The 144179-nt window shown below is 45.6% G+C and overlaps 2 protein-coding genes across 3 annotated transcripts; one reads left to right on the top strand and one right to left on the bottom strand.

Moving 5' to 3' along the window:
- Positions 1-3231: 3231 nt before the first annotated feature.
- On the top strand, positions 3232-32364 carry LOC144146485 (uncharacterized). The gene is made up of 12 exons (XM_077678432.1): positions 3232-3813; positions 5903-6058; positions 10914-11026; positions 11429-11505; positions 11605-11676; positions 12494-12630; positions 16224-16379; positions 18318-18430; positions 19102-19178; positions 19272-19343; positions 31738-31932; positions 32288-32364. Exons 2-12 carry the CDS (start codon positions 5903-5905, stop codon positions 32362-32364), a joined length of 1245 nt encoding a protein of 414 aa, XP_077534558.1. The 5' UTR covers positions 3232-3813.
- Positions 32365-43446: 11082 nt separating this feature from the next.
- On the bottom strand, positions 43447-92697 carry LOC144146836 (monocarboxylate transporter 1-like). 2 transcript variants are annotated; one of them, XM_077678770.1, is made up of 5 exons: positions 92622-92697; positions 68857-69119; positions 55015-55158; positions 48476-49351; positions 43447-45481 (listed from the first exon to the last, which is right to left on the bottom strand). In XM_077678770.1, exons 1-5 carry the CDS (start codon positions 92636-92638, stop codon positions 45312-45314), a joined length of 1470 nt encoding a protein of 489 aa, XP_077534896.1. In that variant the 5' UTR covers positions 92639-92697; the 3' UTR covers positions 43447-45311. The 2 variants fall into 2 exon arrangements, with proteins under 2 accessions (XP_077534896.1, XP_077534895.1); XM_077678769.1 differs by lacking the exon at positions 92622-92697 and adding an exon at positions 92481-92611.
- Between the last annotated feature and the right edge of the window lie 51482 nt (positions 92698-144179).

Here is a 144179-nt window from a genome sequence, read left to right as displayed (position 1 = left end):
CGACGGTCCGCTAAGAGGCCCCGGTTAGTGGAGAGGGGCCTCGCTCCGGTATCGCCAGTAGCGCGCTAGCGTACCACGCATGCGCAATGGCGCTCCCGCTTGCTATCGGAGCGGAGCGGACCGTCAGAAACGGTCAGCTAAAACTCTCTAATGAGCGGAAGTGGTTTGAGCGGTTGGGTAAAAATTAACCAAGGCGATCGGACTAATACCCTAGTTACACGGGCACAGTTCACCACGGTCAAGCGAACCGCAGTTTGCTGCGTTACACGACAAACGAAACAGCGGTTACCCCGCTAACCGTGGGTAATGCACACTGAGCTCGGCCACCTAAGTTCGGTCACGCTAACCGCAGTTCCCGCAGCCGCAGTGCTCAAAATCGCGCAGGTCAGTTGGGATGCAAGTTGCGGCGCATCAGCGGAGGTGATAAAAAAGAATAAAAAAGCACCTGGCGTTCGGAGGAGACGAAGGTTCTCAAATAGCGGGCGCGCCAAAGCTGCCCCCAAAAGGCGCTTGCGTACTTTGCGTCGCTCTCGCAGTCAGCGCGACTGCCAGTCAGCAGCGGCTCGTTTCCCGGTCCACCCGATCAACTACGACAAAAGCCGTGCTAAATTTGTCAATTCTGCGCGCCGTTCGCCAAAGCAGGCAATCATGGTGCGTTTTCAGCGCTCGGAAACGATCGGCGTGCACGTCGGCCGTGCCTGCAAACACGCCGGCGTGCCTGCCCGCACGGAACTGAAACCGGCTCGAACCGGCACAGACCACGGAAGCAACAGCTTGTCGCCGCTCTTAGAAATCAATCTGATTGCGGAAAAGAACTTCCACATGCGAGAAAGTGGATGTTAATGCGGTGAAAAATTGGGCTATCTATTGTAATTCGCAGTTGTGGATATAGCGGCGGATCGGCGGTCAAATATCCACCGCGATGCTAAACCTAAAATTCCCAACACCGAGCAAACGCGAGAAAACTAAGCCGGTTGCAAGCTGTTGTGGAAGCCCCTCTCCTAAATCTCGCCGCGCGCGAGTGCTTTAACGATTTAAGCTACAGTTTTAACGATATTTCCTTTTGTGTACACTGCTTCCATTTTGATTTTTATTGTGAAGTTAAAAGTCTGTTCATTTATTTTTGTTACGCTCACAACCAAGTGACCGCGGTCACCACACTTAAAATTTCTCGTGTAACAGCCAAAACCGCAGTTTGCAATAACGGCGGTTAAGGTTTAGTAACCACGGTTAGACTTAACTGGGGTTACTTCCGCCGAGTCTCCATACAAACTCTAACTCTGTCAAACGGAACTCCAAGCCGCTGCCTCGACCACGCCCGCTTCACAACACGCAGCGAGGGCAGTCTTTCTTGACATTTACCCAGCCGAATGAACCGCTTCCGCTCATATGACTAGCCAGAATAACCGTTAATTAGTGATCACCATTACGAACTACAGATGATCGGAACTCGGAATTGACTTCGGGAACGCATCTATACAAAACCACGAACCCCTGCACAAGCTCTGCCCTTCGAGGCCGAACTTTGCACATCGGCGATTCAAAGCATAGAGATAACATTTTCCAAGTGAATTCATGGCGCCGCCTTGCCGCGGCGAAGGCAGTCGTAGGCAGCGGCGGCGGCATTTCGTTGTGTTCTTTCTCCGCCCGGCCCCCTTCAGCTCTGGGAACCCGCTCACCCACGTATTTTCTCTTCTCGCCTGTCTTTCCGGAGCTTGGCGACACTTATTTATCGTGGTAGTTGCTCAACTGACGCTGATAAAGCGCAAAAAAAATCGTGACACGACGGAAAAAAAAAACGTTCAATGATGGGCGGTTTTAAGCACGGACCGGCAACCGGCCCCCTGTCTAAACAGGTGGCGACGCTACGTCGGAGACAAAAGACGAGGACAGCCAATCAGGCTAGAGAAACGTTGTCGACATGAGCCATGGACAGGAAATCGGTGAGAGAAATTCCAGCTTTCTGTCTGTTTTTTTGGAAAATCTTGGAGAATGGCTCTTCGAACAAAAGCCGAGAGAACGATGAAGCGTATGACCTTTCCTATAAAACAAAGTTTCATTCAGCCTTTAGTGACCCTTTATTCGCGCTTAGTAACAGGAATCTCTACGGCATAGATTTTTACAGGACAATTTGGCTGGTAATTGCAGCAAGCACTCATAAATGCTGTTAGTATTAAAGTGACATTAAAACGTCTACTCGCATTAAATGTGTATTTGTGTTACCAAATTTTTATTCAAGTAACTCCGCAATTTTCCTGTTCACTGTTATGGCCTCAGTGGCCACTTTTCGAAACAAGAATTCTACGGAGAATCATTTGCCCGCTTTATGCGCAACTGCTACAAATTGGATTTAGAATTACATCCGAAGATAGGCAAATATTCGGTTTCCTTATTTATTGGCCTGCGTACGCATTTCGTCGGTGACATGCAACTATTTTGGCAAGGGCTGGGATGTTCCTTCTTGCCAACAATGAACACCTATAAATAACGGGAACAACCACAGTCGAATGAAGGAAATGCCGGTGAAGTATTATTAAGGTCTGTTCTCTAGCAACGATCGTAAAAAGAATTGCGCAAATGTTGCACTCAGAGGCTTTGTTTTTTGTAGGTTTAAGTGCATACTGCCAAACTACATTTCAAATAAACACCTTAATATTCTACCTAATCACAAAGGGGTATTGAGAGAAGAACAATTGCGGTGAAGTTGTTGTGTGGCGAATATTTCTCTACAGTAAATATTTCTGATTATCTCTAAACGAGGCAGGGTACGATGTTAAATGAAAGTTTGCTTTATACCCTGTCCATATATTTTTTGTGTTATCACAAAAAATATGGTGGCTTGCTTCACATACAGAAATGGTTCAGCAAGTTCTGTTCCTGTCTTTGCAACTTAGGTTTACCAGACACTGATGCCCACAATTTTTTTTAGTAGTGAATGGAAGCCTAAAATGAAGAAAATGAAGAAAATGAGTGTCTGAGTGCCGTACAAAATGGTATGTCATCCCAGTTACGCTGTCACCATGTATGTGTTTTTAATGATGATAGAATTTTTCAATCTCGTTATAACTTGAACCTATTCGTGAATTACCTTTTCATTCGGCGCTCAGTGCTTAATAGTAGAAGTGCTGCTGTTGATTGGAAGACATAAGTCATGTAAAGAAACATAAACTATTGCATCTTCCTTCGTGAAGAGACAGGACGGAGCCTGCACCGACGTTCGCCCCCTTCATCTTCGTGCAGGTGTTTGTTGTCAGCTGCGAGGAAAGCATCACGACTTGTTAGTCGGTTACCTCAATGTAGCTGCCAATTAACTTGTCACTCTCCACAGCCATCCAGAGCACATAGTCGCATTAGATAAGTGGACTTGTAGCCAGCCGTTGTGATGCACATGTAATTATCCTATTTTTCGAATAAACGGACTCTCGTCAAGAACACAGGAGCAGGGAATATATGATTAAAGAAATGGACGACGCGCACAACAAACCACGTGTCTTTCGCTTCTTAGAATTATGAGGAGTAAGGAATCATCTTAATATATCGAGACAGTAGACCTCCGTAGCCAAATCAGGGCCAGAACAAAGACGACAAAGAGTCCATTTAATGTACTTTGCTACGAAGGCCATTATCAGTCAATCTGATAAGCAACAAACAAGAATGCTCTTTGAATGATTGATATTACAGATCTCTCCTATTGCATGCTTCGTGGGTTGCGAAGTGCTTACGGTGTTAACAGCAAAGCCAACCATAGGAGCAGATAAAAGGGACAAGAACACAAACGGCATAAAAAGAACCACTCCTCGCATATGCCTAAAGGTAAGCAGAAGCGTCTTATCAGTAGAGGTGCTTTTAAATCTCATTGTTTTGTTGTTTGCCTACAAGGCAGTGTTTGTAGAATAATTCTACGCGAAAATAATAGAAAATTCATCCTTCCGTAAACTAAAACACTCGGTTTCTTCAGGAGCCTCATATTTTGTTTGAACAATTATGTATAAACACATGCACTACAAACATTCCTCGTGATTACCCTGCTGGCGTCTCGACTATTTACGGACTTATGTACAGACAGTTTTGATTATGGAAATAAACCACAACGATCCGATGTACCTGACTGAAAAATGTTCCGAATTCAACTCACCCTTTAAGGTCAAAGCAACATGCTCACAGAAGATCTACTTGCAAATTCCTATTTCCTGGCACTTTCACTTCTGCGAACGATGGTGCTGAACCAGTATGCTTGAAATCCACCTTCCCAAACCTCCCTTTACTCAATCATAAGAAAAGCACGACAAACCATCTAAGCCCAACGCACAAAGAAATTGAGTCATGTTTGCACGTCAGCTGTAAAATAACTACACGAGAGCATGTCGTAAATGCGACAGCTATGTCAACTTTCGAACTTATAGATGCCATGAAGGCTGACTGTTTGGTGTGGCTTTCTTAAATTGTTTTACAGCAAAGGGATTTAACTAGCCCCTCTAGCCGAAGATATTGAATAAAATTCGCTTAACGTTTTTCACGCCGTAGGTTGTACAATTTTGAATGCGGTACGATACAAAAAACTTATTATTTGAAATGACTAGTTTTAATTTGTGAAAGTATGCAATGAGGCTGCTGTCACTACTGTGAATCAAAATATAAAGATAATGTTTTCAGAAGGTAGTTGCATGTTCTTACACGCATGTTAGGATGTCAATATAAAAAAATCTCACCGTCTCCAAACAACGGCATTGTAATTGTTTCACTTACAGTAACAGGTATCGCTGGAAAAATAGCTCTATTCCTAGATCCCTACGGTAAGGCATTCCCGACTGACTTTGGATTGGTTAGTGCATTGCTGTCGTACAGTTATTTTGTTGAGTCAGAAAAAACAACAAACTTCCTTTATGCCATAGCGTCATGACCAAAAAGTCAAGAAAGGTAGATCTTGCAAAGCAAAGTCCGCTTTTAAAGACGATATTCTTTTTTGGGCTACTTAAACACCAGAATGTCGGTCCGTCTGTATGTCTGTCTGTCCGTCGGTTTGGGACTCGATTCAGCTAGCCGGACAAAGTGAAACAAAGTCTGCGCAATAGTCCTATATACTCACAGCCAAATCTGAACGGTTAGGTGCGGCGTCAATGTTCATAGTTGTCAATATTTTTTAACAACAGCAAGCCGTTAGGTAAGTATAAGGCAGAAATAAATACATGTGTGATAATTGCAGTGTTTCTTTATTTAAAATATCACTGGTGCTTGATTTTCGCGATCAAAAAAATACTACATGAACTGCAGAAAACCGTCGCCGGGTGCTGACCACGCTACATGGTGGCATTTGAAAAAATCAAACTACTACAGCGACGAAAGGTTAAACTAGATAGGTTCTACATTGCGCTTGTAATGCTCGTGGAGTAGGGCAACGTGGTTCTATAAGCGCTGTAGTAGGGTGGCTGGATTCCCGCGCATCTCCGCCGTACGGCAGCACTGGCATCGAGGCATCCGGCCTGGAGCAGTAGAACGCGGTAAATATAGATTGAGTTTTCCAGTATAAGAGGCTAGTGGGAAAGCGAAGGGAGGCATGTATTGGCAAATGTTGGCGTAGACTATCGTTATTTGTCGACATTTGCAACAGAAGCAGTAGATACGAGGCCATTTTTTGTTTATGTTCTTGGAAATAGATACTGTAAGAAATTATTTATTTGCCAAAGCGAGTAAAGAAGCTGAGAAAGGCCAGGAACACTATTGAGGCCAATGATTATAGAACGACGTCTTTACAGACAATGCAATCTCTAAAAGTTTGACCAGCAAGACAGTGCCTTTGCGAAAACCTTTTTGCCTCTATCTGCCATTAAAATTTACCAAGATGTGGTGATAGATGTCTGTTTTACCTAATTCCCCGCGTTAATTATTCAATTGTGATACCCAGATGCCCCAGCCTGACACGGCGTCCACAAAAAGATGGCCTTTCAAGCTACTAATTCTACCTGTACTACTTAATTTTGTGGATGCTACGTTGCCAGCCACTGAAGGGGGTGTGAAGTGTCCAGTGCTGACCCCGTCCGTCACAGTCGACTGGAATAAGGTACTGGACGCAAATGCAATAGCGCATAATAAAATGTATTCTGACAAATATTCCTAAGGTGTATTTCTAAGGTGTGAGGAGAATGTATAGAGGCAGTGCCCAAGAAGTTTCTTATGCCGTATGCTTAAATTGTTAGTTTGTTTAGGTTCTGTTTACGTAGAATCACGTTGCAATAGACCTTTCTTTGTGTAGTCACACAAGGTGGTGGAAGAAGGTCAAGATGTTTGATTGCATGCCCAAATATTGCCGACTCAAAATAAGGCGTAACGGAAATTTTTCACAGATAAGCAAAATCCCGCCATTGAGCACGATGATGAATAGGCGTCGGCGTACCGAACAGCAATTATTAATCAGGCTTTGGAAGCACAGTGCGTGATGTGCCACAGATTTGTTTTGGCATGCTGCGACAGTGTGTGAATCTGTGTTCATTTTAAAGAATTTAAAGAAGACAAACCAGCCCTTAAGGTTATGAGTTAACGTAACTCAAACATGTTGCACACCTCACAAAGTATGAGCCATGGTCCAGTGACTTCCGCTTTTCTACGGCATCTCATATAGTTATCTTTATTTGTGAAACTCTACAGTAGTCTGTGCGTGAACCAAACAGACAATTCTCCAGAGGATTTGGAAGCCCAATTTATATAGACAACGCGAAAGCGAACGAGTGAATGCGTTGAGATTCATAAAGAATTGATACTTAAAAGGGACGTTGTTCCTTGTACGCGATGCATTTCCGTGCATCTTGTTCAAACTTCGCCCACTAAAGGCACACTGTGTGATCTTTTGAATCACCCAAGCGCCAGCGTTTGACGTTCTGCACAGCCCCATGCTTTTATACCTCAGGCATAAACTGGATGCGCGCACATTTTCATGGTGCATTATTTCTGGGGCCCGAGCTGTCAATCGAAAAGGTCCGCAAGCTTCATTATTTTCTTTCTTTCTCGCGACGACCTTTTGTTGATTTAAATTGCTAAGAGCGCCATACTCTTATATCGTCGATTTAGAGTAGTGCTTAATTATCGCCCCTTTAAACGCGGGTCCGTGGTTTTGATTCCTGTTCCTGCCATGGTTTAATCAAATAACGTAAACGGGCCACGTTGGCTCCTGTAGTTGGGGACACTTTTGCAGGCTGAGGCGGTGAGCGAGCATAAAAGATCTTTATATCAACTTCCGCTCAGGCCGAGTGTACGCTGAAGTCCCCAGCTCCTGCTTTTTGGGTAAAGCGAAATATTCTGCTTTTAAAACAGGTGGCAATAGGTGTGTTGATTGGATGATCTCTGTCTGCATTTCGCAGCAACTCGTCGATATTATTAATACAATTGCAAGCATTGAACACTTATTTATTTGGCCAATTGTACACACGTGCTCAATAGGCGAACATTGTCATGTCTGCGAAGGCGCTTGCGCCAGAAGACTAGGCAACCTCACTCGCACAACTGCGGAGTGTGGTATGACATGGTATTCGCCCGAATAAAAACAGAAGTAAAGGTTGGCTCTACTAGTGAGCGACTATGCATGAGCAGATCCCTGTAGAAGGAAGACAGTTCAGTTATGACGTTGAGTGCGATTTTTCGCCTCAGTGACTCGTAATGTGGGACCCACGGGATGGATACCTTAAAGGCCGTCGCAACAGCACGCATTGATCGTCATTCATACTCACAAGAGCTCTGCAGGAGTTGAATTATAGCGATATTTTTATACGCACACTCGTAAGAAATTCTTAGTTGATTCTTAGTTATAATCTTCTTGAAATAATCCTTTTCTTTCCTCTGCCATGCCAGGGCTCTCCCGTGCCTGGCCGGCAAATTCAAAAAGTAAACTCTCATTTCTCAAACTTCTGCCATCGAGCAATAACCAACCAACATCACAGGGGTTTTCCCCTAAATCTGGTTGATTAACACTCATGGTATTGAAGTGAGCTCATGCACCTCATTAGAATGGTTGTGTGAATTACGACTCAATTAGCAGCAAATATCTTATTTTTTGGCTGATAACCCGTCCTACATTTTTGTATGAACCTTTAGCTGTGGGTGACTAATAATCAATAGCCAAATTTGTTCATACGAAAGTATTGTTTCCGACAAGTCACAGCCAACGTTTCTACTAGACATTTCGAGTTCAATTACTTGAGAATTGAATTGAGAAGTACGCGAAAGCTGTCGGTAACACGGGGGTTTTAAAAGTGGTTAGTATATCAACGAACCAACGGCCAGGCAGCGCATGCAGGAATGAATATATTTTACTGCGAAGCTGTTAGGCTTTCCTTGTCCGGAAAATGTCCTGTCGTAAGAAAACTCAGACAGGACCCTGCAGTTTTTTGCCCACGACGCCGAGCGTGTGTGTCAGGCCACTCAGGCGTGCAGAATAGACCTCAGAAATATTGTGAAGAAAAAGCACGAAACAATAATCGAAATCGCATGGTTCATGATCAGGCGCCGGTAAATAGCGGGATCCCCCCCGTGTGTTCTGATAGAGGTTAGGCATTCAGCTGTTCTTGGAAAGGGGGGAGGTTGACGTCATTCGATAGCTAATGCATGCGTCAGGCTAGACAGCACCCAGCAGTTCTTTCCCAAGACGCCGAGCGCATGCTTCAGGACCGAGCATTTGCCGCCAGAGAAGCAGAGTGCATATAGAAAGCCCGCTGAGCTAGAATAACATATCGTATTCTATCTACCCCATCAGCATGCGTAGTGGTTCACAACCGCTACGCTGGACACCCCTTACGCAGGGCAGGATATGGCGTCCACTTTTTTAGACTTTGTTTCTCAAAAAACTTTATTCGAGGCTTCAGATTACTGCAGAGGAACTTCATATTTCAAGAGTACTACAAAAAACAAAAAAGAAAGCCGGCAGCCTTGATGCAGCGCGTTGTTTGAGAAACACAACAGCCAAATAACCCTATTTAACCTTCATTAGGAATCCAAACGTACCTTCTGACGCGTAATTAGGTACATTTTGTTCCAAGCCTTAAAACATATTCTGAATATAATGGCAGGTTTCCATCAATAGCATAAAAGTTTCCATCAAATGCAACCGTAATTACGGTGCAAACATTCGGTGAGCAACACAGGAGGTATCGCAAAGATCTGACATAAATCACACAGTTCAAAATTCAATATACAGATTTGGGGTCTTCGTTGGTGGAGTGTTTTAGCGACTAAAATAAAATAATGATGTCAACATTAGACAATGTATACGATTTTATTTATTTATCCTAAACTGCCAGCCACCTGTTGGCAGCCAAGGCAGCAGTGGTTGCATGTTTATGCATTCAGCACTGTGTTGCAGCGAAGAAGTATCATGCTACAGCGAAACGCGTAACCAAACCAGGCAGCACAAAGTTCAGAAAAAATAGTGCGTTGCACACCCGACAAGAAGCACTCTTGGGTAGGTACAGCCAGGCTACCAAGAAAATACGCACAAGCTGAATCGTAAGCAATGTTTATTCAGCGCGAGGAAATAGTCCTGGTTGACGTCTTGCTTGCTTTCTTTGTTAAACGTGAGTGAAACACACATATAGTTTTTGAAGTTTGGTAAATTATAATGTTCCAATATAACCTACTCTTCTTTACGTGCTAGAAGTAAAGTTTTAGCCATTTATTTGCGGACACTGTTCCCCTCGCAGAACTGCAGTGTTTTGTTTTTAAACCCCAAAAATCGCAGGATTGAAGTGAGCTAACGGACGCTAATGGTGCCAGGGTGAATTTGCTTCTGTGGCACTGCCTACTATAAATCCGCATTTATCGTTTAACTGTGCACCGTTGTATTTCTGGCAGAGCGAGAGTACTGAATTTTTGTTCGGATAAGGGTCTGTATAAAAGACCGGCCCGATTTCGCACTGTTTCGATAATATTTACTGATTGTAGGGTTTAACGCGCCGACGCAACGCAAGCGATGAGGCGCGGCGTAGTGGAGGGCTCCGTATTATTTTTGACTGCATGGGGATCTTTATCATGCGCCAAAATCTTGTACACACGGGCGTTTTTGCTTTTCGCCTCCATCAGAAAAGCGGCCCCCGCGTCTGGGAATCGAACCCGCGACACCGTGGTCAGCAGCACGACGCCTTAGCCACAGAGCCACTACGGCGGCCACCACCTAAGAAAGCCACCCGCCGCGGTGGCTCAGTGGCTAAGGCGTTGCGCTGCTGAGCACGAGGTCGTGGGTTCGATTCCCGGCCGCGGCGGCCACTTTTCTGATGAAGGCGAAAAGCAAAAACGCCCGTGTGTACGAGATTTCGGCGCACGTTAAAGATCCCCGGGTGGTCAAAATTAATCCGGAGCCCTCCACTACGGCGCGCCTCATAGCCTGCGTTGCGTCGGCGCGTTAAACCCTACAATCAATTAAACCTAAGAAAGCCCCAGCTAGTATTAGGACCTCCATAATTCCTGACAGCACCGATAATACAATTTTACTAATAAGAGCCTGCTCCCATGTGCAGAGTTACTTCATATGCTCTGGTCATATGTAGTGATGGGTCGAAATAGTTGCCGCATCTGCAATGGGCATGCGCTTTTAATTGAAATGTCCGCTCAAACGGCCCGGAGTCCGCTTGGCCAAATGTAATAGGTTCAGCAATTACCGTCTGGCAGTTTGACACCAAAACATGTGAAATAAATGTACGCGGCACGGAAAAATAGGGCATGAGCACGCGGAGAAAACAACATGGCGTCGCTTGAAACTCGGAACGGCACAAATTCAGAGCGGTACAATAATTTCCTTTTCTTGCATAAGGCCTGTTAAATATAAACTAATGTACGCCAAGAATCAGCCAATTATTTGAATACCTCGGTTCTTGTGTCCCATTAGAATCGCCTACTGGATTCCAGTCACACAGCTGCATTTTTCTGGTTTTTAGATCGAAGGCATGAGGTGGTTTGAAGCTCTGACGTACCCTTGGAAGGTTGAAGATTGCTTTGTCAGGCAGTATTTCCCACATCTCAAGACTATGATTTGGAAAGCAGAGCCGGGGTAAGCTTATTATTGGCCTCCTCACGTCTGGCACTTGCATATTTGTTTTGTTTTTCTCAAAGGGGGTAAGCTTTTATAAAGGCGTATAAAGGCGGAACTATTTTTTGTACGGGACAATCTTTCCTCCACGATATAAACGGTATACTTTTTATCCCGAATTAAGATACAGGAACGTCGACATAAAGCACCTAATTCACTATTGCGCCCAATGCGCATAGATGTCTCACGCATTGCTTCATTTTCCCGATACCATACTCACTCTTCAGAGGTAATAAATTTGTACGACCCGAACATATTCACTGCAAAATAAAAAAATGTGCCCAGCTTTAGGCATTAGGTTAATCTTGCTGGCGTTTTCAAGACAAAATTTTTGAAATGCAACATATTACCATTTGTCCCAAGGCCGTATGGAACACCAACCAAAACCATAAAACTGATGTTTGAGGTCAGGGGAGACCAACAATTTTTGCTACCTAAAGGTGCGTTGTCTTTATCAATTACCTGTTGCTCAAATGAGATTACACTGCTCGAATTTTCTGGCATTCTGCTGCGTTCTCCTCCGGCCTTGCCGCGCACAGGTGAAAGATTTCAACAGATTCTTGACACCGATCACTCAACATGGGCACTCATTCATCACTGCTGGGAAAACGGTGAGTGAAAACTGTACGGAAACGCACAATATCAACAAACACAAGCTTGCACTGGAACTAACAGTATATATTTCTGTGAAAATTTAATGAGCCCGCTGAATAACCACACAGTGGTGTTTGCGGCTCAGAGTGCGAATAGAGTTATACCTATTAGAACTCCCCAGGCTTTCCTCGCAGCGGGCGGCAGATGCTCACTCGCCAGTATTACTTCTGAATCAGAATAGACCGCAAATAACCGCACACTGCTCCGCAGTAGCTGTATGGAAGCTCTTGTACACAGATATTGTTCTAGGTGCTAAGGATAATTTTAGATCCCGACGTAAACTTTCCCGGAGGGTCCCAAATGTTAGCGACGCTACTGTACGCAAAACATCGTGATTGAATGCCGATCAAGAGCACAGAGAGAAGTACACGATAAATAGTTTCTCGGCCTTTAAACTTATGAATCGTTAAGAAATCAATTTCGCAATGCAACGCAGAGACAAAAATCCCGAGAAGAAGCTCGTGAATACAGAGAAGTTTAGCGAGCGTTGGTAAAAAAGCATAAAAAGCAAGAAAAAACCAGACGGGAGAAAGTAACCGTATAAACGAGCGAAAGACAGAAAGCTGTTTGTGGAATTAGCAGGCCAAACGTAAGCAGTATCACGTAATACTTCCCACAGTAAAGAAAACAATATGAAACTTCGCATTCCTCTTAATTCATCCAACACACGGCAAGTTCTCTCAATTGTGTTTTTCGACCAACCGTTGTCAATGTTAAAGTGTACTCCACAGGAACCCCGGAATAAGAATAACCCTTATAACTTTATTTTTCTAGGGTCTGGGTCGCATTTTGCACTAACTCTGAGGAAACCGGTAAAAAAAGTTCCGGCCTCTATTTTAGCGAGAGCAGCGCGTGCCATTGCAAAAAGTGGACGCCGAGAGAAAGTCGTTTGGACTCAATCTGGTTGCATGGTAAGATAAAGTTTGATTCATTTCAATGGCAGCGTTTTGAAAAGACATTCTATAAGCAGAGCAATTTTTTTTCGGCTATGTTTGGTAGTGCAACGTATGTTTTTTATATAAATATGCCCCCCGAAACATTTTTTGCTGCAGCCAACGAGTTTTCTTAGTTTTGCTATAGTCGGTTTTGTTCCGATGGCACGTACACTGATTTAGTTTAGGAATAAAGTATCTCACTTGAGCAACTCAATATGAAAAATTATATTCCCGCATTACAATTACAAGTAATAAGGAAGCCGAGAAAAACTGGAGAATGTTTTCCGGGGAAAACCCACAGTGTAATATTCCGACGTGTACAGAAACTAGGCAAAGCCACAACGCTTCTCTTCGAAGAAAAACTGGGACGCTAACAATGCCCGAAGACAATTATGTGACAGTTGGCCTGCAGGAATCTCGACGCTGCCTTGAGAGCTGTTTTTGACGTTTGAATAAAGAACCTCTTCAAAATACCCATATGCTATTCATGACGGAACGCACGCAATAGCTTCACATCTACAGCTGAGTCTCTTTGCGGGCACACGTAGGTTATTTTATGAAATACAACGAGATAGTCGCCTCACAACGGTTGAACAAGGGAAAACCTTTTCTTGGCGGTCAAATCTATGGTTCAAAAAGTAGGGAATAATTAAGGCGAAGCCTTATAAATGGCCAATTTCTCTACTTGTTTTTTATAATAAATACATCACTATTGCGTAATTGGCTGCCTTTAGATACAGTGTTGTTTTTTTGCCCCAACGTCCTAAATACAACAAACGTCTGGGTTTATAAGATCAAAATGCGTCATAATAAACGGTCTACTACGTTAGCTCGGCAATGGGTATTTTGATTTTAATGCTTACCAGGATAAGAAATTTAATTTCGGTTGTACCAATGTAAGGTATTATGCGGAAGGTTTATTCATGGAAATACAACTTCAAAATTTCACCTCTTTTCTGTTGGAGAGGCGCCAGGAAAATCCGGTTTTATTTATTGCGCTTCATTTTTTTTTTGCTTTCGACTGCACAGCGAAAAAGTTCTTGTAAGGTTATAGGGTTTGCCGCCTTGTGCGAGTTTTGAATGTCACAAACATACAGTGCAAAACCTTCTATTAAGCGGTGTTACCGCGCAGTGAAAATTTGATAAGACATTTTTTACAGGCTGGAAACTGTTCGACATTAGGACCACATTGTGTACTAAAGGTTTATTACTGCAATAAACAGCCCACGTGTAATGTTCCGCGTACATAAATTCCGTACATGTTGCGCTTACCTACATATGCAACCATGCGTATCTACCGTTACATGCTCGCGAAGGCACTCCTTTATAATGTTCGTCTGAGCTACCCAGGCCAGACTACACGACCTTGTGCAGGTACGCAATATGCTGATAAGGAATGATTGCAGTAAAAGGCGCGGCACTTCCGTCCTGGGGCGAGATGTTCCGTCACATGCAGAGTGCTTCCTCCTACGATTCACGGTAAACCTATATTGTAACGAGGGCCATGATTGTCACTTCAGGAAATAGGGATCACGCTGACTGCTCACAATGTGCTTGGTTTATTCGCGCGCTTCTGCACATTTTTGACCCTGGCTCAACACCAAAAACATATTGGGCACACGCTGTCACCAATGTCACAAATCTTTTGGAAGCATTTGGAAGCATTTATTAGGTATGAAAATTTTAAACTAACGTTAAAACGGTGTGGACGACAAAGAAGGGACACATAATTTTAATACGCTGTTGCATAGTTTCAGGGTAAGGTACAGCTTGTGATGACTTACAAAACTGAGTTTAAAAATCGTACACCAGCCCGCTCATTTATAAGTTGTGTTTGTCCAGTATATCGCCGTACGTGACGGCTTATTAAGAACTATCGCAACCACGGCTGGTCACATCATAATTGTAGTAGCCATGAACATTGTGCTTGTTGACGGAGCACGTTGCTTGAACTGGTATTTCCTGTATTTCCCTTGATACTGCTGGAAGTGTTACATTTCTCGCGGCTTTGTTTACTCGTACCTATAATTTTCACTGTCGTTTGCTTTGCCCTATACTATCAAATTCTGCCGCGTACTGCCTGCTGCCGATCACCACATAATTGCACGCACGGCGGTTGTCGTACTTTAATTCGCTTTTTCTGAAATTGGTGCTTTAATACAACCAAAGCCCCATTTTTATTTAGAATGCGTTATCTCAGACTTAAAAAAAAGCTGTTTACTGCCAAGGCCACATTATCTACTACAGCTATGTATGTAGAAAGGGATTATGTTCGTGAATTTATTCTTTATTACGGTATGCCCCATGAAAGACACAAGGATATTTCGCCCGAAGAACAGTTTACAGTAGGTTCCAGGTTTATTTTTAACATCGGAGCCCTTTATGCTTACTTTCCCCCGTGCAGCGTGTTACCAGGAAGCTATTACCGGAAGGCGTTATCCCAAGTGGAGAGGCTGAAAATACTAAGCCAAGATGTGTGAGGATAAGGGGCGAGTAAGAAAGGAGCCCACTAGCAGGTGGGGGGAACGCGCGCCTTCAAAAAACTGTGGTTAGGGAGGTCCGGGGACTCCAACACCGAACTTCACGCCGCTAAACCGGCAACCTAACCGCTGTGCCACTGCTAAGGCCCGTGGGGTATGAGGTTCGCAACGACAAAGAACAATACTATTTGCAATCAAATGGAGGAAAAAATAGTTGTGTGCCAAGCAGTTAGCAATACCTACAAGGAAAGAAAGGCCAATAAAAATTTTCGCAAGCGTAAGAGCGAAGGTTAATTTTGAAGCAGAAACATAAATAAAACTAACAACCCATTTAGGCGCCCATTGAGTGCAAAAGCCATTCCAGCTTGTATTCCCAGGCTGTTTCATCAAGAGCCGGGAAGGGAAATGCAGAAATGGGATCAGGCAGCTGGAAATAAATGCTAACATAACGGAAAAAACTGACGACCTAACCCCGGAAAGAAGCACTACAGAAAACAAATAAAAACCGCCACCGCCTGACAAAAAGAGACGAACCACCAGAAAACATGCCTCCCGTTGTCTGAATTGTGTTAGTAAAGGGTGAAGAGGTATTAATAAATATAAAAAAATGAGAGTGTCCCGCGCCAAAGCTACGCGTCGGCTAGGAAGACCGCGATTGTGGGTGGCTTCTGATTATATTTGAATGCCTGGGGACCTATAAAATCACCAAAATCTTTACACACTGAGAGTTTAAAACGGTAGTCTGTTCAGGCCACTTCTTGCTTCCGCTACAGAACTTCGTGAACAATCCGTTGAAAAGCCAGATTTATTTTTAGTGCTTTTATGATAGCCAGGAGAAGCCGTAGGAAGTAGAAGGAAATCATTTAGGTCTGCACATAGGCACAGAAGAACGGTCGGTAATGTCGGCAAGAATCACATAACCAGCAAACTATCAACGTAGGTAAACATCGAGTTTGATTATAGCCAATCGTGTCGGGGCAGAATGTTAAACACTAAATGACTGATTCGCTTCGAACTCCCACTCTTACATTTATGATTTCCTGCTGAATTAACTCTTCGTGCAATGAAATATTTCTTTTTGGGACACAGATATCCTCGACTGACATGGACCACAGGAAAGTGTTGTCGCCATGGGCGGTCCTTCTAAAAACGGCGCTCCCTGTCGGCATTGCAGCACAAGGAACGACTAGCAGCCCTACCAAATGTCCTGTGTATAAGCCTCTTGTAAACGTTGATTGGAAGAAGGTATTACACCAGAAAACATCATTTCTCATATTCGAACTGGGACATTATACTGCATCGCCCAATCTATACCTATGAAAATTTGTTGCACAACATGTTAGCTTTACCTTAACGCCCCCTTGTAGAACTCGCGCCACAGAAGGTTGTTGAATCGCGCCTATTGTCACTTTATAATGCAGCATAGGAGCCCTGTACTTTGTTTCGATTGCGTAAACGCTATGCTGCCTTTCTTAAGCTCTGTCTTGCACATGACACAAAATAAGAAACTTGTGTTGTTTGCAAACAATTATTCAATTCAGTGCGGTATTCGTACAACAAAAGCAATCATAAATACACAGTGATCCTCAAACAATGTGGAAGTTTAATTTGATAACGAAGCGTTAAAATACTGAAGTTCCTGTTGCTTACAGTAATGCTGGAGTATTTACACATGCGATGTTCAAACCTTCATTGGACTGGAAGTACGGCTGCCTACTGTTTCGCGGAAATTTGGTGAAGAGCACGCTCACTGCAGCCTTACAGCACAAAAAATATATTCTGATTTCTAAGACTTACTGTGCACTTTTTAGCTCCCTGGCGGCATTGCACAAGACGAAAAAGAAGACCGCAGATGTTTTTATATTGCGCTGCCCATTCATGCATCATTTCGAGACCACATTGCAGATATTTAGGGTTGCAGATAATCTCGCCTTGTTCTGTGGTACCTCTTTAAATTTTTTTCCTATTTGCCTTATTCACACGTTCTTAAAGTGTCAAGAATGTAGTCTGCAGCTACTCGGGACCCCAGCGAAATATGCTCCTAACAGTTATTGACCGTGGTAGTGTGACATGTAGGTTTGCGGACAGCTTTAAATTCGCTAAATAAGACTGCTTTATTTTTTGCCAGACACTCCTTTTTTCCGTAAAACGCATTTCCGAGCCCCTAAAAGCTGATGTTTCTAAACAAACTACAAAATGTGTCAGGAATCTGAGGGTCATATGCGGCATCAAACGATTTGACAGGAATCTCATTTGCCTTTGTCAAAGATAACAGATGAATACCGCGAATGGAAGATTCTGTATTCTTACATTATTCGCAAATTCTTCTTTTTACTACACTTGTGGCGTGTCCCGATATTGGTTTCTAAAACAAATCAGATGGCCCCGACATGCCTTCGTATGTCGATTAAAAAAGGGCCCCGAGAATTACCACGTTCTTAGAGTCCTGTCAATACACCGTGCTTTACTTTTATCCTGAGTGATGAAGAGCCTTTGCTGATATTTCTTCCTACCGAATGCACAGATTGGTAGCCGCAAGTGGCCAAATGCAGGCGCTGCTGTTTCGAGATCTACTGATTTACCCTAATCATACCAACTTGGTTGTCCCCCACCCGGACACGTCTGAAAAAGAGCTACAAGGGCGTACATGCATGTGTGCCAACAGGCTGTTTAATGACGTTGCCTTATGCAAACGTACAGTGAAATTATTATGCGCATAACAACAAAGCAACCCTGTACTCTGGATTTTTGTAAAATGAGGTTATTATAAGGATCCACCCTCTCCGAAGTGAGCACCATTATACCGTATTTAATGGTAATTGTTGACTGTGCTTCTTATATTTGCCCATTGCAGTGTTTGTTGTTTACACTGATGCAACATTCATTACGTTTAGGGGTTTATGGGAAATGAACTTGCGTAACTGAAATGTGTAACTGCAGACGTATTGCCATTTTAATTTTGACCTCGAAACAGCAGTGTTTACAACTTTTGTAGGGACGCCTTTTACAGGGCTTGCACCCCAGACGGTTTGTTTACTTGTAAAGTCCTACCTTATAATCAAAAAATAGGACAAAAGCCGAACTTGTTCTATTCCCATTCAGTTTTGATTATGATTATAACTGTGCATCCCCTGACGCTTACCACACTACTCCCTAGTAATCCCCCTTTTGACGCGTTTTCAGATTGAGGGAATTCGGTGGTATGAGTTATATACTTCCCCTAAAGGCTCAGACCGCTGTTATGTGAGGCAGTACTTTCCGACAAACAAGACCATGGTGTGGCAAGATAAGCCTGGGTAAGTAAGCGGTACCTCATTTGCGTCAAGTCTGCACGGCAAAATATTTAGTGTGACTATGCAGCTACAAAGCTTAATTGATCAAATGTTCACGTTTTATATGCCACACAAAAATTGTTTTCCGGTTCCTGAGGTTGTTTTAGTCTATAAGCGTTTCACAGTCAGCCACGATCGATGCACGGAGCATCCGTAAGCGGTATAACTTCATGAATATTGCGTTCAGTGCTGTTGTAGAAAAATAAACGCTCGAAATTTGCCTTATTTTTTCACTTACACAATTTATTATTCAGAAGCGAAAAAATATTTCACACGAATCGCACAAGAAAAGACGACGCTGACGCTAGGTCGGATCAATTTGATTGTCACCTAAATAAAAGTGAAAATTATAAATAAGTCATTATGCTTTAAAATTTCATTCTCCTAAACGTTGCGTTATGTTTTGCTTACTTATCTTATTATAACGTTCCCCTGTAATTCTAGTTTTTCGTTTCTTGGAATCGATGAACTGCCCACAAGGCTTGTTCCGACTTGCACTGCCCTTGAATGGGGCAATTGTGGCGGTACCTGTTTTTTTTTTTCTTCTTTTGCTGACGTTTCGGGCAGAATAAACTTATATTGGTAACCCATGAGGCTACAATGTGCTGGTATTAGTGTTTTTTATGACGTTATAGACCCCGCGCGAAGCCCGATGTCGTCAAAAAGAAGCTGTTTGAAATACATGGTGCAAAACAGTTCCTTCTGCCAAAAGGTAGGGCATCGTCTTAATTTTTAATTGCATTAAGATAGAGCTTATTTCGGGGAGGTGTGTTAATAACTGGATCTTTATGTTTTCTTTAATCAGGGGAGAAGTTTCAGCAAATTTTAGACACCGATCATAAGACGTGGGCATTGGTTCACCACTGCTGGGAAGGTGGTGAGTATCCAGTCTTCACGGGATACGAGAAATTGCCAACACAAGCAATAAAGTTGCACAGTTAAACGTTACCAGCGGTGTTCTGGGTCAAGAAAAAGGCTGTTTTTAAGTGCAGAACACTTTAAGGTCCAGCCGTGCCTCGTAGATTGCTCTCGGGACCCAAGTAGAGCCACACAGCGTTCCGTCGTAGCGGCTGTCCTCGCGGCGTAACACACAGGCTTCGAAAACAAAGCGTTCAGAATTCGTGAACCGCTGGCGCTTGCCATACATCTCCCCGTGGTTCAGCCATAAAAAAACCTGCTGGTACATTTGACGCCAAATACATGTAATTAAACAGCAGCACCCGCTTCCCTTCTGCTCGGTACGCTTGTTGGGTTGGTTTTTACGATAGTAAGACGAAAAAAGTGCCGCTGCAATGCCGACACGTACGTGAAGAACAGCAAAAGGACTCCCGCTGGCGCAGTTTGAGGCAGGCGGCGCGCGAGCACTGCGAAGGCGGGTAATTTGAATTGCATTGGGTGGTGTCAGTGAGCATAATGGCGCTGGAGCCCATTATGGCGAATCACTGCTCTGCACTTCCAGCAGCTTTCACATTGAGTGGAACAGTAATAATTTTTAGGCAGTTCATGCTATATGTTCATATGTTCATGCTGGGAAAAACGTAAACACCATCAGTACAATAGCCGAGAACTGGTGAAGTGGTTCAAAAAAGGCGTATAACAAGCTGAAAACGGGACCACAAATAAGTCAGACGAACGGGTGGATGCAATTTACATGGACGGCAAAGAGAAAAGGTAACGTTGTACTGTTCTGAACTATTCCGAACAAAGTATTAAAAAAGCTTTTAAATTTAGTGCTAAACAACACGAGATGTGGTTTATGAATGGGAATGCAATAAGGGATGCCAAAAAGAGCGTAGCCAGGAGGGGGGGGGGGGGGGGGGGGGGGGTGCGGGGGCTCAGTGCAGAGCACCACCCGAAAGCGGTGCATCCCTCGTTTCGGCCTTGTTTCTGCCTATGATTTTTTAAATGGTAAATGGTCATGCACCAGAAGTTAAAACTTTATTATCTGGCTCTGCAAGGCAGCGCTCTTTTCCCGCTACTCTTCAGTTGATACAGAGCGACGTCATTATTGTAGATAAAACCACGAAATTTATTATATATGCCGACTACACCACATCCCCCTTTGCTGAAGCTTCACGTTTAATCCTCACTAGAACGAAATTCAACGCCCTGGCCGAACTAATTGAATAGAACAAGTACCACGCCCTTAATAGTATATGAAATAATACTACAACTATTCTAATTTGCCCCCAAAATCAACGTGCTTCTGATACTATTCGGTGCGAGAATTTGATGATAGAGAGAGTCACTGCTTAGAAAAGACCGAGGGCCATCTTTACAAATAGAATAAATTGGGACGAGTGTTTTAATTATTAAAATAAATATTATCGAGAATAGTTGGTTATATGTATTACATATTATAATTAAAACCATGTAACCCCGAGAAGTTTAAATATTTATCAATTCCTTGTTATTTTACTCGCTACTCGCGTACTGAACCTTGCCATCTTATGTGGGGCGCTACAACAAATGTACGTAATATCCAGGCCTTGCAAAAAAGATTTAACGAAATACATCTAATATCTTCTATAAAACCTTTGCGGGGGCTCTTTCTGAAGCATAGGGTTCAGCATATGTATTCAGCATATGTATTCGTATCGACTAGCCATAAGTTATAACTTATAAAAAAGAACATTAACAACAACGACATTTTCAGTCCCAGCTGCTGTTATAATCTCGGAAAGTATTCTGTGTCCCACAAGAACCAATGAAATGTACAAAAATACAGTTTCAACAACAAATTATGGAGCCCAAATGCTGTAAAAAAACTTCCGGAATAGCAAAACTTTTTGCGACACCAAGAACATTAACTATAAATCACACCAAACAAGGGATGTCGAACCTTCTCGTACATTTAAAACAATTATCCTAAATCAAGGGATTGTATTTCGCAGTATATGTATTTTCCTTTGCCTGAGCTTGGCAACCGCCGCATATTGTTTGTTCCAAACTCCACTGTTCCTTATTTGTTTATTTTACATATTTTCCTAAAGTCATACAAAAATGTGTGTAGTCAGGAACTGCGGCACACTTTTTGTTACTGGAAAAGTGATGATACTTTGGTTTCCTTTTTTTAAATGTCCCTTTCTTTTTCTTGTGCTCTTTCATGCCTGCCATGTACAGTCGTGTGCTGAAGTATACGAAACATGGGAGTGGTGGCCAAAACTAATCGCTTCACCGTCCAGTTGCGCGGCGCATGCTGTTGAGACTGCGCACAGTGCAGGCGCGGCCTAGCACAAAACCAAACATGCAGCTATCGCTCGCTTTTTCGCAATAGCCTTAAGCTCCGATAAATTGACGCCAGGTTTTGGTGCCTGCTGGTCAAGACACTTTCTGTGAAACGGCGTGCTGGCTCAGTCAAAGCCAACGCTGCTCTGCCGCCAGACTTGGAGCGCTAGTGATTATCTCGTGCTTGGAGCTTTTTTTAAGCAATTGAAGAACTTCGAAAACCACTCCTCCTGAACCCTCTCAGAAACTCTATACTCTTACACGAGGAACTCCTCAAAAGGCACAACATGCACATCAGAATTGACTGGATTCCAGGCCAGGAGGAGTCCGGCCCAGCTAACCAGCCCGCCCCCGAGGTGGCACTGGAGAGTTTGAAATTTACGCCTCCACTTGTTCCTCTTCAGCCTCCTCACCAACTTCTCTAGCCCTCTTACTTTTCCGAAAAGAAAAGTAAAGGCAACGGTGCCAACAGGTAACCACCCCCCCCCCCCCCCCCCCGGGGCATCTTGCCCACATTGTCTCCTGCAGCAGATACGAGGAAGTATTCATCGACAAGCTATGCGTAGATGCCGCCTACACTCCTGACATTGCCCAGAGATGAAAAAATGCACCAACACACACCCACGATGCCCCTGCTGCAACAGTGTGGCTAAATAAGATCTCAACCACCTAGTGTGGACGTTCCCACACTTTGCCGAACATCGCCCAGAGAGCCTAAGAAACATTATGTCCAAACCCCTTACAACATGAAGCACATACTGGATTGGACGCTTATTTACTACGCACAATTGCTGCTTTTGCATTCAAGAGTGGTGTGACACAAGTAGTCTAACTGGGGCCAACCCCGGTGAAGACTTTAAGGCCCCCATAACAGTAATTCCCTTTTTGAATACGGACCTTCATTAGTAATCCCCTTCCCTCCATCCCTCTCCCCAGCGTACGGCTCACAACCTCCTTGCTCAAATGAAAGATTCAAGCAATCAATTAAAGCAAACCTTTCTACCTCTACGAGCCAACAATTCCTTCGTGGCGTGCGGGACAAGAAACTGGGAACGCGGATGGGGATGAAGGGGGTGGTTTTCAATCCCCGAACACAGTGTAGGTGTGGCGGCGATAAGGAACTATTACCGAGTGTTCCCTGTGCGCAGCTGCCTGCTCGCAGAGGCCGGCGCATTTTAGTGACGGCTTTGTCGTGACGGCTTTGTCGTCTGATTTACCAGTGGTTGTTTTTGGTTTGTTCTGGCATGCTTCGCGTCCATTGCACGTTTCCTTCGCATGGCTTGATTAACTTGTTCGACAGCACTTCCTGGGTGACCTGGACCCCACGCCATTAGTGCTCGTACGGCAAGTATACGGTAAGGATTGGTTTGCACAGCGGGAAAACAAAATCTAAAGACCGCATACAGACATCTGGCTTTAGAACGGTGGCTTGGGCTAGTTGGTCAGACCGGGTGCTTTTCGAACGATTGTCTCCGCGAGCATGGAAACACACTAAAAATGGGTACTGGCTGCAATCTTGAAATACATCGTCACGGCCACGGTTGCTCGCACAGATTTCACGATACGCGTGTTGCAAGAATGTATAAGGGTCAGCGTGAGCGTGAAATCTATGAAGCTTATCTCATTCACAAGGCAGGCGGCGATTGTGTTAGCAGGCCGTCTATTGAATTACTAAATAAAGAAATCGGCTATCTGGATTCATAAAAAGCTAGACAGTTCAGAATTCCTTTCCTTGCCTCGCGCCTCTGGCCACGTCTCATATCAGCCTTGCTACCATTAAATCAATGCACGTGTATCAATCTTATGTTTTGTATGCAATGTTCGATGCACTTCTTTTTTATCGTGTTTTCTTCTCGCCTTGTTTCTTTGGTATATTTCGCAATCCGCTCAAAAAACCAACCAGTTGTTAGTCAGCGCCTTGTACCATCGTTTCCTTGTCCCGTCTTTTCGGGCTGTTTCGAATTTCAGACATCTAGCCGCTAGACGAACGCTACCTTTTGCGCACTGCATGTCACAAATGGGACACCGTTTTCTAAATAGGTGAATACCAATTCGGTCGCATTTAAAAGTATTAAAAAGGCGAAATGAGCAACTGGTTATCATCAATAGCAATTATAAAAATTTTCTTAGCTCTCTAGCAATTCTCAAACTTACTAAACCAACTCGTATAAATCATAAGAAATGGGAATCATAAGTCCACATGCCGAATTGTTTCGGTGTGTGTGCTTGTGTCGCGCGGTGGTTTAGTCCTAAGCTAGCCCATCAGGATGGCTAGGATCCGCTGTCTCACCCTTCGAAAGACGCTCCTCTCTGTTTTCTTTCCGCCGACTCAAGGCCGGGCTACATGGGTGGCGTTGTCCGCCGCTCTAGCCCGGCCGTGGCCGACGCTGCTGCTGCGTTCGGGACTCCGCCCGCTGTTATGACTCACTGGCGCCATGTTTGCGCGGGTCAGTCGCCCACCGGTCGACCACCCCACCGCTTGTCGACGGAAACGAAAGGGGGCCGACAAGACGCCGCGGCGGCCACTGATTGACAGCGGCTTTTGAGCGGCGTTGAGTGTTGTTGCCCCAAAAGGGATTAAGGAGCCGCCGGTATTCCCCCGGCCTGAGCAACTGAACGCGTGTGCGCGTGAAAGCCCAGACGGCGACGACCGGACAATGGGACCCCGTGGCGGCGGCAGCACAGCGAAGAAGGCAGTGGCAATGGTCAAGCCATTAACCCTTCCCGGAGTGATTCCACGAACCTTGTTAATCTGTGCTGTTAGGCTCCCTGGGAACGCAGCGCGCGGCAGACACCAAAAGAATACGCGGCGCCCGCGCGGGTCCTGACGAGTGGCAAGGGTGTGTGTGTGTGCGTGTGCTGTGCATCTGCCGACATACCTGAAAGGCGTGTCCCTACCCGAGGGCGGTGCTTCACAGCGAGGAACGTACACATCACCATTGGTCCGCATTGTTTTGTATGGGGATCCCTAACCTAGGGAACTAGGGATCGGGGGTCAACAAAAAGGGCGTGCTGCGGCCCGCCAAGATCTGTCTTCTGTCTTCATCATGACAACTCTCACTGTAAAAATGTAAATAAACCTGTTGAGTTTGCTCTAAGCTCTCCCCTAGTCCTGGCTCGACGAAACGACGGCAACCGGCCCCGCTACCAGCAGACTGCGGTCGCTACAACTCGCTACGACCCGCAACAACTGGATGGCAAGCGGTTGGATCTGAGCCTGGACGTCGGAGAATGAACAACACGCCGAGATCATGGAGACTGACAGCTGTGAACTGGTGAGTGCTGGCTTTGGCTTTTTGGTTGCCAGGCTGATAAGATAGAAGTGCAATCTTTTCGCTGGTAGAGGCTACCACAGACGCAGTTTTTTCCGGAACTTCTGGGTAGAGAGTGAGCCGCACCACACTAGTTCTCTGTCATGGATTGGAAGCGTTTGTTGAAGAATCAGCTGCTGATTCTGGGGGAGGAGCTAGGAGCAGAAGTAGATTCGGGGATGAAGAAAGACGCAATTGTTCACGCTATCGAGGGCTTGAATCAGAGCAGTGAAGATATTACAGAAACATGGAACGAGATTCAAAGGCAACAGGAACAGGAGCGTGAGAACAGGCGTGAGCAACAGGAGTGCCAGCTAAAGCAAAAGGAACTGGAAGTAGAACGGCTGCGCCTGGAGGTGGAAGTGAGGAAGATGGCTGAGGTTCAAGGAGTAGAGGTAGCAGGAAGACAAAATATTTGTGATTTATCTAAGCTCATGCAACCCTTCAAAGTAGGACAAGATGTGGGCCTCTTTCTCGTGAACTTCGAGAGAACCTGTGAAAAAGCGAAGCTTGACCGTAGCACATGGGCTCGAAACTTGCTAAGTTTGCTGCCATGTGAAGCAGCGGATGTGATCGCGCGGCTTCCGATGGAGGATGCGGACGATTATGACAAAGTGAAGGATAGCCTTCTAAAGAGGTTCCGACTTTCGTCAGATGCGTTCCGGCAGCGGTTTCGCAATCTCAGCAAGAAGCAGGGCAGCACGTATTCTGAGTTTGCCTACGAGTTGAAGGTCAACTTGGTAGAATGGATGAAGGGAGCCAGCGCTTTTGGGAACTTCGAAAAGGCTCTTGAAGTAGTGGCTCTCGAACAGTTTTTTTCTAAGCTTTCAGAGCCAATGAAGCTCTGGATCCAAGACAGGGCCGGAGTAGTAACAGTGCAGGCAGCTGCCGACTTGGCTGATGAGTACGCGTCACGCCGGGGAGACGAGGTTCCTCCAGCAAAAGCGGGAGATAGAGGAAAACCTTGGACGGGAAAGCAGGGGGCTGGCGCAGGTATGACGGCACAGAAAAAGGCGGACTTCGCTGCAAGTAGTCAAGGATCACAAAACAAACAGGAGGGAAAGGTTTTGGAGAGTTCTCCCATAAAGAGTCCTTTTGACGCTAGGCAACCACCTACCTGCTACAAATGCAAGGAGGTCGGTCACATTGCCATAGGCTGTCGTAGGCCCAGGCCAGCCCTCTCGTACACTTGTGACTCTGCTACTAGCGAGGAGCTACTTAGTCCGTACCTTTTTAACCTAACAGTGAACGGAAAGCCATGCCGCGTCTTACGAGACAGTGGGGCAACCATTGATCTGGTGCACCCGGACTATGTGGAACAAGCAGATTACAACGGCAAGTGCGCATGGATTAAACCGGTTTTGCAAGAGGGAAGCATTTGTCTCCCGGTAGCTCGAGTAGTCATCACTGGGCCGTTCGGAGAGGTAGAGACGGAAGCGGCGGTGTCAGACAAGCTGCCCTCGCAGTACTCCTACTTGTTCTCGAATCAGACCGACCGTCTGCTTAGAGAGCAAGGGAAAAGTTTTCAGGAGGGAACAGTCAAAGCCTTGACTAGAGCTAAAGCACGCACGCCAGCAGCCGAACTAGAGCGGAAAGAACCGAGTTTCACAGGAAGTACAGCAACACCAGCTGGAGTCAGCACAGCGGAGTCTACTATCCCGTCGCCTACTGAGGAAAAGAGAGAGGGGCAGAGGAGGAGACTCGCGCTGATATAGCTGAAGGGGAATCGGAAGAGGAGCTACTCGTGTTGCCTGTATCAAAATCACTAGACAATGTACGGGAGAAAGTGACAAGAGACGAGCTCATCGAGCAGCAGAAAAGCGATCCTAGCCTTAAGGAGGTTTGGAACACAGTCAGAGAGGAGAGGCGAGGAAGAATGTCTGTTTTCCCGTCAAAAACGGCATCTTGTACCGCCACTACCAGGATGCAAAAGGTCGCACGTTTGACCAGATTGTAGGTCCGACTAAGTATCGGCATTACATTGTTGATCTCTGTCACGGAGTTGGTCGGTTGGGGCATTTAGGAGCTCGGAAGAGCAAAGATAGGCTCCTAACGGAGTTTTATTGGCCAGGATGCTTCACCGAGGTTGAGAACCACGTAAGAGCGTGTGAAACCTGTCAGAGAGTGGGAAAACCGCACGAGAAGGGAAAGGCGCCACTTGAGCTCCTTCCGCTCATTTCAGGGCCCTTTCGCCGGCTGGTAATAGACGTTGTGGGACCACTCCCAGCGACAAAATCAGGCTACCGGTATTGGCTTACCGCTGTTTGTCCACCAGCCAAATTTCCAGAGGCGATCCCAATGAAGGAGCAGAGCTCGGTAGAAGTAGTCAACGCACTACTGTCTATTTTTTCTAGAGTGGCCGTACCTAAGGAGGTACAGTGCTACCAGGGTTCAGTGTTCAGCAGCGTTCTGACTGCGGGCTTCCTGGAGAAATGCGGGATAAGGCTGATGAACCGAGTTCTGCAAGGGACTGAAGAATACGCTGTTCCCTACTTAGTCGACCTTGCTATGTACTACAATACATGGGAAGACCACCTGTACCATCTTAGCGATGTCCTTAGACGTTTGACACACGCTGGACTGACAGCGAAGCCGGCTAACTGCCAGCTAGCTCGTGCCGAAGTACGGTGCCTAGGGCACGTGGTAGGGCAGGGCAGGAGGCGACCTGACGAGTTAAAAGTAGAGGCGGTTAGCGAATTCCCGCAACCAGAAATGGAGGGTGCTTCCCAAGGCCTCAAAACGGCTCTTGTTAGCTCGCCCGTACGGCATGCACCGAACTATGATCGTCCCTTTACTGTGCCATGCGATGCCCGCAACAGAGGCTTAGGAGTAGTACTCTGCCAGGAGGATGAGAACGGGAACGAGAACCCGGTGCTGTACGCCAGCAGGAAACTCTTGGTTCGCGAGGAGGCCTACAGTGCGTCAAAAAAAGAACGTACCTGCATTGTGTGGGCCACCAAAAATTGGCCTGCTACCTTTACGGAACCTCTTTTGTCTTCGTCACTGACCACTGTCCACTGACGTGGCTGTCGCAAATGTCGGGAAAGAATCCGCGACTACTACGCTGGAGCCTTGCACTTCAGGAGCTTAACATCACTGTGAAGTATAAGAAGGGTTCCGCCAACGCCAATGTTGACACATTAAGCAGAGCCTTTTAGCTTTTTCGCTTTTGCTTTCTTTTGTTTTCAGTTGAGGAACGTTTTTCTGTAGTGATTTTGAGTAGTGTTTTAAGTAATTCAGTCTAAGTTTTTAGCTGTGAGCAAGAGTATTAGTGTGGGTGCCATATGTAAAAAAAAAAGCGTAGGTGCACTGTAGCACCTTTCAAAGAGCAGCCTGGTTGCCGAAAACTCATTGCCGGCGCTTGCTGGTTCGGGGAGGTTGGTCTTTGTGGTTTCAATGGTGCTGGAAGAATGCTGCTACTGTGATCTCTCCCGTCGAGCAGCTGATACTACACGACGTCCGAGATCTTCCCGTCGGCGGAGGAGCTATTATGACTCACTGGCGCCATGTTTGCGCGGGTCAGTCGCCCGCCGGTCGACCACCCCACCGCTTGTCGACGGAAACGAAAGGGGGCCGACAAGACGCCGCGGCGGCCACTGATTGACAGCGGCTTTTGAGCGGCGTTGAGTGTTGTTGCCCCAAAAGGGATTAAGGAGCCGCCGGTATTCCCCCGGCCTGAGCAACTGAACGCGTGTGCGCGTGAAAGCCCAGACGGCGACGACCGGACAATGGGACCCCGTGGCGGCGGCAGCACAGCGAAGAAGGCAGTGGCAATGGTCAAGCCATTAACCCTTCCCGGAGTGATTCCACGAACCTTGTTAATCTGTGCTGTTAGGCTCCCTGGGAACGCAGCGCGCGGCAGACACCAAAAGAATACGCGGCGCCCGCGCGGGTCCTGACGAGTGGCAAGGGTGTGTGTGTGTGCGTGTGCTGTGCATCTGCCGACATACCTGAAAGGCGTGTCCCTACCCGAGGGCGGTGCTTCACAGCGAGGAACGTACACATCACCATTGGTCCGCATTGTTTTGTATGGGGATCCCTAACCTAGGGAACTAGGGATCGGGGGTCAACAAAAAGGGCGTGCTGCGGCCCGCCAAGATCTGTCTTCTGTCTTCATCTCGACAACTCTCACCGTAAAAATGTAAATAAACCTGTTGAGTTTGCTCTAAGCTCTCCCCTAGTCCTGGCTCGACGAAACGACGGCGACCGGCCCCGCTACCAGCAGACTGCGGTCGCTACAACTCGCTACGACCCGCAACACCGCGCGAATTCCAGGTAACGGCTGGCAGAAGCTCTGGTTTCGCTCTTTGTAGAGCCAAGTGTGTGAATTCAAGTGACGCCGCATGGGCAATTGTTCTGGGTGTCGATTCAAGCTTTTCTTTACAACCACCTTCATAGCGTGGATTGGAGCCAATTTTGTTTTGCACTTTCCCCACTTCATATATTGAAGAAGAAAATGAAGCAGAAAAAATGACTGTGCTGTCGAAGACAATAAGTCAAAACACCATCTTCGCCGGGCTTGAGGATAGTCACAAAATTATGGAGCTCTGAGCATGTAAGCGAACATCCAAAGTTAATCATACTAACCTTACATGCTAACGTTTTGAAAAATACTCCTTTGTTTACGTGTGTACTGTATTGCTTTATGAAACTTCGTTTGCCGTATGCGGCATAGGTGCTGTTTCCCAATTGCTTTGGAAAATCCAGCTTCGCAATTTTTTCATGTTGGACGCACCCACCCATACATTTAGTGTTCAAAAACTACATTGCAATATTCGACACCGATGAACCGTGCTTTTGACCGCCCGGCGACTCGAGAAACTCCTGCAAACTACACTCTTGAATTAGAATTATTTGCACTTGAAAACAGCATAGACAGTTCTTGGGAACTTCTGTGACAGGAGTTGAAATTGAAGGATTTAATCCAAAGGGATATCTGTCAGTCGATGATTGAGGATAAAAAGATTACTAGCTTATTACCGCCAGCATGCAGAAAAAAACGACGATATACCTGAAAAATTCCCAGTTCATTTACCCGTATTACTTGCAAAGCATTTCACAGGGCCGTTGTTCTCAGATGAGAGTACACAGACAGAAAGGGTCCATTAACACTTCGGACTCCGTAGGTCCCTCCGCGACACTCCTAAATTCCTTTTTTCCCAACCCTGCCACCAACTGAAAAAAAAGTATTGCTTCCGAACCCGTCCCCGCAGCCTCATCAAGTTCGCCGAAACCACTTGAAAAATTGCGTTCCACCATCCACATTTCTGCCTGCTAGGATAATTCTATAATAATTCAAAGTTTCTTCAATCACACAAAAGTAGGTTAATTGCCTTTTAGATATGACTGCGTTTAGTTTCTTGAGCGAATTTGGTTAATACCTTCGTAAAATTAGGATTAAATTATTAATCGTTTTCGTATATATCCTACATCTTGATAACTTCAGTTTATTAAACTGAGAAAATAAGAAACGTGTGCCCGTCAGCTTCGCTGGATGCATTCATGCTTTCCATAAATTTGTGGGCCACCATTTTTTCCGTTTGGTTTTGATAGTTTTCAACAGTTATTAAAGGCTGCCAAAGCAATTATAATTTGTTTTACCTGACCAATAGACAGCGTAGTATTCCTTTTTTAGCGGTTCAATTTATGGGAAGCATACGAACTACCCCGAGCAAGCACACACACCAACATATTGGTCGCGAATAAGCTGCTATGCTCGATTCGGTGGGTGTCCTTCGCTAAAATCTAACAGCTATAACAAGGTATGATGTGAACACATGCGAGATTTTGTGGCTTGATGTGAGGGTGTTGTGGCAGCTGAATAGGATTGGATTCATTGTAAGATAATGAAAGTGTAATGGGATATATTATAATGAACATATAATGGGAAGCCTGTGTCATTAGGGGACACGTTTGTCTTGCAGCAGGTGCAAATATATCGAAACAAGCAAAATACCCTATACATCATCGTGAGCTAAGAGAAAGCACCCACGTTGGCTGCCCCTTTTGTTCGGAAGTGTTTACTGCAATTCTTTCCCGCTGCGAGCGACCTTGGGATACTTAAAAATAGAAAAAGGGCACTAGCCCAACGTAGCCACAGCATGCTGTTTGTGATAGCGTAGCAGCAATTGCCACAGATCAGATGAGTCACATCGTTTTAAAGAATAGAGTGGTGCCCGGCAGTGTTCCTCTAACGGCGCGGCGCAGTTCCCCTGGCGCTGATTAATCAAATCAAGAAGCAGTCGCGAAGAAGCAAGTGATAGTGGTATGCATGCAATACTGGTTGGCCGCGCCTGCGCTGTGCGTGGTCTCGACCCCAGGCGCCCCGCAACCAGATGGCGCATCGGTTAGTTTTGGTCGCCGCTCCCGTGGTATGTATACTTCAGCTCACGACTCTACGTTGCTCAAAAATTGAAAGCGTCTATAGTAAATTACGTTGAGTGGGAGGGGGGGGGGACAAAGGGAGGGGGGCCAGACAAACTGTCCCTACAACTTTTTTTGGTTGCCTACCCCATGTTGAAGGATGGAATATGGAGGAAATTATAATAATAAAAAATTGCAATCTCATGGCTTTATATTTTTAATTGTAAAATATGCCTCACGTGTAAGTCGCGCCGATCTAGTGCGCCATTTACTGTTTTGCGTGTGCCGAGGTGCTCGTCCTTACCATTAAAACGACTTTAGAAACCGACCTGATAGTGCTCATACAAGATTTGCTTTGTGATTTCACAGGATCAGGCCCACGTTTTCTGCTGACCCTGAAGAACCCGGTGCAAAAAGTTCCTGCATCGCTACTCGCAAGGACCGCTATGTCTATAGTAAAATCTGGTCATGTAGCAAAACTTACCTTGCACAAATCAGGGTGTCTGCTGAAGGGTAGAAATGCAACGAATCCTGTGTCAGTCGCTGTGGTTGTGAAAGAAAAAGGCTTGCATAGTGGAAAATAAATAAAACTTGATTGCAAAGTATTCTTTTTCTTCTGTCAGCTTACGTTATGGTTACATTTCTAAGTCTGAAAAAGTATTCTTCATGAAAACGTGTTTCCACTTAAAGAAGAGCGGAAGGGCAATAAACGATAACATGAGAGATAGAAAAGCTATTAGCAACGTACGAAGCCGGTGCGCCATCGAAAAAAGATGCCTCTTGTGACATTTGGAAAGATTTGCGGTTACTCGCATTCAAGACATTCTTCATTAGAAGCAAGAATAGCTGTTTTACGGCTCGCAATTTTTAGGCTGAACTGCAACATACGGAATGCAGCTTCCGGTGTTTTTTCTTTCAGATAGGCTGCACAGCGGCAAGTTGGGGCGGTTCAACTACACTGTAGGACCTGTACGGCTGCACAAACCAAACGAATGACCATTTGGACGCTCATGCGCGTTCTTTTGAGGCTGTTATCAGCCTCAAAACAACGTACGCAGGAAAAGACGAGTTAACCTCTCTACTCCGCACGAATGGTTTAATCATGAGGATCCTTATCCTTCATTACCGTGCGTTGCCGACAGAGACAGTGAACAGGCGCGAGATAAAGATTTCCTTATCGCAAGGGCAATGAGTGGGACCACATCGGCAAGCCATTTACCCTGGTTTCACCCTTAGCAGTGAGCCTCGAAGCAGGTGACTGTCATTTGTGAGAATGCTATATTTGAGAGTTCATTCTTCTGAAGATCATACCACAGCAAAGTGGGTTCACCTCACTAAAACGTACTCACAAATACCTTTTGGAATCAACAATCACTTAAACTTCGACTCATTCCTCAGTAATACATCTCGCTCACTCAAACTCAAACTTACAGCGAGCTCAAAACTCAGAACTCTGTCGGGCTCAGAACTCAATCGGGATCAGAACTCGTGGACTCAGAACTCTACATAGACTCAAAACTGAAAAATGGAATCAGAACTAAAAGTGAACTCAGAACAGAAAAGTAACTCAGAACTCAAAATGAACTCAGATCTCAAAATGCACTCACAACTCGAAATCTAATCAAAACTTGAATGCACTCAGAGCTCACTCCAGCTCAGACTTCAAATGGACTCAGAAATAACTCTTTCTCCGAACTCGAAATAGACTCGCACTCGGAATTCACTCGTGCTCAAATGGGCTCAAGATTCATTGTCACTCAGAGTTTTTTTTTTAAATTCACGCATGGTAACACATCCTGCGGTTCCAAATACGTGTGCTCAAATTCTTGCATTCAGTACGACGTGATCTCTTAACTTCAGTGAGATCGAAAAAATTTTCGCTGGCGGTTAAATACAGCTGTACTTGCTAGGCCATGATGGTTAGCACCGCTTCAAAATAACTTTAAGTATATTGCCACGGCTGTAAGCTTGAGGTCGGAATGAGTGTTCACTCAGTAAAACAGCGGGGATATTGATGAGCCGCTAAACGACAAAGAAGGTTCATTGCCGCCTGGAGACAAAGAGAAAATGAGGTAGAAGAAGTCGAAGCTGACTTTGACTGGCCGACTGTCGAGCACACGTTCGCCTTTAAGAATAAACGTCTTCGTTTCACCTATTACAACCCTCAACGTGTGAGTTCACAGTTACTCAGGTGGTGGAGTGTGCTGGTTACATGATACCCCAATCATCGAGGCTGGTTCATCTCGAAGTGTCGCCCGTTCCTGAGCGGACGAAAAAGAATGGCAAGTCGGGCTAGTTGGTTCATAGTGGGCATATCGAACAAGCAGCGCTAAAGGGACGGGCGAAAAGAAAAATCAACGAAGACAAAGCGCTGAACTCTCAACTGAATTTTATTAGAAAAAAAACACAGATATATAAACCTTTTCGTTGGTTAATCTTTCATATGATCAGGACATATCCTGGGCTGTGTTGCGCATGCGCAGTTATACATACCTGTCGACTGCGCCAATTTAAAGGCGCTAGCACAGCCAACTGATAAAATGGCAGCTTCCCGGACGAAAAAGTTGAAAAGGTCTGTACACTCCACTTTGAAGAGCCACGTTGCTTCATATCTTGTCATCCGCGATTGCATCACAAGTAAAGCATTTTCAGACTGCACGTGCCAAATACCTCACAATGCGCATCGCAACAAGACAGTAAGAGAAATTCGCGCTATCACCTTCGCAAACGCGATTACAACAATGACAAAATGAGCGTGCTCCCAACGACTACACTAATTCGCACAGCGACCAGTCAAGATCACGAATTCACAACCAGCTAACGACACTGAAGGAACGCTGGCGTACTTCTTTGTATTTTTTCTAATGTGGTACGCTTCTATAATTTCCCGCCCACTGTGAACCTTGTGTTTAACAATTACAGCAGTGTCTTAAAAGACAGGAACCCACCCACACATCGCCCAATGCTGATCAACGTTGGAGTACATGTCTCCTTGCAACGCGCGCTTGTGCTCCAACAGTCTCAGGTTTAGGCAGTGGCCCATTTGCCCGATATACACTTTTCGGTAGCACGAAAACGGTATCAAATACACTACTGCTACGCTGCAACAAATGACTGCCGACACGTGTTTAACGTCGCACCGTGTATGCTTTGCATCTCCTGATATCTTCTTGTCAATGGTGTTGCACACAAGACCTAATTTGTTTGGAGCAGGGAACAATACGTTTATTTACTCCGTACCTCCGGGCTGTATTTTTTAGTCCATACGACAGTCTGTATACATAGGGTATGAAAGAGAGGTTTGTCCTTTTGGATTCCAGTGGGCGGTTTTCTAGCGTCAGAGAACCACATTTCATATATTTTTGAAGTTTTCCTACAGCAAGACGCACAACGTGCTTATCATAACCCACCTTCCTCAACCTTTGCTGCAATAGCCCAGCTGCCTTTACTGTTTTTGGTGCAATTGCCCAGCCTGCTGAATAGTAAACACCGCTGGGCAGTTGGTTTCCTGACAGCACAATGAAGGCTGTAAAAATAAAGATAGTGAAAGTAATGGTTCCAGGCCTCACATTTGCGAATGCAATACCCTGATTACAATCAGACGCTCTATCATGTCTTGAAGTGGACCAGAGAACGGTAGGCCGTTTGGCCTTAAAAGCGTATGGTAAAACAACAAAACAAGCATGTGCAGGGAAATATGGGCTCGGCGTCATTTGAAACTCACGACGCTCAGAGTAAAATATGTTTCGAGGTGACGTTGACAGCTGTGGGTCAGCGTAGATTGACAGCTAAAGTTTTAAGGTACCTATACATGAAAAGCGTGGATATGCAGTTGCTAATGGAGACTAGAAGGCTAACCATAAAAGACGGAAAGAATACTGAAGGATGAAAGACAGCCAATGTAACCAAAAATGAAGCAAGGCAGATTACAAGAAATAAATGTAGAGAAAAATAGGTGGCTCAAATAATATTATAGGAATAAAGTGAAGAGAAACTGCACATCAAAAATTAACCTTTTTACAATAATTCCAAGGGCAGTGCCTTGCTTTTTCAGCACAGAAAAGGCTGCTTAAGAATGAAGAGTTTGTGGGTAGTATACACAAAATGATGGGGTATGCGTGGTCTGCGGAGAGGTAACAAGAACTATGCGGCACAAAGTTTTACATTGTTACTGTATCAATGCAAATCTACGTTAGGGAAGTATTGTATTGGGCTTCCAGAAGCCCTACGATTTAAGGGCTGCATCGAGGGAGTTAACTTCAAGGCTGTCGAGACGACTAAAAGAACATTAAAAATCCTGGTGAACAAAAAGCAGAGGGGGAGTATGGCCTAGGACAGCTACCACCTCTGACAGAAAGAAACTGTTTTTAGCCTGCAATAAGAGCATCGCTAGAATAAAACAAAGAGTACAAAACATAGGTATATGTTTTTTGTTGGTAACGTGACACGCCCTTAGCTTGTTACACAGGGGATACCATTTGCAACGAAAGGAAAAAAACAGGCAAGTCAGTTGCTGACAACCGACGTCCCGATTCAAAGAGAGCGCCACGAACCACTACCATAGCCATCACCCGTGTCGCCCTCTGGGAAGTAATTGGTGCCTATTGTTTCTGCATCGTCGCAGTTCACCACTCTCCATGTAGTAAAACCAGTTAAGATTTGCCTGCGGCCTCTTGTCGTTTAAACCAAGGCAGCAGTTTCTGCGGGCGACTCGTCCACTACGCTACCTGTACATGACGCCGCCGACGAAGCATGGTATACGGACGCCGTTGCCAATGGAACAATGCCTACACTATCTTGGTTCACCTCGGTTAAAAGTGAAAATTTATTTTACGGGTTTTTTAAAGTCCTGCGTCCTGGCTCTGACTGGCTCTATGTTGGAATTCTTAATTTAAACGAGTTTCATTCTTTCTAGTTTAAAATCTGGCGTTACTTTGCAACTAACGATCCTGCGATCGGTTCTCCGAATCTTGCCTAGCCCCTCCACTTCCTGGGTAGTACCGAGGTAGCCACGTAATATTATTGATATTTAATTTTTTTTGTTCGGGCTTTTTATGTATATTTTGTGTTCTTTCACTTGCAGAACAATGTTTATTGACCCCAGGATATTTCTGTTCTCAAATCCCACCCACGCATCGTCTCGAGTGTTGCGACTGTCTATTCAACTGCCCATTGTGACTGCCTAGTTGCACCGCAGTCTACCTCGGCATTCCTTCGCCAAGTTACCTCGCTTGAAACATCTAAAGCATCGGCCTTCCCTGGCGAGCAGCTGCTTCTTGCGGGTAGGGCTCCATTCTTCGCAGTCGCATGTCTCGTAACGATGTTTCGTCGTCTGGCCGAACAAGCACCATTGAAGGGTGTTCACTGAGCTCTGCAGAGTTTACACGGTGTGTGCATTCCGAGGTCGCTGTTTTCTAGGTGGCTCTTCTTGCGCATCACCGATGACCGGAGGTCTTACTCCTGTATATTGCTCCAAGGATTCTCGACACTGAACTTGTTGGTTGATCAACTCGAGAAGCTGCTGGAGCTTTTGTTCGGGTTGTGTCCTTTGGTGCTGTGGATCGCCTACATCTTGAGTAGAGCTGAATGTCGTTGCTGAAGGCGTCGATTGGGCGAACCGTTCGCGGAACTTTAACACCACGTCAGGCGGCAGCACCCTGAACAGGATCTCCCGTAGCATGGAGCAGTAACTGGTGGGATTAGTGCCAAGTGTCTTCAGGCTTCGCACATGCACCTGGACCTCATCGTAAAGTGTCGAATCTGGTGTACGCTTGAAGACGATGAAACCGGTTTCATTTCTAAATGGCTTGGCAGGTTCCAACAGACGTGACGCACGTCTATGCACGTGAAAAAGGGCTCAGGGAAGGCTCGGATTTGTATAGAAACTCCAAAAGGGCCCATCCGTGCGCGGAAGCAATTTATTTTTGCCGAAAAACAATGTTTCTCCAGTGAAAGGAGAACTAGTCGACGGCAACCTTTTCCGCTGCTGCGGCGCTTTCACCATAACGGAGCGCCACCTTTATATGCGCTCCGTCGGCGTAGTCCAACAAATGGCAAACTTGGGTGTGGCGGCTGTCCCCGCTAAATGCTTGCGGTGAGAACCACAGTTATCTTCGGCATATCTTTTTTAGCCACCGCCTCCGTACCGCAGCAATCGGAGTTTTTACTTTTGGCTGGGCTTGTCGCCGAGCCCCCTAACACGTTCGATCGATGAAGGGCGCACTCCGCTCTCATACAGCAGCCGTGCTGCTGCTTGTCGAATATAACCTACAACCTGTGTATCAAACTTACTGCAGCTACTTTTTCAAAAACATTCTGTTCATGCTACTGCTACACTGCCTGCGCATAAGCTGAAGGTCAACGAAGACTGCGCGGAAAATTTCTGACGCACAAAGTTTTTTCTTGTTGTATACTCGTGCTATGCGCCGTAAGCCAATGGTAATTGACCGCACGCTGAGTGTTTCCTCTCATGTTTTTCTTTTGTTGCGCTAGGTGAAACAGCGCGCGAAATATGCTTTTTCTTGTACATTTTTTCTGTTGAAACGCGCTGAATATAATTGGGGGCTCATTCTTTCAGATGTAAGAGCTCTATAGAACGCTTGGAACTCTATAAAATGTGTTAGCAAATGGTTAGCAGCTGCGGAAGCGTTTTTGCGGACGAAATCTGAGCGGGTGCGCGTTTGGTGGACGCCAGCCGGGTGTGTGCTTTCACCAGCCTAGCCAAATGGTAATTTCGCGTAAACAATGCTTATTTGAGCACATCGTCGAGCCCAGAGAAGGTGTGCAATTCGCCCAGAGGAAATCGGCAAAGGCCGACCCCAGCGGACCGACGAAACGAGGAGGTAACAACGATGGCAGGCCGGGCAAACGCGTATACAGGGGGGAAATGAGGAGCAAAAGCAGCGCCGGCAGGTGTAGTCGCATCGAAAAGAACTAAAAATCAAAACAACCAATATCACATTCGGCATGCAGAATCGGCGCGCATGGGCAGGTCGCTATCTATAAAGCTGGTCGTGGTTTTGCTATATTAAAACACGATTATATTTGCCGCTCGGAATAAAATTTAGTAATGAAGCCCCCGAGCCAAATTATACCAACGTCCGAAGTATTGTTTGACCAACATTCTTGTGCGGATTGCCAACCGAGAGATTGGTTTGAATGTCCTCGCAGTAGGATAAAAGCACTGCTGCTTTTATTTTCTTTACCATTGCACAGACCATACGAGAAGCCGACGAGAATCATGGGCAAGCTATTTGAAGTACCCGGAGAGAAGCAGTACCTTCTAAAACAACGTATTATTCCCCGACATCCATTGCCATGGTGCGAAAATTTACGTTTCGGTATCTATATTGTCTTTTTATTTCGCACTCGTGATACATAGGAAGGAAGTTTCAGCAAATCGTGGACACCGACCATAAAACGTGGGCCAGTTATCCAACACTGCTGGGGAGGCGGTCAGTCGAAACTGAATGTACACACGAGACTTTATTCCCAAAAACGAATAACGGGGCATGTATGGCAGCTTTTCCTTGGGTGGTGCTGATCTCCTCCTTCAATTGCTATACAAAAAAAAAACATTACTTCCGAAGCAAACAAAGACAAAGAGCAAAAATATGGCTTCCGCCAGTAAAACGGCCCTCTCAGTGAGGTGGCTGAGCGAAAATGAATCGTAAAAACAGCCACCCTTGCTCAGCTCAGCTAGTGATCCATCCATATTTCATGCCATTAAACCTTTGCGGTTGATTTGTATACTTGAATTTTCTTTTCCCAAACATTGTGAATACCATTTCGGGGTGCGACGCTGATAATGCTAATGAAAGTTTGAAAGTGTACTGCCGTGCAACTACGTCATGTGGGCATTCGATGAGAGAATGTAGGACGAAAAACAAACCACGAATATTCAAGGGCCTCATTCCTTCTGTTTCAGAATCTAAATTTTTGTGGGTGATAAGAATAAACCGGACTAAAAGATATCATAGGTAAAAAAATCGACGCCAATCCGTCTTGCGAAAGTGAATGTCCAACGCAGCTGTTGTAAACCACTACAAATGCTCATCGGTGAACGTACGAAATGCTCCACGTTGTATCTGCGAGCTTGTCGCCTGCACGCGGCTTTTCTTGCCTCAAATACTGGGTCCTGACACATGCGCTCAGCGTCTTTGGCGAAACCTACTGCGTCCTTCCTAGCCTAACGCATGCACTAGCCCTCGAAAGATGTAAATCCACCACCCATTTCGGGAGCAGCTGGAAACCTAATCTTTGCCAGAACACATCGGGGGGGTAGGAGGTTCCATTGTCCAGCGGTGTGGTTTTTTTTGTTTTTTTGTTTACGCGAACACCGTGGTCTATGCTGCAGGCCTGACTAGCCTGACGGCATCTTCGTTGAGAACTGATGGGTCCTGCCTGTTTTTTTTTGTTTGTTTACGATGCAAAATTTGCTGACCAACCAGAGCCTTACAGCTTCCTTGTAAAACAACCCTTATTTATACAAGTTTGAGTTCGTCACTTCTGATGAACAATGACTGAAACATCGCTCGTCTTCAAAGCTGTGAATCCTCCTGCTACATTTTTGTAGCATAAATAATATACAGCACACTCCCTGGCCGTTCACTGAATCATGTTTGGCGGATTATGTGCTTGGAATTGTGCTTGATAGCTTTGCTCTGATGTTAGTTATAGCCAGTTTTCATCGGAGAACAATTTTTTGCACTTTCAGCAAAGATATAACAGTGTACAGAGGCGGGGGTGTCGCTTTAGCCGTCACAAAATCAAAGAAGTTTCATAAATAGAAATTCTGTGGGTGCTGCTCTGCCTATTTGCATCTGTAAATTGTGCTGTCGTGATGGGCTGTCGACGCCAGATTCTTCCACCCAATTTTTTCACCATTTGAAGGAATCACTGTGTTTTACAAAAGGAAGTACACCAAGTACCCAATAAATCTTGCTGGGATTAAAATAGGCAGGGACTGATTGACGGCCTGGCAGACCACAAGGAGCACAAAAAGGCATAAATGTCAAGAATTTCTTGTTGCGTTACCTTCGTTGGGTTTGAGTAAAATGATCACCTTGCCAACACGTGTCGACACAATTTTAGATCCACTACAAAGCCAACCAATACGCTCCTACATGTTTTAGATAGCGTCAGCGATCATGGCGTAGTACATTATGAGTTAAATTACAATGCTACAAAATGCAGATTTAATAGACACCATTTTTTGATTACAGCACTGCAAACCTTGGCATGACAGAAACCGAATTGTTGTCATTTTTCCCGCAGTTCTTCACATCCTTTAAACTCTGAAATGTAAACAATAACTGGCAAATTATTCGGGACAAGCTTCTGTAGCTGAACAATAAATACATTCGAAGGATTACTACACGCCATCGACGCAAAGTGCGAGGTTTCGGAGAGGTGGTAAATGATGCGGCAACGAGAAAAAACGACAATATTCAAAGGCAAATGATCCTATTGCCCCAGTGACTGGTAGCGCTATACATAACAATCTAAACTGTGCAAAGCAGAAATAAAGACACCCAGGAAAACATTTTTGCACAGCGACTTACAAACTAACTGCTTTCCAACACAAGAATATTTTAAAAAGTTATAGATTTCAACTAATCATCGTCATCGTCCATATCATTATCTAGAAACGGTACACTCCTTCAGTCATCAGAGGGTGCAGAGGAACCCGATTCTGTTTTTTGGGCTTGGTAATAAAATCCATTAGCAACCAACCTTGACACGCAGCCCATACGTTCAGCAAAGTATGACCTTCTCATCACTGATGAGGGCACTGCTGCAGCCATTGATAGACTCCAAATGAGCTCTGAACCATGCACCAGTGAAATAGGCGCCAAACTACTAAAAATAACCAAAGTAGCCATCACACGATCTGAGCTGCTCAATACTGTAATCCTTAAACACAGAATGCGTACCACTTTCATTGAAGATTGCCCGTGCCAATCCCATTTTGAATGCAGGCCATCCAGCTGTGCCTCTTAATTACAGACCGATTTCCTTAACGAGCATTGTTTGACACTTTTAGTACACGTAATATCATATGCCAAAAAGAGCTACGTAAGAAAACCCGGCTCTTTTTTCAATCAACATGGTTTTTGATAGGGTCGTACCTGGAAAAGTCATTTATCGGTATTAATTTCTCACTTCCGATAGGCAGTAGATTCGTGCTCAGAAATACACGCTACATTCCCAGATTTCGCCGAGGTACTCGGCAAGGTTCATTACATTCGCCTTATCATAATGCTCACCGCTGTTAACATCAGCAGGAAGGTTAACAGGTGGTTTAGTAACTTCCTAGCCAACCGGTAGCAGTCAGTAACTATTAATGACCATTGCTGCTTTCTAGGTCAAGTAACTACCCATGTACCGCATGGGTGTCTGTGGTCCTATCTTACATTTACAAATAACAACGAGATTACAGTAGTATGTGCTCCTCTGTGTGTATACGTGTGAATGACTGCGTTATTCACAAACAATTGGAAACCCCAAAAGTTCCTTACCCTTGCAAGCCGGACTTAGTCAACTTATTCAGATGAAAAAATAGTGCTCCAAACTAACGACATAACATTCACTAAGACTAGCATGTCTATATTTAGCGTGTTTATATTTAGCAGTTATTTGTAGACTAGCATGCCTAACACTTTTTAATAGCATGCCTGTAGAAATAAAGCTACCCAATCCATTCTCAAGAACTACTCATGAGCATCAAGATAACAAAAATGATAAAAAAAACCTCAACGCCCTACCTCTCTAACAACGCCCGCTTCATTGCCATTTATCGGTTTTTCATAGGCTGTGCCACAGCTAGTCTTCTATAGCCGTCTCCCACATAAATCCGCAAATCGCATTTTTCTTGTTTCGATCATACTTTCAAATGCCAGCCATTATTCGCACGCACTTTCCTATTCTTCTTCTCCACACAATTACCAGCTATTCGTCATTGAAACAAAGTACCACGTACCATCGTCAGACATAAAAACCACGACTCATTCATCAAAGAGTTACAATTATCCCTCAACGTACAAGTCATAAACATAATTTTTAATGTTTTTTTTCATTTTCAATCCTTTACATAAGCATGTTGGAATTAGATGACTGTTGCCTTCGTCTTCATATACCCCTTATTGAGCAAGTTCTCATTTCGGTTGGAATATGTTTGTATATGCATTTTCATTGCTGTTGCTGTTTTTTGTGTTATTTTGTTTCTTCACAATTTTTTGGTAGAGCCCGTAAGGGTATTTACGGTAAATGCACTAAAATCGACAAGGCAAACGCTCCCCACCACCCAATATCAAAACAGACCTTCATAGTCACAGGGGGATAGAGACAGAGGTGAATGAACCTTTATTTTGGTCGATGTCATTTTTCTACGAACCCAGCTCCAAACAGACATTGTCAGGCGTTTTGACGAGCTTCACACACAACAAATACCCCTATGTCCAGCACACATTCTTTCATCCTAGGGTTTATTCTATATTAAGCTCTGAAGAGCTTTAAACTCTCTTGCAGAGGTGGGTCTTTCAAAATAATTTAATAACGCGTGTACCTGCAGCCTGTCCCTTCGTGATTGGAAGAGTGCTCAGTCGTCTGTAAAACTCATGGGCCTTGTTTTTTTTTTTTTTGCCTCGGTGAAATACATCCTTCTCAAGGCACCCACATTGAAGGCATCATCTACTTCACACACTCAAAGGTTCATTTCACTTTTTTTTATTGCATCCTCGGGGCATGCTGACATTGCAAAAGAAGAGCGCTATGTTTGCGAGGTAGTGTACAATGTTCTGCAAAAAGTGAATACGGACATACAGAAAACAGGAACCATAAAACATAAAAACACGTAAGCACAACAACAGGACATAAAAATAAGTAACCACAACAACAGGACATAAAGGACGTGTCAGGTGCAACAATAGCAAAGGGAAGGTAACTGCACATTTAAATATAGTAGCGATAAACGCGGAGTAGTAATCTCAGACAAGTGTATTACAAAGCTGTTAATTTAGCTTTGAGGGGACGTTTTGTGCTTAACCGTAACACGGAGCCATTTGGCGACGCGTTATGAATCACTATTGCATCAGGAAAAAATGAAATGGTAAATGCTGGCATCCTATCACTAACCCGCAAATGTGTCTGTTGTGAATCATTGGAGATTAAGTAGTGTGCATGGGTTTACGCAAAATAGGTCTAAAGCTTGGGTGACTGTAGAAACCGTGGAGTCTAAGAGAAATGCCAATAGGGCGTGATTCAGGGTAGGCAAAGAGAGATAACGTTTAATCCCGGATACCGTGGTTATAATAAAAAATTGTGCAGGTATGAATCAAGCTGAGGTGTTTTAGGTAGAATAAAATTGTATGGCTATGCGGGCGTCTGAAAAATACCAGTCCAATAATGCGTTATATTGTTTCGGTCGTCCTGAGGTAATCGAAGGCATGTTTTAGCTATGGTGTATTCACACATCGAGTTGCGTCAAAGGTAACCAAGGGTCCGAGATACTGCACATGAGATGGAATCGATAATTATTTGTCTGGATGGCGGTGAGGTGAAGGGAATGCCGAGATATATCCAACGTAATTGCGAACTGATAGCAGATGCGTTATGTAACGTAATTGAAAAACCATGGCACGCTAACTAGTTCATGAGCCACTTTCATGAGAACATAGAGCAATTGAGCCACGTCCGCCTCGTAGGCTCAAATGTTTAATGGTTTTGGATTGAAACTAGATGTAAAATGTTTTATTTTCAATTGAATCGTGGAATGATAAATGCAAAGGCTATTTCAGTTAAAACCGTTTCTCCGAAACAAAACGTAGAACAATTTTTCAGGCTTCCCACCCTATTTGTTCTCTTTGGCATGGCAGTAGATTCACCCATATAAAAAATCCCTGCCACTAACCGAGCGCTCCCTGTTTGCTCTTGGAGGTAAAACCACCGACCCACATAAACACACATAAAAATAGGCATTGCGTGAAGTCATAACTGTAAGAGATGGGCTCTGAGCTTTGTTTCCTGCTTTTACGTACCTTGTACGAACAGGTGAGCAACTGTTGAAAAAACTGAAGCCATTTGCTCCTAGCTGGGGCGAACTTTTTTTAAGTATCTATTTGTAAAATGAAAAAAACACTGGTTAATCTGATCTACTTGTGGGAAAAAACCCTGCTCGGGAGACATACGGCGCCCGTTCGCTACTGCGGGGAATGTTTGAGGGGTATTTTGGAATACTGCGTACCAGAACCAACGTTATATTCAGCATCTCTCGTGACCCCAAGCAAAATTTCTTTTTTTGAGCGACTTTACCACCGACCAAATACCCTGCCAAATCGTTCCAACGGTACCCGTTGCTACTGTTCTTACAAAACTTCTTTCCGTAGCAGTTGCATCACTTTTGTTTGAACAAAACAGAATAGAGGATGATGAATCATACTGCCGCGCTTGACAACAGTGGCACTCAGGGTTACTGAGAAATTAAGTTCCCTTAAACTTCAGCTTCAGTTCTCACATCACTACTAGTTCACAATAGGAAGCAAAAAAAAAAATCTTCCAAGAAAAAGTACTTCGGAGACGCTCCAGCGGGTAATTTCAATACTTTCATAACTGTTAGAATTACTGAATCCTACTAATTGTCCTGCAATAACTAAGCTAAATAAGAGCCGCTCGTTTATCTTTTTGGTTGTGGTTGGGATTGGCAGAACAACGCGGCCCTTTCCCCAATTTAAACGGCCGACTATGCGTCTAAATAAACTAAGTGCTCAGTTTATGCGGTACTAACCAGAAGCAAAACAGAATTTTTCAAATGGTGTACGACGCTCCAACTTCTTGAAAGCTATAGTTTTACCTGCTTCCAAACATAGACAACAGAAAAATGTCTGCGACATTTATAACGCTGCAAGTTATAAGTGCTGTTTCAGGTTTTCTTTAGGTGCCGTGAGTCACATTTTTGTCATTTCAACCCCGGTTTCTTCAACTTCATTCTCTGGCTCTTTCTCTTGCAGCCTGAGGCTGTAAACAAGGGGAGCGTACAGTAAGACCATAAGTAGATGCATCCCGCACAGAAGCCAGTACATGTAATCGTAGGAGCCTTTTTCATCTCGAAAAATTCCTGCAAAACAAAAACACAAAGGGAAGCACATTGTAATAAAAACAAGACTCCCGAAAACATTTACTACATTTGAATTCCAAAGCAAAAATAACGTGCAAGATCAATTAAAGGAGCACTGACACCAAATTTCGGCGTTAATATTATTGCACAGTTCGCTTCCTTTACTCAACAGAATACCCTGGCTGAAATATGAGTGGCCTGCGACACGAAGAACATGACAACATTGGATCTCATTTATTCCGGCGACGGAACAGCACGTGGAGCGACACTCAGCGAATGGACATACGCGTGACATCACCCCGTGGTAGCCAAAAGAAGTGAGGCGGACAGCGCTCATCAAAAACTTGTGCCGTCACTTCACGCGCGCGGCCCTGCGAGCAGCGAGTGGGCGCCGGTGCATTCACAAACGCGTGCACGTAGCCAGAGCTACAGGCATAACCGTTGCCTAGAAAGGCACTGTTTGCAAAAATAAAGTTCCACAGACGGGAAAGGAAGCGCTAATAGCGCGCAATCGCAGTAGAAGTCGCCATCAGGACTTTTATGGAAGTGGTCATGAAATTTCCGCCGCAATGGTACACCTCAGGCAGCTGAGCCGTTCAGCTCCGGCGGCGGCGCGGTCGAGAAAACGCCCCCATGTGACCTCCGCAGTGTTTTGATGTCCTCACAAAGCGGTGAGGTCATGCCGGGATTTTTCCATATGTGCCTTTCGGGATAAATGCGCGGGAAATTGAAACAAACGATTTTCAGGCCATTCAGTGCAATAAATACCGCCCGCTCAAGTATTAAAGTGCTGTTTCGTGTTCGCCATACTGTTAAGCATCAATAAAAGCAATAAAAGTGGAACATAAAATTTTCGTGTCAGTACTCCTTTAGCCCGCCGAAACGTTTGAGGTACGAATGGCGCCGATCAGGCAGGTGGGCAAGTCTATTCGACGCTCAGGGGTCCCCGACTGGCTGAATTTGTTTTACTGTGTGAGAGTCCAGCGAGAGCACATGTTTTTGACGTCCCAGCTGATCCTAGACAAATTCCTACATGTCAAAGTGGCATTTAGAAGTGCATTTGGCATTTTTCTGCCTTTCCTCTTAGTTGTTCTGCCCTCCGACATGTCGGATTTGTTTGCGCTGACAATGTTATACATAAAGCGCAACGAAAATGTGGCTGCAATCGAAATTGTTAAAATAATTGGACTGCTAAGCTGTAAGCGACACCCGCAACGATTACCCGGTGGCGTCACTTGAATTTTTACACGTTGTGCTACAAAGAGTGAAACCGGAAAAAAGTAAAATTTACGTAACCACACTTTCTATTCTGTACAGCGGCATTAGCGACTCTTTTATGTCGTTGTTCGTCAGGCCCTTCTTGTGGCGTCTTTACTTTCCGTGGTCTACCCAGGGTAGCCTGTAATGAACTGAAGGAGCTGCTATACCGGTCTCCCTGTTTATGTATGAAACCGCGGTGACATTACTACGCGATTTCTATGCTCTTTGGTACTTTTGTACTCGGAGTGGCTTACGCAACCGTCATCCTTACCGGCACGCCTAGTCCACTGGGCAGGTATGTGCAAGCTGTCAGTGAATTTGAACGCCTTCTTAATGGTGATAGTTTCTTTTCTGCTGACATCGGAACGAAAATTTGCTTGAATGGGAGAGGTATCTTATACCGGCCGCCCTTTTTATATATGAAAGCACGGTGACGTTACTACGTAATTTCGAAGCTGATGGGTACTTTTGCACTTGAAGTAGCTTAAGAAACTGCAATCCTTACCGGCATGGCCAGTCCCCCTAGGTAGGTATGTGCCAGCCTTCTTAACGATGATAGTTTTTTGTTGACATTACCACGAAAATTTGCTTGGATGGTAGAAGTATCCTCCTTCGCATTAAAACAAATTTACGGATTCTGCACAGCACTGGAATCCCCAAGGACCTTTTGAAATTACGCCTCGAACAAAACGAAAGGGCCTTGCAGGTAAAGTCAATTTATTCCTAGGAGCTTCTAATTTCGAAACAAAGTCTTGTCGCGGTGCAGGTGCACAATATGGCTGCATTATAAAAATTACAATGACTGCGAACATTGCTAAAGTATTGCCCACGAATCTTCATTTTATCGTTACCACATTAAAATGCCGAACTAGAGTTTGGGAATAACGATTACTCTTACGAATGTGCAAAATCCATTTTACAAGATTTGTTCCAAGCCTAAAATCAAATCAGTATTTCGGGGAAAATGCGTATTATTAAGCGTTTTTCATAGGTTGTCAGCCTATTTAGTTCGTCACTAGGCGAAGCCGAAGAAGAGAAGCGCCATGGTTACCTATCTTCTAAGATGAGGCACACGGTGTAAAATGCTATGGCTCGCCAACATGGCTGAAACATACTAAATCATCGCCACATCCATCATGCTTTGTACGATTGGTCTGCTGCCACGCAAGAATTTATTCATTTTAAAACAAATTTAGGAAAATAGAAAATTAGAACAAAGTCTAAACACATTCAAAGTGCGAAAAACCAATCGCTATATTTTGTAGTGACAAACATGGAAAGAAACCCAATTTTGTCCTTTGCTCTAACACATTACCCTCCAAAGCTTGAACCGTATCTTTGAGGTTGCACGCACACGAAGTGAAAGAAGCTAAGGAGTGAAATCAACGCCAAGCCCGAAATGAAGAACCTGGAGACTTTTCTGGCACGCCCTATTAAAGCATGCGAGCTCATGTAGGCTTTAGTTTTTTATTCCACACAAAAATGAGCAAAATATCACCCCGTATCTGCTTGCCTCACGGCCAATGTTTACGAAACACTACATGCTCAGCCGCCCCTACCGATTCGAAGACCCTATTTTTCCCCAGACACCATTTCCTTCCCTTCTCACACGACACATGGTGAGTACAGTTGAGTTGTGTTCAGTTCAATCCAATTTCCTGCATATAGAAATTTATTACGACCATTGAACAGCTGAAAAAGAATGACGAACCAGATTTCAAAATTGATGCTCACCAATGATCGTTGGGTTGATGAGCTGGAGTGGTATCAGTAGGAACCCCGTGGCCGCCATGTACATAGGCACCTTTGCGGGGCCGAAGAATTCAGTCATTAACGAACACCGAACTGCACTCACTGCAGCAATAAAGGTTATCAGGAAGCCATCGACGACCACGTAGGACAGAAGAGACGTAGTCAAAGGAACCGTCCCGTAAAACAGGCTGAGGAGAACGAAGCATGTTGTCGCCAGTGTAGGTCGGCTGACGATATTCTTGTCGGCGAGCAGGGGCACTCCAATATAGCCAGCAAGTTCACCGATAGTCGCATAGCTGATAGCCATGTTGGCATCATGTCGTGAGGTACCCTTGTCGAGAGCGTAATCGTCGATGGTTGAAAGGAATGTCGTGTACCCGTAGATTTCGACAACAGCGCCAAGAACTACAACGTAAAAACGAGCTTCTTTCATAATTGCCAGGTTTTGCCGTAGCGTTAATGGCTCTTCTGTGTCATTAGCAATAGTCAAAGTTGAATGTTTTGTAATGCCGTTGCAACTCTCCAGGTGTGGTTGTATACTCCCGCCAAGACCACTGATTACTGATATCCTCTTGGAATAGATAGCTTGCAACCTTTTCCATTCACGGCGTTCAGTTTTTCTAGCACGTATCCAAAGATACAACGCTATTGCTGTCACATTCATTAGGAGACCGCTGTAAATGAGGATCGTCCCGCGAAGACCGTACTTGCTGTGTAATGCAGCGAGAAGCGATGGGAATACGAAAGCACACACTGTGGTTCCTGCGTCCCGAAGTCCGCTTGCAACGGACAGGTACTTGTCGAAGTGCATGCCTAGGACTATCATTAAGCTCACCAGAACTATACCAGCGCCTGCACCTGCAAGAGAAGAAAGCAGCGCAGGAATCAGTGCCACTAAATCTCCAGTTGCGTTGTAATAAAAAAAGAGAAAAGGGTCTTGTCGCTAACATTTGGCGGATGTTTCGTTCGCTTTGCTGGAAGACACCAAAGACGGTCCCAGAAACGTTGCCGGGTCTGGGTTTTTCAAAATGCTCTCAATGTGACGTCAACTCGTTGCGCGTACTGTCTCTAGAGATGGGAAATTGAAGTTCATTACAAAATAAGTACCACTGACATGCCACTGCTCTTCAAATACGTACATCCAGAGCCTTCGTCAATAAAATATAAGGTTGTTTTCTATTTGGCAATAAAATTGTTTCTTTTGGGGGCTTTTTTGCTGTGGCCGGAAGTGATTCAACACAAAATGAGGGGTTGCGCGTTCTTAGCACCGGAAATGATCGGCCTGAGCACCAACAGCAAAGTGTGGCAAAATGTGTCTGGTATACAACGCACAGTCTGAAAAAGATGGCCATCATTCATGATATCTTTGTAGTCTTTCACTCAACTAACAAACCATCGTAGCTGTGCCAATAAAAGCTGGTGCCGGAGTTCTCAGCAGTGGCAGAGGTTTAAGAACGACGATCTCCGTCGGGGGTTCAGTATAAAATCGTCAGGTGCGGATACCTGTAGTCATTTTTTGTACCTTAAGAGGCGGGACGGTGCAATGAGGACAGTCACACAACTTACAACTGATGAAAACATAATTTAGGAAAAACACCTGGGTAAATGCATGGAGAACAGTCTTCAAAATGCAACAAAAAGGTATCAAGTGGGGTTGTAGAAAATCAATGCCACAACCAGTTGCTGCAAAAATATCTTTCTTGAGAATAATATTGCCATTGGGCAGAGCGTCAAGCGTACGTCTCTTCCCCCTATTATGTTTCCTACACTTTGTATTTCGAAACATGCCGTAGCCAGCTCTTCATTATGAACAGCTCGATATACGTTCTCTATCAATTGCGCTAGGCTTAACCAATGCCTATATAACCCTGCATAAGGTAGTGCCACTTTCTCCCACAATACATTTTAAATTATGAATTTTCTGCGCTCGCTTTACGCTGTATCTGCTGTGTTTTATGCAGGAAACTTTAAATATCACCACTTACGATGGGTGGGTTTGGTACTCACTAGCAAAAACCACGCATTCCGAGTGTTTTGCGGTCAGGACAGCGTACAGCACCCTAAACCTAATACAAATTATTTTCAAATGTGACAGTTTCACGACGTTTGCTTTATCTACCCCATTGAGCACGGAATACCCGGGCCCATCTCTTAGTATTTAAGATGCATTACAATGATTCTGCCTAGAATCACGTAATTTTTGGTCATGTCCTTCCTGAAAGAGTACCATCAACTGCAAATTGGCCTTCATCATTATGGATCAATTCTCAGAGATAGATATACACGGGTCCTCCGCGATGTTTGTAATAAACGTACGATGGTTCCGTACAGTTAGCTCCTAACGGCCCGCAAGTTGGCGCGGAATGCAGCTAGCACAAGAGTTTGATGGGTTGGGAGTGAGCTCTACGGACACAGAATGACGGCAGTGCACTTTTGCAAAAAGGGTTGTAAGGAATTCTCGAGTGCATTTTTGATCTGTGGCATAACCACTCGCTCTGACGAGCTTCGCGTTCTTCATGAATTTTATAACTACAAAACCGAAACTATGAGAATTTATGGTAAGACCGCCGGAAAGTGTTTTAACGAGGTATGGCATTTCATTGCAAGTGGATGTGAAAGGGACCCTGGAGAAGTAATATTACATGAACGACATGGCTGGGACTAGAAAAATGACCACGGGCTACCGGGATATATACTTTCGGGGAGTTGGGTTATAGCGTGGAGCTATGGAAAAAACTCAAAAAAGTCTCGTATGGTAACGTACATAGCCCAACGGAATATATAGCATGTTCTGGGGGTCAGCAGGTTTCCTGTTTAAAGATACATTCATTATTCTTCAATGAGAAAAAACTGACATCTGATGTATATCTCACGCGTGTTGCACCACAAGCACATGGGGGTGTGGAATGAGTGAATAAAACATGTGGCTGCCGAAAGCTTTGCGCTGGCAATTGCAGAGTAGTCCCCATGTAGACATTTCCTTCAGGTTACTTGAATAAAAGTATATTGACTGCCCTTCTCAAGGCGCTAAATTAATAGAGAAGCCAGAACCAAATTTTACGGATTTCAGAGAATAGCAAAGTAGCCGCCCGGCTAAATAGAAAAAAATACCAATAAATACTGTGATGCAGGAACATCGCCGTACTTTTATTACAAAAATCCCGGTGGACACGTGGAGTTAACTTCTGCTATCTCTGAAAATTGATCCATAATGATGAAGGCCAATTTGCAGTTCATGGTACTCCTCCAGCACCAGGACTGTTAAAAGCATCATTCCGGTGGTAACATATAAGAAAAAAGCAGACAGCTTCCACGTACAAACACGCCTGCTTTGGCGTGAACCATAACGATACACTGATAGATTTTGAGTTAATACGATACCCTTACCGGTCTCACTGCTTGAAAATCAAGCCTCGGAGTCGGCGTGCTAACCATGCCACAAAAAAGGGCGCGCATCGACATCGTACCGGTAATCTGCTCCCGGTGTTTACGTATGTGCTATTTCCGTATGTTTCATTACGGTCTTTTCAGGCTGTGTTCAGACTACCCACGCAAAAGCCATATCGTGACGTATGGACGTTCAAAAACTGCATGTCGTGCAGTTCGGTTGGTGGAGACGTGAAAGGGCGTCATTATTTAAAGTTATGACACTTGCGGCAACAGTCCGAAGGCAGCCTTAACCGTATTTTCTTTCGTTACCGTTTCGACTCGCTGCATTGCTTACCGTAATTTTCGTGTTCCTATGGAGTGCAGCCGTGGACAATTCAAATACGAACCGCGGAAGGCACCGCCGAAGATACCGGTGCCGTCACGTGGGAGCTGTCGTGGAAAACACATGCACATGCGCAGTAGCGATGTCGGGAGCGAGGCTGCGTAACCCACTGCGATGTTAAAGCGTACACTATACCGACGTGTTGCCTTCTCCTCGCTCGCATGCTTGCCTTGTCGCCATGCCGCAAGCACTGAAAGCACTACCGCCGCCCCAGCTCAGGGTGTTTGTCTGGCTGAGAGCGATGCGATAAGTAAGTGCTTGCAGCTGCGGCCAGTGTTTGCGTGTGAAATGCGTGCACGCCCTCAGAAAAATTTAGCTCGTCATGATGCTTTCTTGGAAAAAAGCAGCGCACAGAAATGGAGACCAGAATAAAAGCGTACCGGACAATTTCTGATGGCACTGCACTGTTTTGGTTAGTGGTTGAGTGGCTCGTGAATTGAACAAAAAGCCGGCATCCAAGAACACGCCTCTGTTTGACGCAGTAATGGCTGAGTCACCTCGCAGATTCGGTGCTTGTAGCAAACAATAAATATAGCACCAGAATTCGTTTCTATGGTATGTATGAATGGCAAGCATTCTGTGGTCTGGGATAATTACTCGCGGAGTTCTAATAGGAACAAAAATTAAGAAGTTAGGCAGCGGCAACCATTCTATATGCCAGTTGCCCTTGCACTAGAATGTCAACAGCCCGATGTTTTCGTTTTTTTTTCGCAGGCACCTCAGTGCTTGTAGAAATATCCGGATCGCATAGCACTAGCCATAGTTTTGGCCGTAACCCAGGTGTTCATCTTATTTGCTCAAGTTACTGAATTACACATGCGAAGCTATGGCGGCAATGTGACACCGGCACGGAAGGGGAGCGGGCGCCCGTGTGCGTCGAGCACTCAGTGTCCGCCGTTATCTCGCGTCGCATAGCAAACAGTTCTTTTCAACGCTCATGCGGCATGGCGACAAGGCAAGTATGCGAGCAAGGAGAGCGAAACATATCGCAGTGGGACACGCAGCCTCGCTCCCGACAGCTCTACTGCGCATGTCCGTGTGTTCTCCACGGCTGCTGCCAGGTGACGGCACTGGTATCTTCGGCCGTGCGTATTTCGGCCGTGCGTATCTTCGGCCGGTTCGTATTTCAATTGTCCGTGGCTGGACGTGTCACGCGTGGACTATCTCCATGGCTCGAGCGGCCGGTGTTTGCAACAGCCGCCAGCACTGCCGACTGCCACTACCCGCTGTTCTCATTTATCTGTGATTCACGCAATAGCGTGCTGCGCGCAGGCTCTGCTACAAGGAAGAATCCGGTTACGTTATCTTTCATTTACAGTGAAAGCTGGTAATTAAAACTTCAAGAACCCAAATTTATGGATAATTCAGTGATGATTGTGGTTGGACGTCAATGGCGCAAGGCTAACCTGGGCAAAGAGCGCCAAAACAGCAGTTATACATGACAAATGAAAACGTGAGCACAAAAATCAGTCAGCAAGAACAAAAGTAAAATCAGAAAAATACAATGAGGACGGCTCGTGTATAAGGCCAGGGAGTATGAAATTAGGTCTAAAAAGTTAACTTCTGCTAAATATTTAAAAACGCGCTTGATGGTAAACGTAGGATCATCAGTGAGGGAAAAGGCTGGGAGTAGTGGGATGTGTAGTCGGTATAGTTTCGGAAAGTTGTGGATAATTCGAACTGTGTCATTTTGTCCCGCCAAGTCTGTGTAGAAGTCTAAGTATAAAAAGGCCGGTAGTTCTAACGCAATCACGTTTCGCTACTGGTAATTTCAACTACGAGCGCCTGTGCCTTCCGCTTTTTGCCTGCCTAACAGCCGCACAAACGCGGCAACGCCCACAAGTGAGGCTGCGTCACCTCCTGAATAAAGAGAAGTGCGAAGAAAGCAGGTGAAATAGGCTAAAACCAATCTCAAACCCCCATGGCGTAGTTTAAGAAGGCGTATTCTTTGCGTATTACGTCAATGTGTACGTGAGTTTCTCAAGTGGGAAGCGCAGAAGTTGTGTCTACCAGTGACGAAGAGGACGAGGAGACAGACGTAGTACCTGTGCGGCTCTCCGCTCAGAATGGATGGTCGTATAGAAAGCCGCCTGTATCTTCTTCTGTTTCAATGAAGGTCCAGATGAGGCCTTCCCGAACTGTCATTTGTTTGACCAAAACATGGTGGCACCCGCCTTACGGGCGCTCTCTAAATAGCATCAATTTGTTGGCGTGCCCTTCTGCTTCCGAATGTATTGTTGTTGTCTTACACTTTCATTAGAACTAACGTTTGTTAATTTGAGCATAGATGGGTACCCTTTCACAAGGTCGCGGGTTCGATTCCCGGCCGCGGCGGCCGCTTTTCTGATGGAGGCGAAAAGCAAAAACTCCAGTGTGTACGAAATTTCGGCGCACGTTCAACATCCCCAGGTGGTCAAAATTAATCCGGAGCCCTCTACTACGGCACGCCTCATCGCCTGCGTTGCGTCGGGGCGTTAAACCCTACAATCAATCAATCAAGATGGGTACCCTTCGCGGTTAGAATTAACGAGCTTTTACTGTACCTGTAACTTCTCTCTAAAAAGTGTTTTTCGCGTAAGCTTATTATCCGGCAGTGAAGGAAGAGTTTTCTGCGCATACTGGACCGCTTACGCCTGGCCGTGAAATGCTTGATGTTAAAAATCGTATAGGCCGAGATGTCTACACCAGAACCCATAAATCTCAAATTAGCTATGGTTATCTGGAATTATTCACTGTTAAAACTTCTTACCGTGAAATACTCCAAAGGTGACCGTTAGCCACGTGACGTTCGGAGCAAACACCGATCCAATCAGAGGCAGCCACAGCAGGAAGCTCCCGAGAAGCGTTATATGCGACACACTCAAGAATTTCTCGAGCAGTAGGACGAAGAAACCTGAGAACACACAAACAAAATTGATATGGTCGGCAGGTCTGAAAGCAAACTTCTGACTCAAAATCTTTCTTAATGAAAAATATTTCCCCTATTTATTATTACACAGAACTTTTTATTTGTCAACTCTTTCTACCATAGTCACAGTAAACAATTATTATTCAAAGATTTTTAAAATACAGAGGTCTTAGCTAACTGCTAGCCTCTTCTTGGTGGCTCGCGAGCCAGTTCAATTCTCGCGTCTTCTTCTGCAGGGCCACCTGCTAATCATTGTAAAACCACAGCAGAGAGTAATACTATTGTCCAACTACAATACTGCATTCCAGCATAGAATGAGTAGCGAAGGGCTGGATTCTCTGTGAAATTTTCACCGGTGAATAGACATCGCTAGTCCAAATCCCTTGCACCCTGTTCATATCTTCTTTGGGACGCCGCCCCTTTTTAAGTTAGCTGGGTCGAATACAAACTGAAGATTATGTCATGATGTTCAGGTTTTTCAGACAATGTTTGTTATTAAAATTCTTACGATTGCAATTCTTACTGACAATAACGACTTCATTACTGAAATCTAAAGTTTTCCTAGTGGAACCGATTGCGTCCTGTCAAAAAACTAATGCATTTCCCATAGACCGGTTGGTCGAACGTAAAGCTTACGCGTCATGACACATGACGCGCACGCGGAACTGGGGTTTCGTTGTATAGAAAAGATCACTCGACAATCGCGAAAAATATCGGTTCTGTATAGCAGAATACACGCGTCGATCATAAAAAAGGAGTACAACAGCACACCTTTATCTAATAAACCGCACATTGGCACGCACTTACATTGTTCGTAGATGCTTTCGTGGGTGTTCGTAGGTGTCGGCCGCACTTTTAGCGAAGGTATTCACGCACGTTTGAAACAGTTTTGATGTTAGAAAACTTTTGCGCTTCTTTGAACTTTCTTTAGGAAGGCATGGGGAAGCTTTTATCGCTAACGTAAGAAAACTGTTGTTTTAAAGATTGAGCAAGCGTCATAGTGCACTGACAACCACAGCGACATGATTGCGGTAGTTTTCAAAAAGCTAGCATACATGAATGCTCTTTTTAAATGCAGAGCATTTCAGTAACTCACGATGTCACCCGCGTTGACGTCCGTAGTCCGCACCCTCGTTGTCCCTACTATATAAAAAAAATACTATACGGCGCCCGGTTTCGATCCCTCGACCCTGCGGGCGGAACGCAATGTACATGGTGCTCTACCCACTGCGCCACAAAGAATGGGACGTTACGAACGCGCCTTATATCGTTGACTCATTCAAACGAGCGCTCTCTCGTCAGCAGTTGCCACAAGTGCAACAACATTAACGTAACGCAAACTACTTAACGTCGTGTGCCCCCGGAAATGCTCTGCATTTGATCGTGCCCCTCGCGAGGGGGGTGTTTCACTGCGTCTACTCTCGGTGGCGGGACCCGTGGCGCCATCTGGCGGAGGCGCGGCACAACTCGTAGTACCTTGAAAAGATGCGGCGCCAGCCAGCTGTGTGTGTGTTCTGCCTCAGACTGAAAGGAATTGTGGCGCCGTAAATTGGATTCCGCAAATACATGGCCTACATGACGCTGGAAAAAGTGACATATGACAAAAAGAGTTCAATGAAAAACCGCTGAACTTTGTTGCCCAGAACTGTTTGTTTACTCGTGAAATAGCTTGAATCACCCGAATTATAAATTATAAATTCTCTCGCAACTAATTGTACTCATCTCCCGCGCAGCTGTAAAAACGGGAACATAAAATAGATGACGCCGTCTAGTGCGCAGAATTTACGTAAAATTTTGTGAACCCGAAGTCACTGCTCCGCAAAATATTAAGACTTAGAGTGAGCAAAAAATGTTTTAATAATTGTGCGAAAAACTACACTACTTAACCGGCAAGATTTTCGGGGAGAGAAAGTAGTTTGCGAACAGAGAAATGATATTCATTGATTCGGGTGGAAGACTTAGCTCGAGCAGGTGCGGCCATGTCCCTCACCCCTCTTACAAATCTCGCCCGGTCACGCTCACCTCGGTACACTTAAGCATCCATCATAGAACACGCAACATCAACGAAGATAACGTGCATCGATTCCACCAAGCCTTAGCCACCGATAGCACAATTCTGGCTGTAATTAACACTAGAGGGTACGCTTAAGCATACCCTGCAGTGTTTACTGTCGCGCACTATGCTGCCGGTGACGGTGAACCATCGCCGACAGCATGGTGCACGGTGGCGACGGCAAAGCCTCTTCCCGTAATTTGCCGTTCACGGTGACGTCTCCTGAATGCACTGCGGTGTTACAGCAGAACGGTAATGGCGTGGTAACACAGTAACGCGATAAGCCAAGGCTGTCCGATCTTCACGTCCCAACCCTGCTTCAGGAAAGGTGCAACACTGGCCGCCGATCTGTGAGTGGTACACTTAGTTGAGCTAGATTCAACTGTCAGGGAAAACATTTACTCATATTTGAAAGATTGCGCTTCTAAACTTTGTTTTTAACAGGGATGCTGTTTAAGCTGGTGGTTCGGACGGCGAACGTCCACAAGAGAATCTCGCTGAGCGATGACGTCCCCGCGCGGGCATGCACCGCAGCTCGGCCGGAGCTTTGCCTCATCGCTCTCGGGCACAACCGGCTGTATAAAGAGCAAACTGCCCATCGCAGCCAGCAACAAGGGGGCCGGCGTGCCAAAACATTACTGTGTCGGGACGGTGCGCTGGGTCTGGGGGGGCTAAGTTTATTCCCCAAACTCGCCAGCTTCGCTCCGCTCGTGGTGGAGCCTGAAACTGCTTGCATAAAATGTAGCGGTCGTACGAATCAATGCCGATTATACCGATCACTGCCTATAATACCTCCGAGCTGTCAAATGTACGGTTACGTCTAGACCCGTTTCTTAGCTCCGCCAGCGCCAACGTGCACCCCTAAACTAAACGGCCACAATTTTCATCTGCTCGACTGGCATCCTTTATTTTCGAGCATTTTTGTATCTAAATCTGCGGAAACGCAATCGACAGGTTTTACGTCAAGGAGTTTCCCTTTTGACGCAAAGTTCGTCAATGCAGCCACACAAATTAACAGGTAAGGATCAGATATGTATAACCAAACCAACAGGGCCAATCTGCGCGTGGAAGTACCGCCAGTCTTGCGGAAAACAATAATGAATTGTTAGCAAAGTGAGTACTACTGGCCGGCAATATTATCAGCGGCTGTAGTTATTTCACTATAACTGGAGCGCCACGCTTGCAGGGGCTCCCTCGAAGTGAGTTACCAACCCAACAAATGGCACAGTTGGGTATGGCAGCCATACCCAGACAGTTATTTCATCCACAGTAATCTTTGGGATATCTTTTTGAGCCGCTGCCCTCCTACAGAAGCGGTCGGAACAATTGGGTATATTCTGTGGGCTCGCCGGTCTTGCTCAGTTGCACGCAACAAATAAATACCCTCGCGTACACAATGTTCACTGAAAGTACGATGAAAAAATGTTCCACTATTTTTCACCACTTTCTTTAGCGAAAGCGTTTTTTTTGGCTAGGATTGTGACCGAGCCTAGATCATGCCCAAGTTGCCTATAACCTACAACGTCAGCATCAGACTCGCAGCAGCTACTTTATCAAGAATCACTTTAACGCTGCTGCTACACTGCCTCTACAGAAACTTAAGGCCAACCAAGACTTTGCGAGAAAAGTCCGGCGCTGGCTCTTTTTTTTTTTTTTTTGAAGCAAAGCTTTCTACCTCTACCAGCCAACGGATCCTTCGTGGCGTGCGGGACAAGAAACTCCCAACTCGGCTGAAAAGGCGGAGGGCGCTTTTCACTCGCCGAGCACAGTGTAAATAGCGTGGTGAGAGGGCGCTATTGCCCAGCGCTCCCCGTGCTCACCCCGGCGGGCGCGTCAGCGGGACCCTTCCGTCAGCTTTGTCGTCTGTTTTAGCGGCGGTGTTGGGCCTGGTTTGGCGCAGCCTCGCGTCATTTGCGCGCTTACTACGCGCGGATTGACTTGTTCGACAGCACCTCCTGGGAAACCCGGACCAGACGGAATTAAGTGGTCGTACGGGAAAGATACGTTAAGTATTGGATTGCAGGGCGTGAAAACAAAATGTAGAGACCACTTACAGACGTCTGGCGCCTACAGAAACGACACTGTTTGCGTACTGATTGTCACGAGTGGGTCTGGGTTGTCTTCATTACTGACTACCATTTCGGTGGTGTTTTGATAGGTATTACAAAAGACGAATGGAGCAACTGGTTCTGATAAATAGCGATAATTAAAGTTCCGTCAGCTTTCTCGCAATTCTCAAACTTGCAAAACCATTTAGTTTAAATCTGTATACATGGGAATCACTACGCTCACATGCCGGATTGTTTCGCTGTCTGCGCTTGTGTCGCGCGGTGGTGTAGCCCCGAGCTAGAACGTCAGGATGGCTAGGTTCCGGTGTGTTCTTTCGAAACATGCTTCTCTCCGTTTTCTTTCTTCCTACGCACGGCTTGGCTACAGCGGTGGCATCCGCCGCTCGACCCCGGTCATTTCCGACGCTGCTGCTTTCGGGACGCCAGCTCCCGCGAATCAAATTAATCCGGAGCCCTCCACTACGGCGCGCCTCATCGCCTGCGTTGCGTCGGCGCGTTAAACCCCACAATCAGATCAACCAGCTCCCGCGAATCGCAGGTAACGGCTGGCAGATCCTCGCATTTCACTCTTTGTGAGCCACGTGTGTCATTTAAAATGACGTCGCATGAGTAATTGTTGTGGGGGTCGTTCACAGCTTTCCTTTCCAACCACCTTCACAGCGTGGATTGGAGCAAATCTTTGTTACACTCGTGGTATGCGCCGTGCGCCAAATTAAATTGGTTGTTCGCCCAGCTTTTTTTAAAGCAAAGCTTTTTACCTCTACCCCCCGAGGGTTCTTTCGCGACCGTTGGTGTCACCAGAAAACTCCAGTGAACAAATAAAAGAATTTACTCGCACCGCCGGGAATCGAACCTGGAACTAATAGACTAACAAAGCGACAGCCCGTTGTCTTACCGATTTAGCTACGAGCCCACGCGAAGACTGGGAAGACAGCTGGTGTACTCACCAAGCACACCCCCTGCGTTGTCGCTGAATGCCACGTGAAAGCGTCACGCGACCACTCACGCCCGTCTAGCCGTCCTGTGCGCACCTTGCTCATGTGCTAAGAGTTACAAAAATTAAAGGAAGCTCACACCAATGCATGGCATCCCACTTCTAGTATGCCAATGTGCTAAAGCCTGTGGCCTCCAGTGTTCACGTAAACAATCACAGCTCCTTGTCGTCCGCCATCACGCCAAACCAAGGAATACATTCAAATACTCCTTGATGGCCAGGCCATCACTCCAAACCCCAGCATCAAGATTCCGGGTCTACATCTCGAGGCTAACACCAAGAGTGACGTCTGCGTGCAGAGCCTCAAAAACAGCAACAATCAAATCATGCACATGATCAGGCGAGTTGCCACCAAGAAGCGAGGCCTAAAGGAATCCGGTGCCTTTCGATTAATTGAAGCTTTTGTCCTCTCGAGAGTTACTTACGTCAACCCCCTGTCTTCTTCTCGACAAGGAAGACATAGAGATGCTTTATATAATGATTAAACAGGCGGTCGAGCAGGCCATTGGTCTTCTCATGAGTGCGTCCACACAGAGGCTGCTTAGCACGGGGCTCCACAGCACGGTGGAAAAGCTGATAGAAGGCCATCTTTCTAACCAGAAGGTCCGACTCAGAACTGCGAAGGTAACCGCATGCTTCACCAGATTGGCTGGGCAGCCCAGAATGTCACTCCGCTTGACGTACTCCCAGACTCTTGGCGACTAGAACTCAAGATGCTCCCTTTGCTTAGAAATATGAACCCCTCACATGACGAGGGTCAACGAAAAGCACGGGCTCAAGTGCTAAACACCAGCCTCGGTGGTGTTCATGCAGTTATCTACACAGACGCCTCCAAACAGTGAGGGCAGCAATACGCCATCATCGTGGCTACCTCCAGAACCAACCACCTTGCGTGTACCTCGATTAGGACCCACGAAAGGACGGCAGCAGAAGAGGCAGCCATCACCTTGGCTCTCGCTCAACCAGGGGCTCAGAGGGTAGTCATCGATTCCCAGCAAGCCTACTGGAATTACCAGTAGGGTTTGGTGTCCTGACCTCCACTGCGCGTGCTAAAAAACCACTCCCCAAACGGTTCCGTTCAGATCATCTGGACCCCCCCCCTCACGCTTCAAGGGAGGGCAACAAATACGCTTACCCAACGAGCCTGCGCTTTTGCCTCCCGTGCTATGGAGCTGCACGAGGACAGTCACCCGCTTGTCACGTTCAGGGAGATAACCTAGCATTATCCCCTTCTGAGACAGACCGTACCTTCGCCTTACCCTGACCTTTCCAGAGAACCACAAACTACCCTACGGCTCATACAATCCGGGCTTCTTCCCACAGCCTACGCATCTTCACTTAATGTATCCGAATCGCTACGACGCTGAATGTAAATTTTGCTCAGAAGTAGGAACACTCCGCCCCGTAATCAGGGTGTGTGACTTTAGCCATGAGCACCCTCCTTTCTTTCCTTCAACTACCCAACAAGAGCAATGGGAGATGCTGCTGTCCAGGCCCTCTCTACCTACCCAGCTTCAGCGGGTGGACAGAAAACAGGCCGCACGGACTGCATATGGGCCCCAAAGAAGAACGAATCATTCCCCAGGGTTGCACTCTGGGCCGTTCAGAAATCTGATCCTTCTCTGCCGCAAATCTCGTCGCCTCCGTCCGCGGTGCCGAGACGGAGAAGCCAGATCGTCTAACACCGGGTTGGAACTTTAATTTTATAACAAAAAGTTTTCAATTTTTTGCTACACCAATACAACTCATCCAATCACGTTGATGCATCATGCAATGATTGAAGCTTGCAAAGAATATCTCTTTGAAGTAATAAATCGTGTGGTTAAGTGCATTTCACTTTTCTCTGGCTGTACTATTTGTAGAGAGATCAGAGGGAATTCTAGTGACGTTGCATGGGTAATCGTTATGGGTGCCGTTTACAGCTTTGCTTTCCAACCACATTCACGGGGTGGATTGGCGCGATTTTTTTCTTGTTGCTATTCCTTCCTTCGTAACACAGGGCACCTTAGGGGATGGGCCCGGAATAGAGACCTTTGAGGAACGAACGTGCCCGCTTCGCAAAATTCGTAACACTGTGGACTCGAACAGTAACAGTTGTAGAATAGTGCGTGCAGCGTGAAGCCAGAACGTGATGTCACGGGAGTAGGACAGGTGCGCACCATCCTTGCAGAACCCCGATTCTAGGGAGGCTGTGGCGTGTTCTAGTCTGCTTGCACAGTAAGACAAACAAATGCACCATGACGTGGAAACTGAAGCGAGTTCTCTACAATCAGCCCTGGATGTCACCGTAGCCTTTCCCTGTTCGGTGGGCCTTCAGCTATCAGCGAGTAAAACAACATACACATCCGTTGCCAACCGCTGTGGCTGCCGAAATCTTGCTGCTTGTCCCATCCGCCTTCAACTAGCTGGTCAACCACTGCAGGAGAGCCCAACAATCAAAGTCCTGGGATTATTGATACATCAGTCAGGAACGGCGACAGCTTGGCTCGCTCGGGCTAAACACCAAGCTGCTCAAACGCTGTCACTAGTACGCCGTATTGCTCCCAAAGCTGATGGCGCCAGCTCACACGTGGCGCGACAAATAGTGAGAGGAGTTTTACAACCGCGCTTCGTGTACTCTGCTCAGTTCCAGCATTTGACGGTAACACAGTGGGATCGACAGGAAGGAATTCGCAGAGAGCCTATGAGAGCAATTACTGCGCTCCCACGCATCACCCGTGTGCTTGCTCTCCAGGAACATGCCCAACTGAACACGTTAGATGAACTTGTTCATCAACGTTGCGAAGCCCGGAAATTGAAGGCTGCCCTGTGTGATTCTGCGCGAGCATTAATAGCTTCCGCAGTCTCTCATACGCTAACAGCCCTACCGCAGCGATTACTTTCCCCGTGGCAGTTCGTGCAATTGAGTGGCAACAAACCAACTGACCTTCGTCGTCCAGATTGCAACCTTTCGGCGTCTGCCCTTAAGCACTGCATCGCCAACACAGATAGCCACCTTCCACCCGGCTCCACCATATTATATACCGACGCCAGTATACTAGATACTGTCATTGCCACTGCCATTCATTGCATTAGCCGTTCAGCCCTCAGCAAGACGTCCAGACTTAACGTCCCGGAACCTCCATCATCGTTCTGTGCAGAACTTGTAGCCATTAGAGAGGCTCTGCTTGCTGTAACCGGAATCACTTTGCACCCTGAAATACGCATTTTAGTTTGCACAGATAGTCTGCAAGCAGTCCACCTACTACGGTTATTTATTCGTAGCCCTATGCTGGCTCACAGTATTCACCAACGTGCGACAGGAATCACTCACAAGATTCTTATTGAAGGGTTCCACGTGACGTGCTCACAGACCACTGCAAGGCAGACGTAGCAGCCCGACTGGCAGCATCGTTTTCTCTCCGACTTCCCTGTTAAAGCTGGATGATTCCACTCTCCTGGTGACGAGAACAGAACACGTCCGGCGCCGCACACGTGCTCTCATTCCACTTTGTGCTGCCACCCTCCTCCGGGTCATACCCGTGTCGAGGAGGTTGCGCTTAGGAGGATTCGGGGAGGGGGTGGCCTGAACTTCCGCCGTTACCCGCCACTAGCCTTAATACCGAGGTTCTTTTTTACAAACCCTGGTTGCCCAGTTTGCCACCGCAGCGACGCGATAGCCGACCTCCCCCACTTGCTGTGGTCCTGCCTCACCTTGAGGCCGACGGGACTGCGGCACATCGCGGCGACGGGCGTCCGCGTAGACGACGCCTCCGCATACGCCGCATGTACACATGGGCGCCATCATCGTTCACTCCTTAACTTCATCCGCGAAGCGAACATTTTCATATTCATGTTATCACATTTCGTAATTAACCCATACCCCCATATATATGCCCTGCGGCAAAATAAACGTTCCTAAACAATAAAAGAGAAGAAACTGACGCAACCGCGTAATAGCAGAAAAGAAGCCGCCTAATTAAAGTAATCCGCGCCAAAAGACGAAGAAACTATACCAAAAAAAAGGGCGCAGCAAGTACAATGTGTTAGAAAAGAAGTTGCTAATACGCGTCGCCAGGATTTCGCCTTAAAAGAACGTAAGCAGACTGGACCGCGCCAAGAAAATTTTGTGTCCCAAAGCGGAGGGTTTCCATAACGTAATACGAGCAGCAACTGCTTTGAATGTGGCGCGATTTCATCACACGCTTTCTTTTTCTTGCCCTGTTGGCCATAGTCTCTGTGATTTCACTGTGTGCCACTGGACGCAGAAACTACTTCTGAGGACGAAAAATTTCAAAAAGAGTGCTCGTATGAATGCCTGGAATAAAAACAAAATGAACTTTTAGCGAAATACAGATTAACAGTTTAAAAGCCCAATAAAATAAAGTACTTGGATTTGCTCGCCCCCAGTAGCCACCAGCGCAGCAGTGGAGCGAGGGAACGCACTAAGACATACACCACTCCCTAGAAGCGGATCCTTGGAGCGCGCTGCCCTGGTCCGATTACATCACCTAAATAATCAGCAACCAGGATGAATATAATTTTTAAAGCGTTGTAACCCTGCCCCGAAATATTATCATGAGCTTATTATTATCACTACAGCTTAGCCTTGCACGAGCTTCGCTCAAACCCGGGCCCTCTGGAATAGCACCGCTGGACGCAACGTGGAAAAGAAGAAAGGCTTCTTATCGTTTCTCATCCTTATGCGTTGTCACGAAATCTAAAATACTACAATTACAAAACAGCCGTTGTGGCCGCGTAAAGCGTTCATACCACAAGCAGAGGGTCGACAAAGATCGGCTCCGAGCAACATAGCGCAAGCATGGTTTGGAATAGTAGTGTGACTGGTTGTGCGGTTAAGTTCATTTTATTCGCAGTTAACCCATACTCATCAGCAATCTCCATAACTCTAGTTCAGTAGGATAATAGTATGTGGCGATGTATACAGCGTGGTAAATGTTTCGTTGGGCGTACATCGTGAGCCGGGGTCAGCGAGACATACACGCAGCGCTTGCTCCACATTTGACGGCTTTGCTTCGGTAGACAAGCCTAATCGGCAAACATACCAAGCTAGCGGCATTCAAAATACGTATTTAGTTCCCCATATCGATTATAGGCCGGTCGGCACCATAGCGGTAGTGTTTGCATCGAATAGTTACGGAGTGCCCCCCGAACAACCAGCACTGCTACCGAAGCTCGCTACACTGCCCACGCTAGCAGCGAATTAGTACCTGAAATCCGCTGGTGAATACTTCGTCGGGTAATAAAACAACACAGAACCCACACACAAGCACTGCAACGGCTAGCTCAACGCCAAACGACTCCGTTTCACTGGGTAGTGTGGGAAACAGAACCCAGGCACTGGAAGAACGAAGCACTCAATTGCCGAGAATGGCGGTTGCGGCCTTGGCTTCATAACAACCATACCATCTGGTGGGAAAATGCAAAATTGCGATGCCAATGTCTTAAAAGAAAAGGGTGTATACAGCGGAGAAATGGGTATTTATTGCAGCGCCAGCCGGTTTAGTGACCCCTGAAGGAACTAACAAATTCTAAAAAGGAATAAGCAATTCGGCACATAGAATCGGCGAGCATGGGCAGGTTGCTATCTCTAAAGCCGCTCGTGCTCTCGGGCGGAACTTGTGTCGCCACCTGTCGGAATCGCAATACGAGTGGTACAAATACGGCTTTGGAAACACGTCTCGGGGTGGCCCGCTCCATCGCGTGTTGCGACGAGTGGCGCAGTTTTGACGGTGCAAAGAGAAGAAACAATGCCAAACTGAAAGAGGCCAAAAGGCCGACAAGCGACGACGCTAATCAACGTTTTAATTAGCGTCCCACTCGCCCGACCAAACAAGCCGAACGGTCGCCGCCGAAAGAGTTCAAAAGATTTGAGAACACTCCTCCCGCTGTGCCCTTCGCTGATCTTGAACGTCTACCGAAAAACACGTGGGAACGCATACACTGTACGCACTTTAATTATCGAGTTTCCTTGCACTTTGGGGGGCTAATGACGACACCACGCAGAAAACATGGCCGAGTGTCCAAGGGTAAGCACGTATATACATATGCATATACATGGCTAGGTAAGGCAGCCAGCTTCACTTTTTACGCAGTCTTTGCGCCACTAGTGGGAAGCTGCCCAACTTTCTAGTAGCGCTTAAAATAAAACAAAGTGAAAACTACCACGGTGCAGCCTTCACCTGTTTGAGCTCAACATAATAAAAACTGATATGTTTGTGTTAAAACGAGCAAAAAGGGCTCCAGTCACATGGCCCGCAAATCCACCGTTGAAGGACAGTCGTGAGTGCTGACAACGCGTACGGCTGTACTTCTATTAGGACGAGGGAGTTTGTTTTGCCGTTCCTGCACCAGATGTGCAGAAAATCTCGACGTCATTCGGGAGAGCTTTTATTTTATTTTGTATATTTAGGGAGATGTCGATGAATTATTACACGTGCGAAATCAAACCGAGATATCAATACAAATGCTGACCCGTGGTGAGCAGTTGTCGCTGAAGATGGTTTAAATGCCTTTAAAGACTTTTTTAATCATTTATTTTTTGTATTGACCTCAGAGGGGAGTGGGATTTTGATGGGGCTTGAAGTGTATTTTAGGTGGCCTTATCCCGTTACTTACAGAAACTGGGATAGGCTGGATCCTACATATGTCGCGATCATTTCCTTTGGTTTGTTTGCTTGAATGATTGTTAAATGTATTTCGTTTGTAATGTCGCAATGACTCGTGTATTGTTCTCAATAAATGAAATACATTTTTATATTACTATTGGAATAATTCGAACCCTGCCATTAAGGCGTTTGCCAAATATTTCTTCCGGTTACAGGTAGTTCTGTCTTAATCTACCTTTCCCCTACTGCACATCTTCGTCCAGCATTCTAATTTTCCTCCAGTCACCGCTGCAGCCTTTGGGTGTGCTGTCACTGCGCTAACCATACTACAGGTGAAAGTCGAATATTTCCTACATACGTAAATGGACTCGAGCGGCGACAGTTGAAAGATGGAGAACTTTGAGAGAAGTCATGGAAATAAATAAAAAACCCTCATCCAGGGTTTGAGCTCCGGTCAACGTCCATCTACAAAAGTTTCTCTACAACTGATGGAGCAGAAGGCTATCTGTTTGGTGCGCGACAGTGGCCGGCATCTTCACTTGATTGTGTCTCCTTAGTCGATTAGGTTAGTGGAACGCACTAGAAGGAGAAAGATTCTGCGCGAGGACAATTTGACAACCTCCTAAATACCGGCCGTACCTCTACACAGCAATTCTCCTTCCTTTTGGTACTGGCAGTTTTGCCTATAGTAGCCTACTAGCACCGGTTTGTCACTTTGGAATTTACGTTATTCTGGTCTTTTGATATCCACGGTTCGCCTTCAGGTTTGCTGTGATGGCAAAGACATGCGCGGTGGCGGATTTAATTTCTGAAAGAATTAAAGAGAACGACTTTTTCTTCAACTATGAAGACTTTGGGAAAGTATTTAGGGTTCCTTTCGTAGCCATAAGGCAGCATTTCAAAGGAATGTCATGTTGCATTTTATTCAACCTTGCGGCTTTCCTCTAAGTCAACCCAGATGGTTTTTTTAATATCATAAAGCCTGACTTCGAGGTGCCATCGAATTGGTCATAGAGCATATATACTATCGGAGTGACAATACACTGTGCATTCATCATCTGTAGGCTCTTTGGCAGGTATCAAGGCTCTCAGTATAATCAATGACACCACATTATTATATTCTGCAAAATGTCAGTGCAGTTACCTGATTAGAAAAAAATTGTAGTGAACTTGTGCTGAAATAATTACCGAGAAAAAACGCTATGCGTACAGAGATGCAAAGACGCCAGAACAGTAACGTGTCCTCCCGCAGGCAGACTTATCGACGTCCACCTGCCAAACTTCTTCAAAAACTTTTCCACAGCTCTAAGTATAGCGGTTCGTTGTCACAATCTGCTTATATAATAAAGCATTTCTGAATTCGACTTTGAAGGATTACCAAGTTTTCAAATCAACACATCCGAATCCCGCAATTGCCTTGAAGTTCGATTAGTTGTTAACGGCTATTGCTCTGATATAAGACCATTAATTAGGCTCGAATGCTAAACTTAACTCAGGGCTTAACCTTGAGAGTTTTCTACAAACGATTCCTAAGCCAGTAGAGCTTGCGCGTTTACCAATTTTACTACTTCGACATCGATTGCTTTGTTACACCATTTCTTATGATCCAAACCATATGCGTCAAATCGTTCAAAAGAAATGTCGGTTAGTTACATGTTTGGTCAGTAAAAACACCGCCGAGGCTGATATAACTCCCCTATACACCACCGTTAGCGATATTACCTTCGCCGCAAAGTATAAATAAGCAAAACATACCAATACACCTAAAACCAACCTAATATCTGGGAAACTGGCCCCAGGCTTTCTTTTCTTGCAATGCCTACAGCGGAGTTTTTGTTCGGGCATTCCACTAAAGATGTGTTGCAATTTAGTAGGGTCCTGTTCAAAATAGAATGTCGAGAGATTCTTAATTATACATGTCTGATTTTCTACGTTCAGACAATGTATTGTGCTTCTTACTTCCAGAATAGGTCATGATCGTGAAGACTGTCTCAGGCCAATCTGCCTCCTCGTGTTGCACGCCGAAGGTGTCCATGATGGCCTCGAAAAAAAACCCCGAGTTGATCTGCGACGCCAGGTTGAAGAATGATGCCACGGCTGCCGCAGCTGCTATTCCCCAGTTTGTATCCATGCCTTTTCGTGGTCCATCATGGGTTTTCCGTTTCACAGGGTTGGAAACGCCATCAGGAGCTTTCGGAGTCACCATGAATATGTCGTTAAACCTGTCAAAGAGAAACATATCGCAAAAGGCTTTGTCTCTTGTGCTGGTAAGATGAAATTTTGATTACGGAGCTTCTGAATAGTGAGTGTAGGACAAATTATTCCTGAAGCTGGAGGCATCAACGTGTTGTTCTTTTATTGACAGTACTTTTCAACTCGCGAAGGTTATGACCTTAGACTGCAGCTTGCGAATTAGTACATCTGTTGCTGCACCAAAAGAGCAGCGTAGTTTGCAATTTTGTACCAAAAACTAAAGAGTGCAATGCGTAAACATTGCGGTTAATCTAGTTTTCTATTTTGCGCCCCGTCAAGCGGTGATGTCTTACCTAAATCCAGAGAACCAGGACAGTTCCCCAACCTCATTGGCAAAGTACCCATCAAGAAAAAACACGTAATTTCTTTGTGCATTCTGAAGTGAGTTTATAGTACACTCACTCAGCATGGTTCAAATTTCGAATCTCAGAAGGTCCTTTTCGCCGCAAAGAAACACGTAAAGAAATCGAACTCGTGCCGATGTCGTATAACCGCTCACATCAGAGGAAAAAAATATGGAGCGTAAAAGACAATCAGCGAGCAAGCAGATGGAAGACCTGTCAAGTCTGAGGCAGTAGAATAAGCGTGTTCGCTGAGTTGTTGGCTGGACGTGAATCCCCAGGAGGCTTCAACGCCAATCACCATTTTTCTCCTCGCCAATATTGGCAAGACATGGTGACTTGGAGAATGATATGTTGGGCTCCGTATGTTCTAGCGCACGGGCGAGATCGCGGCGGCGTTCATCGGCCACGACCCCGACACCGGCAAGCGGCTGCCGCTATGTACATGCCTTGTGATTCGACCTCATAGTTTCGAACCTTCGACCATGAGTTTGGACTGTGAGCTCGAAGTTTCGTGGGATCAACTTTTTCCGAGAGTACGGAAAGACTGCACCGTCGTCCGAAGTTGTTGACATTAGGATGTTGATGTTTTCTACATGTTTTTCGTAAGCAAGTGTCGCGATTTTGTTCTCGCCTTACACTACCACAGCTACTTATGTCGTAATTGCTTTTATCTGTCACATCTCGTTTGATTTCATCAGGTGAGCATGACGTTTGGAAAAGGAAAGTTTGACATCCACCTAAATGCAGCCATACGGCTACACAGGTGGGTGTGGCGTTCGCGGCGGCGTTCATCGGCCACGACCCCGACACCGGCAAGCGGCTGCCGCTATGTACATGCCTTGTGATTCGACCTCATAGTTTCGAACCTTCGACCATGAGTTTGGACTGTGAGCTCGAAGTTTCGTGGGATCAACTTTTTCCGAGAGTACGGAAAGACTGCACCGTCGTCCGAAGTTGTTGACATTAAGATGTTGATGTTTTCTACATGTTTTTCGTAAGCAAGTGTCGCGATTTTGTTCTCGCCTTACACTACCACAGCTACTTATGTCGTAATTGCTTTTATCTGTCACATCTCGTTTGATTTCATCAGGTGAGCATGACGTTTGGAAAAGGAAAGTTTGACATCCACCTAAAGGCAGCCATACGGCTACACAGGTGGATGTCAAACTTTCCTTTACAGAAACTTACTCCACCTTGGGGATTTCCCCTAAATCTGGTCGATTAAGACGTTTGGAAAAACAACTTCGCGCGGCCTCACACGTTGGCCTTCAACGTTTTTTTTTTATTAAACAGGTTTATGCACAGAAACCCTTACCGTTCTACCGAGGTATACGCCTCGAGCGCGGCCTGTAGGGGCGCCACTGAAATCCCCCTAGCGGCCCGTTTCGAAAGCAGGCGCGGGAGTCCCCGGCCCGCTCCCCCACGTCGCCGTTGCTTTTGGGGCTCGTTCAAGACAGCGATTTACCGTTTGTCCGCGTTCGAAATACCGAATAACGTGGAGCAGGCATTCCGTTTGCAAGTGTAGTATGTTCACGAGAGTATAAACGTTTATGACGCGATCTTAGTGAGATCTATATGAGCGCCGCGCGTGTGTCACAGGCCGGCGTCCCGAAGCCAGCATTTGCATGCAGCTGATAGCAATTCCGCTGCCCTGAAATAGACCCTATGCAAAATGCGCCCCGCCATCTCACGTCGACCCCGGTAACTAGGTCCGCCATTTTGGTACGGTCGTTTGAAACCGAAACCAATTAGCAAAACATAGAAGGCGGGCATTGACCGCTCTTGGTGATGGACTACAATGCCGGAGCATTGCTTCGTGCCGCAGTGCATGCAATGCGGAAATACCGGTCCAAATGGAGAAAAGGTACGTGAAGTTCCACGCTTTTGAACGAACATTCTGACGCGAACTATGCCGGCGCGAGCAACCTTTGTGACACTCTGGGCGCGGTGCGCTGGGAGGGAATATTTGTCGTTGGTTCGCTAAGCGCGGTATTCCGTAGTCGCTGTCCGGATGAAAAATACAGCTGCGTTGGAGTTCTGTGGTCCAGCCTTTGTATTCTAAATGAAGCCTGAGCGTGCGCCACCTATTCATGCGACTGACAGCGGCTCTCGACCGGGAAAACAGTACCACACGTTGCCAAAATTAGGCGGTTTCTTTACTCGCCCCTGTGGGTCTGCGCCCGCTTCATTTCATTGTTAAATGGTGCCGCTTAGCCACTACACGAGCCTTCATCTTACCTAGGGCTGTAAACAAACTTTTCTTGCCGCACTACGCCGTCACGGCGCGGATGAAAATTTCCTCTTTGGCGGGCGCGCACAGTATGGGAGTGCGTTGTTGGTTTCTTTTACGTTGCATTTAGCCGCGTATCGTTGCAGAAGTGGCGTACACTGCTTTATGATGGTCTAACGGTGGAAAATTCGAGCTTTTGCACTTGGTTCTCGATTTGCCGGGCAACTGGGGCAAAAAACCCAGCACAACTGGGGCAAAAAACCCATTACCAAGGCTACCAAGTTTTCTCCCAAGCGCCTGCACGGCACTTTGTTGCTGCTCGCATTGCTCCTGCACTCGACGTCCATCAAGCAGACGCATTGGCAAGTGAAGGGAGGGGCCATTTTCTCGCGGGCTTCTCCAGTCAATGTCTTGGACACTCGCTGGCTTGATGCCCTGCTGTCTCGGTTGTCCCCACTGTTGTGGCAGCTCAGTGCACGCAAGCTCCGGTGGCGCCTCTTAAAACCTTCGGCTTGCAAGAGGGCGAGTAGGTGCACAGCAGCCAGGATGTGACTCCATGCTCCACTGCAACCCGCCGGGCAATCGCACGCTGCCTCGCAATCGCCCCACTGTCCGTCTCAAACGTGAGGCACACCAGGAGTTTATGCAGAATTTTGATTTTGGGAGGGTGTCGGTGGGATGTTTGGGGGGTGTTGTATAAATCCCTAGGCAGGGTGCTTGCGGTTGTGGAATCTTTTTTGCGGGGCGTGTGTATAAATCCCTGAGGCACACAACATAGGGCCTGACACTTTTCTTCCGGGAGCGAAAGCAGCTGCTGAGCACATGGATGAGGCCCAACCTGCAAGAACAGAGTGAGTAACAGTAAATAGCACTCAGGGAAGAACAGGGCTAGTCCGCTACAGTTACTACGTAAAGGGACAGAGCAGAAAGAAGTGGCCGCAAGGAACAGACTCAAAATGACCAGATTTTGTGTCTTGCTTATCACTGTTGCAAGGGCACGGACCTACACCTCAAACAGCAATGATGTCAAAATAGTTTGTCAAGTTCGAGCGTGCAAGTATCTCTGCATGCTTTGTTTATGCATTTTCAAGAGAAGGAAGTTTAACATTTAAAAACCTCACCGTGGGTAATGATACCAGTACCCGCCTAATCTTGTTCGTCATAACTTAAGCAAGCAATAATATGATTATCTGGAACTCACTTCCAGGACCTTTCGAGATAAACAGGTAAACATTCGGGCTATAGCGATGACCCATCGAATTAAAAAAAAAATCTAGTTCAGTGAGTTCGAGCTAACGAGGTTTTACTGTATTATCTACTCGTGCACATCAAAAACATGCGCTTTAGAAACAAACACAACCACCCCACCGCCAAAAAAGGAGAAGAAAGACACGCAAACAGATTTTTGCGGCAGAACATGCGCAATAAATAATGAAAACACAAAAAAAGAAAATTGAAGGCGTATGTGCGCTTTTGTAGTTGACTTCGCCGCAAAGCTTGATTGCTTTGCGGCAAACGCGCGGGCGGACGACCGTCACGGAAAGCAGCAGCAACCTTTCCGTAAACATCTTCGCCAAAAATCACCCCGTAAATTCGGTCTACAGCATTTTAAAATACCTAATCCACCCACTAGCGGTACGGTCTAGCGATTGTCGCTTTCCTCTTTCAGGGTTACTGCAACAGGGTCGCCGCTACGCATTTTCATGGAAAACAACGGTGAACAAAGTGCTATACAGATTCTCATACCGGTTAACTCGCGTCAAGTAAAAAACAATGAAGGATTTACTTACTGCGAGTCGCACGTGTTTGTCCGCACCGATGAAGGCGAGCAATGCGCCTCGGTGGCTAGGCGGCATGCCCTGCTCCGCTGCCGCTCGGACGGGTCTTTGGCGTGGCACCCCGAGTGGTATGAGTCTTCAGACACAGTCGGCAGCACACACAAGTCCTTCGTCCACAATCCTCGGTCGGGAGCCGGAAAACGCCGTCCAGTTTGAGCCATACCGCGTTACTGTCACCTACTCTTCCACAGTAAACAATACGAGACTTCCCGATCGGCGCCCGTACCAATATGGCCGACGGTCTCGTTTACATCAGTGTTGTTAGATCACCAAGCAATTTCGCATAAGGTCTATTTAGTGACTGTGTCTCCGTAAGCAGTGTTCCTTCCGATGGTCATGTTGCGGCCATACACACTATGATGTAAATCGACTTTGTGCACTTACAAAATCGAGCGGAGCACTCATACCTGACAGCACGCAAGTTACGCCTGCCAATATCACATATCAGATATTGATCAGTACCATGAACAAGTCAATGGGGCATAAATTTCACAAACATTGTACCAAAGAAGTACGATGGATAATGCAAAATTACACTCCATAGTCAGAACACGACGACAAATTTAATGCTGGGTCGTCTTGTCCCGATGTGAGCGCTCGCAAAGATTCATCTGTTACATTTATCCTCCACGAGAAGCGCGAAGATGGGCTTATAGAGTAATCCGCGTCCGTGACCAAACTCTTCTTCGAAACACCGTCATATGAGTCATGACACAGGGAGACTGCAGATCTAGCATAAACCGAAATCAGAGACCCTTATCAGATACGACACTCTTCCAACGAGCCCGTGTGTACGAGATTTCGGCGCGCGTTAAGGCTCTAGGTGGTCAAAATTAATCCGGAGCCCTCCACTACGGCGTGCATCATCGTCTCCGTTGCGTCGGTGCCTTAAACCCTGCAATCAATCAATCAACTCTTCCAACGACACCTCGTATCGCTTGTGAACTGCCTACCCTGTATTCTTCAAAAAATGAGTCCGCCGAGTGATAAGCCGTTTTTCAAGGCGAAAAACAAACGAAAAGTGAACACGCAGCTTGTGTGTGTGATTACTAGAACGTTCATTCGTTGATTTCGCTCCGCATTTGTAAACAACGATAGTTGAGCGTCTTCCTCCTCTTCGCCCCCCCCCCCCCCCCATGTCTAGCGAAATATCAGTGCATTTCGCATCTAGTTGGTCTGGTGAATACTACCTTGCTCAAACAAACGTCTTTAGCATTTCAGAAGCTGCACTCGTTTTTTTTTTTTTTTTTCATTCCCGTACGACTATTCTATTTATTCCTTACTTGCAGACCATTCATTTTCCCGTGATTTCATTAACATATACCTTGGTTCTTACTATAAGGCATGAGTGGGCACATATCTGACTTAACATTTTCTTTTCTGTACTTAACATTTTCGCGTGGCTTATATTCCCATAAAAGGCACAAGTTTTTGTCAGCTATTGGGTTATCACGTCCCCGAAATATATTTTTCTACGACGTACATATTCGAAGCAAAGCCGCATTTGTTGTCTGCGCTGCAAAACGAACCAACCTCTTACAGTGCCAATATCAGGTCTAAACGAGGCGACAATAAATAGAATTCACTTGTGCTGACGTGTTCGAAGGTGACAGCGGTGATATGCTGCTGCCATCGCCGACGCCCGCAAGAGCGGCCAATATGCGCGCAGAACCGTCTCCCGGGGTAGCTCTTGTTGGCGTTAGAGCGCTCTACTAAGACGCAGCTGTTTTTTTTTTTAAGTGCCTAAACGTGCAGTTAGCTTACAGACGTCACCATAACAAGTTGTTTAGAGCGCGGAAAGGCAAAGAGAAGCGAAAGAAAACCAAAACACTGCATGACCACCTATCAGCCACGCAGCGCTAATCCCGCAAACGCCGCGGAGAAGCGGCGGCAGGCGGCGCAGCGATCGCGAATCTCGAGGCGTATAACGGGTAAATTAAATACATTGAAAATGGACGTCTGGATTAAGAGTCGAAAAAATGTAAAAAGGTAATTAAACAAGATAATTACCGAGAAGATGGCTCACTACAGAAAACAGATAAATACAAAATATCTAAAAGTTAGTATCGCATTATTTGCCGCTGACTTTGTTTCTGGGTGTGTGTGAAATTATGAAAAAATATTTGAGGGGTTAGTATTATTGAATATTAGCATCATTGTCCTTTCTGTGAAAATTTTTAATGTTTCGGTGTGTTTTATTAGCTCTGGTTTCCTTCTTGCAAGGTCGTTTCTATGGATATTAAGAAGTTGTTCTCTGTGTTCGTGTGTTATTGGGTAGTCCTGTAAATAGTGATCGAAACTGTTTGCTGGTAGGTTGTATTTACATATGTTATTATTTGTAATGGCAAGCCTGTGAAAATAAAACGGAAATCTAGCGTGTCCAATGATAAACTGTGACGTATAATGTTTGTGGTAAAGTGGGCCGGAATTTTGTGAACATTTTTTTATCCATTGGACTGTGCAGCTTTCATTTCCTTCTTGTTGCCACTCAACATTCCAGTATTTTCTTTGGTTAATATTAAGCTATTTTTTTGATAAATTGTAGTGAAATAGGCCAGTCAATTTTTTCGCCATATTTTGCTGCTTTCTTAGCCATTTCATCCGCTATTTCGTTACCGAAATTACCACTGTGTCCTTTAATGTAAGTTAACGCTATTTTGACCTGGGTTTCTATATTGTTTTGCATTTCTTTAATTTTAAATATATCTGGGTTCTGATTATTTGGATTGCTATTTGCTTTTATGGTTGATAGTCTATTAGTATACAACTCTACGTTACCCTCTTTGAAGCTAGTTTGGAGGTATTCAATTGATTTTAAAATCGTGATTCCTTCTGCCTTAAAGATATTGCTGTACTCCGGAAGTTTGTATTGTTTAGTTTCTACTGTTTTGACAGATTTATCTAGAATTATAAAAGCTTCTCCTATGTCCGCTTTATCTTGGCAGCCGTCTGTATATACTGTAAAGTCTGTCTGTGAAATTGGTTGTGAAATATAGGTAAGAGATATCTCATCTGCTGGATATAGCTGCCATATATCTACTTTGTAACTTATTTGGTCTCCGGTAAAAGCACGGTTTTTCCAGGTGATATGTTTTCCGGCGAACAGTGCGTTAAATGTTTCGATTTCTTTTTCGATCGTCAGATGAATTGGTGGGACATTACCTATGATGTGTAAGGCCGGAATGGATACTGTTTTAAATGCTTGGGTAATTTTAATGAGGTTTGTTCTTTGAATACTTCTTAGTTTTTTTCTCATTACTACCTGTTTGTTATACCAAATGGGAGCGGCATAAACTATGGTCCTTTCTATAACTCTGATATAAATTTGTTTTAGGTGTTTGCTGGTAAGACCCGAGTTGTATGCTGTAAATTTTTTACGCTGTTTTTTTTTTTACTTTTTCATTTACAGATTTCATATGAGGGTTAAAACTGGGTTTGTTGTCTATATAGACGCATAATATTTTAAATTCTTTACAAAATTTTTTGTTTCCGAGTTTGATAATGGTTGGTCTTTTATGTACTTGTCACCTATTACAGTGAATTTTGATTTTGTTGTGTAAATGTAAGTTCTTTGTCTATTCCCCAGTTTTCTGCTATTTTGAGCGCTTCGGTTGCCTTTTTCTCAATACTACTTCTCGAATTGCTTCTAGTTACTAAGGTTATGTCGTCGGCAAAGGCCTGGATGTATACATCGATAGGAAACTTGCTATTTAAGAGACCTAAAACTGTTGTGTTCCAAAATAATGGGCTTAAAGGTGACCGCTGCGGAGAGCCTGACTTAAGATGAAATTAAATTCTTGATTCCTTCATGTCATAGACAATTTTTCTATTTTAAAAAAATATGAGTCGAAATGATCACATTTCCTGGACAGCCTGATTTTTTTAGAAAGTTTACAATGACTGATGATTTGATACAGCTGAATTCGTTCTTTATGTCTACAGAGATGACAACACATACCGCTTTATCTTATCTTGCTAGATCAATTTTCTTTTTTAACTCGTTTAAGGCGATGGTTGCCGAAGTGTTATGGGTGAATCCGAATTGTTTTGTGCTATGGAGCTTTTTCTTGGTTAGGAAGTAGTGTATTCTGTCTTTATTAGCTTTTCAAGCATTTTTCCTAATATAGAGTTGACTGCAATTGGTCTATATTTGTTGGCTCCTTGATTATCTCCGGATTTTGGCAATAGGATTACATTTGATTCCTTGCAGCATGTTGGAATGTATCCTGTTTTGATACTTGCATTGTAAAAATCGAGAAAGAATACTTTTTAAATATCGTATAGACATTGTACAAATGTGGCTCGTAGGCCATCTGGTCCAGGAGCTAAATTTCTGCGTACGTCGGGAATGACTGCTTTAATTTCATTTTCCGTAATAACAGCTTTATCGTTATCGTTTTCAAAGAGGAAAATTTCTTCCTCATCACAAACCTAGCCGACCTCGTATAACTCTCTTTTGTCAACCTAGTATAACTCTGTTTTGTGCTTGCATCGATGAATTAGGGAGTGCCCCCCAAACCACCACCACTTCTACCGATGCTTGCTACACCACCCACACTAGCAGCGGATTAGGACCTGAAATCCGCTGGAGAAATCTTCCTCGGGTAATAAAACAACACAGAACTCACACACAAGCCCTGCAATGGCTAGCTTAACGCCAAACGACTCTAGTTCATTGGGTAGCGTCGGAAACAGAACCCACGTACTAGAAGAACGAAGCACCTAATTGCCCAGAATGGCGGTTGCGGCCTTGGCTTCATAACGGTGCTACCATCTGATCGGAAAAACCAAAATTGCGATGTCCATGTGTAAAAAAAAAAGGCTGTATACAGCGGAGAAATGGGTATTTATTGCAGAGCCAGACGGTTTGGTGTCCCCAGAAAGAACTAACAAAGTCAAACAAGCCATAAGCAATTCGGCACATAGAATTTTGCTAGCATGGGCAGGTCGCTATCTTTAAAGCCGCTCGTGCTCTCGGGCGGAACTTGTGTCGCCATCTGTCGGAATCGCAATACAAGTGGTACAAGGACGACTTTGGAAACACGTCTCGGGGTGGCCCGCTCCATCGCGTGTTGCGACGAGTGGCGCAGTTTTGACAGTGCAAAGAGAAGAAATAATGCCAAACTGAAAGAAGCCAAAAGGCCGGCAAGCGAAAACGCTAATCAACTTTTTTAAAAAGGTTCAAACGATGTAAGCAACGAGGCATCATGCAATTCCATGAGACCTGCTGATGCAACCTGTAGTCTTCTCGCCAGCGAAAATTATCGCCCATGACTGAAAGTAGGAGGGACGCCAGTCTAAAAAAGATGTTAAGACTGCGAAACCCATTGCTGCTATAATGAATTACACGTCCGGACTGCCATTGCAGTTACGTAGAGAGAACTTCTGTCTTCCGTGCCATCTGAGTCACTTGCTGATGACAACACTTGTTGTCCACACCAGAGGTGTTCAACATGACGGCAACCTGGTTATTCTGGTTATTCAGGCGCGGGTCCTTCCCTTGTGTTGGGATAACAAGTTTGTTGTAAGCAGGCTGTTCAGCAGGCAGCGAGGCGTTGTCCGTCAGTCTTGACGGGCGATCCGGGAGACTTCCTGTCGTTGCATCACTACGGTACGGTATAGCTGCCTCCCTGTTGACGCCCTTGGCATCTTCATTGTTGGAGGCAGGGCGAAGTCCACCTTCGTGGACTCCTCTTGGTTTGGAAGCTGAAACTCGGGTCTGATGCACTAACTTAGCTAACAAAGGTTACCGATTGTGGTCAGCTGCGCTTCTTTCTTTTTTTCAACCTCCAAAGAGCTGAGCAGCGAAAGGGAATCGTCGGTGGATTAGCTGCCAGCTGGCGCTACACTGGGTCGGCTAGCAAGCTCATTGGTGAAAGACGTGCGCTGTCAAGTGCAGCAAAGACGGTGGTTCATCCACCAGAGTCTTTTGAACGCTTGTCGTGGTTTCCGAGGCCCCTTCATCCTGAATGCGTGGGGCTACAATTAATGTCTTCGGGTGGAGTCTGCCGTGGCAGTGAAGTCGTCGGCGAATTCTCGTTGGTACTGGGAGAAAGTTCGGGAAACACACTCACTTCACCTGCTTGAGATCATGGCCGAATAGAGGCCGCCATGGCTTGATCTCCTGACAAAAGAGCCCGGCGATCGGGCATAAGTGGATGTCGTGCCCGAAGGCTCAGCACCGGCAACACCATGGAGGTTTCCAGTTGCAGGGTTAGTGACCCGAGAATTTGCATTGCGCGCACACTGACTTCACATACCGTTACTCACACTGTACGTTGTGCCCTCGCACCGAAAGGATGTTGGGGATGGTCGATTTCATCACGACCCGAATGAGGCACACGCCTTTATAATTGCGTGACCGGCCATTAAAGTTTGGGTACCAAATGCTTAGCACCCGGTCGTCGGGAACAAGAGATGCACCTATGTCTTGGTCGTTCATGTACCATTTAAAACGCTACTTGTTTACGTACGTGATCTGGAGACCGATGTATAAGGACGAAACTGCGGCACGAAACCTCGCACCTCCTTTGTTCTGTAGGCGGGACCAACGTGTGGTCTCTCACGCGTGCTTACGGCTTACGGAATGCCCGCACATATCTTTGTTTTGAATAACTGCTGGGACGACAGTATTGCCGGTGTCTTGCTGTTAGGGCACGCGGACATCCCCGTTTTTACCTCGGCTGAACGCATAAGGCCTGGCAGTATATACATGTCATGACTTTCGCCATCGCTCGCTTAGGCGATAGCACAGGACACCTCGGTGTTTTGCTTTTTCCCGTTGCCAGAAGTAACTGGAATAAGCAAAAGTTTTAGTTCAATAAGTACTTACATCGTTGGATAATATTTTTTTCGCTAAGTGCATATACGAACTGCATTTTATTGGTATATGATGAGAATATTTCAAACAGCGCTATTGTTGACTTTAAACAGTGCACATCGGACTCTTTTTCTTGCATCAAGTAACATCTGGCCGCAAAAACGTCATGCTTGAATCATATTGCTCCAGGTGCAATAAACTGGGAGCGTTGCTTGTCTTATTTAGTCATTCGTACAGTAAATATTGATAATATTAGTGACGTCCGCGATGTCTAGTCACCCCTATCGTCCTATTGGTTTTGTTTCTCATAAAATACGCACGTATTTGAAAGCTTTTTTTTTCTACAGCTGCTATATTTCTGCACTTCAATGATAAATTATAAACAAGAGCGTTTGTTATGTGATTGTGCCGAGGTGAAATACGTATAAACTCTTGACTTTTTGGATGATTAGAACTGTTTAGCGTTTTACAACTTTATTTGTATTCTTTTTTTTGTCTGTATTTGTATTTTTGAAGTGTATTCTGGGTCCGGGCATAAAGAAAAGAGTCAACGCGGTTATTGTTGTATACAAATTGGACCCAATAGAGTGTATGAGTGTCCGGTACAGCCCGTAAGCGCGGAATACCCCTACACTGTTCCTAACTTCAAAATGTGCGCTAGGTCTTGCGTTTACACTCAAGAACTAGCATTTGACATTCCAGGAATATTTTTTGAATGTTTTGAAGCAGAATGTAGTGGCCACAAAACAACATTTCTTACTACACCTTTTGCACCGATATAATATTTCCATTCTACCATCCCTCATTTCCGGCAGTATGCTATAAACCCCACTGTCAATAAAAAAGGCTGATTTGCGGTGGTCGCCGCATACCGCGGCCTCCGCTACTATTCGAGGAACCCAACCACGCTGCCGACTGGTAGAGCGGTGAGCCGCATCCATATTTATGTCCGGTCGACCACCCTGTAGTACGCTTAAGCGGATAATCTCCGGGCTAAACAGTGAAACATCCCCCTCGAGAGGGGCACGATCAAATGCAGAGCATTTCCGGGGGCGCACGACGTTAAGTAGTTTCCGTTACGTTAATGTTGTTGCACTTGTGGCAACTGCTGACGAGAGAGCGCTCGTCAGCAGTAATTTGAATGAGTCAACGGTATAAGGCGCGTTCGTAACGTCCCATTCTGTGTCGGCTTTGTGGCGCAGTGGGTAGAACACCATGTACAATGCGTTCCGCCCGCAGGGTCGAGGGATCGAAACCGGGTGCCGGATAGTATTTGTTTTATATAGTAGGGACAACGACGGTGCGGACTACGGACGTCAACGCGGGTGACATCGTGAGTTACTGAAATGCTCTGCATTTAATAAATCTAATAGATGCGAGCGATATAAATAAACAATATAAAAACAAAATTGCAATTGGAGCTTTCCATTTCCGAAAGCCAAACACCCGCCGCTATTAATTATTCCAGCGTCCGATTAGATCATATCTTGATTACTTTTCAGCATCAACAAACAGGCCCATCTACACGTCTGGGTAGGCGAAATCTAAAGCCACGTGGCCTTTACCTGAACGATCTGGAAATCTTGCGGCACGAGTGTCTCAGTAATTTAGAACCATCTTACCAGCGAAACATGGACAGGGACCTAGAAAGAAGTAGACGGGACACTCGCTAGAATGAAAGCCCCGTTCTTACGAGAGACGTGGATAAAGTGAGACGGTATTTTTTTATGAAGCCCCAGTCAAAGTCTGAAATCCAACTTCTTCGGCAGCGTTGGAATGCCACACTATATTACCTGTTTACTGCGACAGATCAAAGCCGCGTCCCGTGTGACCTAAGTGGGACCTATAAAAGGTCGATGTCTCTCTACTGACTCATCTAATCTTTTGCAAAACTATATTTCAATTTCAATGTATACAAAATGCTCGTGCAATAGCCAATTTTTTATTATATACGGAACGGGATCTTCTGAAATAGAAGTTGAGAACCTCTGCTATAAAAAAGTCAGCTCGCCATCCATTTGTAAAAAGCTTTCATGTACGCGAACGTTCCCGTACTTCGGTAGAACGTGATCAACTGGAGGAAGTGATGCCGCAATCGAGCGTTGAAGAAATCGGCCGTGCTAGAGGACAATTGCTGCCACGTGTTACTGAACAAATACCATGGTGCGTTAATTCAATCAATAACATGAAGGTTTGTTTACAACTATCCCAATCGCCGTTCGTTTTGGGATTCCCGTCAATCGGCTGAGATCTGTAGAGGGCTATCGGCCATTCTCCCCCTGCAAAGTAGACTATAAAGTTTTGCTATCGTGTTATCTAATCGTCTTCAACATGTCATTTATAGTTTAATTTAGTCTCTCCACACATTCGGTAGTCGGCGCAGGAGTTTTGAAACGAGAATACATATTGACCGTGCTATATCGGAGTACGCGTTTGATTCGGCTGAACAGGCGGCCCTTATCAATATTGATCTTGCGAAAGCTTTTTATCGGAAGCATCACGATTTTGTTATTCCCACTTTTGGAAGGGGCTGATGTAGTAATGTTCTGTATCGAGGCATTCAGCTTTGCAACAAACACTGGACTGCATAAACTGTCACTGAAGGCGTTGCTTCGAAACCAGTTGAGATCAGGTCATCTGCCCCTAAAACCTGTGTTGTTTTTATGACACGCAAAGCCTTTTGTTCTATCTATACAAGAGAGCCCAACAGTACGTCGTTTTTTTATCGTGTGAAGTTGAATTTACTGCCTATGCCGACGACATATCCTAAATTTTTGCTGAAAAGCGTAGTGTTCAAGAAGCCCTTACATTGATTAAGGTGTTTCGTAGAGTGTCGTGGGTGGGCGTGGAGGTGGCGAAAAGAAGGGATTTTGGTATGGCCAGCGGGGAAAAAAACCGTCCTGTTTTACGAATATGAGTTCGGGCGGGCAATGTGCTACTTGAATAGCTTGGCGTGCCTTATCGCCAAATGAGAACCTCCTGGCCAAACTGGACTTGAGCACTGACGCAGGTCCTGCGCCCCTCGCAGGCATAGATGGGGCGAGAACGTTCTGTATTTGCCCAAGCGCAAGTCTGCAATACATTCTGGTTAGCAAAGCCTGAATATGTTTTTGATGTTCTGCACTGGGCGCAAACTAATTGCAGGCTCTATGCAGAGTATTTTCTTTTTTGTGCGGGGCTCTCAATGGTAGCCAATGGGGTACGCATAATTTGTTTCTTCCTTTGGTGTCTGGAGAGAGAGAGAGAGAGAGAGAGAGAGAGAGAGAGAGAGAGAGAGAGAGATACTTTTATTTTTAACCAAAAGAGAGGAAATGTCTCTGTCGGAGAGCTTCATGGAGTCTGGGTGCCTCCGTCCAGGCTCCCACTGATGGCCTTCTCGATGAAGTCCACCAGGCCACGTTGCTCGTCCTTGGTCTTCTGGGTGGCCAGCCACTAAAGTGTAGTGTCGTTTAATGTGTGCATAAATGGGGCACTCCCATAATATGTGTTGTTGCTTAGCGATCACATTGCAGGTGCGGCATAAGGGGGTGTATCTGTCTTTCTACTTTGCATGAGGTGTAGTCTAGCAGGCGTGTGTAGTGTAACTGCTTGTGCTTGTCTGAGTGTAGTCGGTTGGTGTCTTTCTAGGTGTGGGTGCGGCTGCGGTAACTACTGCCTGGCTCTCCTGTAGTCTTTCAGGTAAAGCTGTCGTGGGCTTCCTTCGGTTTCACTGGGAGTTTCGCCGACGTTCCTGGGAGCCCGATAGTGCGCTTCTCGGGCGAGTTCATTTGCTTTCTCATTACTCAGTACGCCAGCGTGACCCGGAATCCAATATATCTTCCCAGTGCCCTGGATATATCGAAATAGATGTGCCGCAATTTGGGGGGTGTGTCATGATGCTATAATTCGGCGGGTTTTCTTGCTATCTGTGTATATATTTAGGAGACGGGTTGGTTGACTGAGGTGAGATATCGCTTTTCGAATTGCGTAGATCTCTGCTTCTTCTGCCTTCTGGAAGTGCATGTTGCTCTCAGTGTAAGATCGGTTGAGTATGTTCCAATATGCTACTGCCCATGTGTTCATGGCTCCTGCCGCGTCTGTGTAGGCGTGCATTTGGTCCAGCTCCTTCTTTGGTTTCTTATTAAAGTAATTTGCGCTAATGGATCTTCTTTCTGTGTGCCGGATTGGATCCATATTAATTTGGGGGCCAATTGGGGGCCACCTTAATTTTTTTGCCATTCTCGTGGGTGTATTTTCGCAATAGGAGGGGCCACTTGGCTGACCCTGTATCCTAGAGACTAGAGGACTTGTCGACCGGCTGTGGTTTGGTTCAGTCTTAACAATTGGTTGTATTTGTAAACAGCGACTATTTCGTCCACGGTCACTGTTGTCCTCAATTTGTTAAGGACTGTGTTGCTCACACTGATAGGGAGACCTAACGATATCTTCACGGCTTTGCGGATTAGGGTGTCCATTTTTTAAAGCTGTGTCCTGGTAAAATTGGTGTATGGGGCTGCGTACCTTATTCGCGATATGACGAGGGCCTCAGGCAGTCTCGGCAGGTGATCCTCCTTAAGTCCCCTTTTCTTGTTGGAGATACGCTTCATAACTTGAAGAACCTGCTCCCATTGCTTTAGTATCTGGTTGGTTGTGGCTTGTCCTCCTCCACCTTTTTGGAAGTAGTGTCCCAGTACTTTGATAGTGGATGGAGTTGGAATATTGTTGCCGTGCAGGGTTAAGTTAATGGGAGGATGTTTCCACCGTCTGTTGGCTACTGTTAGCAGTTCTGTTTTTTTCTGCGGAGCATGATAGTCCTATTGTTGTTGCTGCTTGTTGTGCTCGATTGAGTGCTTCCTGTAGTTGCGTCTGGATGTGTCTAGGTGATCCAGTTGTGCTCCATATAGTAACGTCATTTGCATATATGAGGTGTTTAATGTCTTCCACTTGCGATAGTGCCCTATGAATCTTAGTGTCGCTAATGTGAAGAGAGTTGAGGATAGCACCGCTCCTTGAGGAATTCCCCGCTGTGGATGAGGTATTGGTCCTGTTTCGTGATCCCCTATTGCTATCGTAAGAATTATTTCTTGAAGGAATGCCTTTACGTAGTTATAGTTTTTGAATTAATGCACTTGCTTGTGCCCCCACTTGTGTCTCTTTTTCTCTTCTACAAATCGGGGAATCATCAACTTTTACATATAAACTTCATAAGCGCATAGGTTACATTCTACCGTTTCTCCTTCTTAATGCGGCAGAGGTTAACAGGAAGCCGCCATGGGGTTTTCTAAGGGAAGTTTTGGACACTTTTATTTTCTTTACTCCGCAGTTTTCTTTGCAATATTAGTTTAGCCATTCAAGAAGGGTTGTGACGAACGCTTTAATTCATAATCTGTTCACGGTGCCTGTTTGTCGCCAGCCCTACTCTCGTGACCAGAAGAGCAGTGTTTTAGATCATGTGGAGCGCATGTGTGGCCGTCGAATGAAACAACGTTTTTCTTTAGGCTTCATTCGCAAACGCTTCCCGTTAGAAAACGGCTGAACGAAAAAGTGATGTCGATCACTTGGTCAGACAATTGCCACTTGTGCAATCAACCTGAGACCATTGATCATTGCTTTGTATTGTGCCGTGACCTTCTGTTTTTTCCTGGGAGGTTTTAAAAACATTTTTTAGAAAGGGCATTGACATCAGTTCTTACTCAATTCGCTTCTTGCCTTTTACTGGTGTTAATAGGGTGCCTGTGACGCTTTTGTTGAGCTAGGATTCTTTCACTTGTGGAAGTGCCGTATCATTCACGAGCACGCGTAGCCTCGTCAGCCAACGAAGTGCATATTTCGGGAACAGGCAGCATTGGTGCGGAGCGTTTGTGCGGAGCAGAGTGGTCCACCGAAGTGGCGTGTTTTGGATGCCTGCTTTTTTGTAAGCTCAATTTTAAACGGTGCCAATTTTTTAGGCTACTTATTTGTTAGTGTCGATTATACTTTACATTGTCGGTTAATTGTCGTGTCTGAGTTTGGGTACATCTTTACATGCAATAAAAAAGTTGGAATGGGTCAATCAGATAGGCGCCGGCTTCATAACGCGGCCACCCAGCTTCGGTTCTGACCGCGGGAGGCGTTTCTTTTCTTGAGGTGCTAGACGTGCATTGGCTTAACATCATCATCAAAATCGTCATGATCATCATCGTCGTCTTTGTCGTCGTCTTTGTCGTCGTCCTCGTCGTCATGGTAGTCATTTTGCGAAACACATTCCCTAAAGTTGGCTTTTCTGTAGTACCTTTTTATGGGGCACGGGTCTTGGTGAGGTACGTAAAACTTCGCTTTAAAAATAGGCTCCTACCAAACGACCGCACAAACAAAACGCAGGTTTTGTGAATGCCTTTTTCTAACACGAACAACAGTTCTTTCGGAACGGATGGGCGAACAGTTTTACAGGTACTCTTCTAATGTTGGGCCCCCTTGATGGCACAGCAGGCAGTAGTTGATTAATGTTGTTGCCCCTTAAAAGCAATTTATTCCGGAAAGTTGTGACACGCACGCGAAACTCAGACATCCCTTCCTTCAAACCGGACAGATTAAGGTTATCGTAGCGGGTCAGAAAAGAACATGCGCCTGTGTCAAGTTAAATTATATCCGCATAGCAGCAGGACGACATTGCAACCTGAAACGACATTGAAAAGCGACGCACTCGCGGTTTTTTTTTTATTTGACCCCCCGCCGTTCCAGGTCACGGTCGACGAGCTGAGCTGAAATAGGTTCAGCCTAAATGAAAATGGCCTTGTGGTACGAGTGACGCTGTAAGCACTTCACCGGAATAAAGACGTTCACCTTTGCAACGCTGGACAACTCAATGACGTTTTATTGTTTTGTTGAGGGTAATTGCAGTTCAGCGCGCTTCACGACCTAACAAAGGCAATCACAAAAATTGAATACGTCAGCACCTCATAGTCTATACCAGCTGCCTACGTGAACTTAGTTAAACCGAGATACCTTCTTGCAATAATCATTTTAAACAGCAAGACTGATGATTGAAAAAATCAGGATGCAAGCAACTCAGCCTAGGGACCAAGAAAAACTGGCTGATGGCTGACGGCATAGAGTTTTGTAAAGTTATACCTAGAAAAGAATCTGGCGCTCGCGTCAACGCGAACTCCGAGGCGGCACTTATGCTTAACCGGATTGCGGGGGCTCGAAACGTGACTACGGCTTCGCATATCACGTTTTTTGACCATAAAGAGACCTAATGCACGGTTTGTTGTTTACAAGTCACATTGTGTGCAAGGGAGGTAGCAGCTAAAAACCGGTGCTGCACGAAACAAAACGACGCGTTTAGCTAAAAAGAAAACGCGAAGTCACGGTGATTTTGCAGAGCGCGTCCACCATTTGCCGACAATTACAGCTGGACGGGGACTTCGAAAACTATTCGTAAAAATCTGTGCACCGGTAGTTTAAATTTTTAAAGTGTGTAATAAAGTTTTGAAGTTTTTAATTTTTTAAAGTTTTTAAGTTTTAACTTTTAAGTTTTAGGTATTTAAATAAAGTTTTTGAGCGCTTGGAAAAATAGAACCGCCTAACTTTGGAGAAGATATTACAATGTGAACCCGTGACACTCATCTAGCTGCGTCCCGATCGGCCGCCGATCCGGCCGGTCTACGCCGTACATCGAGATGCAGAGGAAGGCGGCGTTTGCACAAAACATGTGGCCGTACAGGCCGTAACGTGCATTTCACACTTTGCGTCAACTTCGAACATAGAATGCTGTGCGAGCCTCTACCACATGTACGTAGCCGAAACATACCCGTATTTTTTGTTGTCGTGCTCGCTCGCTCTGAAAATAATTGATAACAGGCCGCCCGACTCGCAAGCTTGGTTATAGGAAATTTTGCGTCAGCGCGGCGCCAGCACGCGTGTGAACTTCAGTTGAAATACAGTCATAGCTCGATCTAACATTGTTGAGTGGAGTCGTGAAATATATCGGTAAATTGTGAACTTCGCTAAATCGAGTTAGGCACACCTTTTATTTAGTAAATACGGTAAATTCGATCATGTATACTCTAGCTTTGTCCAGCAGGCTTACGCGGCGTCGTATTAGCGAAGCGTAAATGCTCCGAAAATAAAATTGCGGCCCATGAGTAGGAAAAGACACCATGAAAATTGTTACCGGAGCAAGAACGGCTCCCGGGGGACTACAAATGTATTTCTGACCAAAGAAGTCACTGATGTTTGCTTGCGTGCGCTTTGGAAGCGACGGCCGCACTGATTTTTCTCGTACATTTGTAGTGCTTCCAGTGCGTCTTCCCAATCTTCGTGCGCTCCAGCGAACTTCTATCTCCTGACGGAAGCAACCCGCACTAATAAGGCGAACAAACCACACAAAGCACACCATATCCGGCCACCGAAGAACGAGAGAGAGAAAATAAACTTTAATTAAACCCAGAAAGTGCTTCAGAAAGGCGTCCTTATTCCAGGATGCCTATTTAAACAGCAAATGGGACCGAGTTGGACGTGCGACCAAAACCATATTTTTTTTACCGCTGGTGCCATCTAGTGAATTCAACTCAACATAGCCACTCCCGGTTTTCGTCGTGCAGTCTGTTAAAAGTAGGACAAATGCGATCCGCTATGTTATGTTCAGCAGCCATGAATCCATTTGGGGCGTTCTCTGCAAAATAGACTAAAATAACACTTTTTGAGCGCCGTTGTTTGAGAAAAGGGTTGTTGAACCGGGACAGATCATGATCATGGCAGCTACATGCTACCACACGCATTTGAAGGCGGCTCTAAGCGGCCGCCGGTTCTAGCGCGGCCGCTTCCGTTCCATCACGTACGTCACGTCCGGCCGCCGGTAATGTCCGCCTTTTCTATTCAGTTTCTGTTCCGAAAACGCCAATGTCGTGAACCGTTTGCCTCGCTCACGTTCATGTCTGCGCCGTAGTATTTTGCATTTCGCATTCTTTTTAGGTGTACTATAGGCGACATTATTTTTACGTTGTCGGAAATTTGAGTGCACTTGGTCTTTAAGTCGGTGTTCCTTAAATTGAGTTTTGACTGCATTGCCGAATGCTTTTTGCCAACACGCCGCATGGGCAAGTGCATTCAATCAAAACCACGACAAAAACTAATTATTCTCCCTACTTAATCCGCGGTATCATTTCCAAGCCACCAATTGTCATCCGGAATCACTTGTGCCTGTCACGTCCATCGCGGAGGACGGTCGGAGCACCAGTTTTTTCTCTAGGTATTATTGTGTGAACCTCTATGGCTGAGGGGGACTGGGGAGATAGGAGGGGGGGGGGGGGGGGGGGACTACCACCTTTTCTACTCCCAAGCCCTTACCGGCAACAATAAAGTTTTTTTTTTTCTTTCTGTCCGTTTATTAGTCAATAGTCATGAAATAAGCCAGCTGGAATAGACAAAGTGCAAAGTCGTGTCAATCGCCTCTTCAGGACTGGAGGGAGGAACATGGAAGATGCGTTCGTCTCGTAGCGAATATACAGCAGTTGACTATGCCTGTCATGAAGATGATTATAAGAGTTGCATCTTCAAGGGTGTCATCTTCCGTATGAAACTTGGCTTCCCACGCTTACCTGCAGCGCCAGTATTCTATATCTAGGGATAGTACGTTTCACTGCTTTTGCTACGAGCGCAATAGGTGAACTGCGAAATAAATAAGGAGCTACCACCTAAATATAAACGGCTTTTATTTCAGTTTTGCAGGAAAGCTGTCAGTACAACAAAATACCCAAGACGAGGTATTTAGGCTAATACGGGAAATGAAAGCGCTCAAAAATGTAATGCACAAATTTCGCGCCGCCCGAAGAAAGCGATTTCGTTTGCAGAGCTCAAATGTGGGATATATAGTGCTATGTTAACAGTTATGCGCTTGAAACGTCCCTAATGGCACCTTCATAGGGCTTACTGAGAAAATCAGCTCAATATTGGCGGTGCATAGATTGTTTTATATTTTGTTCATCGTCCCCCAAAAAGGTAAACGTCGTGAATGTGGGAAAGTTTAGGAAAAAAATATTGCTGTGTTTTGTAAGAAGCGCTGGACAGGGAAATAGCTTACAGTTTATACAAAAAATGTAGCGTGACTAGCGGTTTTATCTTAAAAATTTTCGCGAATAACGGTTGATGCCACGTTTACCAAAGGCGGTTTTTGCTGCGTTTAGAATGGTTTTACGAAGGCTGCACATTGTTTCCCAGTGTTAGGAGAAACATTTAGCGCAAGTGAGGCTATGTTTTTAGAGAACGCCGCGAAAGTTGTGCATAATATATGGCCAATGTATAATGAGACCAAGTAGTTACGACTTTGGGAGCAGCTACCAATCAAGCACTTTGAGGCGTTAATTATGTGCCTTCCGATAGCCTAGGAACACAAACTGTGCCTGTATTTTATATATAAGAAATAAGGGTATTGTGGGGCGCACTTAGGGTGAACGTTCAGGCTGGCTTTCTAATTATGTAGCGATTACTAAAGGAGCAAGTGGGCTGCATTTAAGGGTGTCGTAGAAGCTCATAGAGTTCGCACACTGTTTTCAACATAGTAGAACAATCCAGGTGAAGCTTTCCGAACACGACAAGCACGCACGCTGGGTGATGTGTGGGTTACGTATCAAGTGCGTAAGTAGTGGGGGTTATAATATGCTGATACGTGCGCTAAAAGCATTATTGCACGCATAATCCCAAGTTTCAACTGCATCAAAATTTCTATGTGAGTGCGGTTTGAAAGTTTTCTCTTTGTGTATTTCAAAAAAATCACTAAATTTGAACTTTTCCCGCAGAACAGGCAGGTTATAGGAAGTGTAAAGCGCGGTTTGTTGTACTCCTAAAGAACAATCTGTAGCATACCTTTGAAGTTCAGGCTAATATCGGTGCTTAATAATACCGACGGATGGGCGGAGTAAAGATTTTGTGGCGTAACTACGGCATTAAGAAAACCTCCTTTCTAAGGGCTGCAAATCGTACGCATGTTTTATTGTAATATTGATGGTAGCTAATTTTGCAGAAGTTTAGGTGTGACAGAAAATGTTGATTTATAAGAGACGTACAAGGAAAGTTCATGGTGTGTGTCCTAATTATTATTCTTTGAGAAAATGATTTATTTGGCACCTGAATGAGCTATAGAACCGCTGCAACACCGTGAAGTGTTGTATTTATGTTTTCCCAGTTACCTGTCGCACCAAATAATGGCCGAGAAATATATTGATAGGGAATTGAGGTGATGATCGGGGTGATGTGATCGCATATTTTGTTTTGCGGTTGGATGAGGCGCATAAGAAAAGTTGAGTGAATTTCCCATACAGCTCTATTTAGCAATTTAGCAGAGTTGCAAGAAGTAGGTCCCATGATTGCCAACAGTCCTTGACGAACTAAATGCGTCCTACAAAAAAAAAATGAGGTGCATCATTTATGTTCGCGCTAATTAAACGCTGCAGTGCCTATACAAAAATATTGGGGAAAAAAAGTTTGGTTCTGCAAGTGCTCTGGGGCGAATACAGGCCCTTTTTCCGAAGTTCCTTGACTGTCGTGTATCTTTGAACCTCCGTGGTATCATTTTTTTTTACCGGTGGCAGATGATAAGTATGGTGAGGCTTTATGTGCTGGACACTGATATATATAACGCAAAGGATTATGTTATTCACCAAACACCCCAAATTCTCTTATAGTTTTTAAAGAACTTCTGAACTCTGTCTACAGAAAGGATGACCGAAAACGTGGAGAGTTGAAAGTTGCAGAGCTGAAGTTAAAGCTTGGTAAAACTTGATGGCGGCAGAATAAGGCGACGCGTTAAAACTTGGTGAAGTTGCAGGTCGTTCGTAAAATTACACCGATCGTGTAGACACAGGAGTTGCCTCGCAAACTAGGATGCAGCGAAAAAAGAGGGTGTCATTCTGCGTGAAAATAAAATAGTTCAGTTGAAGAGTACTGTTCAAAGCTTTGGCGAACGTACAGCCTGTTAAAGAAAGCGAGGGGTTGTATTATGAGTATACGCGCTCCTGCAGTTAATTTCACAGTATGTTTTGTATTTATTGGTGGTGCGCAGTTGGTACGTATAAAAACACAGAATTTTTCTCTTGATTGGTGGGGCACTACTGGTACGTACAAAAACGCTAACGACGTACACATGCTTTTCAAAGGCGGTTTGGGGCGTCCTGAAGCCGTCTATAATCCAGGCGTGGAGGCAAAAGTGCATGCGTGCACGACCACCGTATCACAGAAAGGTTTTTCGGTGAGACGTAGGAGTACATTTTGCGTCTACGTACCGTTGGTCGACTCTCATCCGTGTTGTTACTACGCAACGAGCGGAACGACTACGGCGCGATGTCGGAATCCCTGCAGCGTTTTGAGAGATTTAGATGCTCCCTTTAGCTGCAGCTGGCGTACAAGCACATGACGGGCTCTGACGTATCGGTACACGTGCGCTCCGTGTCTGTGGGGAACGTTTAGTGCTCAATATTTAGATTCACCCTACAAATGTCGGGATTTAAAAAACATTACCAAACATCTGCTGAGCGATGTTTGGGATTCAAGGGGAGTCGCGGTGTTTATAAACCAATAAAATCCTAAAATACGTTGTATAGTTCTTCCCAAAGCAAGATAAGTATAAACGACTCTTTATTGTGAGTAATAATAAAAAGGTTTTCCACATGCGCGAGCTGTTCTGCCTGCGTCTTTCTCCCAGCAGTTCCTATATTTATTGATGTTGCGGTTTATATCCCCGTCAAATTACTTCACCTCAAGCATAGCAAAAACTATCACGATCACTTATTACAACCATTGCATCTCCGGCGGCCAGTTGCTCTATTCTTTAGATTTTTCACAAGTACATACATAGCACCGAACCACCCCTATTTACCGCTAGAAGTCCTGTTTCCTAATTATGCAGGTTGTACAATATAGAAGTAGCTTCCGCCACATTTACTGTACCACAAAACGCAATCAACTCATCAGCTCTCCAGCCGATCCGGTTGTGGAACGATTCTGCTATTATCGCACCGGTCACTAACTCGGTACTGTTCCTTCGTCTACAGAAGCCCTTTTTAGTTAAACATCCCAAATGAGCAATGCCTGGTTTCTTTGAAAAAACGTCATTTATTCTGCTTTTTTAGAGTTTCCGCTGGTATGATTCCCGCACACCTTTTTTGTGTCTTCCCATTGCGCTTTACTCAATATTTGTATTTCTTGTATAAGTTATCTCGCTACGCCGTTGTGAAGATATTCTTTTTTACTGCTGGTCTTAGTTGACTTGCTGATGTATACGTTGGATGTCTTAGTTATTGTATGACTTCTTTTGTTATTTTGTTATAATTTCTTCTGCAGTACCCACCTTACCTGCGCCCTGCTGGCCCAGTAAGTTACAGAAAATAAAAAAAAATACGTACACTTGTTGTACGGTTTTTATTTGTTAGGCACAACTCTACGAACCATGAAGAGGTTGTTCAGTGAAGATATCGTTATTTTTTGCACCAAAATGTGGCCTTGTTTATCAAGAAATGCGTGTTTTCACTGAGACTTTTTGTGTACTCGAGGACAAAAAAGGATTTTGGTCCGTTCTTTCTAAAAATATTTACTCGTCAAAAAACACTACCAAGACAAATTTAGTATAGAGATAGACACGATTCACGACATTAAAGTGGGCTGGAAAGCTATAATAAAAGTTTTCATTTAATGATTTTGCTAGAGGTGATCATGATAGCGCCCTTGTCTAAGAAGAAGTCATCCGCGTTGGAGTTGTTACCAGCCCTGTCGATAAATACGACTCTTCCTCGAGGAACGCGCAGTGGTGGCTTTGTGGCTAAGGCGTTGCGCTGCTGAGCACGCGGTCGTGTGTTCGATTCCCGGCCGCGGCGACCGCTTTTCTGACGGAGGCGGAAAGTAACAAAAATTAAACCGTTCCACTAAAGTGAAAGCTGTATGAAGCGCAGAGCAGGGATTCGCCATAATGGGCTGTACCGCCCTTTCCGCTTACTGCAACCACCCCATGCAATTCAAATTTCCCGCCTTCGCGGTGCTCGCGCGCTCCCTGCCTGAAACTGCGCCAGCGGGAGTTCTGTTCTCTTTGTGCTTTTCTCCCCGCACGTGCCGGCGTTGCACTGCCACATTTTGCATTTACTATCGTAGAAACCAACCTAACCGGCGTCCTTAACTACAGGAACGCGAGCGCTGCTGGTTAATTACGCATATTCTTCCTCAAATTTACCCATAGTTTTCTTTGCGCTAAACAACGGGAAGATGTACGGCAAGCGCCAGCATTTACAAGTTTCGATCGCTTATGACTATGTAAACCGCTTGGCTTTTGAAGCCTCGGGGTTACGCCACGAACAACAGCGTTACCCAGGCACGCCGCCTTGATGCTCTATATACTTGGGTCGAGCGAGGGAGCTAGGACGACAAGGTGAGTGCCTAAATGGCTGTGCACTTAAAACGTCCATGTGTACGAGATTTCGGCGGCCGTTAAGATCCACAGGTGGGCAAAATTATTCGTTACTTTCCACTACGACGCGCCTCATCGCCTGCGTAGCATCGGCGCGTTAAACCCTAAAATGAATCTTCCTGGATGATGGAGCCGGTCCGTGCACTCTCTCTAACCTCGGCAGATGGCAAAGGTTTGGGGAAAGAGCTGTGTAGCCACCGTGAGTAGCCTCTTATGCGAAATCTGGCACTGCCTCCCCCAGAAGCGGCGTGGCAGGAAGTCTTATTGGCCGGAAGGTCCGTGGAAAGTTACTTTCTAATGTATAGGACTTGTGTCGTCGCCCTTTCATATATTGCGTAGAATGAGAATGAGCTTTCATCTTTTGTTTAAGATGTAGTGTGGTTGCGAGATTGCAAACCGGGGGACACAAACCACCACGAAATCAACTGTCACGCACCCAAGACGTCAGGCTACCAACCTGGTTTGCTGCTGTCAGAGTGTGCAACCAACGTTGCCCAACGTGTAAACATTTTATAGTGCTCATAAGAAAAAAACACTGTACCTTATGTTTACAAAAACCAGCCACCGTTTTCGTTAATTCGAAATTTTTCAAACATCGCTGCTGTGTACCGACCTTGGCATTTTTAATGACAATATACCATGAAGAAGGACAACTTCCATAAAGGACACTCCGGTTCCTAGGTTTGCACCTCTCTTTTCATCCCAAAATTCATAGTTTTCCGCAGTGACGTTGCGTTAATCGCTCACATGTGTCATTAAACTCACCTTGGGATGCTACCATTATTTTCGTAATACATGTGCAGCCTAAGTATATCAAATGTATTTCGATAAAGAATGATGTTTTACTTTATGCGAAACTTGACGGCGAGAAAACGAATTAACCCAGTTTGTAGTAGGAGGCTCTGAAACAATGTTTCATCACCTTTTTCTTGCTGTTATTTGGACGCAATTACCCTCATTCACATGGAAGTGAATGATGAAATAAAACAAGCTTGCAATTGAGGGCAATACATACTGTGGACGCCTCGGTAACAAAAACGGGAACAATTTGAGCTCAATCGTTACACTAAAGGTATAGTTGAGTATGGGGCCGCACAAGATTTTATTCGAAAAATATTAAAGCCTAAAGAAATACGCCTCAATTTTTTTAAATTCAAAGGCGCAAAAATATGAACTGGATTCCATGTATGCGGGTGTGTTACACTGGAGTCGAGACGCTCCGCTTATGCGCTGTTAGGCAGTGAGACCCAGTGCTCTAAGAGGTAGTGACGGGGCGGGGAGCCACAGCCGGTTCATCACTAAAACTTGTCACAGTTAAAAAAAGTCCTGTATTTAGCAACGCTGAATTCTTATACCCAACATCAGACCGTGTCACCGCCCTTTGAAAGTCCCAATTAACGAAAACCCGTGATTGCCGCCATGCCGCACTCGCAAGCCACAAAATCCGGCATCTCAGGTCAATTTAGAACACTTATAGAAAGTTCAAAAAGCGATATTTCCGTTCTGTTCATGGTACGGTCGTAAGTAGTAGTTTCCGGAGCCCTGAATAAATGGAAGTGTAGCAAATAGGAATGTTTTCTTCGGCAATGTGGCGCATCCAAGATCAAGCATCCTACTATCGTCATGCACGACGTATACCTTCAGATCCTCTCAACAATGCTATAAAAACACATTTACACCTAAAGAACACTCATGCAATGAAAACAATTTCTTGACGTGAGTCGAAAGCAACCCCTAATGCTGTGTTTTCATTTATAATTCCCAAAAAGACAAACCCAACAACAAAAGCTTGAGCGTACTTAGATTGGTTAATTTTAAAAGGCTGGGTATTGATCGAGGATATTGAGCTGATTCCATCTCTGCTGAGTTATTGAATAGTTTTAGAAACTTTATGCAAAGAATCGAATTTGAATTCAACTGAACAACGCGGTTTCACTGAAAACAGGGGAAATGCTACGTGTAAAGAAGGCGAAATTAATTTACGCCCACGTATGGCGTATGTACTAATAGAGGACACCTGGGTTTCAGAATCTATGTGTTTATAAAATACCAGTACTTGTATCACTAAACTTACAGCCAGCAGTCGCCCATGTTAGAAACAAAAATATAGAATGCGGGGCATATCGCTTGCAGACATAGTTTGCCCGGTATTTTAATTTTCGTCTCTCAATCCGACAAATCGGCGTTTCCATCGTCCCGTCACTACTCTTAAATGCTTCGAATAAATAAAATAGCGGTAAGCTGTCCCATAGAAGAAGAGTATACGACATTGAAGGTCGTTTAAAAGGCGTCAAAGAAATTTTTTCTCCGCACTTCAGTAAGCCAATATGCATGGGTACAATTGAGCATATACTTTGGACCTTGCTGAAAAATGATTATTGAAATTTTTTTTAAGTTTCCGTTCTTAGAAGTTACATTTTTTACAAGTGTAGCCTTCAGCTTAAGTTTTGAGGAGTTGTACCAGTAACCTCTCTACAGGATACTTGTGGCAACTGAATCTCAGGGCGAACATCAAAGAACCGTTCAAGCCGCAGAAGAAGCATTGAGTTCAAGCAGCTGGCGCTGAGGCGTGCAAGCAAGACTTTCTGTTACGCAATCTCAAGTTAACACTGCTTGATGTTGAGAACACCACATTTTCAAACGTTACAGCTGTAATGTTCAGCACATAATGCCTGAACAAAGATATACCGAGGTATTCCACGGGGCCAAGGGAGTTTCAGGCCGATCTATCTTTCTCGTTGTTTCTAAGAAAATATCGATTATACGATCATTAAAGAAGGTTTAAACGTAAAAATGTTTCCTGGAGCGAATCAATATTGGGCTTGTGTTGTTGCTTTTGACGCAAATAGAAATAGGAACTACCAAAAATGTGGTAAGTATCGAGATAGCAGAAGGAGTTTAGTTTACCTAGACAACATGACCGAAATTGCCATGGGAGGATGCAGGGCGACACTGTTATTTGCTTTTTATCTGCAAATAATTTCATTACTTGTCACAAAACTTATTAGGCCTAACCAATGCGACTATAGTTATCTATAGTGCTGCTGTAGGGCAGGTGACAACCTCGGTCTCCTCCGCGGAGCCACTTTGGCAGATAGCCAGTGATATGTTGAATTGGCATCTTGGAATCGCCTTTTTCCTATGCAGATTATTGGCGTGGTTTCATTGGTTAAAAGAAATTTATGCATTTATGTCAACATGAACGCAGCCCAGGAGTTATCCTAGGTTCACTTGAAATAAACTGTGTCTGCAATTTGTGTCGATCAGACCAGTGAAAATAATTGGGAAAGGTTTTTTTCTACATGCACGCTTTACTCATAGAAATACAACTGCGAGTATCTTCGCAAGTACGTGCCGACGCCTCACAAAAGCGGAAATCTTCCAAGAGCTACGGTGAAGAATCCACATTTAGAATTAGCCATTTCGTTAACGTATGCGTTCCTGTAAGGATATTGTAGTCTCTCCTCATGATTTTTATATCCACATGTGACACACGCACATGCTAGCAATTAGAGAAACAGGGAATGCGTTCTCGTTCTGGAACGACACCCGCCTCATTTCATTAGCAGTGGCCCCGTTTCCCACTTTTTCTGGACGTGCACATCAGCGCTCGCGGAAACAGAGTATCAACGTCGCAAGTCAGCCGAGCCAGCACGTTGCGTATACACTTCGCATAGACCCTAACGCTTTAGTATTCCCTCTCTAACCTGTTGTATACTCTGGCCATACTTAAACTCCCAGTAAATAAAGTCCCTAATCAATATCAAGCAATTTCTACAATTTATTCTTTAAACCACTGCCTGCTCCAGAGAAGGTTCAAATACATTCCTAGATTGTGTTTCACAAGCAACGAAAACATACTAACGCTAGGCATAGATCGACAATAAACAATCCTTCAGCACATCATAACTGATGCAGCCCTGCGGCTGCGCTGTCTGTGTCAAGAAGGTCATTTCTCTCATTTTCTGGGGCTTTCGCCCTTCAGATAACTTCCTCATAAAATTTATATTCGCATGTTCAGAATCTCTCACGGCGGAAAATGTGGGGTACTTTCTATGCTGTTCATTCTGAAAGAATACCACGTGCCAAGGGCGCCACAGCAGCTGCCCCAGCGCATCACTGGGTAGGTCGTTATTCACCCTAAGCAGTACAGGCTTCGCCAATGGAGTACAGGAAAGGACCCACACTTCAAACAGCTGGCGGCTTTCGAAACAGACCTATTTCAAGGACGCTTTAAGAGGCAACTCAATTGCAGTGAAAACACATGCCACCGATTTCTGACAAATAAAAGTAGACTAGTGCATTTGTTGGCACTGACATGGGAGCGTGTGTGAGTTGCGGTGTACCAACTTGAAAAAAGTCTGGATTCCACGTGAGAACCTTCTAAACGGCAGCGCGCGGCTATTACAGGAAATGTTGATTTGTTGGATGATGGAATGTTTCTTCGTTCCTCATTTTTTAGGAAACACTGATAAAACAGTTCGGCCGACTTTCAGCTCCTTGTATTTACAGTAATGAACGAGAACTGGCAGATTATTGGGGTGCACTTTTGGAACAATGGCTAATTTGCTTTTCTGGCCTTTCTTGGACTGCGTGAGTAACCCGAAACATAATGAAGCGAAAGCCTCAGGTGCTCCCTTTTGAGAAAAACGGTTCGGCGTGGTTGTTGTTCTTTTCGTCTGCAACGAAACTGGCCGCCGCTGTAAACATGAAGAAATGAAAAACACACCTATGATGAGACGGTGTTCCAACACCTGTACGCGAAGTAGCAGCCCTATACGCTTCTACTGTGCATGTTGGATTGATTGATTTGATTGATTGTAGGGGTCAATGCGCCGACGCAACTCAGACGATGAGGCGCGCCGTAGTGGAGGGCTCCGGATTAATTTTGGCCACCTGGGGATCTTTAACTTGGGCCGAAATCTCGTACACACGGGCGTTTTCCCTTTTCGCCTCCATCAGAAACGCGTCCGCTGCGGCCGGGAATCGAACCCGTGACCTCGTACTCAGAAGCACAACGCCTTAGCCAATAAGCCATCGCGGCGGGTCTGCACTTGTTGGAGGAAGTAGACAAAACATTCTGTTTTTGTTGCTTTCTTTGTGGTGCATGCATTCTTAAGTGGGCATCAAGCGAATTTTCCAAGCTCCTGTTTTTGCTTGCACTGCGTTGAATGGCTGAAATAACGCAGTTTTTATCGTTTATTCGCGCTATAAGGCGGTAGTTATTTTATAAAGCCTGAAAGAAAAAAACTACCACAAGCGATTTGCGCCGGCCACGCCAACTAACAGCAGTGACGAAAGTACAAGGTGTTACGTGATTGGACGATATCCAAGATTATGATTCAAACCGGTTTCGGTTTCGGTTCTATGACATGACATGCTTGGCATCCGAAGTTATCCTTGGATTGGCATTCTCGATATCTCAGTAATCGGGATACCGCGCTTCTGCCATGTTGTCGGCTGTAAAATGCGTCAGATAAGACAACCAACCTAGCTTCAAATCAAAATAACCACTTGCCGAAGCTTACGAAGTGGATGAACAGCCTCTGCGTAAGCGCTTTTTTGTCGCTTTTGGTTGCTTTTGTTGCGGTAGGTCATAAATGTTTCTTAAATCATTGGGTAGGCTCGACAAACAGGCGTACATTAACGGGCCTTTGTATAGTGAGACTACCCCAAAGCATCAGACTTCTGCGCAGCTTCTACAATCATAGTGCGCCCTGTACTCACAACATTACGCACTCGTGCTTCTATGTTTACGTGTACTTTCATAACTTTCATAGTTTACTCCCCCATTCTTACTGCTATAAAATGAATACGCATTGCATTAGGCGAAAACAGCTCGGTCTTATGCTTATAAGCACTTCCTAACTTGCGTTTGCGTTGGCCCGTTTAAGCAGATCGCACAGCTTTGCGTTTTACGTCACAGGTACTAGCGCCGGAGACGAGCAATTGATTCGCATGGCCATTGTCTTTTTTCTAATAATATAGCCCATTTGAACAAATTTTACGCTAGAATTGGTGTCAGTACGATTCCAAGGAGTCCCTGTTTCGGGTGAACCAAACTTGCGTTTTGTCTGCATGGCCCCTTCAATAGACGCATCACCATCGACAAAAAATAGGCTTCCCTTGAATTCACGAACCGCTACACATCACAGGGACAGGAATTGGACAAACTTCTGTACAAGATCAATTGAAATCTCTCCGATGAGGCCTATTCCCACCTTCCAGCCGTCATTAAAGGGACACTGAAGTGATTTGTAAACAATGCGGGATTACGAGCACAAATTGTAGTCCGGAGTTCCTAGGCCCTGTTTGGACCACTCTGAGCGCGTTTACACGAATTTATTTAGTAGAAAAATCAATTCGAAAATGCTGTCCTCCTCTCTGCACCCTCGCCCATTTTCTTTGGCGTTTTCGAGTGACGTCAGCAGGAGAGGAGCTGGCAATTGGCTGCGCTACTGCACGGCTCGCCGACCTTCCGCGACCGAATCAGTCTGCCCAACGTTTAGTCCGCCGGCCGCCGAAGGGTCATGGGAATTCGCTCGATCACTTGAAACTAAGCCACAACACGTTTGTGAATGAAAGAATGTGCCTTTTTACTTCGTTAGTTTGTACTCTGCATCTAGCTCCAAGTCACGGTCGCTTCACACAAGCGCTGCACAAGCGCACATGTGACGCTTCGCTGACTATTACGCCAGTAGGAAAATATAAGGCCTCTTGAAGGGGTAGAAGACTCAGTGAAGTCAATATAGGTACTAAGGAAATAAAATCGACTGATATTTTTACCGTACAGCGTAAACTAGGGTGCGGGAAACACTTTTTTGCGCTGGGCGAACAAGCACAGCGGTCAGCAGCACGACTACGCATCTGCGAACGCTTTTCCGTCTAAGAAATGCAATTGGTAGACGTGAGCTAATGTGGAAACTCGGGGGACGCTTACTGCACGAGCGCAATACAACAAATAGTCACCTAAGCTGCTTGAAATACTAAAACTGAATAAAAGTGTAAACTGGTTATACATTATATACCTGATATTTCGTTTACCGGCAGCGCTCTCGCCCGTGGCCTTGTGGTCTGGAGCGCTAGGTATATAATCGGATGTGTTTTGCCCGGCACAAGTTCGAATCCCCGCGGGTGCAAGCTTTTCTTCTTTTTTTTTTAATAAGGTAACTTTTTCGTTTTTCGCCGATGTTTTCTATACTGAGTTCACCTTTTTTTGGGCCGCAACGTTCACTGCTCCACGAACTAGTCCGCAGAACGCGCGCAGGCTGGCACTGGCGCGCTAGCGAGATCTCGTTGGCATGCTGTTGCCATAAGCACCGACTGCTTGCGGGCAGTGGGCACAGGCCAGAATCAACAGAACCTTGGCCTGCTGCGAACACGCTTTTTACGATACAGGCATGAGTGAGGCAAGCTCCAAATATAGGGGAAAAGCGCATGCCTTTGTGCGTCTGTTCCCACGTAGGCCTCGGCGTACGTAGGCGTAGGCCTCGGCTAGTGAATGCTACGATTCCAAGCCGTCCTGGGAGGCTTATCTTATGCATTTTACAGCCGACAACATGGCAGAAGCGCGGTACTACGATTACTGGGATATTAAAAATACCCATCCAACGACGCCATCGGATGTCAAACATGTTGTTTTACAGAACCGAAACCGAAACCGAAACTTGTTTGATTCCTAACCTTGGGCATCGTCCAATCACGGTGCCCCCTCCTCCCAACGTCACAGCTTAGTTGGTGCGGCCGCCGCAAACCGCGCTTCGTAGTTTTTCTTCTTTCGCGCTTTGTAAAATAATTACTGATTTGCAACCGGATAAACGATGAAAAGTGTGCTTATTTGAACGAGTCTACGCAGTGCAAGCAAAAACGGGAGCTTGACATATTCACTTCAGTGTCCCTTTAATGCAGTGTTGAAGCAAGGAGAGAGTCCGACAGCGTGGAAACCAGCTCAGGTGACACTGACACCGACACCAGCAAGGAAACTTCATCTACACAATTACGGCACATATAATTACATCCTGTCTGGGAAAGCTCACGGAGAAGGTCACCGTTATCAGACTCACAATTTATCTCGAGGGAAAAAAACGCGCTTGGCACGTGTAAGTACTTTATTGCTATGTAGGTTCAAAATGCTGGCAGGCCAATGACACAAGGATAGATAGGGAAATGTGAGAATCTTTTGGATCTACAGAATGCCTTTGTAGAACGCGAGTTCATTGAAATTTCAAAAGATTGGGCTAGACGTCTATTATAGAATTTTTACATCATATGTACGGGCGAATCTGTAAGTGGTCTATTGCTGCGATGCATTTAGGGACGAGGTCATTAGATTGCAAGCTAAAACAGCAACCTAAGGAAATATACGAAGTTAATGGTAAGTGCTTGAAATGGAAGGGCTGAAATGCACACTGCACATGATCTTTCATAAGAATTCATAGCGATGTACCATTATATTTCGCAAGTGTTTATGGTCGACATGGCAAGCAAGAAAATATATATGGTGCTTTGATAAGCGTGGCGGAAAAAGTATGGCCAATAGAAAGGTTTTGAAATATCGTAATTACAGAATGCTATTCGTAGACAATATTCGTCGGTTAATACGTCGAGGCCGACAAAAAAGTTTCTTTTTCAGAACCGAAATAGTGATTTTTAGCGGCAATAGCAGGGATGCAGAGTCGATCCTCATCGAAAGAAAAATATCTGAGAAAAGGTATCCAAAGATTTTAGCACGTGTGTTACCAATGAAATACTAACTACGCATTTAGCAGGAATGACGCAAAATTGATATGAGCGAGATGTGGATTCAGTGATATGGAGTATTTGCTCGTGTTTCAAAGGTAATAAGCTACAAAAAATTGCGGAAGATGAAGTTTTCATGGGAATCGGTTTTTCAATTGCGGCATTCTGCCTACAAGAAGACACGCTACCATTGGTAAACATCAAGCAACGGTAGGCCATTTGTCTTAAAAGGCACGCATAGTACAACGAACCAAGCAGTACGAGGCATAAATTGCGTGTCGTTTAAACATCGGGACCAGAAAGGAAATTACACTACGAAGATAGGTACACTGCTGTGCATTCCCGCAAATGGACAGCCTTACTGCGTAGGTACCTCTTCATAAACATAAAGAGCGTGCATATGCGATCAGAAACACTAACCAGAATAGCAATTTGAACAATATTGATACAGCAATATCCGGCCCAATTATCTGGGAAGAGGTGAAAAAAAACAGAAAAAGTGAAAGCAAAAAGAAATAAAAATGTTGCGATTAATTGGCGTAATCATGGGAGGTTTGTTTAAAGATTTTCTCTGTTTAACCGCAATTTCTCATTGTACAACGCGATCATAAGCTTCTTACAAACTACTTCAGTATGTTACTGCAATACTGCTAACACAGCCATATTTTGCGCTATGTTGCTGCTAAATAGAAAAAATAGGGCAACATTTTTTTTATGGAGGTGATAGAAAGTAGCCTTGTCTTTAACTTGTGAAAGTTTGAAAGAAATCTAAGTTGTCCTTTTTAAAGACGGTAGAGTTTCCTAGGCTACTTAAACGGAGACATTTTTGGTCTCCCTGTCTGTCTGTCTGTGGCTCGATTCAGCCACCCGGACAAAATGAAACAAAAGCTGCGCACCAATCTTATACACCCACAGCCAAATATAAACGTCTAAGTCCTGTGTCGAGGTTCGTACTTGTCAACATTGTTGAACAACTACAAGACATTACGCATATCTAAGGGATAGAATCAATACATAAGTAATATTCACAGTGTTCCTTTATAAAAAAATTTATGAATGCTTGATCTTTGCTAAATGAAATACTACATCCACTGCACAAAAAAAAAACTTCGCTCGGTTGCCCACTGTCGCCCGTGCCACTGTAGCTTCTAGCCGCATTTTAAGAACTCAAGCGGCAACAGTTACAAGAGGTTGCACTAGATAGGTTCCACGTTCTGCTTCGAACACTCGTGAGTACGGCAACGTTGTTCTATAGAGGTTGAAGTAGGGCGGCTCAATTCACGCGTGTCTCCGCCGTATTGACTTGAGCAGTGGAACGCGGTAAATTTAAATTGACTTGAGCAAACCTCTAGCGTGTTAACTTTGGGAGGAGCACGACGGAACAGCTTGAGAGGTGAGCGGGAAAGCAAAAGGAGGCATTTACTTGGCAAATGTCGACGACGGCTATCGTAGTTTGTGGACATTTGCAAAGAAAAGAGCGGATACGAAGCCAATTTTCAATTGGCTTTCAAAATGTACGAAAATGATTTACCTACTGAAATAGATTGTTTTTTAAATATAATTATCTCGTCCACATCAAGTAAAATTGGCACGAAGGTTGAAAAGGAATTGAAGAATAACACTAAAAACATTCCCCCGCCTAGCTTGTTTAGTTGTAGAGGAAACTGGCCCGATATTTCGGGCAATTTTCAATTTTTTTTTCGCTTATGGATTTTTTTATAACTTTCCCTGCACGCCAAACACGATTACGGTAAATTATTAGAGATTATGTGAATTCATTAAATAGAAATAACTAGGGCGACAGCTGCAGTGGTCTTTGTTCTACAGGGGTATAAGTTTCAAATTTCCAGTGAGCCGCTCAACGCGCCTGTGACTCGAGCCGACTATAAAACTTTTTTTCAGGAAGGCAACATTTTTTCCTACAAAATAACTTCACATCTGCTTACCCCTGTGCACGAGGAGCTATATGCATATAATTGTCATTAAAATCAAAGATGTCGACTGCACATATCTGTCTGATCTCTCGTGAAAACACCCTGCTTTGCTTTTAAAATAGAGCAGGTTGGCTTAAAAAGAAGAGCTCCAAAGGGAAGCATACCTAACCAAATTGATAGTGTGCGGTGTGGCGTCAAAAAACGATGCGAACATAATGGTTGAAGTGTTTTGGTATTGAAGGGATCAAAGGATACAAAAACATCACACAGAAATTGAGCTAAGGAGCTGTGGAGGCACCTAACAACAAATTAAAATCCTTGAGGAGAAATTGTTGAAAGGACAACATAAGTTTTAGTGCTGCCCCAATTGTGAACAAATTGATCTTCAACCAACTTCCAAGACCGTTGCTGAAATTGAGACAGTACTATACTACACCCACATTAGTTCGGTATGGTTTAAACACATAGCCTCCCCTAATAGGCAATGGCAATTTAAACGACAGGCAATGGCAATTTAAACGAAAACGACTGGTTTAAACCAGTCATGAGTATACATGTTTTCGGGCTTTGATTTCACTTATGCAGGTAAAAGTGGGTTGAATGTGTGGTAAAAATTGGTGCTTTATCTTAACAGCAACAAAACAAGCCGAGTCCCTGCCTGGTTCGTTCGTTTGTGAAATACTTATTAATTGAACTTCCGAATTAGGGGAAGGAATAGACCGGCAGGAGAGGTTGGTGGTCTTTCCATTCCGACACAACAATAGCAGCCGCTGCAACCTCGGCTACGTTGATCAGTAGGACCTGGTGTTCAAGCCACCCGTTGCGATGCAAGTACTTACATCTATCCGGTAAAGGGGGAGAGGGGCTCAGGTTGGGGTTTTTGTGGCGTACATCTGCGAAGCGGGTGGTAGCATTGGGTGTGCCTGGGCAGTCGGAGCAATGTAAGAATATGTTGTGCGAGAGATGTTTGGAAGGCAGGTATATTTTTTAGAGGTATGTGTTTGAAAGCCTAACAAATGAGATACGCGAAAAATTGCTGGGTGAAGTTTTTATGCATGGTAATAAGAAGCAAAAACATGCGAGGGAAAACTCAAGAACACACAACTCTAATGCGAAGCTTAAAGGCCAAACTAAAATATGTACTATATTATTCACTGGGAGAAAAATAAGACAATACAGTTACACAGATCACAAAAGAAGCTAGAAACCAAAGTAGAGCGGATTCCAAGCACTAAGATGTTACATAAAACGACAGTTTCCGCGTAAAAAATAACACAATAAATATTCATTGCCTGTGAAAAATATAAAAACAGGCGAAAGTGCGGTAACTATACTGTACAGACGTGTTGACACTTTGGGGTGAAATGCGCGCGCATCGGTGACAGACGTTATCGATACTGGCAAGTGATTTTAGTTGTCTCATGGTTCAGGTATTGAATAATAAAAGCACAGATGAGGGCGACAACATTTAAAGGAGGATCTATGCACAATGATATGTATGCTGTACTAAGAAAGAGTTCATTTTTCAGCTGTTCATTTAGTTGTGGAGTTTCTGGAGCGCATCAAGCTCAGGCAGTTTTCTAATGAGTGAAAGATTTAGTGTTCGTTTTCTTGAAGCTATACGGGCCTTGGGAGCATAGTTTGGATAAAGCGCGCAGCCCGGATTTATGCCTTGATAAGGTCATCATGCGTGGGGTCGCTAATTGAATAGCACACTCAAGTTTACGGCGCGTTCATGACCTAAATAACCTTAGATAAACAGATAACTGAATGTAGACTGTTTGATGTACCAGTCTGCATTATCGCATGAACAGTACATTTCAAACAAACTCTTCTTACGTCTATTTCACTTTTCGACCTTTCTTCAATTGTTGAAATGGGGTAAACTACTGTTACTACTCTAGCAAAAAAAATCGAAAGCAAACTATTTACGTGAAGTGCAAGGGATTGACTTTTGGTACTCTTATATTAAATTAGAGAGCAAGCATTTAGTGGTGTTTAAATATAGTTGATATCATTTTACTAACAAACAAGCTTCACTAAGCCATTCCTCGCTTGGAAGTGAAAAGAACTAGCATTCGCATGTTTTACTTTTCAAGAAGTCTTAACAAGGACCCGAGCGGCTGATTTGACGACGCTACTTTTTATCCTGTACAGGCAACTAAGCCAGCTGCACTGTTTAGTTTAGTGTTTAACTTCTGATAACATATATATTCTTCGGGAAGCGTCGCCACACCTAAAAATGCTGGGGAAATGTTGTAATATAAGAGACAAACTTTGGACAGTTTGATGTATATGTTTCTATAAATACAATTTTTATTGCGACGGCAGAAGTACAGTTATAATAACGACAAAACCAAAAAGCGCCAAGAATTTGGTCGAATATATCACCATGGCACCTTGGTAACTTGACAGAATAGCGCACTTTTTACTATAGGAGGAGAGTGCACGCTGCGCAAGCTCATCAGTAGAAAGAAGTGTGACAACGCAAAACGTCAAAGCTAGAAGCTTACACCCCGGAGTCTTAATGCAAGCCATGTTTCCTAAAGCCGTCTCGTCATTGCTTATCTCGTTCTTGGAAATTTTGTTGCTCAAAACAGCAGTCGCGCACTCTCCGGGCAACTAAACTGGATAATTGCGGTTAGCTTTTGAGGGTACGTTCAGACGAAAGGGCTTATTATATGCGGCGCCTCTCTTGCTCTGAGGCATGTCCCTCCTGCGTCGTCGCCGTCCGTCCGCACGCCACCTGCGCATGCGCAACTCTCCTCCGTTCGTGTCTCCCACAGCTGTGCGCAACACCCTCACTCCGGCGCATTAGCATAACGTCAGCTGGCGCGCTTGGTTGGCGCGCGCTTCGCTGCGTTAACGCTGCGTTAACAGCTGCTCCGGTGCGCATGTGGGCGCATGCGCGACTCTCTCCCGCGGTCTCCCCTCCTTCAAGCGCTGTGAATACAAAGCGGGTATCGCTCCGCGGTGGTTCAGTCAGCGCTCGCTCTCGTTCTTCTCGAACATCGACGATGAAACCGAGATTCGACCACTGCTGCGGCAACCGCTCACTGTGCACTTTACTGACCATAAAGTCATCATTCTTGAATGTAATAAAGAGCTAGGTGGTGGTCGTTAAAACACGTGTACTCTCTCATTTCGCGCATGCATTAGCCGCATCACACCAGGGTTCCCTCGCGGGGAGATGGGGGCAATTTTTTGCTGACATTACTGTTTCCAGTCAACAATGACAGTTCACAGAAACCATCGCACAGTTACTTTAGATGACAGCATATACAGATTTACGCAATCCTTCTATAACATATGTTCAAATGTTCAAAGTCTTGAGGCTTTGACGGTGACAGTTTGACGCAAAATTCGGTACAGAAAAAGGCATTCTCCTAATTTGTTCGTGTTAGTCGGTTCACTCAGGCAGGATGACTGACACATGTCCACCCGCAGGTTCATGTGTAAAGGGATTTCCTAATTTTAGTTATGTATGCCAGGGTACCTTTGGAAGTTTACATTTAGGAGTGACTCATTATATTTCAAGCGGCGCTGCCGCATTTGTAAGATCTGACGTATAATTTTTTTAATTTTATGTATTTATTTTGTTTATTCATTCAATACTGCAGGCTTGACAGCCCCCGCAGGAGTGGGCAAGAAACGTACAAAATATAAGAATACATGAGCCGCAATTGTGTGAGGAATAACCAAAACCAAAACAAAAACAAAACCACCCTTCCACCCTTCCAATGATTTTTAGATGCGACGCTGAGAGCATCTCTTGTCGGCGGCCCTGTCCTTCCTGGGTGCGTCCGTCGTTGTTGCGCTGCGCCCCTCCTCCTCTCGCCGTGATAGCGCGCCCTCTCCCTGACCATCTGTGGCGCACGCAGTGCGGCGCGCTCTCTCACTCCGCCGGTGGACGGCGCTGCGCGCGGCGCAAGCGCGCTGTGCGCATATGCAGCGCCCTTTCTCTTCGCGGTCTCCTCTACTTCGGACGCGCTGCGCATATAAATGGAGTGCCGCGCTCCGGCCGGTCTCTCAGTCGACGGTCGTCCGCGCTACGTTTGCTCTCTCTCTCTCTCTCTCTCTCTCTCTCTCTCTCTCTCTCTCTCTATCTCTCTCTAGCATTACCCGACGATTGCTCACGCAATTCGAGTAATCGACCCAACGGAAACGCACAATGGAACCCCCTTCAGCGTCGCATCACACCAGGGTTCCCGCGAGGGGAGGTGGGCGTAATTTTTTTCACGGAAACCTTGGTGGAACACTGCTTTCGATGGCTACTCCATCCGATGACGCCGGTCCGTCGTGCTACTCTCCCTGCAGGGGTGTACAACCACCGCGTTTGGTCTTGTGCAGTTTCTTACACACGTTTTAGCCCAGGACCGGTTATTGCATTTCTTATCCTGACAACATTGAAATCTCAACCTATATCTATAAAATGATGTCTCAGACAGACTGACTTACTCACTGACTGACTCTTCGAAGCCCAGCCGAAACTACAGCACCAAGAGACTGTAAACGACCGGAGTATATTTCCCACATGGCATAAGTGCTCACTAAGGCGGGGTTTTCGGTAATAATACCCATAACAAGGGAAAAGGAGGAAATTATGTTTTTCCAAGTTCGTGGTTATCTTGCTCACCGCTTAAGGTAAGGAAATAGTTTTTGTATATATAAATAGCCCGTAACATTCTTTAACAATAGTTTTACAGTGTTGCCCATTTTAACACCAATAGCGCTTTGAGCGTATTCGAAGATCCCCAATTTTATGTTTCACTGCTAGGTTACATCCAATTTTTCTGTGCCGATAAATATTACTCCTAAAAACGAACAGAACCAACTTTAACGATTTCTCGCTGCGACGCCGCTAAAAAGAGGAACAGGATTTTTTAAGTACCCCCATGACAGTCCGAAAAGGCCTAACATTTTATGTCAACGTCAAGCGGAACTTCTGGTTGTAGAAATTTGAAAACTGATCAGCGCATTTCTATTAGGGTGCAGGAGCTCAGTATGGTTGAATTTTGTAACAAAAAATACACCCCTGCGTTAGTTATAAGAGATTTGTTCCAGAAATTTTCGTTTTTTTTATGGCAGGCCCGCTGAAGTATCAAACAAGCTATGGTTCATTAACAACTTATAAAAATCTGTAAAAACTGTTTAACAATTTTTTATAACACCCATATTAGAGAGAATAAATATTTTTCCGAAATTTCCTGTTTTTACAGATTTCTTTTTCACTGTGCACCCCGTTGATATATCCAAATCGCCTTTGCTTACCCATGGTGCGAATAAAAACCTCCAAACAATCAATTTGAGGATTTTCCCCCCACAAGTGTAAAAAGAGACAACCGGATTTTTAAAATAACGCCCTGCTCGAAGATTTCACTTCAATTTTCCCGCAGCGCGGGAAAATTGAACTGCAAAAGGCAAGTTCTGCAGCTATATATATGACTGATGGGTATCTTCCACACCTACCAGATATTGTATTCCTTTGAGCACTCAATCTTTGTAGCATTTGTTTCGGGCTTGTTCGAATAAAGCACGAGTTGTAAGCCTTTTCCTATAACTACAAGCGTCCTGGAGAAGCGCGCGTATTGACCGCAGGCGGGAGTTCCTACTTGAGCACACTTCCTCGGTGAACTGGAGCGTTATGAGAAGCAAGAGCAAACCCAACAATTTGTATACCCTTTCTCGTAATTAGTACTGTGGCCCACCCACAAACCTCCGGGTACTGCAGCTGGTATGTAATAAAAAGAGAACTGTACTGTATGTAATAAAAGGAGCGCTGTAGGTATGTACGGGACGTTTGCTCTAAATGCGCTCATGGTTTTTTTAGCGCTTGCAAATTTCGAATTGTACCGCCAGTGAGTCCAAAGAAAGATTTCTGTTCTGTTTTAAAGAGAACTTTCCCCTCCACCATCGAACATATACCTCGGTGATCACCTCCTATTATCTCTGTCCTGTGCAGTACACATGCAGACCCACTGCCCAGATGCTGTGCGCATGACTGTATACCTGTGTCGAAAACTGAAATTTGAATTTCCGGACATCAAGAAACTAGCCTAGGTGAAATTCGTGAGACCTAATCTGATCATAATTATGCATCCCTCACAATCATACCTCGCCAATATATTAGAAGTGATTCCTAATTGTAGCGCGGGCTGTTTCCACTCACAGTACACCCTCAACGTCAGCATCACCGCACAAGAGCAATCTTTAGACCTGCGTTCACTTCAATCTTGAAGGAAGATATCTCACCTCTTCTTTCCTCATCTCTTCCAGTATCATCCGAAGACCCAAAACTCTCTCTTAAAACAGCCAAACCCAAAGTCGTCCAGGATCACCCGCAGCACCTCCATATCACAAATTAACAGCCGCACTTCGTCAATACTGAACTCAATATTTCCTCAAGAAATAACCTTCTAGAACAATCTCCCCGATACCATAGCCTCATGCGCGGGCCGTAAGCTCTTCCGGCAAAAATGAGCCAACGATAATTCACAGTGCATACGCAGCACATGTATGTCTTTTTGTTATCTTGTTTTTATCAGCCACTGCCGATATTCTGTGCATTTTGATACTACTGTATCTTTTGTACCTCTTGAGTGCGTTTTTTTCGTACCACAATTTTCTGTTGCTTTTATACTTGTATCTTTGAATTTTCATTATCGTTTTGTTTTGGTGTTTCTTGGTAGTTTAGTTGCTTTTTATTAAGCTGTTTTATACAGGTGCTTACGCCTCCTACCCCTTATGTAATGCTCACAGGACCTTAAGGTGAAATTACATAAAAAGAAATAGATAGAAAAGACGCCAGTGGTTGCTGCAAGATTGATGAAAATTTGCTTGTGAGCAATTCGACACAAAATATTTCAAACGTTGTTATTCCATTGCCGCTACCATTTACCACCCTTCTGGTCTCAGCTTGAGTGGGAAGCGAATTTTTCGTCTGCGCAGAAATGTTGCGCCGCAAGCTCTCCGTCTGTTGGCGATTGCTTTAAACTAATGCCACGAGGGTTTATCGTGCGCGTTGTGTACAAAAGCCTGTCACTCGATGGCACGCGAGTACCGTATTTACCATCGGGGTAAGTGGCGTGACAGGAGTGCTCTGCAAAAAACGGGTTTAATTGGCCGGCAGGCAACAGGTGTACGAACTGATATTTCGTGGTTCAGTCACAGAGATGCTAGACAATTGTATGTTAGCTTTCTAGAAAATTTGTCGTCATATCTCGGCAGACTGAGCAAGCCTTTGGGAAATTACGAAAGAATGCTAGCCAACAAAAATGTGTGGCGTAGCAAAAATGGCTCATTCCGGCACTATGCTAGCCCTACATTTTCGCTGTTTTCAATCCGAAACTGACTTCGAAATGCCTGGAATAGGCCTGAAATAGGGCGCCCCTAGTTTCGCCTTTAAACGGTTTACGAATGGCGGTACATAACAATCACCGCCCCTGTTCTTCAGAAAATTATTTTTAAACCGGTAATCTTTCAACCATGCAACCTGCGTCAACGCCCAAAATCAGAAATGTTTCGACCGTGGCGAAATGGCGCAATCGAATAGACGTGGGGTTGTTTACGCGAGGAACCCAGAATATAGTTTGACCCCGGGAATTGTTTTTGTCGCGAAAGTAATAATTTCGTAGTCCAACAACTTTCGGTGTGAGTCAGAATTTGACCCTGTAGTGATAGCACGTGTCTCGCTGTAGCCGCGAAGCCTGGGACTAGCGGCACCTGTCGGTTAGTGGGGCATTTGGGATGAGCGGCTGGTTCGCGAGCCGGAAAGAGACACGTCACCTGACGGTGCATCCTCGAGACGTGAGGACGTGCTCGCCCAAGGCTGATAATGCAAGCTGCTACCATCGCTAATAAATTCAGTTGACTGCCGCAGTATTGACAGCCGTCGCTGATTCGGACCATCCTGCAAGTGTCGCTGGGCCTCCGAATGAGTTAATTCCTAAGCGTTAGTACGACCGCGCATTACCGGAGGCTGAAACAGACGAATAAGATAAACTTTGGCAAGCTAATCGACGCAAGAAGGATGCGGAAAGCGACAGCGACAAGATTTGGAAGCAGTTTTGGACGGCTGGCCTTCGACTTGGGCGACTGCATTGGAAACTGATGAAACGATGAGAGTGAGTGCTTGCAGTAGGGAACGTTCGACTAGCCATATCCTTCGGTTGGCGAACTCTTCTGCGGCTGCTTTCGCTTTCATAACCGGGCCTAACGGAGTTAAGTTACAGCCACTTCCTTTTTCTGACGCGCTTGGTATGCCTTTGTGAAATCCCATTTTGTAACGTGGCTTCCTGCAGTGCGTTTTGGGCGTGACCATTTGCATTTCGGACATTGAATTTAGAAAACGCTGGCTGTTGATGAAAGAAGGCTTCAAGTTTTAACCATCGGTCATTTCACCCGCGATCATTATGGGGAGAAAACAACTCACAGAAACGGAGCAGAAGACAAGAAAGCGACTCACAATATCGTTAATACACGGAAGTTTGGCTTTCCTGTAGCAGTTTTGGGGCGATGAAGACATCACTGAGGCACAGAGAACTTCGCTTTAAAACCAATGCTCAAAATAATTAATATTACGTTCACATGAAGAGGTTATATTAGAGAGATTTAGCCGTCCGTCTGTTCCGTCGTTTTCGTAGTTACCGTGTTTACCGCGAGCCGACTGCTCCTGCTGTGCGCGGCAGGGCGAGGAGGCGCACCCCACCGTAACGAATACACGGGCATGGCGAGGGCCGGCCCGCGGAACTAGTCCCCATACCGCGGCGAATGCCCGAGTGTCCAGACAGGTCCCGGTCAACACGGTAACTACGTACAACACGGAACGTACAGAGTGCTAAAGCTCTCTATTTTTGCAGAATGTGTGTTTAGGTATTATTTGTTACGGCTACAATGTGAATTAAGTAGGATTCTCGGTATTTGGAAATACCGAGAATCCTACTTAATTCACAAATTCAACTCCATGGAACCTGCTGGAATTAATGCGTCTAAGGGCAACTTGGAATCCTTGCGATATTCACCGGGAATACAGCATTAGGCATTTTCGTGCATATACCTCATCCAAAGACTATGACCGTTCACTCGGCTCTGTACCTGGTCACCTAATTTCTTTTTCTTTTTTTTTAATTCCTTAGTGTCTAGCTTAATACTCGCCCTCATGCCTCCAACCTTTGCTTTTGGAATTCAATTTTATTTATTTAATTTCTCTCTCTTTTTTTTTACTCTGCGTGGTCTTGTGCCCCGTACGTCACTCTAACTTTATCTTTTCGTTTTTGAGTTTCAGGACAGGCCTGTACCAGGAATGTTGCCGTGGGTGACACGTGCCATTTCAGTTTCCGGGTCATTGCTTTTTCTTTTGTGTCTGGGTTTATGTGGTTTCCCTCCCTGTTTTTTTCTCCTTTTTTTTTTCTTGACCTAGTTAGTTTTCCCCCGTCTCTATCTTTTCTTTTGACCTGAGGCTTCCAGATAGTTTCTGATAAGGACCCCACCCTCACCGCCTGGTCTGCTTCCGGCGGTTCTGAGATCCTTTTCCTATACCCCGCGGCGGGTCAATAAGCACCCTCTCATCCTTTCTGTCCAAAAATTCCACGAATATCAACCACCAGCTGACTTCCGTGTGACCTACTTCGCGGCTTAAACTAGACAACCTTCTTGGCCCCTCAATCTCTCCCCCGACACACTCCGAAACCAATCAGCTTGCTCAATTTCCCTTCCATCTTTCCCTCTCCTTTCACCTGGGGTCCTACCCCTATATAAACCCTGCCTGCCAGGCGAGAGATTGCCCTGAGGAAAGCAAGTTCTCTTTGCTGAAACGTAGGCCACAATCGTGCTTTTACCTTGTTCGAAGTTTTTCTTCTCTTGTGTTCTCTACCATCTTCAATATATATATATATATATATATATATATATATATATATATATATATATATATATATATATATATATATATATAGGGTTTGCAAATTAGGGGCTCCTTAGGAAATACAAAAAGAAATGCCGGCAGTCTACAACGCCAAAGGAGGCATAGGGGTATGGTTAGACTATTCTTTTTTTACTGTTAGTGACGTTACACTATTTTTTTAAATAATTACGTGAGAAAGAAAGGAAGAAAAACACGCGGCCAGAGTGGGGACCGAACCCACGCCTTTCGATTAGGTCTCGAGTGCCTTACCAATTCGGCTATCTGGGTGACTGTGATCTTCTTCAATTTGTGGGGTATTTATATTTACTACAACTGTATCTGACGCTTGAGGGTGGTAGCCAACGCCGCTCAGACTACACGGGGAGAAGGAGATCTTCTTTTCAACTCCCGGGGCGTGACGCCAACGTCTACAGCCTGTCATAAGCGGGTAACTGGAAGGAAGCCATCTTATGCTACCTTGGCATCAAGGCTGCCAGAACCGAGGCCCTCGCTAAGCTTTCGCACAATAATCGGGTTCGGAAATGAGGGGCTCGTTAGCAAATACAGAAAGAAATGCCGGCAGCCTACAACGCCAAAGGAGGCATAGGGGTATGGTTAGACTATTCTTTTTTTACTGTTAGTGACGTTACACTTTTTTGAACTAATTACGTGAGAAAGAAAGAAGAAAAACACGCGCCCAGAGTGGGGACTGAACCCACGCCTTTCGATTAGATCTCGAATACCTTACCAATTCGGCTCTCTGGGCGACTGTGATCTCCTTCACTTTCTGTGCTGCTGTGCTGTGCTGTGAAGGCTGTGCTGCTCATATCGAACAGCCAGGCGGATGGTTTATTATTCCTTCCTTGTGATGTACACAGCTGGAGCACGTCTGCAGGTGCTCCTGGCTAAGGCTAAACGGATGCGTGAAGATATTATGGTGGGAAACAAAAAATTCAGAGATCAATTTTTTGTCGGCTATCCTAATGGAAGCTGTATGAATACACCCTAACTCTCTGAATACTACAGTAGCGAATGGTGTGGGTTCACGCTAAGCAATTTGATTTACCTGCTGCAGTTATATGTTTAGCAGCTGCTTCAAAATTACCCGTATGATTTAACTGATAAGGTGCAATAACTAATCAATAGGTATACACAAATTTACTTAGTTGAGAAGGAAGGCATACATCCTCGGCCTGCTTCGCCTTGCCAAAAATACACAAGGCCATCGTGACTCGAGAAGGTGTGTATATGCGTTAGCTTAAGATACTTTCAAGCCGGTTTGTATAGGCAGACTGAGACTTACTACCAAAACGCAGGCATTTCAGGCAAATCCACCTTCAGGCGGAATGCTCCTAATCACCGGGCGCGAACGGAAGCGCCCTTTTCTGTTAGCTGGGGAAGGCGCGCCGGGAAGGTCATAAAACTTTCTTCACTCCCCACCATGCGAGTGCTCAGACGTCAGCACCTAAAGCTCTCATGAATAAAGTTTACCATTCCACTTTTTCTGTTCAGGTTATACGTGTGGAAGTAAAAGTAGGCGTAACGAAATGTAACTTCGCTGAGACATCATGTTTCGGAAATGTGTCATGCAAAGCACCAACTATATCTTCAAAAATTTTGGATTGCGCGTTTCGTTTATCGAAGGAGCATGCATCAATCGAAATCTCACACACACCCGTACTGGAGATTGATGCACCTACGTGCGGGATTACCTTTCCGCATCGGCTTGTCGTTCTCTAAAAATACAACCTTATATTTCAAATAAAATTATCATCATTAATGTTAGTCTGCATTTGTTTCATCTCTCAATCAAACAAAGCAGCTTTGAGTGAAAGTACAGCAGCACACGTAAACAAGAACGTGGTTATACGCTAGACATCGTAAAATATTTCGGACATTTTTTTTTTGTTTTTAATTTATGCACTATACAGGGTGTCCCAGCTATCATGCACCAAGTTTTAAAAAAAGAGTAATGGCGTAACTCGAAGAAAACCTATTGGATAATGTTTGCAGTACGGTGAAGAAGCGGTGACAAATTTTTTCGTTATTGAGACTTAACTAATTATTTCTAATTAATTATCTAACTCGATAATTACTGTCCTAATCACGAAAGTGTCAATGAGGCACTTGTCGGTACCCACGAGGGGCATCTAACTGCGGTATTTTAAGCGACGAACTAGTTGCGTACTCATTTATTCTGACTGATAAAGAAAACCCGCGAAATATGAAAAATACCACGTGACGGCGCATCCGCGCGCATTGTAAAGCAGCGTCCCCAATTAAGCTGATTGAAAGCAACTGCTTCCGGTGTTACCCACCCGAAGAGACAGCGCATCACCTTTATAAGGCGCGTGTGCAGATAAGGCACAAACTCGGTGGCGATTTCTTCTTTCTTTCTTTTGTTTATTTCATTCTGGCTAACTCAGAGGCAGCCTGTTTGAGGGCGTTGCTTTACGATGCGCGCGGACGCGCTGTCACGTGGTATTTTTCATATTTCGCGGGTTTTCTTTATCAGTCAGAATAAATGTGTACGTAATTAGTTCGTCGCTCAAAATACCGCAGTTAGATGCCCCTCGTGGGTACCGACAAGTGCCTCATTGACACCTTCGTGATTAGGACAGTAATTATCGAGTTAGATAATTAATTAGAAATAATTAGTTAAGTCTCAATAACGAAAAAATTAGCCACCGCTTCTTCACCGTACTGCAAACATTATCCAATAGGTTTTCTTCGAGTTACGCTATTACTCTTTTTTTAAAACTTGGTGCATGATAGCTGGGACACCCTGTATACAGTCAACGGGAGCTTATCTTCCCTGCAATGTCCCCCGTAACATGACATGACTGGTTGAAGCCGAGTTAAAATCGCCACCAGCCATTCCGGGCACGTAGTGAATGGTATTTGTGAAGATAGGCGGTGGCGACGGCTATATTTGCATCATCGGTCGGTCGCCAGTTTATAGGCTGCAGCACGGCCGCATGGGGGTAGATGAGGTAGTTCCCCAAGCAGCAGGAACTGCCCAGCCCTAGCATGGCTAATCATCAGTGGCCAGTTTGTCCGAGATGGCAATACCTGGGCCGCCATTATTGGCTGGTGTTAGGGAAAAGTGACTAGCCAACAATTGGCCAAGCTCCGGAAGGCCAATATGAATGCCTTATGCAATATTAATGAGTTATGCATGCGTGTATATTATACTAATCTATTCCACTATATTATACTATAATATATTATAATATATTATATTAAAACATAATATATTATATTGTATTATATTATGTTATACATTCACTGACGGCCAATATACATGCCAGTAAACAAAAAATAATTTAATGCGCACGCAATAAATATATTTCTACACGATGACATGCATAAAAAAGAAATCAAGCCGAAAAGCACCATAAATGACCTGTATCAACTTTGGGAAGCCATTACACGACTTCCCAAATGCACATGAGCACCATAACACAGAAGATCTATTTGTTTGCTTTTTTATTATGCACATCAAATTTACAACTACAAACGGGACATAACAGTGGCAAGAATACGCAATAAATTTCTTCGACATTTTAACACGAACGAAAAAGACAAACACAATAGTAGAAAAATAATAAAAAAGCTCTTGAAGCGTGAACCGCTAAATGCTTCGTTTAGCTTCTTCAGATGACTACAAGACAGAAGCATTTAGGAAAGTAAAAACAAGATATTTTCTTCGGTAATTCGCCGATCTGCCAAGATCACAATATGTAATTCAACAGGACTATTGTAGAACACTCCAGCTTGGTAAACTTGATCTCTCTGCTGCATCCGCCGCTTGTCCTCCGAAAACACCTTCACGTTTTAGCACATGTAATAAATAAAAAAACAACGTTCACTACCATGGTAAATGCACACTGCTTACTAAATACACACCTAGCACCATCCTTAACGCATGCGCCTGTGAAAATAATCCGCATGAATTTTAGCTTGTTAACACCCACTCCCAAACGCACTGCACTTACTCCTATTCATTTTTTTTTAATACTGTGCTTTACAATAGCAGTTACTTGGCTCGTTCTTGAGAAAACAGTCCAGAATTTTACCGAAAATGAGCTTCACACTGTGGCAGTCGGAAAAAGGTATAGAAAAAAGTTTAAAAGACAAAGCAACACGCCTGTGCTTGCGTGACATTTTGTTGCGCCTACTGTAGTCACACAAATGTAATCGGAACAGACAGAAATTTCATCCTCTCAACGTTTATTAGCGCACGTTTTCTTTTCTAACAACCCGATATCTGAGACTACAAGGCAACTCACTACACAATGGGTTGACAACACATAAACTTTCACATGTTTTTTTCGCAAGACATCGTTGCAAGCCTGCAGCTAGAGAAGGTGCCATGGCCGTTTCATGCACTGTGGTTTTGAGGGGTAACCAAATAAAGCGACAATCGCAAGTGACGCTGCAAGCCTAACTGATTGGTTATTAAACTGGATACGGTGATGCTATCGCCGTCGCTCACTTCTGCCTCGTCCGACGCGGCAGAAGCGAACGGAACCGACGTAGAAGCCCAGCGGCAGTGTATTCACTTTCTGGCTCGAAAATATCTCTACGTAGCTCACCCAAATAATGAAACAAAAGCTTCATTTATAGCTAAAGTTTATAGCCGCCTGCTTGATACATCGATAACTCTTAAGACACATCCCCACTGGCGAATTGGCACGCCGTGCGATAGCGCAAAGTGATGAGCCGGGCGTTTCTTTTCGTCGGTTTTCGACAGCGGAGCCGATAGCTCTCGGACCGAAATCCCTCGTCGAGCGACGACATGGCCAAACCAGATAGCCAATCACGGCTGCGGAACTGCATGATGAAGCCGGAAACCAAACGTATGTTTATATCCGGCATTCCGTATTACATCCTGTTTGTATCCGGCGGCAAGCTGCCGCATGGCCCTCCGAGGCGAGCCCGCTGAGCCGGCAAGCTATGTCCGGGGTACGGACGATTCGTTTAAAGACAATTCGTAATAGGGCAATTCGTAGCAGGAAAATCGGTCGCGTAGGGCAATTCGTCAAAGGGCTACTCGTCGCTTGGGCATCTAGTCGCTCAGAAAAAAACTTTTTTGTTACATTTCCAGGCTTACAGCATGACGGAATTCGGGAAAGAGGGGCATGGTACGTGCTTGCACAAAAGATAACGCTCAGAAGCCTTCCCAGAAAAGTCGAATTCACCGTGAAGCTGACAGTGCACCGCCGGCTGCGCGTTCGTCGGACCAATCTTATCATTCAAGGCCGAAAGTTGAATGGAGCTTCCAGAACGAACTATCAAGACTTACGCGATAAACTAATACAATAAATAACTGCTCTAAGCGCTCGTTTTTGCAGTCGCTATAAAAGTCATCAGGACAGATAGGGGCGGGGAAATCCTGGTTAGCAAAGTATTTTCATATACTGTTAACCGACGGACTGAGCAAAGAATTTACTGGGTGTGTACAAAAAGGTGCAAAGCAAAGATCATGACTGACGTCTCGAAGCTAAGCGTTGTTTGAGACTCAAATGACCACAGCCATGCTCGAAACCCAACCGCGATTCCCTGCCTGCAAAATTCGTTTAGAATTGAAGGCGAGCGCCGGTGAGAACGCATGAATATCCGTTACTGTGTTTTGTTGTAAGGGTAATTTCTATTGGACAGTCATCGCATACTGCCTTTAGAGGACGGGCGTCAGTAGAGGACGGGCGTCAGTTAGAGGATGGGCGTCAGTACAGCAGATTCTTCTGGACGCGGCAGCAAAGGTCACGGACAGCACCGTATCCCAGCTGCCCTCTACGTCAACGCTTCGACGAAGTTAGAAGGCAAAGCAACGTGCAACATTTGCCTACGGTTACAAAGGACGGAACAGCGCACATTCTAACAAAGGACGGACAGAGTTCCACATCACAGTGGTTGTTGTGTGTAACTGTGTCCGTCCTTTGTTAGAATGTGCGCTGTTCCTTCCTTTGTATCTGCAAACCACCAACTAGCCCAACATGGCACCCTTTTGGATTTGTCTACGATATTCCTACCCGCAGAGAACACATACATCTCCCGCCTGAATTCTAGATGCGTGTACTTAAACTGCAAAAAAGTAGTTTTTAATGAGTTGTTTATCCAGGTGAATTTCAAACAAGAGGCGTTCTTACTGCATGATAGTGGCGAGAGTGGCGTCAACCGCATCATTGTGTTTACAACGAAGCGGAACTTGGAGTGCTTAGGGAGAGCAGGTGCATAGTTCTGTGATGGGACGTTTAAGGTAGTGCCCTCGCTATTCTACCAGTTGTACACAGTCCATGCTCTTTGTAACGGGATTGTCGTGCCCTTGGTGTACAGCCTACTGCCCAAGAAAACCGAAGAAACCTATCGGAGGTACGTCACGATTAATTGTTACCTTATTAACTGCTGTTCAAATGCGTAATGATTGGTTGGTAGTTGAAATCGTTGTCATTCCGTGTTACCTTACCAGGTTCTTCTCAGTCGTCATCGACAACGTCGGGCCCTGCGCTGTTCGCATTCTGTGCACGGATTTTGAGATTGCTGCAATTAACGCTGCTCGGGGCGTGATTTCAGACATCCAGATTCAAGGGTGTTTTTTTCACCTGGCCCAGTCAGTTTATCGTAAGCTGTGCGCGTTGGGATTCCAAACACGTTATGGCACAGACGAGTCATTGGCAGGCAAGGTGACTTTGTTGTTATAGGCCTCCTACGCCGACGTTTGCCTCAGGAGCAGCAGTGCCAATTCACACATGCTGGTGGCTCGAGGCGTCATTGGATGGCTAGTACATCAAGCGTTCGTTATAGCCGTCTTTCATTGAATTCAGAGAACGTGAACATCAAGACATTTTTCTTGATATTAATCGAGAGAGTTATCAACGGCCAAGCCACCAATGCATTAGGGGCAAGGTGCGTGTGATAACGTCACCAAAACGAAATATGCAACAAAACTGCTACCCTGTTTTGCTCTTGCTCTGCTCTTGCGAACCGGCACTGTCATTTATCGGGGTGCACTACACCGATCGGGGTAAAGCCCGCCATACTCTGGCCGATAGTAGGTTCAGAAGTTGGCGCAGAGCGCTGGGTAGTGCATGTCTGAATTAGCAACGGTCTCTGTCCATTGCAAGATGCCTATACATAGATAAATGGCTGTTTTATTTAACACAGCGCACGTAACACCTGTTTTATTTCCAGATGAAAATGCTGCCGGCCCTCGCCTTTCTGCCTGTTGGTGCTATCTCGGAGGCCTTTCAAGACAAGTTAGAAGTCTTTCCACAGGAGGCGATTGAACTCGCCGACTACTTTGAGGACGTATACGTCGGAAGACCCCGTCGGAACGGCATCTCCTCGGCTCAGTTTCCTCCGAAACTGTGGTCCGTGTAGCAGTCGGCACTTGATGGAATGCCCCGTACAAACAACAGTGTGGAGGCGTGGCACTGTGCCCAGGCAGCACAGGACTGTTCGGCCGAGAACAAGCCGGTGTACTTTGGCCGGTGATTTTCTGCCCGATCTTTTTCCGGCAACCATGTTCGGCCCGTGTCCAAATGTGGGCCTTTTGGCCGTATACGGGCGCACTCCCATCTCTGTCCAATGGCCAGTGTCCGTCGGCCAGTCGACCGGCTTACGTTCATACGGCCAGATTCCAGCCGTAGGGCTCCGGCCAACCCAAAGCCACCCGTGTGCGGCCGAAGTACGGCCACCGGAGGACAGCCAGATGCGGTCGTCGGACTCCAGCCAGACTAAAGCTGCCGGCAAGTCGGCCGTGCTATGGGCATTGTAGTTCAGCCACAGTACGTTACCTGTACTAAGGCCGGTGGACGACCACTGCATGCAGCGCAAGCAGATGACTCAATCGTGCGGTCCAGTAGCACAAACCCACCATTTTGGGTCTACTGCACCCACATCAAAGTGAGCCCGTGCGCAACCACCAACCGTCCAGCCTTCAGCGCAGCCTGGCTTAATTATCAGCGTCAGTTTACACCAAAATTAATTTATTCAACAGTTCTCACAAATGGCCGTTCCTTTAATTGCTGCGCCTCTTTTACTGTCGAATACAGCAAATATTCATTTCTTTTCAGAGCTGGAATAGATGTAATGTCCAGGTCCTGATATCTTCTGTGGGGCGGCTTACCAGTAATAACAAAAGGATAAGGGGGGGGGTGCGGAAGGCGCATACTTTAGTGGGTTGAATTTCACAACGTTGAAAGTGCCGCTTTTAGGCAATTACTGTTAAGACAATACTTCCATGCTCTGACTAAATCAACTATTTTTACGACAGCTGTTTGACTAGTTTTTTTTGTATATAAAACCGGTGCGAATGCCTTTACGAAGCGGTTCGGTACTCCACAAGACAGTCAGCAGCATTCAATATAATTTACTTCACGCAAAAAGTGTGTCCAGTATTTGCCCATTTTTCTTGCGAAACAATTTTCTACTCGATCAACATTTCTGATGATCTTTCACAGGGCTGATCCTAGAAGAGATCAAAGAAGTACTTTCAGTTTCAAGATATTTCTTATGTTGTTTTCATGAGTTGGCTCCACATGGTCGCTGAAGCCACGCGCCTCTCGGCACTTGTCCTCAATGCCGATGACATGCTCAACAGCCTTGGCCCAGTTGTTTGGAGAAACATTCTCAGCTGCTGTGATGAGGAGCTTCCGCACACTGTCAATCTTGAGGTCAGTGTTCAGCCTAGCAACTTCACTTTTCATCTGCGTCCAGATCAATTCGATGGGGTTAAACTCGCAGTGGTATGGTGTCAACCTCAGAACGACACACCCAGCCTTTTCTGCCGCGACATCAACTCTGAACTTCATGAACTGTTCTTTCACCCGCGTCACCAGTTCAAGAAGCTGCTTCTTTGTCACCGTTGCATCACACGGGATACCTTTTGATGTCAGCCTGGCTAGTATGTCAGGCTTGCGTGAGGACATGGTCGGGACAGTCTCCAGGCGCCTGGAGTGGTAGGACGCGTTGTCCATGACGACAACACTACCCTGGGGCAGCTTAGTGACAACAGTCAAACTAACCCTCGAAATGCTCGCCGTCCGTTTCCTCGTGATAGTCTCCCGACTTCGTTCCTTTGAAGACGGACAGACAGCCGTAAACATAGCCGTCCTCGTTGCCTATGTGGGTGACTATCAGCCGCGCTCCTCTTCCGGATGGCTGTTTGAGCCCAGTTGTCAAACCACGCGGAAAGCGTCCTCAGGCGTTTTCACTGTCTCATCCCTCCAAGCCTTCGTCACGGTGTGGCTAGCGTTTACCCAAGTTTCGTCTTTGTAGAACACCTTGCGGGGCTGCTGCCTGTACTCAGCGATCTGACGGAGGTATCTCTGCCGCCTAGTCAGCACGTCCTGACGCTCAATCATCATCGAGTTTCGTTCGCGTTTCTCGAAGATGAAGCCGATGTCACTCAGGAGGCGGCGGATGGTCCACGTTCTAAGGCTGGGGAGATGCTCACTCCTCCGAAATTCTTCCGCAATATTCTGTGCAGTAGGAGGCTCGTTGCGCCAGAAGAGATCGTGCACAATGTTTCTAAACGCGCACAAAGTGAAGCCGTCATACATCGCAGTGCGGCGTCTGCGGTTCTCGCTTGCGGGCCTTTTCCGCGAAGGGGTTGTCAGCTTCCCGCCCGTCGCCTTCGCTTTGGATTTGATGTCCAAAATATTTCGGAAACAGACACCGGTGTACTCACTTGCCGTGCGGCAAATTTCTTTCACGCCAACGTGCGGGTGCTCCTCTCGCAGCTTCATGTAGACGTTCAAAACTGTCTGCTGAACGTGGCGACAAAGAACAATGCCGCTGCAGTTCTTCCTGTACAGATGCTTCGCGTGGATGTGCTCTTCGGGGGAGGTGAACTCGTCCCAGACCGCAAACGCGATGAAGAATCTGGAGTCGAAGAAACAGTAACAGCTCAGTGATTCCCATGTATACCTATCTACCAAGTTAGTCTATCTAAACAAGTTCGTTTAGATAGTTTGAGAATTCTGAGAAAGCTGAAGGAACTTTTATAATTTCTCTTTATCAGAACCAGTTGCTACTTTCGCCTTTTGTAATACCTGTCAAAACACAACCGAATCGGTATTCACCAATTTAGAAAACGCCGTCCCATTCGTGGCAAGCAGTGCGCAAAAAGTAGCGTTTCTCTAGCAGCCTGATGTCTGTATACGGTCTCTACATGTTGTTTTTCCGCCCTGCAAACCAATCCTTAACGTATCTTTGCCGTGCGACCACTTCATTTCGTCGGTTCCGGGTTACCCAGAAGAAGCTGCCGAACAAGTTAATCAAGCCGTGCGAGCTAAGCATCAAAGGACGCCAAGCTACGCCAAAAACAGGCCCTGCACCGTCGTTAAAGCGGACAAAGCCGACGGAAGGGTCTCACCGACGTGCCCACCGGGGGGAGCACGGGGAACGCTGGGTAGAATGGCGAGTTGGGCTAGTTGGTGAAATTGTATGTCGAAACCTTCAAAAAGCACAACACTGAAAAATACGCGACACACACGAAGGGAACACAGGACGAGCGGTTTGGGCCCAGCCGCGTTTGGAGTGTCTTGTCATGCACGCCACGAAAGAACCGTTGGCTGGTAGAAGTACAAAGCTTTGCTTAAAAACAAATGTAAATGTGCCTCACCAAAACACGTGAAAGGCGTTTCGTAGCACACGAACATTACGTGCGCCTTTCCGAGCAACACAAGGACAGCATCACAGAGCAATCGCATGTGCCATTCTTCAAAGGGCGCTACAAAAAGGTTTCTGATAATCAATAAACATTTATTAAATTCTTTGCACACTGTGCCTAAATAAATGTGATTCAGAAATAAATCTCGTTCATAGAATATAAATATTTCTTTATTGGTGAATAAAACTTTTTTTTTCTGTTATTAGTGTTTGTTCTCTCCACACCAAGTCGCACTTCAATCGTCACTCCCATAACTCTCCGTGTTGCTGCCGCTGGAAACAGGTTTTGAATCGCTTTTCGCTCGAAGCTTCGCGACCTAATTAAATAGACCTTGGCGCGGAAGCGCACATAGAAACATTCCGCCGGAAACCGTTGCGTTAGGACACACATATAACCCCTTTGTACAGGACGTGTAACGCAATCTCGCGCGCTATTTTGAATACGCTGCATTGTACTTTGAGCAGGCGTTGTTTTGTGACACCCTGCAGTGGCTCTTTATTCAACTACCTTTTTCTGCGTTGTTGCCTGTTCACCGTGCTAACCGTCGTGCTTGCACACACCAAGCACACGGAATGCGCTTGGGCATGAACCGTTTTTTTACACTGCTAAAGCTTGGCCTCCGATGGGCTTTCCGTGCGACACTCCTTCTGGTCACCGTTTGCTTGGCGCTCAATCAATCTTTCATCCGAGTTACCGGTGGGTGGCCCATAGCTCGGAAGCCACTGGGGATTAACGGGGTTTCCCTACATTTGCAATCGCCCGCTGCAGCTTGGGTCCCGCAAGCAGCGAAGTGACACGGTAGACACCAAGGTGTGGTAGAGAAGAAGGAGGTAGAGTAGGGGAAACTTTATTTACACCAGTCAAAAGCACAAAAGGGCGTGCCACCCATCAGTCAGCCAGAATCACTTGCGATTGGGAGGCTTCTAGGGCGAGACGGATGATTTTTCTCTAAGTGCTCTAGGCCTGTCTGAATAGCAAGGCCTCCCAGGATGCCTCCCTGACATTTCTTGCATTTGGAATTGGGCACTTTCGGGTGACATTTAGTGTACAATACGGGGTTTGGGAAGACCCCCTTTGTAACCGTCTTTATTATATCTCTTCTTTCCTACTACCCTAACAAAAATGCTTCTTTACATTCTGTAGACGGTCTGTTGACATCCTGCCAACTTTATTGCTATCCTACATACTCTTACATTTTATTGACAGTTGTCTGTAAAAAGTGTATTCAATATTTGTTAACACTCGTCTATTGACTGTTGTATATAGAAAGCCTACTTAATTTACGTTGACATTTGTCTCTTGACGGGGTATCTAGAAAGCCTATCTAATTTATGTTGACATTTTTCTATTGACGGGCTTCTGTAAAATGACCACTGAAAGTGTTTTGAGACGCTTTGTCGCAAGTTGAATTGGACGCAAACATTTGATTCCTTCGTCCTGGAGTCCGATCTGGATACTTTCATATTGCTTTTTTTCTAAATACCTGGACAGGTTCACAATATTTGGGGACAAACTATTTACTTGACTTTAACCAAATCAGGTTTTGAATCAGATTTGAAACAAACACACACATGCACACACACATACACACACACGCACGCACACACACACACACGCACGCACGCACGCGCGCACACACAGACACAGACACACGTAGCTTTTTCTCTCCCTCTCTCGCTGCATGTTCTTCACACTTGTGCACTCCAAGAAAAAAAAAGTAGCAAAAGGGAGCAACTTTCAGTGTTCGTAGATCGAGCCGAACAGTTTCTCCCTTCGTACAACCAGTTCGTCCCTCAGCCGCGCGGGTTGGCCCTTCACGACTTGCTCGCTTTCACCGTTATGCTGATAAACATGGCTAATCAGCGGTTCTGAACAAGCGCCAGCCAGCGGCATCAACCACTCGCAACAGCTCGTCACTATGTTTTGATATATGCAAGCTAAGGGCTACATCGTTGAAAGAACGAATTATTTGCGTAAATATTTCGCGACGGACTGCTGGACACGTCTCTAACAACGGCGATAATCGAAAATCGTCCGCTATGCTAGCCTAATCTGGCCGGCGCCGATGCTTTGGCCACTCTCGACCAACCGCCACCAGCGCCCCTCCCTGGGTGAATTATGCGAGTTGTGTAAGAGCACGGCCGGACTGGAGGAGCGGCGAGCGCGCGTGCGCGCCCGCCGCTCCTCCAGCCCGGCCGTGCTCTTATAAAGCGCGCGAAAGGAGCGCCGAGTCCGGCCGTGCTCGTATAAGAAGTGCTTTCTAAAGCCGGGCTGGTGGTCATAAAAGAAATTTATTGATTAAACGTGAGTAATATGTAATGTGTTCCAGTAGTTTAGAAGGCCTACTATTTGGTGAAATTGGGCAGTAGTTTGCTGGATTGGTGCGTTTTCTTGTTTTGAACGTTGCAACTATCTGAGCTACCTTCCAATCGTCTGGGACTTCATCTGTTTCAATAGATTGGGCGATGATTACGCAAGGTATCTGACTCATCACTGTGATCGTGTTTAATAAAATGTGGGGGTTATTCGGTCACATCCTGGCGCTGATGATATTTGAAGAGCTCTGATTAGTTTAGCGATTCCTTCAGAATGAATCGCTATTTCGCAGTATACAGCGGAGGGGGAATGGGTATGTAGTAGCGTTCACTGGGTGGTGTTAGAGGTGGGGAACACAGAAGAAAGGTAGTCGTTTAAGGTGGTAGCAACGCCTTTTCTTGCTATTGGTTCCCCATCGCGGTATGAAAGTTCTATGTTGTTACTTCGACTTTTGCGAGAGAGCATCCGTGGAACCGCTATCCCGACGCCTGAATCTTCTTAATGTTCGCTTGTCCTTTTTTTCATGTGAACAGTTTGCGAAAGCTCTGCGGCAAGCGTTTCTACGACATCGGATTCTTTGTATATTCCGATGGCATTGGCACCTCAAAACGCGAAGCAAGAAATGGTATTATGGTGAAAGGCATAAAATAATCGCAAAGTTTCTGGACTTTTGCTAAACGCAAACATTAGGCCAATGATGCAACAATTCGCGATATTGTTCACCCACCTTCGATCACAATCATTTTAGATGCAAAGCATCTCTTAGTCGACCCTCCGTTGTCCGGCGTCCGCACCTCTCCCCCTACATTGTAAAAAAAGAAATAGTTACCGGCGCCCGGTTTTGATGCTACGACTCTCTGGCCGCAACGAGAGGTACGTGGCACTGTTCCCACTGCGCTACAAAACCGAGACAGGAGCAAGTGCTATGAACGTGCCTTATGTCCTTGACTCATTCAAACTACGTGAAGAAGCTACTGATACAACGAAGGCATGCGAAGCTGAACGTCAACGAAAACGACGAACTGAAAACTTTAGAGGAGGATGTTGAATTTGTCGTGGGAAAGCTGTGGCGGGAAGCGCCACGCGCCTTGCAGCTCAATCAGAGAAGATGACGAAGAGGGCGGGCAGCGGGGTAGGAGCGTGAGCACGCAATAAAGGAAGACTAGAAACAGGAGGTGTTTGATCAGGTAACGCCGGTGTCGGTCTCTTCGCTGTATCTACATTTCTCTGCATTTCTCTGTCTCTACATGGGGGCTCTCACTACGTTCCCATTCGTGCTCCGCTTAATGAAACAACATAACGGCAACACGATGGAACCTACACGGAACCCCTATGATGCTTCGCATCCTCCTCATGGTTCCCGAAAGGAATATGGTGTAATTTTTTTCACTTAGTATTAGCTGGGGCATAGTGGTGAAATTTTCTTGCGCTCTCGAATGCCGAACGCGGGCAGCGAGAAAAGTTGGTCAAAATGCGCTTTAAAATCGAAAGCGGATTATAAGGCGTCTCAAGGCAATAATCTCAAGGCTTACGGGAAGTTTTCATGGAAGTCTGAAATAATTCCTGCAGAATAAAAAGAAACATTGTATTATCATTACGCTAAAAAATGGCCGTGGTTTAGCTTCGATTAGCCCTAGTTGATAGCGAGAGATATATACTCCCCTGGATAAGCCCACTGCCAAGGTAGAGTTGAAATGTGGTTTCGCAGTGATATACAGACATGTTTGCAATAAATACACAGTTTACTGGTTTTCTTTGGTCACCGCGGGAAATCACAAAGTCTCCCTTCCGACGCTCCGTCTCGCTTCGAACATGTATGGACTGGGACCAAGTCTCCCAGGTGAGTTCGGCTGTACGTTGACGTTGCCGTGTTTCAGCAGCTTGCTTTCAGATATTCTGTGATATCTCCTTCCGCTCGTCTGTAGTTTCAGTAGCGCGTTTCCTCGTTTCGCCTGGCAGCGTTGTTTATGCCTCGCCGCTGTACGAGCGACCACAGCTGCATGTTCGCCTTCCTCTAGCGGGCCGCCGCACCGTTCCGGGTGCTTGCGAAAGGGGTGCGCTGCGCCGCACGTGGTCTTCTGGCCTTCCTTCGTTGCGCGCGCTTATTACTGCGCGGCCGCCCTCCTAGCCTTTCTCCGCCAGGTGGTGACACGGGTCCGACAAACGTCTCCGTTTCCTAATCGCCTATCTCTTCCCTACCGCGCATCTCTACCCGCCATCCGGCCGCTGTTCCGTGCCGGGCGCTTGCGAAAGGGATGCTTTGCGCCCTTGGAGGAAAGAAAAGGTTAGGAGAGGCCCTGACGTCACGTTTGTGAAGCCCCACCCGCCATGTCGAATGAGTCCATTGAGCCCATCACTTTTTCCCACTGTCCTCTGCTGTTCCCGGTTTGAGTTGACCAACATGGCGGCGCGCTGCCCTCCCGCTATAGTGCCTAGAATATACCGCTTTAGTGCCTAGGCTCTATACTCCCCCTACGCAGCAAAGCCAGCTTCGTCGCTAATTCCTCGGGGCGATGTCATGTCCTAAGCTGTTGATTTCGCCTTCAATTTGCCCATTCTAACCCTCACCTGAAATTTCAATCGAAAAGCGGCCTTCGTTTGTTAGATAGAACGACGATTTTTCAGCTCTCTTAAGCCTGGTGAAGTAGCGTTTATCGTCCTCATAGCAACAGGCTCGCCGGACCAAGAGTGGCTACTGCAGTGTCTGTTCCTAGATGGCGCTAGGCATCCAGGCACCCTACGCGTGGCGTGCGTCGCGTACGGGTTGCAAAATACATGTGCGTGACAACGTACGCTTTTCACCTTTGCGTACGTGAACTCTGTACACTCGTGAAACTAGAACTTTCTAATCTCACGTCACGTGAGTAGGTGGCTGCTGTTGTTTGCAAGATGCCTCACTGTTGCGTGCAGGGTTGCCGGTCACACTCGTGGTTGCGCCTCTTGGGCATCACTTTTCACAGATAAGTATGTTCGCCCATGCGCTATTTGTCGAGCAAAACGGAAGCACTACGTGTCTGCCTCACTTTGCCTTGTGTTCGTTGAGAATAGATTCCCAACTGGAGCAGATCGCTGCAGAAAGTGGATCGACGCTGCCGAAGATGCCAACGCGCACCTTTTCACCGGCAGACCGATAAGGATGGAAAACCACTGCGCGAATCGACGAGATATCACCACAAGATAACGGCAACTATGCTAACCCACCACGCCAATTGTTAATCATGGGATGTTGCCTTCGAAGGAACATTAGACCATAAAGGAAATGGTAGTAGAAGAAACGCTGTGAAGTCAGCTGTAGTGCACAGATTGCAGACGACGACGGCGACCCAGCGGCGGCCACGCTGTGTTGCCAACGTAGCAAGGAAGCCACAGTCAAAGCGCCATAAAAATTATCCGTGGCATTTGGCCAGGTTTAGCCGCCGCAGCCGCAAAAAAGTAGGCAACACTGTCCATCAGTTCAAGAAAACTGACGACGCTTCCTTCACACAAGGCACTGGGATGACAGGGGACTCTCCTGGACATTCTTTCCTCTATGTTTGCGCCACAAGTGGGCTATTGGCCTTCCTCGGTGGCGCTTGCTTATCGCTGCGGCGGCGGCCTCCTCGCCTTCCTCCGGTAGGTGGCGACACGGGTCCCGCGCACGTCATTCCTTTCCACGTGAGTGCATTGTCTTTGAAGCCCGGGCGGGTTGCTTGTGGAAAAAAAACCCTTATCCGCGAGTCGGTACAAGACGAGATGTGGGCAGGTTGGGGCAAGGAGCCATAAACCATGCGAAATATTGTAACACAGGGCAAAGGTATCCGTGCGATTCTCGGTTAGGCGACATCCAGCTTCCGGAAGCCCTTGTCTTTTAGGTTAACGGAAATGTTAATTGGACAGCAGTATTGGCTAGTAACGGAGGGGGATAATGTTCGTGGGAAAACAGCAGAGTAGAATCTCGGAAGACATGCGAACAAAGGAGTTCGATTAGCACAAAAATTTCATACAGGTTTTTTTTGTCTTTTTTCGGCGAGGTGTTTGTACAGTAGCGTTACGACGGCTATGGTCACTGTGAAACGCCAGCCCGTTACAAACCGGAAGCCGCTAGGCATAACCATGTCTACGTTCCCTTGTCGACTGTCTTTTTCCTGCCGCCTATGTCTCCCTGCCATCCGGCCGCTGTTCCGTGCCGGGGGCTTGCGGAAGGGAGCGTAGTTTGACCTCTAGTTCTCAATGTCGAAACTGGTAACCCTACAGAGACTCCCCGAGGTAGCGTAGTGTAGCTTTGGCTGCAAGATTATGGTCGGAGCTTCGTGCGCCAGCTAAGCATACCTTCTAGTCGGTGGCACCTGAAAGTTTACTGCTCGATAGGGTTAGTTGCGAACTACTGATTTCGAATTCTGTGAGCCTGCAAATACGCTGCAGGAAATCATTTCTTGTTCTGACAGCATGCGGTTACGTTTAAAGAGAGTAAATCAAAAAACCCACTTTTTAGTTTTTGAGCAAGCAAACGAGAAAATGTGTCCTGTATGGTCTATTTAGAAGGCATCGAATCCACCGTTTTCAACCGCGACAGCGCTTTCGGCGCGTGCAGCTCAGTAGCCACCCCTTATTTAATAGGTATGTATCAGTTTCTAAAATTAAGCCGAAATAATGAACGCAACGCCGATGTCCATCAGTTAGGGAATCAACTGAAACTAAGGTACAAATAGTACATACCGGCTTCAAAATATATATTCACCAATAGCAATGCTTTCTCATTCATGCAGAAACGCTGCTGATAGGATGGTGGCTCCGTTATGTTTCACGGCATGCTAAAGCGCATAACAATAAATACAATTAGGCGATATAATGCTGCATTTTACAGCTACAAGCATTCCGATCGGCAACTGCAGAAACTGCATTTTGCTTCGTAAAATCTTTGGAGAGTATTCCCTACAAAGAACCTTTCAATTTTCGCTATACCAAAAGTTGCATTTTTCCAAATAGCTTGGGACTTACCCCAGTAACAAAGTGGACTAAGATTTAAACTTCAGAGCTTCTTACACAGATATTTTTCTATATAGAAAAAACGAACAGTTAATTTCAAAAGGCTCAATCTTTTGTTTTAGCTAAGCGAAATTCCCAGTCGCGACGTGATCAGCGTCAAAATGAACGAACCGTACTCCTCAAGAAATACGAAGTATTAAAGTAATACAAAGCTTACGATTATAGCTCGCGTTTCTGAATGATCATGCTTACCGAGCCAGGCAGTGGATAAAACGCTATGACTTCACTATTTAACCTAAGAAGGTGCATAGCCTGCGTTTTACAATGATTTTTTTTTAATAAACTCGTCCCAGGTTAGACGAAAAGTGACACACGAAGTGCCTGTGGCCACTCACCGGGGCGGCACGCAGGCGTGTTTACGTGTTGTAAGGACTATCATAAACGAATGGCGTCGTGTTATCACTCTCGGCCATCTCTCGGTGTTAGCGTTCTGCGGTATACACCGCGTCGGTATGCAACTCCGTTCCACAACCCTGCATTGGACTTGACCGCAGCCGTGTCGCGTTGTGTAGTTTCATGTTGTTCGAAACCCCGCCCGGTTTGACTGCGTAGTTTGCGCTGCGTAGTTTTTCGCGCTGGGTAGTTTCCGTAGTTTTTTGCGCTGCGTAGTTGGCGCACCGTAGTTAGCGCTGCATAGTTTGCGTAGAATTCGCTGCGTAGTTTTAATTTTATTTTATGTGAGTAAGAACATTGCCAACCGTCAATTTGTGCCAATTCCATTACCATATTGTTCAAAAATATAATGTCTCAAAACGCGTTCCCCAAAACCTTTATGAAGCTCTTCACACGAAAACTGAACATGCGAATGTTCAGAAGATTCAGTCGTCGGGGTTACGGTACACCCATAGAAAACTAAGTGCAACAATATTCGCTTAAAACGCCTTCCAACCTTCCGTCTGTAATACGTGTTCAGCCAGTGTGGAATTGGGCTGCTGAACATGCTGATTCATAGTAGACGGTAAGAATATAAAGGTTTGCTTCTGTAATGCTGAAACGTTAGAGATGGGTTTTCATCATCCCTTGTTTAACCGGACAGAGGCGATGCCATCTCAGACTGGCATAACGTTTTTCGAAACGCAAAAGTTGGAAAGCTCTAGGGAAAAGGTGCGACACTGAATGGTAAGTGCAGAATCGGTACTTATGTCTGATCGATGGGATTGGATAATTCTTAGACAATGCGTAAACGCGAGGAAGGGCGTAAAACTGTGGGTTTCAACGTTCAAAAATCTGTAAAATTGATTTAACACTCCCGTGAAAAATTATGGCGCACCCCTGCTTCGCACGAACTATTTCTATCACGCTGCAAGGAAATAAAGCATGAATTTTCATAATATATTTGAGAACAACTTAAAGCACGTTAACCTATTGTTTAAAAGTGACTGACAAACCTGTCGTCGTTTTTTTAAAATGTTACACGTTTCTGTGCGTTCACCTATGATCATTCACAAAGCAAAGAAAGTCAACACAACAACTAAACCATCTTAATGGGATTGCATAAACTGCGACCCGGATGATGATGATGTTTGGTGTTTACTTGCGCAAGGCCACTAGGCAAAGAGGGCAAAGAGCGTCAAACAATAGTGATTACATGAGAGTGACATGGAAGTAAAAGTAGAAAATTTCAGTAAAAATAAAGTAAAACGCAACGTAATGAAGATGACTGTTGTAAAGGGCCAGGTTGTCAAGATGCATGATAGGAAATGAGATGTAAAAATTTTATGTCGGTAAGAAACTTAAAAACACGTTTGACTGAAAACATGCTCTCGTCTTCTAAGAAGTATGACGGGTGTTGTGGAATATGTCATGTGTACAGCTGTGGGAAGTGTTTGCGTCGCGTTATGTCAAGTGACTTACATTGAATGAGAGAGAGAGAGGAATTTTATTGAAATGAAATAAACACAGAAAGGTCGGCCTGACGGTAGTATATCTGGCCAGCTATTCTGTGTGTGGGAAGGGAAAGTGGAGGAAAGAGTGTGGATAGAGGACGAGAGAGATGAAGATGGCGGAGAAATAAATGAAGGGCTATGTATAGAAGATGCCTATACCGATACGGTGTATGTGTTAAAGTTCAGCCGGACGGGCCTCAACTACAATATCTCTGAGAGGCCGCTGCTGCGCAGAAATGTCAGCACAGCTTTAAATGCACTGTAGGAACGCTTCGCGTCTGGCCAAGGTCCCAGCAGCACTTCCTCCGACACCACACGACAGTCCAAACGGGCCAATGTTCTCACTAATTGTTCTCGAGGTTGCGCATAGCGTGGACAGTGGCAGAGAACATGCGAAATAGTCTCTGGTACATGGCATGTCTCACAGTCGGGGTCACTCGTAAAGCCAATGATGTGCTTGTAGCGACGGGTAAAAGCTACGCCAAGCCGTAGTCTGTGAAACAGCGTGGCGTAGTTTTGCTGAATACCAGGAGGTAACCGAAACTTGCAGTCGGGGTCCAGGCGGTGTAATCTTCTATGACGATTGTCAGGGTGGGACCAGTGATTCGCCGAGGCGTGGCGGAGAATGGTAAACAGAAGGGCGGTCGTGTCCGTCCTTGCGAAGGGCAGACGTACAACATCTGCATTTGCAGAAACCTTCTTTGCCTCCTGGTCAGCCCAGTCGTTACCAGCTAGCCCGCAATGGCCTGGTACCCACTGAATGGTGAGGACATGTCCTTGTTGCAGTGCCAATGAGCATAATTCGAGTACTTCCGCAGCAAGGGCATAATAGGGTCCTTGCCTCATAACTCCGTTGAGGACCTGGAGTGCTGGCTTGGAATCACAAAACAGGGTCCAAGCTTGAGGTGATTCACGGGAGACTAAACGAATCGCCTCCCGTATGGCAACCAACTCAGTGGGTATGTGGATTACGGATAGGCCTTCTCCACACCCGCTGCACATGGGTCTTGGGGATCCAGTGAGCAAAAGGGAGTGTGTTACATGTGTGCGGCCCATCCGTAACCTTGCCAAGGCAACTTCTGTGTGTCTGTTGTGTGAATCGGTTGTGTATCGTCCCAAGTGTGGTTTTGCAATGTGGAGTTTATTGTCTGTCTGTTCATTCCAACGTTTTTGCCATGTTTTACGAAGTTGTTTTATGTGTGGTTTCAAGGAGGTGTAGGGTACTGTTGTTATGTGCACCGTGTTTGTGAGTACGGCAGCAGTCATTTTATCTGCCGTTTCATTTCCAGCGATCCCCGAGTGACCCGGGACCCAACAAACAGTTACCGCAAGGTTGGCGCCATATGCCGCCATAATTGTCCTAAGAAGCAGATTGATGATGTAATTTTTGGATTTCTTTCTGGATGATAACGCCCGTACGACACTTAGTGAATCAGTGTAAATGACAGATTTTGGGATATGACATTGGACAATGTAATTCACAGCAAGAAAGATTCCATAAGCCTCTGCTGTGAAGATGCTACACGTTACATTCATGGATTCAGAAGCTTTAAAAGTGGGTCAGTGCGGAGCACATGACATGGCGGAGGCAGTTTTGGAGGCATCGCTATAAAATTCTGTACAGTGGTACTTCTCCTGCACTGCCAGAAAGTACTGCAGAATCGAATTTCTAGGTACCCTATTTTTATTGAGTTGGATGAAAGATATGTCACACGACACAAGGTGAAGGTGCCATGGTGCTATAAAATCAATGCAAGATGATTTAAAGATGTCCACAAAGGAGACATTAAGTAAAGGCGCCTCCTCTCTCAGTCTTTGCGAGAAGGGAACAGAAACGGATGGGCGATTTAAAAACAGCTGTGACGTGCATGTATCCATAAAAACAGGTTTAAAAGGATGGTTGTCGATTGATGATATTTTATAAGCATATAAAAGACCAACAAAAATTCGCTGGTACTCCAGCCACAATTTGTCACATTCCACATACAGGCTTTAGACAGGGCTTGTACGGGAAGCACCACACGAGAGGCTAAGCCCCAGGTGCAGCACTGGGTCGAGCATTTTTGGCGCTGTTTTTGTAGCGGACCCGTAGGCAACACTACCGTAATCCAAACGACACCCTACAAAGCGGTATAAAGGCGCAGCAGGAGTTGTTTATCTGCACCGTATGATTGGTGAGACAGGACTTTCAAAATATTCATTGTTTTTAGACATTTTTGTTTGGGTTGTTTGATGTGAGATATGAATGTGAGTTTTACATCCATCACCACACCCAAAAATTTGTGTTCCTTTTTAGCAGGCATTGGGTCACCATCGAGGTTTATTTCAGGATCGGGCCTTACTCCACGTCTCCTTGAGAATACGACACAGGTTCTTTTTGTGGGATTAAGTCTGAAACCATTTTCGTCTGCCCAGCGAGAAAGTTTCTTTACCCCAAGCTGGTCTTGACGTTCACATATGGATATGTTGCAAGATTTAAAAGATATTTGTACATCATCCACATACACAAAACAGGTGATCGATGGAGGCAATGCTTTCCGAAGCGAATTTATCTTGACGATAAACAGGGTGAAGCTCGAAACTCCGCCTTGAGGCACGCCATTTTCTTGAATGTGAACTCTTGACAGTGCCGACCCGACCCTCACACGAAATGTTCGTTTGGACAAGTAACTATCAAGAGTGTTCAACATATTACCTGTTACACCATAGGATTTTAAGTCTGCAACGATGCCGTAATGACATGCCGTATCGTACGCTTTTTCGATGTCAAAAAATACGGTCAAGCAGTACTGTTTGTGTATAAATGCATCTTTAATGTATGATTCTAATGCAACAAGCTGGTCATTTGTAGATCGCCCTGCCCGGAAGCCTGGCTGGCAGCTCTCGAGAAGACCATTGTACTCAAGAAAGTACATGAGCCTCCGGTTAATCATCTTCTCGAAGAGCTTGCACAGGCAGCTTGTCAGGGCAATAGGTCTATAGCTTGCGGGAGAAGAAGGGTCCTTCCCTTCTCTAAGAAAAGCCGCAACTATGGCCTCCCTCCAAAGGCTTGGAAAGTGCCCCGATAGCCATATATGGTTGTATAGGTGCAGGAGTGTCGCAAGGGTGTCTGCGTGTAGGTGTTGAATCATAGTGTATCTACTGTTGTCTGCACCTGGACCAGAAGGTTTACAAGTGGCAAGAGCAATCTTCAGCTCATGGAGTGCGAATTTACAGTTGTATGCAGACTTTGACTTGTTCTTTTCGCGTATAGGCTTCTTTTCGGCAGATGTTTTGTGTTGCATAAAAGTGTTTGTACAGTGTGCAGAACTAGACACGTGTTGGAAGTGTTGTGCAAGTTTGGAAGTGTTGTGCAAGTTTGTTAGCATGATCTTCCAGAGTGTCCCCTGTTGTGCTAACCAGGGGCAGGCTGTGTGTGGGTTGTCCTTTTAGTTTACGTATTCGGGTCCATACCTTGTGGGTGTCCGTGTATGAATTTACGAATGTGAGAAAGGCGCGCCAGCTCTCACTTTTTGCCTCACGGCGCACACGCTTACCTAACGCCTTTGCTCTTTTGAAAGAAATAAGAATAAAACTTGTGGGCTGTCTACGGAGGATGCCCCACGCCTTGTTCTGGGCCTCCCGCGCACGCTTGCAGTCGTCATTTCACCAGGGCCTTCTCGGGTTGCGCGGGGCCGCAGAGGCCTGGGGTAGTGATTTTTGGCGGTTGCGAGAATGGGCTCCGTGACGAGCTGGGTTGCCTTCTCTACAGGTAAGTGTGTTATGTATGTGTAGTGTAGTTGAGATGCCGCTGTGAATGTGTTCCAGTTTGCACTTGCTTCTATAAACTTGCAATGAGAAGGGGCCTTTATCTATGTATGTTAGTGAGGTAGGGAAGTGGTCACTGCCATATGGATTAGTGCCAACATACGACTCAGGTGATGGAAAGAGTACTGCAGAGCCAATGGCCAAGTCGAGGTGTGAATAAGTGTTGTGGGCTATAATATGATATGTGGGCTTGTTTTTGTTAAATAGGCATGCTCCTGAAGATATTAGAAATTTTTTGATTAGGCGACCTCGGGCATCCGTGTGGAGAGAGCACCAAAGAGTGTTGCGTGCATTGAGGTCACATATAAGAATGAAAGGTTCTGGTAGCTGATCTGCAAGGCCCTCGAAATCGGAGCTTGAAAGCTGGAAATCGGGAGGGATGTAGATGGAGCACACTGTTATTAGCCTATTTAAAATTATGGTTGTAATGGCAATAGCCTCAACGAAACTCTGTAATTGGATAGGATGGCATGCCAATGATTTTCGGGCAATGATGGCCACACCACCTGAAGATGTACCACCACCATTCCTGTCCTTCCTAAATACCATGTAACTATTGAAGAGATTTGTGTGTTTGGTGTTTAAATGTGTTTATTGTAGACACATCACACTTGGCTGATTGGAATACAGTATTTCGTAGACATCATCAAGATTTTTAATGAGGCCTCTACAGTAACACTGAATTGGTATTTTCTGTTCGCATTATGTACCTTTATGAGCTACTGGAATGTGTGTGTGGGTTCATGTTTTGTCTATCGGGGCTTGTATTCTTGGAGCGAGTTTCTTGGCTTTTCTGTTGGTTTAGACGCCACTGTACGTTCCTTGCGCAGCGATGCAGACAGGAACAGTCCGACGTCAATTTCCTCATAAGATGTTCGGGGGGTGTCCGGCGGACCGGGCCCCATGGACTTGGCACCCTTTCGGGCGCCTTTGGTTCCAGCCGCAAGCGCCGCGGGTGGGGCAGGCGGTAGGGCTAGGATGGGCGCTTCTGTGGGCCCTGCCGTGTCTATCTCCTCCGTGCCCTCAGGTGTCCCTAGGGCCGGTGGAGAGGAAACAGTGAGAGCGGCAAAGCTCTCAGCGGCGCCCGCAGTCGCCACATTCGCTGGAGTCGCCACAATTGGCGATACCTGACTACTCTGGACTACCGAAGGCAGTCCGGCAAGAGACGGGGCCCCCGCAGCCTCTACAGGTGTTGTAGAGGCAGCAGGGGGCTGCTCAGCTGGGGGTTCAGACAGCAACACGTCAGCAAGAAGGCTGCATTGTGTTGCCGTGCTGACCAAACGCCGCCCCAACCCCCGGCGGGCGGCGTCTGCGTACGATGTGGCCGAAAGCAGCTTGTGCTTTTGGCGGGCTTCTGGATAGGTGATGTTTTCATTTACTTTTATGTAAATTATTTCCTTTTCGGCCTTGAATTGTGTACACGCACGCGAATAAGCAGCGTGCGGTCCGCTCCAATTCGGGAAATTCTGAGTGGTGCTTTCATAAGCTTCTGAGCAGTGACCTGTCTCAGCACAGTTGGCACATGTCAACTTCCCTCTGCATGGTTGGGTTCCATGGCCGTATCGTTGGCACTTAAAGCAGCGCCTCGGATTTGGGACATACGGTCATACACTGCAGCTAAGAAAACCCACTTTGACCTTTTCTGGAGGTGTTGTGCGATGAAACGCTAGAATTAGATGCTTTGTCGGAGCTTCTCGGTGTGCTCTCCGGATTACGATTCGTTTTACTGCAGTTACACCTTGAGGTTGGAGCGCCTCAAGAAGATCTGCTTTGGTCTCAAACTGTAGATCTTTCTCTGATAAGACTCCTTGTGAGGAGTTGAGAGTCCGGTGTGGTGTCACAGTGACAGTCAAGTTGGCGAACGTCATCTGTTTCAGTACGTTCTCACTCTGATTTTTCCTTTTTACTTCGACCAGTAAATCACCTGAAGGGAGTTTCTTAGCATCATAGTCTGAACCAACAACAGACTCAATGCATTTTGCCAACACAATGACAGACTTCCTTGCAACAGGAGTGGCTTCTGCAGAGTGAATGACAAGAAATTTGTGGAAATGTTCTGATTTACCTTTAGCTAGTACTTCGGTGCAGCCCTTTTTAGGGGGCCGAGCACTGGATTGGGGGGATAAAGAAAAAGCCATGCGATATTACAATAAGCAGGGGACGGGGGTACTTTCTTCGCTCGGTTTACTCTGATGCCGAGAGAGCTCCCGGAGCTCCCTGCCTGGTTTAGAGACAGGCAGCCCATCCGCCGGAGCTTGACCTGGGCTACGACGGCCACTGTTTGTGGTTTCTGCCCTTCACCTTACAACTCGTAGCCATGGTAGATTATAGCAAGAGTATGGGGGCTCGGGGTCTGCGGTGTCACCAACACCGTCACCAGGATTACTCAAGGTGCCCCGTGCGTGGAAGCTGCTATCCGGGGACAAACGCCAAACTTGAAGCATTTAAGGTTAAAATACAGTAAATTTGAGTCCAAGCAATCCATTGCCTGTGCCTAATTCTTCGAATGTCTTTATAAACGTACACATTACGAGAATTATTTAAGTTCGGTAATCTTACGTTTACCGTCGGCTCCTGCTTTAGCAAATCGCAATTATGTTTACTCCGTCTTCTGTTTCTGAATGGGAAAAATACGACCATCGTCATTCCTCGGCCAATGCCAACAATGGGAAAACAAGAACACGTCACATCAGCGTCGTCATAACGCAACGTCGAGGATTTCAAACCACCAGCCCATGCCCCGGCATGCAGCGCTGCTGCTGCTGGGGTAAACAGTGACACATGCGTACTACTTTCGAATTAACAACTCATGTCTAAGCGTGCAGCCTGATGACGGCAGCATCCACAACCATTGCACAGCGTAACTAACAGCCGCCCCAACAGTTCAGAATTAGCTGCTCATTTTCCGGCATGCAGCGCTGCCTAACAATTGCAACGTGCATGACAACAGCACCGCGTTAAACGCTAGCGTGTCTGCAACGTTGTCAAAACCCAACCTCAGGAATTTCGGATTACCCTCTCACCTCCCGGCATGCAGTGCTGCAGGTGCTGTAAACAATGACATGTGTCTGCAACGCCGCCCGGCACCTTTCGAATTAGCCGTTAATAATCTAGCCTGCATCAAGGCCCAATATTTTGATGCCCAAAGTTGCTGTGAAGCCACAACTCAATAATTGTTTTTTCTCGCACCCTGTGGTTTCCTTTACATTTATACCGCCATCCGTTGACAGACAAAAGTTCCGGGCCCTTCAAAAAATAAAAACAAAACGTATAGCAGAAAGTGCCTAATTGCGCTAAATAAAGTTTTCTTTACATGTTTCAACTCGCATCGAGCCCGGGGGCTAAATGGGCTAGTGACAGGCCAGCCAAATTGTGCAATTTTATTGTTATTACAAATGATAGCAATGCAAAGTTTATGTTATTGTTTTCGCTTGTACTGCAGAACCTGCTGATCGAGGTAGCGTTCGTGTTCGGCTGAGATATGGGCAGCCAGTACCCAGTGTGTCATTCGGTCAGTCCTACTGAACCAAATTTTTTCAGACGCCCAAAATTAATGCCCAAAGTTAAAGTTTTTGGCATCAAAGGGCTAACAACGGCAGCGGCCGTGGCGAGTGCAAAGCCAAGAGGTCCCCTCGAAATCTTTACCTTGTAATATTTCCTTGGCTGCGTGCAACGACGGTATACACGCCCAGAGTCCTTGGTTCGGTTTCTGGCCAGCGGGGAAGTGATTTCATGTCACAGCCTCTGCTCACGCTGAGCCGCCCGTCTACGTCATCGGTCACGTGAACGTTTAAGTTGTCAACTAGTTAAGACGGTGTTAATCAAAAGTGAGCCTATTGGACACCTTGAGAGATGGCACCACTTCCAACCAAACAAGGCCCTCCGGTAAGTGGCGTCTTGAACGTTAAGAGATGGCGCCATCTGAAAGGTATGATACGGACGGTTGGCCGCGCCCCGATGTCAAATTTCCCATGCGAGGGCGATGATGATGACTGCTTTGATGTAGGCAATGCGGTAGCTTTTTGGTGATACGTAGGAAGTCACGGGGTGCACAACCACGTATAGTGTTCCACTGCAAATTATGTTTACCACCACTAACAAACAAGGCGCGTACCTGCTCATTCGGAAAAATTAAAAAATTGGCTTAGCTTGCAGTAGTGCAAGGCTGGAGGGACAGCAGAGCTGGCGGCCCTTTTCCGTTCGTCGGAGACCCGGCTGGTGCACCTCTCATTTCTATTCGAACTTGCCGCCGAAAGTTCTCCATCACTGGGAGGCCCCGATCGTTTCGTCCGCAGGCTTTCACATCTCTCCCAAAGTGGACAGTATTAGCACGCGCTATGAAACCGCCGCCAAGTCCAATGCAAACGCCCGCTCTCCGGACTCAAAGGAAGCTTGTCCGCCCGGAATGCGATGACAGTGCAACCGGATAGACTCCAGTTTAATAACGCCAGAGACCCAGTTTGAATACCCACAACGCGAAGCGTATTTTTTTCTTTCTAATTGGCTGTACATGGTATTGGCCTCCGCTGCTGATAAGGGCGTACCCCCGGAGCCTTTACGGTGAGCCATTTCCTCCATGCGGTCAGCAGTGGTTAGGTCGGCGGTCTCATGGCGCAAAGTTCCCGGGTTTGATTCCCGCGACTTCGCTAGCCACATTTTTTTTCTTGAGGCTCTTTTTGTTGCGACGTACGGACAAAGCTGGGCCTAAAACCTCTGCTGATAAAACTATTTCTACTGATGGACAACCTGGGCAATACTTTCACCTATGCGAAACCTGGGCGGCGACATGGCAATGTTGGTCGCATGTGTACTGCACCGCCACCCCGCGTGTTCAGTACAAAACACCCGGTGCCCCAATTCTCCATGAAGCTGCCGCGAATCGGCATTGGGTGTTTCATACTGAATACACGAGGTGCCGCCACACTACAAGTACGGTTAAAATTACCAACATGCCACCGAGGTTTCCCTTCGGCGAAAATCGTTTTAGGGCGCATCCCTTTGGTGCCCGTCCCTGGGCTCCACCGCGTCGGTGTTGTCGTGACCGAGCGAATGATGGGAAGACCGACGATTGAAACAAAAAAATTCCCGGCATTTCCCCGAG

Source organism: Haemaphysalis longicornis, unplaced genomic scaffold, assembly GCF_048455015.1.
Source record: "Haemaphysalis longicornis isolate Haplotype H1 unplaced genomic scaffold, Haemaphysalis longicornis Haplotype H1 scaffold_7, whole genome shotgun sequence".
Classification (NCBI taxonomy): Eukaryota; Metazoa; Arthropoda; class Arachnida; order Ixodida; family Ixodidae; genus Haemaphysalis; species Haemaphysalis longicornis.
The sequence above is the reverse complement of the archived record's forward strand: the minus strand, read 5'-3'. Positions and strand labels throughout refer to the sequence as shown.

What these genes read in the sequence shown, in the direction of transcription:
- LOC144146485 (XM_077678432.1), top strand. Translation starts at nt 5,903, where the DNA reads ATGCCCCAGCCTGACACGGCGTCCACAAAAAGATGGCCTTTCAAGCTA. An exon ending in TCATCACTGCTGGGAAAACG is followed by an intron (nt 11,677 to 12,493) that starts GTGAGTGAAAAC and finishes TTATTTTTCTAG; the next exon opens with GGTCTGGGTCGCATTTTGCA. An exon ending in GTGTGGCAAGATAAGCCTGG is followed by an intron (nt 18,431 to 19,101) that starts GTAAGTAAGCGG and finishes ATGACGTTATAG; the next exon opens with ACCCCGCGCGAAGCCCGATG.
- LOC144146836 (XM_077678769.1), bottom strand. Translation starts at nt 92,551, where the DNA reads ATGCACTTTTGCCTCCACGCCTGGATTATAGACGGCTTCAGGACGCCC. An exon ending in ACCGCCTTTGAAAAGCATGT is followed by an intron (nt 69,120 to 92,480) that starts GTACGTCGTTAG and finishes TCTCTTTGACAG; the next exon opens with GTTTAACGACATATTCATGG. An exon ending in CATCAACCCAACGATCATTG is followed by an intron (nt 45,482 to 48,475) that starts GTGAGCATCAAT and finishes TTTGTTTTGCAG; the next exon opens with GAATTTTTCGAGATGAAAAA.